We start from the raw sequence: 115,369 nt of genomic DNA, 5'->3' as shown, positions 1-115,369 counted from the left end.
TATGGAGCGGTCAAGCATTGATCATCATTTATTGCAAATGAGCATCAAACTCATCACCGTGCAGTGTCTCCACCCTGTAAAGTTTAGCATTATTTCATCTGTAGCCTAATAAACTGCATGGTTTGCTGAGTAGTGAAAATCTTGGTTGTAGAGGCAAGTTTTAAATGCACAACTGCGCATTTACGTATACCAAAGAGCTATTCTCTTTTAGCCAATGTGCTTAATAATATTTGTGCACTCTTACATTTTGCCTGGGCTACAGACACCCGGGATGTGCATTGTAGTCGGGACAAGGTTACTCGTGAGGTTTTATTATAGTATATGTGACATGCTGGATTTGGAGAAAGTGACAAGAAAACGTGCCCAATGCTGCGTTCACGGGAATTTCCGACGTGCTAACTGGTTGAACGCGGTGCGTGTATAATTGCAATCTAGGCCATGTTCAGTTGCCAAACGTTCTCGAACGTTGCAGATAGAAATGCCATGACTAGAGCCGATGTGATTCCTTATATATGCCAGAGAGGCATGTTTGAGCTATATTTTAGCATATTTCTATCTGAACGTTCCAAAACCTTCAACACTGCTGAATGCGTCCCAGATAGCAAGTCGGTAAGCAAGCCGATGTCACCCCATTAATTTCGCATCAGTGGAGAGACCAATCAAATCAGTGCATTACTCACAACCGGTTAATAAATCAGTTAGCAAGCCGATGTCACCCCATTCATTTCTCGTCAGTGGAGACCAATCAAATCACTGCATCACTCACATGGCTACACAGAGCAGAGCTCAGTAACCTGTGTTATGATACTGGTGGATTTTTGAGGGACAGTCTGTACGGTTGTGGATACTAGTACAGCGCCATCTAGTTGTCGCGTCGGGGATAAGAGTTGTTGACAACCGTAGCATTTTAGTTTGGCCTAACCCCAACTCTTTTGCTAACCTTAACCTCATTCTCCTAACCTGCTACGTTAATTATCTTAACCTGCCATGTCAATTCTCCTAACCTACTATGTAAACAGAAATCCAGTCTCAACAATCCATCAGTATCACCACACCGGTATGTGTTGTCTTATAGTGAGGCAGAATGTCAAACTCTAGTGTGTAGGGAACTAAACATAAATACATTTTTCTTTTCAAACTGTATGTTTTATATATATGGCTTATACACATCAAATGTACAACTGTCCAATTGCTGCAACAAACCATAGCCTAGTTAGCCTACTCTGTGGAGACTTCGAAGCCTGAAAAAAGTTTTAACTGCTTGCCTTACAACACATTTCAGCATCTTTGAACATTTTGGCAAGGGAAGATATGGCCTTGGTCAGATGATGTTAAAGTTGAACATTGGCACTCTGCTAGGATGACTTGCTGAACAAGACTAATCCGATTAATAGGTTGTCATTTTGACACTAACCAAGTGTAGGCCTACATTTTTAGAGCTTGGAACACCATGTTCTTTACATTTGCACTGATTTGTCATGTACGTGAGGTTCTCTTGGAGGTACTATGTAAATCACAGGTGTCAAATACATTTCATGGAGGGCCGAGTGTCTGCAGGTTCATGCTCTACTCTTGTACTTGATTTGAATTAATGGTCACTGATTAGTAAGGAACTGCCCCCACCAGGTTGAAAAGAAAAAAGGAAAACCCGCAGACACTAGGCCCTCCATGGAATGTGTTTTCCACCCTTGATGTAAATGGACTATATTGTTAATGCATCCATCCTTAATATGTTAATCTATCATCAACGAGGTTTACGTTGAAAAGATTGGCATAAAGCTCCAAATGAACACATCTCCATAATGGGGCAGCAGGTGGTTAGAGCGTTGGGCCAGTAACCGAAAGGTTGCTGGATAGAATTCCTGAGCTGACAAGGTAAAAATCTGTCGTTCTGCCCCCGAGCAAGGCAGTTAACTCACTGTTCCCCGGGCGCCAAAGACGTGGATGTTGATTAAGTCGATCCCCACACCTCTCTGATTCAGAGGGGTTGGGTTAAATGCGGAAGACACATTTCAGTTGAAGGCATTCAGTTGTACAACTGTCCAACTTTCCTTTTCCATATTGTCCATTTGACCACATTATAGTCATGTACATTATGTATATGTCACCGGCAGCCTCTAGTGGACTAAAGGTCTCACTCCACATTGAGCATATTATCTAGAGATTATTATTATTTTGTTTCCCCTTTATTTAACCAGGTAGGCCAGTTGAGAACAAGTTCTCATTTACAACTGCGACCTGGCCAAGATAAAGCAAAGCAGTGTGACAAAAACAACACAGAGTTACACAGAAACAAATGTACAGTCAATAACAATAGATAAATCTATGTACAGTGTGTGCAAATGTAGAAGAGTAAGGAGGTAAGGCAATAAATAGGCCATAGAGGCGAAATAATTAAAATTTAGCATTAACACTGGAGTGATCGATGTGCAGATGATGATGTGCAAGTCGAGATACTGGAGTGCAAAAGAGCAAGAAGATAAATAACATGGGGATGTACCATTTTACAGATGGGCTGTGTACAGGTACAGTGGTCTGTAAGCTGCTCTCACAGCTGATGCTTAAAGTTAGAGGGAGAAATAAGACTCCGGCTGAAGTGATTTTTGCAATTCGTTACAGTCATTGGCAGCCAAAGGAAGTGTTGGCTTTGGGGGTGACCAGTGAAATATACCTGCTGGAGCGCGTGCAATGGGTGGGTGTTGCTATAGTGACCAGTGGCCTGAGAAGGCGGGGCTTTACCTAGCAGACTTATAGATGACCTGGAGCCAGTGGGTTTGGCGATGAATATGTAGTGAGGGCCAGCCAACGAGAGCATACAGGTCGCAGTGGTGGGTAGTATATGGGGCTTTGGTGGCAAAACGGATGGCACTGTGATAGACTGCATCCAATTTGTTGAGTAGAGTGTTGGAGGCTATTTTGTTAATGACATCGCCGAAGTCAAGGATCAGTAGTCAGTTTTACGAGGATGTTTGGCAGCATGAGTGAAGGAGGCTTTGTTGCGAAATAGGAAGCCAATTCTAGATTTAAATTTCGGATTGGAGATGCTTAATGTGAGTCTGGAAGGAGAGTTTACAGTCTAATCAGACACCTAGGTATTTGTAGTTGTCTACATATTCTAAGTCAGAACCGTCCAGAGTAGTGATGCTAGTCGCGCAGGCAACAATCGGTTGAAGAGCATAACAAAGAACCATGTAACCAAGCGAAATAGTATGCTTAGTCAGTGCTGTACACAGATTTATTGATTGAGACATAACATTCCAATCAAACGTTCACATTCACTTCAATGCAAGACTCCTTTAACATTTTACTATATCATCACAGCAAATCAAACACTTTCATTTGACACTTCTCACATTAAAAGGCCAAATCATTTGACAGACAATGCAGATATACCACATTCGGAAATGAAATAACCCTTGTTAAATGTTTGTAGAGCAGATCAAAGTTAAGTATTTACAGTAGACTTAAAGATTAAAATGAATCTAGTCTACAACTTTATTGTTTGCTGCATTTACATAATTTCACACTCAGACTTTGTTAGCATGAACACCGGATATCAAATTACATATCCAATTGCTATCACACATCCGATTGAATTTCACTTATTAAAATAATTTTAGAATTGTACAAATCTGATACTGTATATACAAATGCAATACACCCGCTTGACCATAGCAATGCACACTATATTCACCATTAAAACTGAATTTGTTTGGACCACTTTGTCCAGACAGATATTTGGTCTTTTTCATGCTAATGAATATCAATGATGGACAACACATTCATTAATTGATTAGAGCTGTGACAGTAAGTTCATTTGCCCCGATTGACTGGGTCACCAATAAGTTCTGGGCATCGCTCCTCTCCATTTGTGATGCTGTCACACTTGCGGAGTAGGTCGTAGTTGATTCTGTCAGTTATGACACTGTCTTGCTTGTATTGGGGGTGCTTGTCCACAAACTCCCTCATCCATTTAGCCATGGTCATCAGTTCACCTACATCAGCAACAAGAACAATGTGAGTAAAAATCATGTTTATTTTTTTTGTTGATAATTAAGATACATAAACAAGTGCATGTTTGGCATTTAGAACCCTGTACATTAACATTTTAATGTGGCTCGAGTTCAGATTCAACACTGTAAAGCATTAAGGCTGCATTTTGACAGGCAGCCCAATTCTACACTTTTTTTCACCAAATTGGTAATTTCACCAATCAGATCTGCTCTGAAAAAGATTTGATGTGAAAATACCTGATTTGATTGGTCAAAAGATCAATTAGTGAAGAAGAAAAAAAAGTTCAGCATTGGGCTGCCTGTCTCAATGCAGCCAAAGTGTTATCAAACCTTGTTGACAGCGTCAGCGAGCAACATGTGCCTTCTACTACTGGAATGCCGCATGCTTTTGCTAATCTCCACCAATGATGTGGAAAGCCCACAACAATACCTCACAAAACCCTGTTACCCAACCCAGAGTCAAATTGTCAGTGCTAATTTGCTAAATATACCGGAGGCACGTCTCTTGATGAGCTTCAGGTAGTTCAGGATGGTGCATCTTGTATCAACATCCACCTCCATGTTTTCTAGGTAGCAGTTGAGGATTGGTATCAATCCTTGAAAAATTCCTTCCTAAATGATAAGAAACAACAACTTATGGTTTAAAGTAAAGAGTGCAGTAGAAAGATATATTATTAAAAGAGATTGAACATGACCACTTACAAATTAATAACATACTGTACAAATTGGAATTCGTAACATATCATATGATATGCTTTATCCCCCCCAGGACGTTACATACCATACAAAATGGATGACGTTGTACTACTGTCTGAAATTATCCAAAACCGTTATACCGCATCGTTAATAAGCACCTTTCCATTGATGATTGTGTCAATGCTCATCAGTGTGTACTCATTGTCACCCTCACTGTCCAAGCCATTCTGGGCAGCCGATGAGGAGCCATCGAGGGCAGGGTTGCAGCCTATGGGAGGACACAAGAGAAGCTTTAGCATCAACCTGTTCAGGCATTTTGTGAAAACGCTCCCCGACCAGGTTTCAAAACACTGGAATCTGACTCGCATCCTCTCACCTTTATAGATGTCCTTCCGGAAGTAAAACATGCCCTCTTGGACTGCATTTCTTTTCTGGGCAACTTTCATGTTTTCGTCAACCTTTTGATAGAAAACAGAACACGTAAATGGTATATCATTACCCTACATGCACTAGAATTTCCTAAAGTTCAGCTAATTAAAAGTGCATCAGAAGAACAGCTGTTTTCACCTTTGACAAGGGGATGAGAAAGTCCAGTTTATAGGACAGTATAACCCTGGTGAGCAGGACGATGAAAACAACGAATGCAGAGTTTTCAAAATCGGTAAGTTGCACCTGGAACAAACAAAAACATGCACTCAATATTTCTACATTACAAACATTGTACAAAAAACAGACATACATGTAAATCCTTTTTGCAAGTATTTACTTAAAACAATATTTACTTAAAACAATGTGTATTTCAGGTAAATATCCAAATGACATGCAATCTTGTGTGTTAATAGAGTTGTAAGGCTTACGCTACCTCCATGGGACGGAACTCAACTCGCCATCCAATGTCCGAGTTTGGAGGAGGAGGTTTGAACCTCATTGTCTGCCAGTTGGTTGACTGCAGATTCTACAAGACAGACAAATGTGACTATATCAACTAAAATGCCTCCTTATAAAATCTAAAATTACAGGTATCGGTCTAGTCGCAAACAGTCATGTAGTCACTATAAGTCAGTATAGGGTGGGTATCATTTTTACCTCAAAGTGATCAGACTCGTTTTCATCATCCAAGTAAATTTTCTCTTCAAATAGTGAGAGCGGATCCCGTATGAAGAGATGGGCTATGTGTTGGGCTAGCAGTTTGTCGATCCCTACAAAAACAGATTTTGATCACTTCTCTATAGAAGGTTTAAATGATTAAAATATGAAAACACATTGTTATTGTACAAACAAAGTTTAATTGCTTGAAAAATAGATAAAAAGTTTCACATTTCATCTTGAAGTCTATTTCACCAGTCACTTATCCTTCACCATATTTTATTATTTCTATACACCATCTAGAATCGAATACTCAGGTCATTGTTACAAAGTTCTTTACCTGCATCCAGCAGCTGTTTGTTGATCTCCTCGTCTATTGTCAGATCTATGTCATTGTACCTATCGCCACAGCTGGAGAGGTAGCTGTCGATTGAATCATATCTGGATTTCAAGATTCGAAATTTGTTGGTTTTCAAAGGCTGCAAAGAAAACACATTTCCATGCACATTGAAAGAGAAGTCTGAAAAACCACTTGACATTTCAAGGAACAAAGCAGACAAATAACTGAAAACCTGTTCTGGCTAACATAATTGAACACCAGGAAATCAGAGAAATTAATAATGCCTGTCTGAGCCTGACACTATCTGAGTCTTAAATTCAACCCGCTGAAGCAACTAGCAACAAGCGAGTTGGCCTTGTTTGGCTGGGTCATGTTTCTTTAATTAGGAGCCAGTTTTCCTGATTCATCTGCTCACCTCCAGCCCCCTCTCTTCCCCAGTCCTGTCATCTACCGAGGCAGAAATAACTCCCCAGCGACAATCGATGTCTGACACATAGCCTCTGTAGAACGGCGAAGCAGCACTGAGGGCCATCTGTAAACAGATCAGCAGTTAGCGTTCCAGTTTCCACCACAGAAAAGGCACTTGAAACAACCAAAGCGTTACTGAATACTGTAAGGATTCAAAAATGTGGTTAACCAAAGCTGTTTACGACACCTTTGAATTTTTCTATTACCATTTTGAGGCAATTAATACTTTTCCTGTATGTTTTCTAAGAAAATCTTACCATTATAGGGCAGAATGTTGCTAGTTGGTCATAAAGGTACCTCGCCTCTTCAATGCTGCAAGCTTGGAATGTCACCTGGAAAAACATTATAAAAAGGGTTCAAGTTAATTTAAAGATGAATCAACCTTCTTATATAAAACATGTCCATGACTTTAAAAATATTCTCTAGTCTAGTAAATTAACATAAGTATACCAGGTTTATAGTCCTATAATGTGTTGCGTATACCTGAAGACAGCAGTTGCCCATTCCAAATCCCATGGCATCCATGTAGATGTGATCAGGGAGAGCTGCCCTGGCAGCCTCCCCATCATCTTCCGGAAACTTCTCCACAAATGGAGATGGGGTGCATTTGTCTTTAAAGACTAACAAGGAGAAAGAAGCACAAAGGAAAGTAGATACTGATAAGCTAGTCGTTTCAACTAATAAAAAATGTTTTCGCCAAATTTGGGGCGATGGGTAGCCTAGCGGTTAAAAGCACAGGGCCAGTAACCAAAAGGTCACTTGTTCGAAACCTCAAGCAGACTAGGTCCCCTTGAACAAGGCCCTTAACCCAAATTGCTCCTGTAAGTCGCTCTGGATAAAAGCATCTGTTAAATTACTAAATTGTAAATGTGGCCTAAATTTGACCACTGAAAATAAAATATGACTAAATGTATTTGACTGAAAGGAGTAATTATTGAGTGCAAATGGTGAAGACCTGTTTTGATTTAGACTTACTGGGTACATTGATCACCACCTTCTCTCCTCTTCTGTGACGAATGTTTCTGGTCAGGGTGCTGAAAAAAACATTCACAACATACTTTGTTTAATGGGATGCAAATAAAGAGCTCAAACGTCACATATCATGCAGTGACAACAGTGCAAATACCTGTGACAAACTTAATACCATAGCAACCTCTATAGAACAGTTGGTAGAGCATGGTGCTTGCAACGCAAGGCTAGTGGGTTCGATACCTGGGACCACCCGTATATCGACTATATTGTATATATTATTCAATCCTACCTGAATCTTGGGTGTCTGTTTATGGCTTCATCCGGGAAGAACAGTGATTTTGACACTCCTTTTTCAACAGGTGTTGGCTTGTATTCTGGCTGTGTGAAACCTGGGCAGCCTAACCTAAAACCATTGTTACAAGAATAACAATGTTAAGGTACTATAAATCAAATCTAACCATTTCAAGTGATTTAGTGAGTGACAATAGGTAGTTAACTACCTTGGGAATGACGTGATGGTGGCAAGTGTTTCATTCTTATTCAGCACAGATGAGGCCTCTCGCCTTCGCTTCCCCATGTTGTCCTCCACTGTGTTGAACTCTGACATCGTCCCGCCGTAGGGTTGCCCCGGAGTCCCTTCGATCATGTAGCTGCCATACTCTGGCCTCCAAAGGGTAGGATGGCTACCAGGAAAAACAATGCATTATATATTTTAATAAGCCAACTTCCATTTTTAGAAGCCATTGAATAATGTTGTCTAACAAAACAAGGTCACTGTCCAACAGAGCCGATAGTAATTATGCCAATCTTTCACATTAAAGTAAACATGTTTTTTTGTTGTTTTTTTAATCTGATGTGAGCCACTATCTCAGCGGATGGAAAGCGCTGTGGGCAATGCATTTGTGCTACAGGGCGCGTGCTCTTCAATATGTGCGACAGAGAGGCAGTAATGAGGAATGCTACAGCTATAGTTACAATTCCCCTGGGTTAAGTCAGCTTCACAGATTTAGCACGTCATGGACAGTTAGCAAGCAGACTACTACAGTGAGGCTTGTACAAAAACATTCACATCAAATAGAGATGGAGGCTTTTTAACCCATGTTGAAGACATTTAGTAACCCAGGGTAGAGCGGCAGGTTGAATACCAGTGCATTTGTAAGGTAATAGTTCAAGAAAACAAAACATGTAAAACTCATGCTGAAGTTGCAAACTTGTAAAGGAGCTTTTGCATGAGCCATGAAGGTAGTGCCACTTTTATTGTATTTTTTTATTCAAAAGTTGCAGAACAGGCTAATGGAACACTGCCTTATGCAGTGAAAGAAGCTGTCTTTAGTGCCTGCAGTGTAAACCACCCAAATGAGTTAGCATAAGTAAGGCCGATACATAGCAGCCAATTTCACACACAACACAACCTGGTCATTTTCCAAACAGATTTAAAGATGACTTACTTGGGGTTGGTCTTTTCTCCTTTGTCTTGAAGGGTTTCCAAAACCTCCCCACCATTGAGAACAAGACGAACCTTTCCATTTTTCTCATCCATTTCAATCAACATGTATTCCACCTAAAATGGCAAAAACATTTAATTTTTGTATTTTTTTTTTTTACATAAATTCGTATTTCGAACCATAAAAACTGTGTGCAAATTCAATGCCTTTCATGTTAAAATCAGTTAGGCCTACTGCACATGTTGACATATGAGACTAGAAGACACCAGAGGCTTTCAACATCAATAGGATGGTGTGGCCTAAATCGCAAAACATTTTTTTCTATTCTCCAATGACAATGCAAGATTATCAGCCATGAAGCTAAACTTTGTTGTTGTTCATTAGACCAGAATGGTGCAGACCATGTCTACAAACACCACCTTTCTTTCCAATGTGCGTCACTGTGTAGACCCAAAGCCTTGATCCATACTTCCCAAGATCAAAACGGGGCGCCATCACATCCATTCCAATTCATCAATTATGTTTCCTTGACTTTGACTCTAGTACCCTGTAATCCCCCTGTCTGAAAGAGGGATTAATCTGTAACAACAACATTCCACATGAAATTGAGGCACACTGAAGGCAGCACAGACAGAAATCACATATCGACTACATCTAGATGCTATGTGCAACTTTTTTAAAACAACCCATCGACATGCCAGATGCATGTTAAGGAACAACTTTTGAACATGTTTAGAAGCATATAAAGCTCATAAGAAATCTCTCAAAAATAAATGTCTGTGCAAACCATGTTAACCAAACCAAAATAAACATATTTATTCCGTTTTAGACATTTACTTACCAGACCATTTTTCGATGAGACATATTTAACACGTTTGTATTATTAAGTATACATCGGTTCTCATGAAATGTAAACAATTGTATAGAGAATAAATGTTTTTTTAAATAAAATATTTCATACACCGAATGGATAGGTTGATGTTTTACGGGGTCAGCCACACTTGTGTGGTTCCTCTGGAGCAAATTCGGGTTAAGTGCCTTTCTCAAGAGCACATCGAGGTATTCAAACCAGCGACCTTTCGATTATAACCGCTAGGCTACCTGCCGCTCCTAGCAACAATATAAACTGTTCAATGGCCTAAGTAACTGAATAACACATCAGTTACTGATTCAAGTTGTCTAGATCTAAAACAGTTATGTAATGGTCAGATGCTTTGAATGGGTTCATTGTTTATGGACGGAGTATAAAACATCCAAGCATTCGCTACAACTACATGTACTGCATGCACTACTATCCTGACGACATGATGTAGCCTAAAACACTTGTTACACTTTGCTGCAATTCGGTTACAGTCTTTCATCTGCACAACCGAAGTTGGCACGTTGGCAACATAGTTACAATTTCACTTAACTGGTGATAGAGCAGACTCACTGACAATGCCATTGTGTGGATCACATGAAAATGTTTGTTATGCAAAAGTAAAAAAAAAATTTAAAAAAGCATGTTATGCAAAGGTTAAGCAATATGACACTTACCTCATCCCCCCATAATAAAACATCTTTCTGTCGTTCTTTCACCTTGTTATAGATGTTGAGAAACTGAACAATGCCATGTTTCCTAACATGGTCTGCATACTTTTTGGTTTCTTCCCAGTTGAGCGGTGACCCTTTTGACAGCAAGCCCATATCGCAAGCGTTCGGCTATTTTGTTTAGCTATCTATAATTTTTGCTCGGTAACGTTTTATCCAAGTTCAGCGACGTAGCTACTGTCAACAAAACAGAACTTGAGCCCAACCAACAATGGTCTTGCTATTTTAACAGTAACGCTGGATACTTGTTAGCTAGCCTACAAGGGGGAGGCCTTCACACATCTCTTGTTATCTAACGTTATCTAGCGAGCTAGCAAGCTATTAAAATTACCCACTGACACAATGTCCCAAACGCCAAGGTTGTCCCCCCCAGCAATACCTATCTAATTCAGAATAGCACCTAAACCTAAATAGATTTGCCTTGATGGAATCACTTCTATATAGTGAGGACCGGTCAATTCACTCGACTATCCAATAATCGTCTGTTTCAGTGTGCAACACCGAGTGAACAAAATTTCCTTCCTTGTACTCTTCACACTCACAGTGACTGGAACACGTGTGACTGTGGGCGCGTTTCTCCGCTCAGACGTTTCCCTATGCTTTTGTCTGACAGATCTTTACAACGCCTGGAGAGATATTTTACACATCAGCTAACCACATCATATGTTATAGCAATCTGCACATCTATGACGTTGTCAATCACTTAAAACCACAACAGGGGAACGCGACCCTACGTCACAGGCGGAACGCGTCATTATGACTCGGCAATCTTCTCCTCCTCCCTCAAAGCGGCAGGGAACCGCTATATTACTGCCGCGTTCATAACAACTGGGAACCGGGGGGGAAAAAACGAGCTCCAACTAGGACAATCTTTTGAATGGTCATCCAACTCGGGATTCCAAGTTGGAAACTCGGTCATCCTTTGTATTAGCTCCGACTTTGTAGAGCTCCATCATTGTAAATACGAATTTGTTCATAACTGATTTGCCTAGTTAAATAAAAGGTTAAATTATGATTTTACCTCGGTTATTTACGAGTTCACAGTTGTCTTGAAAGCACCATAAGGTGTGTCTACATTTTTTTTTTAAATATTGTAACGATGACAATGCAAGTGATAGATTGCACGTACAGTGCTGGTCTTTCACCTAGTTTCCCATTTTTGCCAAACTGGGCGTTATGCCAAAGTCATAGTTTGGCATAATAGAATGAGTAGCCTAGCATATAGCCCAGGAATAAATGTGTTGAGAGCTATGTGGCTGACACCACACCGTGCACCACTCTGTAAAATTCATAATACTTAAAAAAAAATATGTAGCCTAATAAACTGTAAGAGAACATTAGGATTGGTCTACTATCTGTTCCAATATCACCACTTAGTCAGAGTGTAATTAATACATTGTGTTGAGACGCCAGCCCGGAGGAATGCAAGTAAAGTACGGCTAAGGGCCGGTGTCAACTGGGACCAATGTCGGCCGATGAAACAACGGAAGCCATTCATTTTCAATGAAAGAAAAGCAATGAGAAGCGAAGTGAGGCGAGGCGGGGGACAGTTGGGCGATGCAAACATAGGTGAGACAGCGTGAAGAGAGCGGGACTTAAATTGGGAAAATTGGGACTTTATGCAAATACTCGTCTTTTGATTGACCAATCAAAGCTCACTATAGCTCCTAACCCCTACTGGATTGGCAGTTGATACCTAGCCTCTTCAGGCGAAGGTAAGCAAAACATTGCTTGCTCCCTCCTGATTCAGCGCAAGTTCGGACACCACGCCGAGGAGTGATCCACATCTACTACATTGCTTTAGGATAGGGTGTTTTTTTTAACAGTCGATACTTTTCCATCCAATTGGCGACAGATTTTCATGATGATATTATTATGAAGAAGAGCGAAATAATTTGTATTTGTCAAACGGCAGCCAAGCATCGATCATCATGTCACCAGAATAAGACCCTCTGTATTTATTGTAAAGGAGCATCAAGCTTATCACGTGCACTTTTACCACCCTTGTGAAGTTCATCATAATTTAAGTAATCTGTAACCTAATAAACTGCATGTTTCTTGTTTTGTATTAACACTCATTCCCTGAACTTGCTTCCCGACTCTCAGTGCACAACATTACACTCATAAATATCAAAAAGAAGTAACAAATACAAAGATAAACTAATTGTAGTACATAAATACAAATTAAGGGAATCAAATTATTACACCATTACCCTATTGCTAACAAAAAACACACAAATAAAACTAAATTGCACAAATCCTATATCACACAAATAGAGTAACACACTTATAAAGAGGATAACCTGATTATTGCACTTCAAACAAGAAACACACAAACTAAATTGCACCACTGCCATTTAAACCCTGACCTTTCTTGCCTTCCTTGATGCAAAGTCATCAATTACATCAAAGGAATCTGCCCAGTGATTGCATGGTTAATACTGATGATAGCAAGGCCACTAAAGCGTTCCTGTGACATGGTGGACCTCAGGTAGGATTTGATGAGCTTCAGCTTTGAAAAGCTCCTCTGCTTCAGCTACGGTCACTGGAAGAGTAAGTCAAATTCTGAGAGCAGTCCACAAATGTGGATATATTTCTGAGAGCTCCCTTGTATAAATATCAGCAGCTCAAGCAGGGTCATGGTCTTTGATGGAAAGTCAGGCAAGTTCTTCAGTTCCTGTGCAAGCTCTCTGCCATCCAAGTCTGAGTGTTCTTTATAGTGCAGTGTCATACTAAGGGCCTCACGTTGTTCTGTCAGCTCCTCATTTGAGAGACTTTGTAAGGTTGACAGCACTCCAAACTTCTCTCCCACATTTTCCAATGTGGAAAATCTTTCCTGAAGGGCTGAGATTGCAGCATCAACAACGACATTGAAAAATGTCACCTCCAGCTTCTTCAGGGCATCACTCAAAGGCTCATCAAATGATTCGAATGAAAAGTGCCGCTTTGTGGACCACATGTTGGATCTGTCTCCAGATGTCATACCAAACCCCTGTACAGATGCTGAAACGGTATGATCCCACCTCCTCTGACTAGGACTGGGTCTCAATCTTTATCACAGGGTCTTTGGTTTGATCCCTCACCTCAATCAGTGCCTCTCTCACAGCAGCTGTCTGATACCTCAGTGGCTCGACACTCTTAACTTCCCTCTCCCACCTTGTCTCAGTCCACATCTTCAAAGTGACGTCCACATGTTTTTTCAGGATGGCCCATCACTGTGTGGAGGCTGAGAACAAGGTGTACAGTTTGTGTAAGATGCCAAAGTAACCTGTGGCGTCGACAGAACTTTTAGCAGCATTAGCCACAACCAGGTTCAATGTGTGAGCCCCACATGGCACAAATAGAGACCTTGGATTCATTTCCAGGAGTCTGGCTTGGACACCTTTGTTTTTGCCTCTCATGTTGGCCCCATTATCATAAGACTCCTCTACAGTCCTCAAAAGGAATTTTTAACTCCTCTAATCTTTTGAGAATCAGGGATGCCAAATGTTGTCCCGTGGACTCCTCTGCTGCCAAAACCCCCATAAAATGTTCTAATCACAACTGACAACTGTTCAGTGTGGTTGACATCTGAGGTGCAATCTAGAATGAGAGAGAATAGTTTTGCCAACTTGATGTCACTCACCATTGTTGAAATTACCTTGCTGCTCAACAAATCAATGAGTTCATTCTGTATTTGAGGGTCAAGGTGTCACGGTTGTCGTAAGAACGGGACCAAGGCGCAGCGTGTGTAGAGTTCCACATCTTTATTCCAAAGTGAAACTTTGCAAAACAAAATATATCAATAAACGAACAACGAAACGTGACTACGTGGTGCTACATGCACAATACACAAAACAATATCCCACAAACACAGGTGGGAAAAATAGCTACATAAATATGATCCCCAATCAGAGGCAACGATTACCAGCTGTCTCTAATTGGGATCCATACCAAAACACCACCATAGAAATGTTAAACTAGGACACCCCCTAGTCACGCCCTGACCTACTACACCATAGAGAAACAAGGGCTCTCTATGGTCAGGGCGTGACGCAAGGTCCCTTTTTGGAAACGGTTAAGGTGCTCTTTCATGACGGGATCAAATTGTGCCATCAGTTCAACCTCTTTGAGGAAATTTCCATTTGATGGAGTGTACAGTGTTTCTGTGTGTCCCCTTAGTGCCAGATTTCTAATTGCCGGAGAATGCACAATTGCAGTCAGACGTGTCAACACCTCTCTCGATCTTATCCTCCCAGCCTCCATAAGTGCCATCTCATGCTTATCAATTGTTTCCCCTTTTTTTATCCTCATTGCCAGTTCTTTCCATGTTTTCATGCAGTTTTGGTGTTCTGGACTGCTGTCGTGTGAAGTCAGCAAAGAACTTGCATGTTTCCAGTCTGTCAGTCCTGAGTTTGCTAAATTTATTTTCTTCTTAGAAAAGAGTTTGCAGCAGAAGCAGAAGAGGCTGTTGTTTCTTTCAGAATATACCAACCAACCTCTAGGGATGTTTTCACCACTCACCAAGGTCTTCCTGAAATACTGGTGGTGGCAACTTCTTCCATCACTCTCATTCCTTTGGGAAATGAAAAAAGTTAGGTGGTACCTCACTTGGTCCTCTGCAACTAGTTGTGTCCGAATTCTGTCAGTCAGAACTGAAGGCCAGTCAGCAGGGTCTGTAGACAGTGGTTCATCCTCAGCAACAGGATTTGGTGGGGATGCTGCTACAGGTATTTCTAATGGAGAGCACATGGGCCTTAGTTTACACATGTTATTCACAGCATTTATAGTGATGGAACATCCCACATACATACCCAGTAATAATAAAATCATTGTTACCTACAATATGGAAACTTAAAACTTTGCAAAAGGGAAATTATTTATTTTGTTTATGTTATGCAGGAATGCACACATAAACACATGTGCGTGTACCCACACACACACACACACACACACACACACACACACACACACACACACACACACGTGCGTGTGCACACAAACACACCTGAAGAATCCTGCTGGGGGGAAGTGGAAGAAAATGGGTCTTCATCCTCATCCTCATCCTCAGACAACATTTGTGAAGACGCCTGTGTGGCTCAGGAGGTGGATGGCTCCTCATCCTGAGGCTCCGAGATGGTTTCTGAAGAGGCCTGTGTGGCTGAGGAGGTGGATGGCTCCTCATCCTGGCCAGTGCCAGAGGCTGCTCCAAAATATTTCAGAGGTGCCCCTGAATTTGCATTGAAATACAGCATGTGAGTCTGACACCCTAAATACATTTGTTGCACAATTAAATATATATACACAATATATGGAACCAAATGAACCATACAACCTCCTTGGCTAATTCTAGGCATAAGACACCCCAAAAGACTCAATATATCACAAAAGATACAAAATATCAGCATAATATAGTCAGTCGTCTTTTAAGTTAGCCTACAGCATTGGAAATTCCCCTTATTGAGCTCAGGACCTAGTCAATACAATCACAGAAAACCTTTATGATGTCACCTCAATGAAAGTTAACCAAATCAATAATGTGCTAGTTAGGTTGTAATCGTTTTGCTGCAGGCTACACGCATTATCATGATGAAACTGTGTGAAATTATATCCAATATTATGTAAGCTAGTTGGACAGAAAATGGAATATTGTCGCCCTATGTGTAATAGCATAGCAAGCAACATAGCAACATAGGCTAACAAACATAAGTGTTATACTAGTCTATTTCATTACATGCATAATATTATACTCATAAAGAGATGACATAGCTGCATACTTTTATCTTTTGCACGTTTCTCCTCTTCTTCTTTCCTCTTTTTCCTAAACTGGGCAGCTGATGGCTTAGACCTTTTCTTATCCATTTGTGTTGATTTGGCACTCGAGCATCAATACATTACCCATCCCCCAACACTGTCAACCAAGAGTCAAAACTAAACCAATTCACCTTGGTGGTGTGCAGACTGGTTTTATATTATTCTTAACGATTTCGCACACACCAGAAAAAAATGCAACAACATGTCTGTGAAACTATATATTCACAGTATTATAAATGATTTGTGGTTTATTTGGTAGCATTTTGTAGTGTGACTGATTTGACTAATTGCATTAGTACTGTACAAAGTAAGAGGTGCGCTATTTGATAGATTCCCCCGCTCCCCCTACCTCGGACTTCCAGTTGGGAGACTGTTACAATAACCTGACTGTTATACTGTTACAATAACCTGACTGTTATACTGTTACAATAACCTGACTGTTATACTGTTACAATAACCTGACTGTTATACTGTTACAATATACTGTTATACTGTTACAATAACCTGACTGTTATACTGTTACAATAACCTGACTGTTATACTGTTACAATAACCTGACTGTTATACTGTTACAATAACCTAACTGTTATACTGTTACAATAACCTGACTGTTATACTGTTACAATAACCTGACTGTTATACTGTTACAATAACCTAACTGTTATACTGTTACAATAACCTGACTGTTATACTGTTACAATAACCTAACTGTTATACTGTTACAATAACCTGACTGTTATACTGTTACAATAACCTGACTGTTATACTGTTACAATAACCTGACTGTTATACTGTTACAATAACCTAACTGTTATACTGTTACAATAACCTGACTGTTATACTGTTACAATAACCTAACTGTTATACTGTTACAATAACCTAACTGTTATACTGTTACAATAACCTAACTGTTATACTGTTACAATAACCTGACTGTTATACTGTTACAATAACCTGACTGTTATACTGTTACAATAACCTAACTGTTATACTGTTACAATAACCTGACTGTTATACTGTTACAATAACCTAACTGTTATACTGTTACAATAACCTGACTGTTATACTGTTACAATAACCTGACTGTTATACTGTTACAATAACCTGACTGTTATACTGTTACAATAACCTAACTGTTATACTGTTACAATAACCTGACTGTTATACTGTTACAATAACCTAACTGTTATACTGTTACAATAACCTGACTGTTATACTGTTACAATAACCTGACTGTTATACTGTTACAATAACCTAACTGTTATACTGTTACAATAACCTAACTGTTATACTGTTACAATAACTTAACTGTTATACTGTTACAATAACCTGACTGTTATACTGTTACAATAACCTACCTGTTATACTGTTACAATAACCTAACTGTTATACTGTTACAATAACTTAACTGTTATACTGTTACAATAACCTGACTGTTATACTGTTACAATAACTTAACTGTTATACTGTTACAATAACCTGACTGTTATACTGTTACAATAACCTGACTGTTATACTGTTACAATAACCTAACTGTTATGCTGTTACAATAACCTGACTGTTATACTGTTACAATAACCTAACTGTTATACTGTTACAATAACCTGACTGTTATACTGTTACAATAACCTAACTGTTATACTGTTACAATAACCTGACTGTTATACTGTTACAATAACCTGACTGTTATACTGTTACAATAACCTAACTGTTATGCTGTTACAATAACCTGACTGTTATACTGTTACAATAACCTAACTGTTATACTGTTACAATAACCTGACTGTTATACTGTTACAATAACCTGACTGTTATACTGTTACAATAACCTAACTGTTATACTGTTACAATAACCTGACTGTTATACTGTTACAATAACCTGACTGTTATACTGTTACAATAACCTAACTGTTATACTGTTACAATAACCTGACTGTTATACTGTTACAATAACCTAACTGTTATACTGTTACAATAACCTGACTGTTATACTGTTACAATAACCTGACTGTTATACTGTTACAATAACCTGACTGTTATACTGTTACAATAACCTAACTGTTATACTGTTACAATAACCTGACTGTTATACTGTTACAATAACCTAACTGTTATACTGTTACAATAACCTAACTGTTATACTGTTACAATAACCTAACTGTTATACTGTTACAATAACCTAACTGTTATACTGTTACAATAACCTGACTGTTATACTGTTACAATAACCTGACTGTTATACTGTTACAATAACCTAACTGTTATACTGTTACAATAACCTGACTGTTATACTGTTACAATAACCTAACTGTTATGCTGTTACAATAACCTGACTGTTATACTGTTACAATAACCTGACTGTTATACTGTTACAACAACCTGACTGTTATACTGTTACAATAACCTAACTGTTATACTGTTACAATAACCTGACTGTTATACTGTTACAATAACCTAACTGTTATACTGTTACAATAACCTGACTGTTATACTGTTACAATAACCTGACTGTTATACTGTTACAATAACCTAACTGTTATACTGTTACAATAACCTAACTGTTATACTGTTACAATAACTTAACTGTTATACTGTTACAATAACCTGACTGTTATACTGTTACAATAACCTAACTGTTATACTGTTACAATAACCTAACTGTTATACTGTTACAATAACTTAACTGTTATACTGTTACAATAACCTGACTGTTATACTGTTACAATAACTTAACTGTTATACTGTTACAATAACCTGACTGTTATGCTGTTACAATAACCTGACTGTTATACTGTTACAATAACCTAACTGTTATGCTGTTACAATAACCTGACTGTTATACTGTTACAATAACCTAACTGTTATACTGTTACAATAACCTGACTGTTATACTGTTACAATAACCTAACTGTTATACTGTTACAATAACCTAACTGTTATACTGTTACAATAACCTAACTGTTATGCAATATACATTCATTCCAATACCTACTATACTAGTTATAAAAAATAATAATACAAATAATACTGAACATTGAACTTCTGTAGCACTTTTAATTACAGAGTTATTTCAAATCTTTACTTAAGAAAAAAACAATAACATACATTTAGAATCACAGCAGGAAAAATAGCAATATTGGGCTAGGTGCTAAAAATGTGTGTGTGGGTGTGTGTGGGTGTGGGTGTGCGCATGAGTGTCTGGATGTGTGTATGTGTGAGTGACTGTATGGGCGAGTGCATGTGTGCTAAAGTGCGAAGAGTCAGTGCAAGGAGACTGTTGATGTACAAGTGGTCGTCTCGGCTCAGGTGTTCAGCAGTCTAATGGCTTGTAGGTAAAAGCTGTCTCTGAGCCTGGTGGTCTGTGACCCGATGTTCTGATACCGTCTGCCAGACAGTAAAGGAGTGAACAGGTTCAATGTGTGTCCACGGTTGTTGCACAAGGTTTAGCCAGCCCAGTTAAGGAAGTCAGCAGCCATAGAGCACTTGGGTTAGTCAACATGGATGTTAAAGTCTCCCAGACTTACAGTGTTGGAGAGGATGGGGCATACAGAAATTATTAGTTCAGAAAAATCTGAGATAAAAGAGGTGCTTGTCTATTAGAGGAATTCTACTATTCTCTTTGGTACTCCCTCTCTCATGATCCTCTAGATATCTTCCCCTCTCTTCCTCTCTATTCCTCTCTATTCCTCTCTACCTCGCTCTTCCTCTCTCTTCCTCTCTTCCTCTCTCTTCCCCTCTACCTCTCTCTTCCTCTCTTCCGCTCTCTTCCACTCTTCCTCTCTCTTCCTCTCTTCCTCTCTACCTCTCTCTTCCGCTCTCTTCTTCTCTTCCTCTCTCTTCCGCTCTCTTTCTCTCTCCCTCTCTTCCTCTCCTCCTCTCTCTTCCTCTCTACCTCTCTTCCCCTCTCTTCCTCTCTACCTCTCTCTTCCTCTCTCTTCCTCTCTACCCCTCTCTTCCTCTCCTCCTCTCTCTTCCTCTCTTCCTCTCTCTTCCTCTCTACCTCTCTCTTCCTCTCTACCCCTCTCTTCCTCTCCTCCTCTCTCTTCCTCTCCTCCTCTCTCTTCCTCTCTCTTCCTCTCTCTTCCTTTCTACCTCTCTCTTCCTCTCTCTTCCTCTCTTCCTCTCCTCTCTCTTCCTCTCTCTTCCTCTCTTCCTCTTTCTTCCTCTCTTCCTCTCCCTTCCTCTCTTCCTCTCCTCCTCTCTCTTCCTCTCCTCCTCTCTCTTCCTCTCTCTTCCTCTCTCTTCCTTTCTACCTCTCTCTTCCTCTCTCTTCCTCTTTCTTCCTCTCTTCCTCTCTCTTCCTCTCTTCCTCTCCTCTTCTCTCTTCCTCTCTCCCTCTCTCTACCTCTCTCTACCTCTCTCTACCTCTCTCTACCTCTATCTCCCTCTCTACTGCTCTCTCCCTCTCTCCCTCTCTCTTCCTCTCTACCTCTCTTCCTCTCTACCTCTCTCTTCCTCTCTCCCTCTCTCCCTCCCTACCTCTCTCTTCCTCTCTCCCTCCCTACCTCTCTCTTCCTCTCTCCCTCCCTCCCTCTCTCTTCCTCTCTACCTCTCTTCCTCTCTCCCTCCCTACCTCTCTCTTCCTCTCTCCCTCCCTCCCTCTCTCTTCCTCTCTACCTCTCTTCCTCTTTCTTCCTCTCTTCCTCTCTCTTCCTCTCTTCCTCTCCTCTTCTCTCTTCCTCTCTACCTCTCTTCCTCTCTACCTCTCTCTTCCTCTCTCCCTCTCTCCCTCCCTACCTCTCTCTCCCTCTCTCCCTCCCTACCTCTCTCTTCCTCTCTCCCTCCCTACCTCTCTCTTCCTCTCTCCCTCCCTCCCTCTCTCTTCCTCTCTACCTCTCTTCCTCTCTCCCTCCCTACCTCTCTCTTCCTCTCTCCCTCCCTCCCTCTCTCTTCCTCTCTACCTCTCTTCCTCTCTACCTCTCTCTTCCTCCCTTTGTCTCCTTTCCAATTATTCAAGTTTATAATCAAGTTGATTAAAATAATAAAGTTGATTATAATAAAGAGAATATGACATCTTTATAACTTTAAAAGGTTTACTATCTAAACCAAAGTACTATACAATGAAAAACAACAATGTAGATTTTTCAGATATCAAAACAAACTTGCTGTCTCTTGAAAGTAGCAAAATAATGGAATAATGAAGTCATACACTGCCGATCCTTATTGCATCACATATACACATATACACTTAACTTTAGATATGTATTTTACTATTGATACTTCACAGACTTCGTAAAAATAGGTCTGTATTATATACAGTTGAAGTCGGAAGTTTACATACACTTAGGTTGTAGTCATTAAAACTAGTTTTTCAACCACTCCACACATTTCTTGTTAACAAACTATAGTTTTGGCAAGTTGGTTAGGACATCTACTTTGTGCATGACACAAGTCATTTTTCCAACAATTGTTTACAGACAGATTATTTCACTTATAATTCACTGTATCACAATTCCAGTGGGTCAGAAGTTAACATACACTAAGTTGACTGTGCTTTTAAACAGCTTGGAAAATTCCCGAAAATGATGTCATGGCTTTAGAAGCTTCTGATAGGCTAATTGACATCATTTGAGTCAATTGGAGGTGTACCTGTGGATGTATTTCAAGGCCTACCTTCAAACTCAGTGCCTCTTCACTTGACATCATGGGAAAATCAAAAGAAATCAGCCAAGACCTCAGAAAAGAATTTGTAGACCTCCACAAGTCTGGTTCATCCTTGGGAGCAATTTCCAAATGCCTGAAGGTACCACGTTCATCTGTACAAACAATAGTACGCAAGTATAAACACCATGGGACCATGCAGCCGTCATACCGCTCAGGAAGGAGACACGTTCTGTCACCTAGAGATGAACGTACTTTGGTGCGAAAAGTGCAAATCAATCCCAGAACAACAGCAAAGGACCTTGTGAAGATGATGGAGGAAACAGGTACAAATGTATCTATATCCACAGTAAAACGAGTCCTATATCGTCATAACCTGAAAGGCCGCTCAGCAAGGAAGAAGCCACTGCTCCAAAACTGCCATAAAAAGCCAGACTACGGTTTGCAACTGCACTTGGGGACAAAGATAACACTTTTTGGAGAAATGTCCTCCAGTCTGATGAAACAAAAATAGAACTGTTTGGCCATAATTACCATCGTTATGTTTGAAGGAAAAAGGGGGAGGCTTGCAAGCCGAAGAACACCATCCCAACCGTGAAGCACGGGGGTGGCAGCATCATGTTGTGGGGGTGCTTTGCTGCAGGAGGGACTGGTGCACTTCACAAAATAGATGGCATCATGAGGCTGGAACATTCTGTGGATATATTGAAGCAACATCTCAAGACATCAGTCAGGAAGTTGAAGCTTGGTAGCAAATGGGTCTTCCAAATGGACAATGACCCCAAGCATACTTCCAAAGTTGTGGCAAAATGGCTTAAGGACAACAAAGTCAAGGTATTGGAGTGGCCATCACAAAGCCCTGACCTCAATTCTATAGAAAATTTGTGGGCAGAACTGGAAAAACGTGTGCGAGCAAGGAGGCCTCCAAACCTGACTCAGTTACACCAGCTCTGTCAGGAGGAACGGGCCAAAATTCACCCAATTTATTGTGGGAAGCTTGTGGAAGGCTACCCGAAACGTTTGACCTAAGTTAAACAATTTAAAGGCAATGCTACCAAATACTAATTGAGTGTATGTAAACTTCTGACCCACTGGGAATGTGATGAAAGAAATAAAAGTTGAAATAAATCATTCTCTACTATTATTCTGACATTTCACATTCTTAAAATAAAGTGGTTATCCTAACTGACCTAAAACAGGGAATTTGTACTCTGATTAAATGTCAGGAATTGTGAAAAACTGAGTTTAAATGTATTTGGCTAAGGTGTATGTAAACTTCCGACTTCAACTGTATGCTACAAGTTATAGGACAAAAACGTTGTTTGTACATTTCGGCACTGTGAAGCGGACTGAAAATGACGCCCTCTGTAGTCTTCTACATGAGGTTTGAACGTGATAGTCACAATGATTCAACAACTATGACTCTTAGACCATGAAACAGGATGACTCACGTAAAGGTGGCTTTATCTCATCTATGATTAGTATTCATAGACAAATATGTCTCACAGCCACTGGATTTACTGCACTAAAGCAAGGTAAGCTCATACATGGGTCAAATGCATGTTATGTGTACTTAGTGTTTGAGGTGTGCTTGATTTAGCTCACTCCTTCAATTAGACTACTCCCTTGGTTCCATTGTACAGGGCAAACTAAAACAACTACTCTAGTACAGTTGATATACTGATTGATGAGGTGTAACTTTCTTTGTCACACCCTGATCTGTTTCACCTGTCTTTGTGCTTGTCTCCACCCCCCTCCAGGTGTTGCCCACCTTCCCCATTATCCCCAGTGTATTTATACCTGTGTTCTCTGTTTGTGTGTTGCCAGTTTGTTTTGTTTGTCAAGCTTACCAGCGGTATTCCCCTTGCTCCTGTCTTTTTCTATTGGCTGTTTTCCTGGTTTTTACAATTCTGCCTGCCCTGACACTGCCTGCTGTTCTGTACCTTGTCACACCACCCTGGATTATTGACCTCTGCCTGCCCTGACCCTGATACTGCCTGCCGTTCTGTACCTTATGGACTCTGATCTGGTTTACTGACCTCTGCCTGCCCTTGACCTGTCATTCTGCCTGCCTACTGTTCTAGTAATAAACTTTTGGCAGGAAAACATGATAGTTTTCCAGCCAAAACCGAAAGCAAAATGCTTCTGTGGTCTCGTAAAAATATGAGAACTTATACCAAAGATAAAGTGAAAACATTTTGCATATATGATTGTAAAATATAGCTTTGCATAAATTACAGGAAAAGTAAAAATTTCAGTTATGTCATACACACAACTTGTTAAAATGTTTAATATAACAACAAAATAAATCATGAGCTGTCAGGGAAATTACGAGGCACTGTTGCAGAGTGCCTACACCCTTAACAGCTCAGGCTAATAGCTGTATTTTCCAGTATTCACTCTTTTTACAAAAGAAATTACCAATGTCAAAAAAATGTTTTGACCCCATTCAACATTCATCATAACATTTTCCCAACAGCTTCTTCTTAGTCAGGACAGTACATACAATTCACATGACTGTACTGTGTAGTGTGTTAAAGAAAACAAACCAACAAGAAACCAGCAGCATCTACTCCTTGTAGCTACAATATCATCATATTTCAGCAACAAAGAATGCTTAGTAATTCCTTTATCTTCTGCATTGACATCTGAAGATTTTAAAGGGAAATGTATGATCTCTAGCAGCACCACAACATCAACATACTGGATGCAAACCGATGATGTCTGTGTAAACACTTATCTTCCTCCATCTACATAGAAACGTGCCATCATTTACTTATGTTGTATGTTGGGGTGGTGCTGGAGATGATGAATATGAGTTTACATTTTTTTGGAAATGTCCCTTTAAATGTTAATCACAGTTGTATACCTGTATATCACAGGAGGTTGGTGGCTGAATTGTGGAGAACGGGCTCGTGGTTTACCATGTGTTTGATGCCATTCCATGGATTCCAGCCATTACTATGAGCTGTCCTCTCCTCAGCAGCCTCCACTGCTGTATTTGAGCATTTAAGTCAATGGTCTTCCATCATCATCATAAGTCCAGTCGTTGACTGTACCATATACAGTGTATTTAGCTTTATGTCACTGGAAAATAATGATTGTGACATAACAAGGGTTCACCATATAGGCATGTTTATGTGTATTGTAGAAATAATGCAGTTACTATTAGCACATATACACCAACACCAAAGAAGTTTAATATTGGGAATAAAATCTGTGGTCTGCGGAGAGTAGGGCTGATTCAGCTATTACGGCTGAATTGGCCCCAAAAGGAAAGAAATGTTACCCTTGATAGTAAAATATTTAAATTTGTTTCATAATACAAAACAACTTCCTGAATTCATGTCGCACATAACAGTTTTATGATTTGCCTTAATTTGGAAGAAATTCCATCCTTAATAAAACATATAAAAAACAATTTGAATATCTCTGATTCAATTCCAAATAAGGTGTGTGTGACATTTGTATGTTATCAGTTTTTTTTCTCAACTCAAAGAGGGATGATCACTTTCTGCATAAAGGATTTTCTGAATTGGACTGGCTTGAGGATTTTTGGTCCTCTAGCAGACTACATCAAACAATCTGCCAGATTCTATATGCTGACTGGTGCAGATGAAACTGAGCTTGCCCTGGACTCTCGTGTTTTGCGTGTGGGTATGGTAACGACACAGCATGAGATGCCAACTGTAGCCTCTGGCAACTCATCGTCCTCAGTCCATACATTGAGGTCAGGGTTATACACCTGGATGCATTTCTTGTACTTCTTCTCAATCTCGTTCCAGCCTCCAAGGAGATAGATCTTATTATTCATGCTGACTATACCAGCAGTGCTCACTCCTGTGTTTAGCGGGGCAGAGTAGCTCCACTGTCCATTGTGAGGGTTGAAACACTCAACAGCCAAGACATCCACCCTCTCTCCACGACCACCCAGCTGGCTGCCACCAATCACATAAGCCCGGTCTCCGACTGTAGCAGCGGAATGCCAGCCTCTAGGGGAGCTCAAACTGTTCTTATCCTGCCACATATCAGTGGAAGGGTTATAGCTGCACACAGCCCTGGAGTACGCGTTGTTGATGTAACCACCGCTAACAAGGATCTTGCCATCAATGATGAAGCTGGCATGGCAGCACCGGGGGATCTCCATGGGGGTTTTCATCTGCCATTGGTTGGAGGAAGGCACGTAGCACTCCATTGAAGCTTGGCATCCATCAGAGTTACGACCTCCAATAGCGAACAAGAGGCCATTGAAGGTGTTGAGGCTGAAGTGGGTGCGCTTCTGGATCATGTTGGTCAAATGAATCCAGGTGTTGAATCGAGGATCATACCTAATGGACAAAGACATATTATTAGATACAAATGATTAATTGAATGTAGGGCACAATATCTTGTAATGGTTTGTGTAATATCAGCCATACTTTAAGAGCAGAAAGGATACATTTACAATAGAATAAGCTTATACAGAATCAAATTTTCACCTGCAGAAGTTGCTGACAGCATGTTTCGCCTGGTTCCTGGCATCATTCTGGTCTTCGCCACCAGCAACATAAAGGAAGCCATCCAGGACTGCCACACACTGATTGAAGCTCTTGGCTGGCATCTCTGTCAGCCTATTCCATACGTCGTCCTCATCCCTGTAGAGAACCTCTTTGCTGAGAGATTTTTCCGCCAAGGCTGGTCGTCCACCCACTGTCAGCATGACACGGAGGCCCCCACGTACCTTTGTTCTGCGGGACTGCAGAATGTTCTGCTGGTAAGGCAACAGGTGGTAATTCATGGCGTCCACCAGGAGACGATGGCACTCGGGGTCCTGCATCATTCTGGGCACACTCTGGACATGATTGACCAGGTCCATGGCTGAGATGGTGCCAAAGCGAATGTTGGTCAGAAGATCTGGGGCGTATTTCAGTCTCTTCTCATCGAAGTCCAACCACTTCATGGCTATCTGGAAGGCTGTAATCTCAGAGGGCAATTGCAGGGAGTCATCACTGAGGAAGTCATTGATCTGCTCGTAGGTGAGCTTCCGGAACTGTTCCATCTCAGAGAACTCGATAAAGTTCCCCCTCATGAACTTCTGGGCGGCCTCTTTGGTTTCTTTGAGGCTGTAGGTGTCAGCAATGTTGGCCACGTACATGCAGTTCTCCACGCTGAGCTCCTGCATGAGGAAGTCGCTGCACATCTTCACCAGGGTGTTGATCTTCAACAACATGGCTGCTGAGATGGTGCTGCCAATGCTGTACAACGACAGGGTTAGTTTACCTGAGTAGGCGTATGTGATGGCAGTGGCCAGGCCTGTGGGTGAAAGGTCATTCAAGTCGATCTTCGTGAGGGCGGAATCCTTCTTCAGGATATTCTGAATGTACTCACTGCAGGAGGCCATGACAACTTTGTGGACATCAAAGGACTTTGACTTGGTGGAGACGGTCAGGTCACAGAGGAAACTGTCCTGCCTCATGGTACAAAGACCTTCCAGGAGGTTAGGAGCATAGACAGGGTCAGTGACTTCACTTGAGATGCAGGTGAAGCTGTTTCCTCCCTCCAACAAGGTGTTCAGCCCGTTAATGTTTTTGATCGGGCTATCCTCGACCATTATAGTAATTTCATTGATATCCCCTTTGTTCTTTTTGGCAGTCTTGTTTTTTTTGGGTGCCATGGCTGCAGCAGATGGACACAGCCCAGACCTACTGGAAAGAAAATAAGAATATGTCAGAGCAAGAGCAACCTGTTGATATGAAAAATCACAATCACAAGACCATATGGCAACTAATACATTTATGACAAATCTGACAGATGTACAGGTGAGTTAAATATTATCACACAACATATTGTCAAATTCAAACGTGTAATATCATAATCATTACAGCTTTACTTGTATTTGCGGTTATAAGTAGGCCTTCTTTTCGAAAACGTCAGTCCTGCATCTAGGCATGTTATATATGTTGCTGCTGCCATTTGGCAATGTATGTTGTGGAATAATTGACAAAGTGGCTGAATACAGTGTGAACAAGTGAGGCTGTCTGAAGAAAACACAATCATTTCTTTGCATTTATACTGTCATTTTGATATTTTGAAAGTTGCAACCAAAGTTCAACACCTTAATGAAAATATAAACCGTTGTATTTGTTTTACTTTTTTAAATTTACATTTGGAGACGATTGTGACAAGGGTATTAAATTCCCTAACAGTTTAAAGGCCCATTCTATCCTACTTGCATTTTTTACATAAAAATTTGATAACAATTTAAAGCAATGTTGTTAGACATAATCAACGTAAACATGATTACAATAGACTACCATTTTTTTCTCACCATCAAATAAGTTAAAACGACAGTATAGTAGTCCTATACCAGAATAATGCTGTAGCGCAAGTCAGCGAGTCAACATTCTGCTATCTGCACCTGTCGCGATGTATCAGTGCCATGACCAGGAATAGCAACGCTGGATAGCTCACCCATGACGTTCCTTTTATAGACTTGTGTCAGGAGGGCCTAGCCAAATGTCCTTCTAAAAAGTTCAGTTAATTCTGAAGATGTAAAAAAAGAAGGCTCAATGATCAACTAATGAATTAAATAATTCACCTTTGTAGAAATTATAAATGTAAAGAAACTGAAAGTTGAATGAAAAATCCAAAACATTATCCAGAAAGTCAGCAGATCTATATTATAGCCTGTAAAATAATCAGCATATAGTAAAAACTTTCCTTAGTTAACTTGAAATCTGATGGAAATAAACTGACAATAAAACTATGGTGTCAAACTTACACATTAGGTTACTGTGTTGTGTCATTGTGCCAAAATCAAACCAAACATGTTAACAAACATTTAGGCAACTTTTGTAATTGACAAACAGACACAAAGACATGACCAACATAGGAATAATATGGCCTATACGTGGCTTACTTACCAAAGAGATGAGAAGCAGGTGAAAAAAGACTTGCACCTCCAGATAGTGTGCAATAGAGACTGGTTATACTCAACAGTGCCAGAAAAGTGGAGCAAACTCCTCCTCTGAGCATGCGAATGGAAGTATTGCACAATACACGTGAGGGGGACACAATACTAGTCTACTGACATGTAATATGGTGGCTGGGATCACCCTGAATAACTTCAATCAAATTCAATCAAATTTATTTATAAAGCCCTTCTTACATCAGCCGATGTCACAAAGTGCTGTACAGAAACCCAGCCTAAAACCCCAAACAGCAAGCAATGCAGATGTAGAAGCACGGTGGCTAGGAAAAACTCCCTAGAAAGGCCAGAACCTAGGAAGAAACCTAGAGAGGAACCAGGCTATGAGGGGTGGCCAGTCCTCTTCTGGCTGTGCCGGGTGGAGATTATAACAGAACATGGCCAAGATGTTCAAATGTTCATAAATGACCAGCAGGGTCAAATAATAATAATCACAGTGGTTGTAGAGGGTGCAACAGGTCAGCACCTCAGGAGGAAATGTCACTTGGCTTTTCATAGCAGATCTTTCAGAGTATCTCTACCACTCCTGCTGTCTCTAGAGAGTTGAAAACAGCAGGTCTGGGACAGGTAGCATGTCCGGTGAACAGGTCAGGGTTCCAGCAGGTCTGGGACAGCAGGTCTGGGACAGGTAGCATGTCCGGTGAACAGGTCAGGGTTCCAGCAGGTCTGGGACAGCAGGTCTGGGACAGGTAGCACGTCCGGTGAATAGGTCAGGGTTCCAGCAGGTCTGGGACAGCAGGTCTGGGACAGGTAGCACGTCCGGTGAATAGGTCAGGGTTCCAGCAGGTCTGGGACAGCAGGTCTGGGACAGGTAGCACGTCCGGTGAATAGGTCAGGGTTCCAGCAGGTCTGGGACAGCAGGTCTGGGACAGGTAGCACGTCCGGTGAACAGGTCAGGGTTTTAACTTGTCATATAGCATAGGCTACGTTCAAATCCATCTCTCTGGCTTGATTATTACAGGTAGGGCCTAATTGTCAACCCAATGTAATAACTCAAATAGACGCCATGGTTATCTGGTGATTCATTCGACTAGTGATAAAGTTCAGATTGCAAATATTATCATGAGGATGAAGATTCTCAGACAACCGTGATGTCTAATGTGTTTAATGGATGTGTAATTTGTGACTTTAGGACCACATAATTTAATCGGCTCATTTGTATACTAAAGGCTTTTTGGGATGCTCTGATGGAGAGGGTCTTTTACAGTGACATTGACATCTGCTCACGTTCACTAATTGATATTTGTATAATTGGACATACCTCTTTAATAAAAACACTTTGACACCGCCCCTTATATAATGTGACCGTGGGGCAATAGAGCTTTCGGGTCTGCAGGTGAATGAATGCACGTGAGCCACCGTGATGGACGCACATGACGTGTCGAAGAAAGTGCTGCAGTTAAAACTTCAGCTCAAAGAAACGACGGAATCAAAGAAGGTATTTTAGACGCACGAATAACAAGTGTAATTGCTTGTTGTTTTAAGCCGGTTCTTTATTGTACAATTACTCTACCTGGACAGTAATAAATAGATAAACACCAATGGTTGAACTTTGCTAGCCCTCTCTCGCCTTCTCGACTGAATCACAATTATTGTACGGTAGGTTAGTGATGGAAGCACTGAGGTTTACAAAATAAATCCCGTGGTCTATATTTGAACATATTCAGTGTCAACAGGGCTGCTCCCCCAAATCAATTCATTAAATGCGTGTTTTGTTTGACACATGAATGTTTGGAAGAGTTTATGAACAACTTTAACAAAATGGGAATCTCTTGTGACTGAGTATATGCTGCTGATGATGCGTTGTCTGAGCATGTGTGCAACAACTTCATGTTGGGGTAGGCGTGTGGAGGATTATGGCAGGAAGGGCTGCAGCTAATGTCAAATTGCCTGTTCGAGTCGCGTCGGGTTTTGGGGAGAGTTTAGTTTGCCCTTTTAATTACCTTATAACACAATTCTCATAACCTGCTACGAAAAGTCACTTTTGACATGTATTGCATCCCGTCTAGTCAACCAGTGTGGAGTTGGGGGGGATGAGAAGTGCTCTGGCGCTATAATTAACAACCCAGCCAGTTGCCCAACGTGTGGCTGCTGTCTGTCAACTCGGCACTGAGTTGCGGAAACACTTACTGGAATAGTTCTGTTTGAGATAATTATGAATACAGATGACATTTTAACACCTGTCACGTGAAGACCTTGTTTCAGGTGTGTCTTGTGTTTCTGGGTTGGATGTGAGGCCTCTGCTGCACACATGCAGTAGGCTACATTTTTACAACTGATGTGGATGCAGGCAAGCTGGGAGGGGATTGTCCCATACTTACCTTCTTTGAATGTACCTTCAGCAATTCTGACTTTCTAGGAGTACTTTACTCAAACTGAAATAGGATCTGGTACTCACTTTGGGTGCTGTTACTGTTTATATGTAGGTGCAGGGGCACCGCAATACTTAAGAGGAACTGGACCTCAAGCAGTAGAACATTTTAGGTGCCGGTACTCTGCTCCGGTGAGCTCTTTTCCAAATCAAGCACTGCTTTCTAGTGAACTGAAACAGACTACCATATTGGGCATGTCTGTCCGTTTGTCCTGTTGATGTTTCAGCTTTCGTTCACTTTTTTAAAACTTTTTTTTCATACATTCTCGGCATGATCCCCTGTGGTGGTTGTTCATGATAAACATGATCCCCCTTGGTGGTTGTTCATGATAAACATGATCCCCCTTGGTGGTTGTTCATGATAAACATGATCCCCCTTGGTGGTGGTTCATGATAAACATGATCCCCCTTGGTGGTGGTTCATGATAAACATGATCCCCCTTGGTGGTGGTTCATGATAAACATGATCCCCCTTGGTGGTGGTTCATGATAAACATGATCCCCGTGGTGGTGGTTCATGATAAACATGATCCCCCTTGGTGGTTGTTCATGATAAACATGATTCCCCTTGGTGGTGGTTCATGATAAACATGATCCCCTGTGGTGGTTGTTCATGATAAACATGATCCCCCTTGGTGGTTGTTCATGATAAACATGATCCCCCTTGGTGGTGGTTCATGATAAACATGATCCCCCTTGGTGGTGGTTCATGATAAACATGATCCCCCGAGGTAGTGGTTTATGATATGATAAACATGTTAGCTGTTCTAATCGTGCAAGGACAGTTTTGTACAAATGTTTGGAAATAGTTACTATGTTTGCATCCTAATGTATTCCATATACAGTCTATGATTTATGCATAGCCATTTGTTTATTTTACAGGTCCTGAAAATCTTAAAGAAACTAAGGGAGTTGGATATAACCCTAGACATTCTTGCAGTAAGACACTCCTATACTTAAAATTGTGTGTGTGTGTGCGCCCATTTGTATTCAATTGAAAGTATTTTTGTCTTGATTCTGATTAGGAGACCGGAATCGGCAAAGCTGTAAACTCTTTGCGCAAGCATGGGGATGCAGGAGAAGCCGTCAGGCTATTGGTCAGTCACTGGAAGAAATTGGTTCCAAAAGAAACCTTGAGGTATTGTACTTAACACACTTGTTTTGGAATAATTTGTATGATGATTGTCCAGTGTTCATTACTAGTGTTTGAATTTCTCCCTCATACAGCCATACAGAGAAGGATGATGCTTCGCAGAGCAAGCTGTTGGTAACTGATGCAGAGATTCAAAACCGTTCAAAAGAGGCATGCTCAAAAATGGAGGACCAAAGTCAAAATGCTTCAAAAGATGAGCGTTTAAAAACCGATGAGGAAAACCAAGATGGGCCTACTTCAAGAGGGGTTCATTTGAAAACTGATGAGGAAAACAAAGCAACTTCAGAAAAAGAACATTTGAAAACTGATGAGAAGGACGAAAATTTAAAAGATGAGCATTTGGAAGCTGAATACAAAAACCAAAGTACTTCCAAAGATGAGCATTTGAAAACTGAAGACAAAAACCAAGGTACTGCAGAGAAGGCTCATTTACAGAAAGCAGATGAAGACTCAAGGGAATTGAAAAATGATAATTTTAAAAGTGAGAAGGAAAACAAGCGTACTTGGAAGAAGGACAATTCCAAGGATGAGTTGAAAAAACATAAGGGGACACGGGAGTGTTTAATGGTTACAGAAAAAGAAAGTTATTGGAGTAGAAATTCTGAAGATGAAAATGTGCTTGGAAGCACATCTAAGAGCAGCCACAAGAAAGCCAAGTCGATTTCCAGGGAAGAATCTAAAAACAATTCAGATAACGGAGGGAAATGTGGGATAAGGAGAGACTCCAATAGAAAAACACTGCCGTGTACAAAATCATCCAGCGAAGAGTCTTCAAAATCTAAACCTGATAGAAAAGGGACAGTTATTGACAAATCCAATGACCAAGACAAAGTGAGTGACTCCCTAGGTTGTAATGGAGAGAGGCGGAAACCAAGTGAAAGAAAGCAAGTCTGCCATGAAGACAAAAAGACTAAACATGAGGGAAAATCGAAGACCAAAGAGAAAATGGCGCTTGAGGACAAGCCGAATGACAATGACGTCGAGGTGCCCTCCATGTCTTTTGAGTCTTTCTTGAGCTATGACATCAACACGCCTAAGAGGAAGAAAAAATCTGACAGTGAAAAACCACCTAAGAAATTTAAGACTGTGGAAAAAGAAGTGGTTTTGAAGACACCCAGCACGAAATCCAAAAAGCAGTTACCTGCGGCGACTGCAGATTTTTCATCGCCTAAAAAGGTACATTTGGCATGGAGCTGTAATGCATTACAAATATTTCATAAATGTTTTGCGCTAACATTCTGATTCAACAATGTCACATTGATCAAGGACATCCTTTTTAAGGCTATGAAGGGGTCTGTGATGGACTTGCTTAATATTCCATTGCCAACATTTCTACCCGACTATGATGAGCTCTCCAACTTCAACTACTACGACAGGAAAAGTGAGTGTCAACTGTGGTGTCTTTTTCCCCCAAGGGTTTGTTGTAGGTTGAGCAAGCTGTACAAACTTCATCTAACTCCACTGAACACGTAGTTGAATGTCATGACTTCAATCCTATTTAATCTTGCTGTGTAAAATGCAGGGCTCCCTTGTTAGACCTTGGTCTCAATGGGACTCCCTGTTGAATTAATGATCAAATAAAGTATTTTTGGGGTTTTATGTGTAATTTGTTTCAGTGGAAGACAAATCTAAAATCTCGGTCTCTGAGGGCCCGGTCTTCACTGGTCAAAGACTCAACCGGAAGATGCAGGTCTATTCTGGTGCAAAGTCCGCCTTTCTCCCAACCATGATGTCCTTGTATCAGCAATGTATCCGTGCACTGCAGAACAACATTGACTGTGAGTATGGTCCAGGCAGGGAACCTCAACACTCTTACGCAGGCTGTCCTTTGGATGGCAAGAATGTTAACGCTCTGATCTTTTCTTAGTGCTCTATGAGATCGGCGGGGTCCCATTTGAAATCCTTGAGCCAGTACTAGAGCGCTGTACACCTGATCAGCTGTTTCGTATTGAAGAGTGCAACCCGGTAAGAATCCCATTCTTAAGTTGATTTTGAGGAGGCCTGATGTAAGTGTTGTGCCTGCAAGGGCTAATGCTGGACAGGCCTCCCATCACTTAACTTGACCACTGAGTGCCAACCTGCAAGTACTTCCTGTATATCTGATAGTAGTGCTGCATAGGTAATATGGCTTCACCATCGAAACTCGGTATCAAAATAAACAAATAATATTCTTACACCAATTTGACACTTCATAGCTGTGAATTCTGATGGCTTAGATTTGTAAGGTTTGGTAAGAAATATGGGTACGGTGAGCAGATTTGTCATTTTGACTGATCAGCCAATAGACGGGTTGGTTGTTTAGCAAGAGAACTGACACGCACGCAACTAGGGGGCAAAACAGACTGGCTTGGCTTAATTATTTACAACATGGTAATTATATTTAAACCTTTATTGAAAAATAAATTTCCACAATGAGTGCTTGTCTCAAATACATTTATCGTTGTTGGTTGGCTAGCTAGCAATTTCTTTTTGCCAAATTAGCGTAGACATGACATCAAGAACAAGCTGAAACGATGATTCACCACATGGCAGCTTCCCCACATGGCAGCTTCTTCTCATGGTTGCTAGCTATCTGGCCATCCAGAATCACAGGACTTCTGCCCCATTGAATCGTGCACATTGTTTTCTTGATGTTGTCAGCTAAACCGTCTATGCTCTCTGACAGATGTATGTTGGATTGACTGATCACTTATGGGAGAAGCACTGTCAGCGGGACTTCAGGAATGCCCAGCTAGAGGAGTACGAGTCCTGGAGAGAGATGCACATGAGGCTATCTGAGGAAAGGGAGAGGAAGCTCCAAAGACTGACTAAAACCATAGTCTCTGCCCATTCAGGAAAACCCAAAGGTTTGCTGTTCCATCACGTTTTTGTATTGCTTCACATCATTCACAGGAAATCCTTGACATTCAAGTTCTTGGGACAGGTCAAAAAGTAACCCTAATGTCTTACCAATCAGTCATTGGACAGTGCTCATGCTCTGTTGACGTTAAGTTATGCTACCTTTTGAACTGAGATCCTCCGCTTTACAAACTCTGGTCTCGGTTTGAAAGGGAATGAGCAACAGTTGGCCCAGTTGTTTTGACGTGATCTGAGCAAGACTACTCCTAAATGCTGGCCAGGCACTGGGTTAACGTTGACCTGGCCATCTGTCCCCCGACCAACAGAGGCTATGAATAGATCTGAAGGGAGACTGGCTACGGGGTTTAAGTAAACCTTGTCAATCTGTCATGGCCTCTACTGGCCTTGTAGGGCTGGAGATTATGTAGAATGAGGTTCCTAAAGCCTTTCCCATCACTGACTGGGGTTCTGTAAAATCCAGATCTGCCCATTTCTAACAGGTAACTAAATGCTATAGTGCAATTATCCCTTAATGTGTAAATAGTCTTTTTTTGAATAATTGGGTCAAACAGCTATTTGGTTTAAGTGTCTCCAATCATATCTTCTAGACTCCACACAGTTGGCATATTTATTTACTGTGGGTCTTTTCACTAATACTAGTTGTGGAATAAGAATTTGTCTTCTAAAATGTCATTTCTTCCTTCTTTCTCCCACTCCCAGGCCGGCAGGTGAAAATGGCGTTTATTAACTCTGTTGCCAAGCCGCCTAGAAATGTGAGAATTCAGCAAGAGATCCATGGAACTGCTAGACATCCACGAATCCAGCAGGAGAACAATGGAACTACTGGTGTCGTACTGCCGCCTCACCCACTGGACAGGCCCAGGTCTGTCCCCACCATACTGTCATTCTCATTGACCGTGGTGACAAAGATGCCTACTTACAAATTATATACCTGCCAGAAAATACATTATTCTTGCTCCAAGTATGACAATCCTACATCTTCATATGGAGTTGCTATCCTTTGAATAATTGATCATTTTAACTGAAATTATTTTTAGTCAATTTCTTGATAAACAAGTTTTTTTCTAATATAATTTCATAAGATGGATATCAACTCAATACAGAGCCTAATGTATGCACTAGAATAGAGGATCGTAACACATGGTTGACATTCTACTACTCAATGGTTTACTCGGGTCATTGTACTTTCATTGGTAGCTCAATCACCTGACCACGGACGGTGTTTTTTGTTGCCGTGGTCTACGCTCTACTCCCCCAAATGAAAATAACCAGCAACTGTTGCTAAGCAGAGCCATAACCTGGCTGTTAAGATCCTGATAGTGCTAGATTAAATACCCGTCTCTCGATTAGGGTGCTGGATAAACTGGTTTAATTTTGGTTAGACGGCATGCTTGTCCTCAGATTTTCACTGCAACAAATCATTGTAACAGACATTGTTAACTAGATTTGACTTAATAAATTTGGCAGTATCAATACAACAAATGGTTTGCTTAGACATTTCTGGTGGCGCTTTTGAACTGATGCTATTTTAACCGGTTAAAAAACGGACTTGTTCAAACTCCAAAACATGTTGATGTTAATCCTTTCTTCTGTCTATGGTTTACAATTTCTCAAACAGTGTTATTAAATCATTTTTGGGTGTGTATGCGATTGGGATGTAACCGTAATGTAGACGCCACTATGTGCACTGCCCCTCTCCTTCTCAGTGTCAAGGCCCAGGAAAACAGAGCCAGACCCTGCTATGTTGAACCTCCTAGGCCTAGCACCACTGTCTCTGGGACAAGCCAAGCACAAGACTCCCGCAAAAAAACACGTAAGTAGAATCATTTGGCACCTAATGGGTTAACGATACTTTACTACTGATTCATGAACAGTGTAATTGTATTGACATTTAACTTTTTACTCCAGGAACTGATTCCTTTTGAGGCTTTTGGTTAATCGTAATATACGTGGATCAAATTCTACTTCTCCCATTTTGTGCATGCAGCTGTCGTAGGCCAGCAACTTCTAGTAGAAGTCAATGCTTGTGCCTTATTGCAGGATTACATTTTAACCAGCAGGTGTAAAGGTGGGCTTTCCCACAAAGTGGGGGATTTGTGAGAAGTGAGTTTGACTGTTGGATTAAATCAATACTCTGCTGAATTACTTTTTGTAAGAGTAGAAGTGGTCTTTTCACAAACGCTATATAACATTTATTTCCTTGAAATATACCAGCATCTTTCATTTGATTCAGAAATGCGTTTTGTCCTACAAAAGCTTGGTGTATTCATTACGGAAACGGTTTACTCTTTATGAACCAAACGGAAGCAAACAGAGCAAAACAAGAGTTTCTACTGGACAAATGTTCTGTTTGCTTCAGTTTATGCTGATTCTGTTAAACACTTAATGAATACACCCCAGGCCAATGGTATACAGAAGGTGTACTTGTGAAGATCAAATATAGAATTCAACATCAGTCTGGCCGTTCATAATCCTAGACGGGTCAAATTAGCCTGTGGAAACAGCTTGATCAGTGTTAACCGTTGTTTTTACTGTGAAATGCACATGAGGCTTGTTACACCAGGCTATGGTCAAGTTGCATATGTTTTACTTTTTTCTCTTGAGGGGTGGCACCTATGATGGCAAAGTCTCTGAAGGCCTTTAAAACGATGGGGCGTAGATGAAGGCCCCAAGAGGATGGATGGACTGCTGGAAACTGTTGTGGATAAAGGTGTATTAATTCCACTTCATGTGTTTTCACTACTCTTTGTCCCAGGCCAAATGTCCCTTTCTTGGCCTACTTTACTTTTTGGGACCAAATTGGATCTGTAACTATACACTGAGTATACAAAACATTAAGGACACCTGCTGTTTCCATGAGACTGACCACTTGAATCGAAGTGAAAGCTATGATCCCTTATTGATGTCACTTGTTAAATTCATTTCAATCAGTGTAGATGAAGGGGAGGAGATGGGCTAAAGAAGGGTTTTTAAGCCTTGAGACATGGCTTGTGTATGTGTGGCGTACAGAGGGTGAATTGGCAAGAATGGTACGACATCCAGCCAACTTGACAACTGTGGGAAGCATTGGAGTCAACAGGCCAGCATCCCTGTGGAATGCTTTGGAGACTTTGTAGAGTCCATACCCTGACGAATGAAGGCTGTTCTGAGGGGTGGGGGTGGTGTGCAACTCAATATTAGGTGTGTTCTTAATGTTTTGTATACTCAGTGTAGCTATTGGGCCGGGCCGTCTTTGTATAAAGTTTTTTTTGCCCATGCTGCTTGTAAAACAATCGCTGCATTTGAATGATGGGTATGTTTCAATGTTATTTGTTTGTTCATATTGTCAAACACGGAGTGAATTGCACTATTAAATATGATGAAAACCATGCATTGTTTTTGGCAATTTATCTATTTGTGGACAGAGTTAACAGCCAAAATAAAGGAAACCCCAAGGGTCTTAATAGGGTGTTGGGCTACCACGAGCCAGAAACGCTTAAATTCTACGTGTCTGAGACTCTATTGGAAGGATCCCACACCATTCTGCTGTGAGATTCCATTTGGTGTTCTGTTGATGGTGGGAAATGCTGTCTCAGGCCCCGCTCCAGATTCTCCCATAAGTGTTCAATTCGGTAGAGATCTGGTGACCGAGACGACAATGGCATATGATTTACATGCTCATCAAACCATTCAGTGACCATTTGTTCCCTGTGGCGGGGGGCATAGTCTTCTGATGGTGGCATAGCCATGGTAGCAAAAATACTGTAATTGCCTGCCCAGCAATTTTTAAACATGACACTAAGCATGGTAATTGCTTAATTCAGGAACCACACCCTTGTTGAACCACCTTTCAATATACATTGTATCCCTCATTTACTCAAGTGTTTGTATTATTTTGGCAGATGCCTGTTATTTTCAGGGGGCTAGTGTTGTCATTTAGTATGTTCTAGTGCCTCTTAGTGGATAAGAGAAGAAAATGCAAGTTATGCCCATAATATCAACAATTTTTTTTTTTCCACCATTGAACAGTGGTTCTCAACATTTTTGGTTACTGGACACAGGTGTCAAACTCATTCCATGAAGGCCTAGTGACTGCTGGCTTTTGGTTTTTCCTTTAAATTAATACCTAGATATTAAGAGCGGAGTTCCTTACTAATTACTGACCTTTATTCATCAAGTACAAGGGAAGAATGTACCTGCAGACACTCGGCCCTCCGTGGAATGCGTTTTGACATGTGCTGTACACTAAACACATTTAGCTCTACCCAAAATATCCCATCAACTGATCACAATGCCCATGTTCTTATGAATCTTCACAAGTATCATCTGTGGGTAGGCCAGGTACTAGTGGAGTTACCCCAGGGTTGAAACACGCTGACCTAATGTTCATCAAGTGAAGACTGATTAATCCTGATTTACAAACGCAAGCGATGATTTGAGTTCATAGGGCACGCCCTCCCTATTTAGAAAATTGGTTCTACATTTGTATTCATTGCTTTTTGGTGTATGGACCTACATCAATGGTGCATTCAGTACGACAACGGTGTTCAACGTTTTAATTCAACGGAGCCGGTACTGTGCTTAACGACCAGTGAAGAACTGTGTGGTTATGGTGGCCCAGAGGGTGATTGTGTATGAGTTTTGCGATCGCAAATGGTCACACCCATATTGATAAGGCCAAACGGGAGAAAACAGGCCTACCTCAAAGGCTGTTGAACTGTGTGCACTGTTCTTTGGGAGAGTGTTGTTCAGTAAGCTACAAACTAATGCAACGTAGCAAACGTTGAACCAAACTGAACGCACCCCAGGTCTACGTATACATTTCTGACAGCTGCCCCATAAAGACAGATTCATATTTGACTTACAAAAAAAACATGCTGAAAAAAAGTGTCGCTGTTGTTTGTATATTACCTACTCTAAAGTGTGTGTGTATACATAACATTTTTTTTAATGAACCAACAACTAGGCAAGTCAGTTAAGAACACATTCTAATTTACAAATGTATTATTTACAAACCCAGACAGTGCTGGGCCAATTGTGCACTGCCCTATGGGACTCCCAATCACAGCCTGGATTCAAACCAGGGACTGTAGTGATGCCGCTTGCACTGAGATCTAGTGCCTTAGACCACTGCACCACTTGGGAGCATAACTCCCAGAATAAACTTTATTAAGAACAGAGTATAAAAGACACAACTAGGATATTTCAGGCTAAAATAACACTGAGCTGAGGTACTGTAGGCCAATCGCGATCCTCTTTCTTGCTGCTACTTTTCCAGAGGGTGGGAGTGAAATACAAAGGGAGGAGCAGATAGGCATGGTGACGTCAGATTGGAACGAGGGAGTGAATGTTCCGGGTCAGAAACAGGGGTGTAATCATTAGTCCAAACAGTTGCAGAAACGTTTTGCAACTTAAACGATAGTTTCTATTGGACACATCCAGGTAAGTCCCGCCCATGTCGTTCCGTTTGCTTCCGTTTAAGAAACATTTGGCAACAGAATCTGCCGAATGAGTACACCACTGGTCTGAGGGGAAAATAACTCTGGGACAAGGAAAACAGTAGGCTACACGAAATAACACCTATCTAAACAGAGATGTGTTCGTTTTCGGGAGCCGATTAGAAAAACTAACATTCCAGAAGCGACGTGAGTAAAGAATAAAAAAACCAAGCCTACAAAGTATTGAACGTGAGAGCGCTAGACACCGTTTTTATTCCATGGTGCTCAGTGGTATTTATTTACGCCTGGGGGAGGTGGTTGAGATGTTTGCTTTGGAAATTCGTTCGAACAACTGCAAGAAAGTGTTTGGCAAGCAATCCAGTAGCTAGGTGGCCGTATTCAGTTGCGCCTTCCGTTTCTTTAATTGGACGTCTATTCGGGATATTTTTTAAGATCGGATTTTGCCATCACCCGGTGATGTTTCACTGTATACCTCTGTGGCGGTGCAACCGTCATGTTGAATTGATCGATAAGCGGCACTGCTCTCTGTTGTACGTCCCGGATGAGATCTACCGCTACAGTCGGAGTTTGGAGGAACTTTTGCTGGACGCTAACCAACTCCGCGACTTGCCCAAGGTAAGCAGAATGTGTTTGCTAGCTGGCTTAACTAAAACTGTATTATGCATAGTAAACTGATGAGATGTAACGTTAGGTGGTGTCATGTCAGGAAAAAAATAGTTGTAAATTAAATGTAATCAATGACGAGTTATTTATGCCATGGCAAATAACAACCTACAGTTTAAACAGGTTACGTGGAACAGGTAACTTGGGTACATGATTACGTCTCATGGGGACATAATCATTATACAATATTGCCATTCGTCTGGACCGGACAGAGGTCTTTAAAATATATATATTTTTAATTAATTTAACTAGGCAAGTCAGTTAAGAACAAATTCTTATTTACAATGACGGCCAAACCCGGACGACTCTGTGCGCCGCCCTATGGGACTCTCTATCACGGCAGGTTGTGATACAGCCTGGACTCGAACCCGGGTCTGTAATGACGCCTCTAGCACTGAGATGCAGTGCCTTATTCCCGCTGCGCTGCTCGGGACCCCCGAGTGGCAAGAAGGGATACAGCGTTTGTCAAATTAACATCAAAGTATATATTTTGTTGGTTACGGTTGAGCTAACCATAACCTAATTATTCTAACCTACTGGGTGATTTATCCCAACCTGCCACGAAAAGTCAAATCTGACGTTAAAATGACAAAAGCTGGAATCCTTCTAGCCAAGACCCTGGACAGAGGACACCCGCATGGCGTATTCATTTCCCATGTTGAGGACAGTTATGAAATGATGCGCGCCCTATTATTTGACGTTCTGCAAACTGCAACACTTCTGCTGCTCCAACAAGTTACAATCTCTACTGTCATGTAATTTAATCTTTATTATGGGGAAGACTAGTTGGCTACGAACGTCTTTGTTGAATAGCCTAGCTACATAAAAAAAAAAAAATCGGATCTGCATGATTCACACATTTATCTGGCTATGTGTAGAGACTATATGGAAAATGTATTTGAAAGATTAAGGGCTCATTCCATTTTTATTTATTTTTTCAAACCTTTTTGACCGAACCCCTTTTGATTTGATCGAAACCTACCATACATATTTGTCCATCGTAAAAGTGGTCAGACAGTGACTTTGGACCTGAAATTCAGGTCACAGTGCCAGAACATTCAGGAGATAGAGGTGCTCAAAGTTGACCCATTTTGCATACACAACCATACCATGAGTCATCCATGATTAATGGTTGAGTTTGATATCATTTAAATGTTTACAAACAGGGTTGTCAAACTAATAGTTTCTTGAAAACAATATTTTCAGCAAACATGCATTTTCATCCCAGTCATCATTCTCTAAGTTTGCATGTCATTTCTTTGTGCGAGAGTAGGAGGGGAAGAGGGTTACACCCTTGCATTGCATTCCATGCAGTAAGATAGACCACAACCATTTGTTGGTGTTCCTTCACATGCAACTAATACGATCTAGGCTAGCTAAATGAACTCAAGATGAGTCCAACAGAATAGATTATCCAGGTAACTGTTCTACTGTGCTCTGCTCATTGTGTGGTCTCATCAGATTTGCTACCAAGGTGATGTAACACTTGCCTTAACACTAGACGGGCCTATAGTATGAGTGTGTTCACCATTGGGTTGTCTTGACAATGGTACAGCATGAAGAATATAGCCTGTTGGTTTCAAGATGTAGAGTTGAGGAAAAGGCTGGCGTAGGCTCTTTGATTTCTTCATCTGTATCTTGAGAAGTTCTCGATTGGATAATTTGGGATTATCCAGGCTGTATCGCATCCGGCCGTGATTGGGAGTCCTATAGAGCGGCGCACAATCGGCCCTGCTGTCATTATAAATAAGAATTTGTTCTTAACTGACTTAATTAGTTAATTAACTTAATTAGTTAATTAAATAAAATTCTGATTTACCGGATCATATAGCTTTCTATATAGCCAACATAATACCGTGATTAAAAAAAAAAATATTCTTGAAAAGGAGTCATTGCAGAGAAAATGCACACTGGGCTTTTTATCAACTTGTGGAAACATGAAACAGGAGTGAGTTGGCCACGTTTCTGGTTTTTCCTCTTTTCCATCACTTTCTCATGAGTGTTGGCGAGGGAACTCGTCTACAGAGAAATTAACCGTTTGGTGCACTACAATTGCCAGAAGATTTGTATGTTAGTTTATTAGTGGTTAAATAAATCTCAGATTTTTGGGGGGATAGCAAATTGGACAGGAAGTAGCCTAGATTGTGAGGATACATATCAGGTGTTCCTTTCATTGAGGAATCAAGCAAGGGATGTCTAACTGCATATACTTGCAGGCTAGCCTAACTTGTAGAACTAGCTGTGCCATTGTCAATAGAGATAGTGATCTCTCCAAGTCCTGTGAGTGTTTATCTGTTGCCTATAGCATAGACCATCATTTCCCAAACTCGGTCCTGTCCTAGGCTATTTTACTTTTAGATCTTCACTTAGCCTAAGTAGTAGGAACTACAGAAAAAAGGGAGCTGTTCACCTAACCCTAGCACTAGCCTACCACATCTCATTTTTGAGATGTTGATCCTTCTGCATTAGGCTGGTCTAGATATCAGTAGAAAATGATAGTTTGGGATTTTGATTATAAAGAGATGCCACATTACATTTTCAGAAATGCTTATTTGAAGAGGTGAAAATTTGACAAATGTATATAAATGAATAGGCTATAGCTTTATTTCCCCTCCCCCTCTACATTTATTTCCACACATTTGGCATAGGGTGGCCTAGGCTATTCAAAAGTCCCAGTCACCAATGTGGAATTTAGTCTGACCTCAGTAGACTAAAGGGCATAGGAGCCTAGTATAAGAAGAACCAGCCATCTAGTTTGTTGAGCGATAAGATGCCTCCTTCTGTGCTAGGTTAGTCATGTCTGACAGCCAGCAGGTCTGCTCTTCCGCACATTGAGCCATGAAAACAAGGAAGTTGTTAACAAAGGTGCAGTCAGTATCAGGGTGTTATGGCGCAACATGAGTCTTCCTTTGTTCTGTCAAGCTCTAGGCCTAGCATCACCTTTGAAGTTCATTGCCATTGTCTTTATGTTAAGTATTTACAGATGTGCTAACTTCGCCTAATATACCAAAGCCAGTCCTAATCAAAACTGTTCTTCTCATCCAATTTGTAGCTTTTAAGATGTAGGCTAGCCTAGGCGTTGTCAACTTAGCAACACAGGCATCACATTAGTAGTCTTAAGGCATCCGCATGCTTCCCAGCCGAAACAGTTCGAAAGAGTTAGTTCATATGTGACTTGTTTCAGGAAACTAGGTGTATGTCGCGCATCACTACTTCACAGGAGAGCAGTGGTGGAAAAAGTACTAAATTGTCATACTTGAATAAAAGTAAAGATGCCTTAATAGAAAATGACTCAAGTGAAAGTCACCCAGTAAAATACTACTTTAAAATGAATTTTACTTGTCACATGCGCTGAATACAACAGGTGGTAGACTTTACAGTGAAATGCTTACCTGTCACACACACAGACACATACAGTAGACACACACACCACAAACGTTCAGGTGTTTAGTTTAGCCTAGTTGTTGTTTGGTTGAGAAATACCATTCAGTGGAGGGTAAAATAAATAATAAAATATTTATATTTGTTATTTCTGCCAAACAAAATGTTAAACATGGCAATGTTGCTCTCATGGTCTCAATAAAGGCGGTCAATAATTAGTTGCGTGTCATGATTTATGCACTTTTTCATTCTGTTACGATTCACCCCAAGCACTGTTACAACTAACCCAGACCTGATAGCCTGTTTGGGATGGATTGTGGTAGGTTTGGGTCAAGAAAAACACAATCCCTTAACCTGTTTGGTATAGGGGGCAGTATTGAGAATTTTGGAAAAAATATGTTCCCATTTTTAACGGCCTCCTACACCAACTCAGAAGCTAGAATATGCATATTATTGTTCAGGTTTGGATAGAAAACACTCTGAATTTTCTAAAACTGTTTGAATGGTGTCTGTGAGTATAACAGAACTCCTATGGCAGGCAAAAACCTGACAAGGCTTCAAGCAGGAAGTACCCTGTCTGACAAGGAGTCGTGCGTCTTACCTCTTTTTATTGAAAAGTAAGGATCTTAGCTGTAACGTGACAATTCCCAGGGCTCCAATAGGCTCTCAGAGCCCGCGAAATAACTGAAGGTTTACGAGGGAACCTCAGGTTGAAATATATTATCGCCTTTTGTAAGTGGATGCTCGGAGGACCTTTCAATGATGCGCGTGCATGAGTCGCTTCTGAGGAGAAATTTTATTCGGCTGTTTAGGCTCAATGCATACTCCCGGTCGGAATATTAACACTTCTCTATGACATAAATGGCATAAAAATTGGTTTTAAACAGCGGTTGACATGCTTCGAAGTACGGTAATGGAATATTTAGACATTTTTGACACGCCAATGCGCCATGCGCGACACCGCGAAAAAGCATTCTAGAACTCACGAACAAAACGTCGCTGTTGGAACATAACGATGGATTATTTGGGACCAAACCAACATTTGTTATTGAAGTAGAAGTCCTGGCAGTGTATTCTGATGAAGAACAAGCAAGGTAAGAACATCTTTCTTATAGGAAATGTGATTTTGGTGGATGCTGACCTGGGTGGGTATCTAAATAGCTAGCCCTGTAATGCCGGGCTATGTACTTAGATTATTGCAAAATGTGCTTCATCCGAAAAGCTATTTTAAAATCGGACATATCGAGTGCATAGAGGGGTAATGTATCTATAATTCTTAAAATAATTGTTATGCTTTTTGTGAACGTTTATCGTGAGTAATTTAGCAAACTGTTAGTAAATTCACCGGAAGTTTGCGGTGGTTATGCTTTTTCTGAACGTCACATGCTAATGTAAAAAGCTGGTTTTTGATATAAATATGAACTTGATTGAACAGACATGCATGTATTGTATAACACAATGTCCTAGGTGTGTCATCTGATGAAGATCATAAAAGGTTAGTGCTGCATTTAGCTGTGGTTTGGGTTTATGTGACATGATATGCTAGCTTGAAAAATGGCTGTGTGATTATTTCTGGCTGGGTACTCTGCTGACATAATCTAATGTTTTGCTTTTGTTGTAAAGCCTTTTTGAAATCGGACAGTGGGGTTAGATTAACGAGATTCTTGTCTTTAAATAGCTGTGAAATAGTCATATGTTTGAGAAATTGAAGTTATAGCATTTCTAACGATTCAAAAATCGCGCCACTGGATTTCAGTGGCTGTTACGTAGGTGGGACGAGTTCGTCCCACATGTACTAGAGAGGTTAAAACAATTAAATACACTGCAGGTAGACTGCATGTTGAGCTTCTTAGTACAATAAGCCCTTAACCAACAATGCAGTTGTAAGAAAAATAAGTGTTCAGTAAAAAATAATGAAAGAGCAGCAGTAAAGTAAGTGGCAAGGCTATAAACAGGGGTACCGAGTCAATGTGCGGGGGCACAGGTTAGTCTCGATAATTGAGGTAATATGTACAAGTAGGTGAAGTTAAAGTGACTATCGATAGATGATAAACAAAGTAGCAGTGTAAAAAGGGGGGGGGGGCAATGCAAATAGTCTGGGTAGCCATTTGATTACATGTTCAGAAGTCTTATGGCTTGGGGGTAGAAGCTGTTTAGAAGCGTTTTGGACCTAGACTCTGGTACCGTTTGCCGTGCGGTAGCAGAAAGAACAGTCTATGACTAGGGTGGCTGGAGTCTTTGACAATTTTTAGGGCCTTCCTTTGACACCGCCTGGTATAGAGGTCCTGGATGGCAAGACACTTGGCCCCAGTGATGTACTGGGCCGTACGCACTACCCTCTGTAGTGCCTTTGCGATCGGAGGCCGAGCAGTTGCCATACCAGGCAGTGATGCAACCAGTCAGGATGCTCTCGATGGTGCAGCTGTAGAACCTTTTGAGGATCTGAGGACCCATACCAAATCTTTTCAGCCTCCTGAGGGGGAATAGGCTTTGGCGTACCTTCCTCAAAACTATCTTGGTGTGTTTGGACCATGATAGTTTGTTGGTGATGTGGACACCAAGGAACTTGAATCTCTCAACCTGCTCCAGACCAGCCCCATCGATGAGAATGGGGGCGTGCTCGGTTTTCCTTTTCCTGTAGTTTACAATCATCTCCTTTGTCTTGATCACATTGAGGGAGAGGTTGTTATCCTGGTACCACACGGTCAGGTCTAAGACCTCCTCCCTATAGGCTGTCTCATGAATGTCGGTGATCAAGCCTACCACTGTTGTCGTCAGCAAACTTAATGATAGTGTTGGAGTCGTGCCTGGCCATGCAGTCATGAGTGAACAGGGAGTACAGGAGGGGACTGAGCACGCACCCCTGTGGGGTCCCAGTGTTGAGGATCAGCGTGGCAGATGTTACCTACCCTTACCACCTGGGGGCGGCCTGACAGGAAGTCCAGGATCCAGTTGCAGAGGGAGGTGTTTAGTCCCATGGTCCTTAGCTTAGAGATGAGCTTTGAGGGCACTATGGTGTTGAACACTGAGCTGTAGTCAATGATAAGCATTCTCACGTAGGTGTTCCTTTTGTCGAGATGGGAAATGGCAGTGTGGAGTGCAATAGAGATTGCATCATCTGTGGATATGTTGGGGCGGTATGCAAATTGGAGTGGGTCTAGGGTTTCTGGGATTATGGTGTTGTGAGCCATGACCAGCCTTTCAAAGCACTTCATGGCTACAGATGTGAGTGCTACGGGTCGGTAGTCATTTAGGTAGGTTACCTTATTGTTCTTGGGCACAGGGACTATAGTGGTCTGCTTGAAACATGTTGGTATTAGACAGTCGGGAACAGGTTGAAAATGTCAGTGAAGACACTTGTTTTTTGGCAGAAATGCCTTCTGGAACATGTGAACTTTCATGTGCCTTACTAACAAATGTGTATGCCATCTGTAAATATGAATAAAATTGTTAAATTATGAGCCTAGTTGGTTTAGCCATGGAAAAAGTCAGGAACCTTCCTGCTAGCCATGATTGGCTGAGATAATGGATGGGCTGGACATGCCGAGAGATTCATTTGGATTTAGCAGACCAATCCGAACTGTAGTATTTGTAGGTAATCCTTTATAATGCAGCTTTTTTGTTGTTGAAAGTTATCAGTGTTGCTCTCCACTTTCTGGAGGTCCGAGTTTTGAAATCAGTGGAATTAGAGTATGATAGCGAAGGAGATTCTATGTTCTCGAAAAGTGAACACAGAAGGCTGGAGAAAATACCTGTCTCCACATTACATCTTCAAACTAAGGGAAACCATGGCATCCATGACAGAGAGGGAGTAGCATCCATCCATGTATACGGGTATGATAGTCTAGCTAGCTACTTTTTCAGTTATAATACATTTCTAATTTTGTCAGTTTTCATTTAAAGTTAAAGCGTACTCTTTAGGTCGCTAGCTAAAGTTAACTGTCTGGCTTGTTAGCTAACGTTATGAATAATATTACTATACAGATCATACATGTATCTCAGAGCCATTTTCATTGCGAGTTATAGCCTAATGCAGGGCTGCCCAACCCTCTTCCTGGAAATCTACTGTCCTGTGGGTTTTCAGTCCAACCCTAATTTAACACACCTTATTCTACTAATTAGCTGCTCAACAATACCTTAACTAGCGGAATCAGATATGCTAATTTGGGGTTGGACTGAACCTACAGGACCGTAGATCTCCAGGAAGAGGGTTGGTCAACACTGGCCTAATGTTAGCTAGCTAGCTAACCATTGAACCTGGTTGGTTAGCTACCTGCAGATTCATGCAGGATAGTAACGTTATGAGTTTATGGTTCATTGTTTAGCTAGCTATGTCTAAACAAAAGACCACTATGCAAGTAACCAATAGAATGTTCATGATGTCACTGCGACAACTGTCGAAAGACGTAGCAAGAACAAATTTACCAGCTATCTACTCTGATTTTAGAGCACTATCGTCTGAGTGTGCCGGAGAGCAGAATAACTGACGTATTTTTACGAACGCCCGTTGAATATGGCCGGTGTCAGTAAACGTTGGCAAAAAAAGCGTAACTCAATTGTTGCCAGCAGCACATTTAGTCACCAATGCTCTGGATAACATAAAAACAACCTAACCAGCTCTGCTAGGGTGAGTAAAATGGTCAGTGAGCTGTTCTCTCATGTGTCTGGAAGTAGCTAGCCAACAGTTAGCTTAGGAGCCTGACTGCTGCTGTTAGGTCAGAACGCTTGGATCAAACCTACTCCTCGGCCAGAGCGTCCAGTGTGTGCTCTGAACGCTCTGAATTTACGAATGGACAAACTGACAACCCTCTGAGTTTATGAATGCCCACGGCACACTCTGGCACTCCAGATTGAATCTACAAATACACCTGTAGTATTAACCAGCATTTAGTCTTGAAATCTTTGGTTGTTTAGTACATGGCCTCACATGTGAATCCTTAAATAGATGGGCAGGGCTAAGGCTTAAAAGGGTGTGAACAATGTTGAATGGGTGTAGACAAAGCAGAGCTTGCCAGAAGGTTTACCAAAACATTCAAGGGCCATTTTCTCAAGTGCGGTTACAAGTTTATCAACTTTCAAAGCAGAATTACTTTCCCATTGTTCCTAAACTGTAGTGTATGATATACCGTTTTCTAGCCCTGAGTCTCTACTATTCAATGTAAAATACACAATTTCAAATTTTGCTACATGAGATCGAGCCGGCCGGTCACATATTTTGACTAGATTTTGTGACGTTTTTTCCCGTTTTGGACTTTGGTAAGGGGTTTTTCAGATGCTTGGGCACACTAGTTTTTCTCGAGGGCAGCCGAAGTTCGGGAGCTGACGTCTACGCCCCTTCGTTCGTGATTGGTCAACTGTAGGGATTCTTCAATTAAGTATTTTTTCATTCAACGAGAGATGACTTGTTTTCATGCACATTTTTTCATTTGAGAAATACTGCACCATCTCAGATTAATTTGGACTATTTTGAGGAAGTGTATACTGGCTTTGGTGTCTCAAAATGGTCAAACAGTACTATTTGCTTGAAAAACGAGAAACAAAAGCACAAGGTCTTTTAAGAGAGTATGCAAGAACACTCGTTCTGTTTCGGCTATACTTTAGCTAGCCGCCAGCTAAACTTAAACATGCTGACATCTTTAGTCCTCATAGACCACACCGTAATGTCTTCATCTAGGGCAGGGATTATCAACTCGATTTAGACACTGGACATTTTTTAAATTGTAGTACCTTTTTTGAGCGGATGGTAGACTGCAAATTAACCAAAAGAAGGCCAAACAGATATTTGACTTAAACATAATAATTTCAAACCTTGTTTACAGTATACGATCACATATCTCTCTTTTATGCATGGGAATACTTTGGAACAGATTTCCAAAAGGAAAATCACTGCGCTGATTTGCGGGTGTTTTTAGTCTTGTCCACCCCCAAAAATACGTGATATTTTTTATTTTTTTGCTCAGAACTTGGGGTGCAGCCAGTTGGGAACCAGTCTAGGCAATAATTTCCCCCTTGAAAACCATGAAAGATGTTGTAGAAAGTAACCATGTCAAATGACTTGGAATGTTTGACCAACCCCTTTACCCCTAGCCATTTTGGTTTGTTTAACCTCTTGGGGCCTCTCATTTATATAGGCTAGACGGAGTCAGTACTGGTAGTTTGTTAGGTTAAGTTAATAAATTTTGGCATCTGTTTGAACAAGTCGTCCTTGAGCATCTATGACTTTGAATGGTCTTAATCAGGCTTGTTCAGTTTAGTTGAGAGAACCTTTGAGCTAGGCCACAGGGAATATGCCTAGGTTAAACTAGGCTAATTGTAGGCTAGTTTCTTTTCAGTTTTCAAGATAATACCTTTGGCTTTGGGTAATGTTCTGTACAAGGTACAAGATAGACACTGAACTTCATTCTAAAGAATAGCGTAAATCATGAAATAGGCTGTCTCAAACCGACCAAATGAACAGATCACTTTAACCCTGCCATGCTGTTCAAACTGAGGAGTTCAACTCTGTCTACTAGATTTTTCTTTTGTTGATATTTTTCTATTTTTAAACAGGAGCTCTTCCTTTTGTAAAGAAACTGGTATAGAGACAAATTGAAAGTTTAGTTTGTGGGAGTCATTAGGACCCCTCAGTTGAATTTAGGATAACCCAAATATTGACTTGAGTGAAGAACGGTTTATTATTTCAGTTTTCATGGTGCAAATCATTCTAATTTTATTTGTTCCGTACACATATTTTGCAGATGTTATCGCAGGTGCAGTGAAATGCTTGTTCCTAGCCCCAACAGTGCAGTAATACCTAACAATACACAAATCCCCAAAATAAAGAGAAATCAGGATGAGCAATATCCGTCTGAAATATAAATATACACAGAACAAAAATATAAACGCAACATGTAACTTGTTGGTCCCATGTTTCATGAGCTGAAATAAAAAAAAATGCACATAAAGCTTATTTCTCTCATTTTATGCACAAATGTGTTTACAGCCCTGTTCCTGAACTTCTCTTACCAAAATAATCCATTCACCTGACAGGTGCGGCACATCAAGAAGCTGATTGAACAGCATGATCATTACACAGGTGCATCTTGTGCTGGGGACAATAAAAGGCTGCTCTAAAATGTGACGTTTTGTCACACAACACAATGCCACGTCTCTAGTTTTGAGGGATGTCCAACTGGCCTCTCAACCATAGACCACATGTAACCACGCCAGCCATGGATCTCTGCTTCCAGGTTTCTTCACCTGTGGGATCGTCTGAGGGGGATGGCTGTTGAGTGTAAAGCCCTTTTGTGGGGAAAAACTCATTCTGATTGACTGGGCCTGGCTCCCCAGTGGGTGGGCCTATGCCCACCAAGGCCCACTCATGGCTGCACCCCTGCCCAGTCATGTGAAATCCATAGATTTGGGCCTAATGAATTTATTTCAATTGACTGATTTCCTTAAATGAACTGTAATCAGTAAAATCTTTGAAATTGTTACATGTTGCGTTTAATATTTTGGTTCATTATGTGTGTGTTTTTTATGGACAGTAATATGAATAGAAAAGGTGTGTAAAGCAGTACTTTTAGCCTATAGGATGAGATGGGGGCGTGCCGTGGGGGGTGAACGACAGCCTAACCTGCCATTCCTGTTTCTGACATTGTACTCTGGAACGGCTGATTCAACTTGTTGGGACATTAGAACAGACCAAGGCCTAGTCTATATTTATAATGAACAGAATAGAGGCTTGTATGCTCCTCTCTCTGTCTGGTCATAAGGTTGTTGAAACCATGAGTTTCAGGTCATGACAAACATGAGATGAAACCTGTGTTAGTTTCATCTAGGGCTGTCTTGTCCGGGTGTGTCTGTCTGTGTCTCCGGTCGGTCATGAATACCTGTTTTTTAGCTTGTTGGTGTATTAGCATGTGTAATTGACTCTAGTCTCCATTTTAGCTTGTCATTGTCACCTCTAACTGATTCATTCTGAGTAGGCCTAGTCAGGCCAATACATGTAGGTTGAAGTTAGTCCTATTCCACAACTTTGCTACTGTTCAAACACTAGGTTATTTATCCTAAATAGCCTTTACGCTAGGCTAACTCTCTTTGTCCTAAAGTGCTTAAATCTCATACTTTTCTGTAGGTTTACTTACCAGTAGAAGGTCTTGGATACATTTGCAGTTAATTGCAGGTAGAATATGTCAAAGGTGGAAGCCTAGATTGAGTGTGCTCTTAAATGCTAATTGGAGTCCAGTTCACCGGCATCACTGATTGCTTTGGGTTTGCAATCAAAGTAGACTACTTGTCCTTAAAATAGGCCTACTTCATCTGAGATTTCTTTTTTTTTATACCAGTAGCCTATTATTCATAATTCAATTAAAGTGGAGGGCTATATATATAATTCCCTCACGACTTCTGTGAAGAGACACTGAAGATTGTGATATCGCTTTCAGTTAGTAGTGGAGACCTATGGTGAGACTTGTGCAGGACATTGTTCCGATTAGAAGCGTTTCCAACCATCTTACATGGTGTTCTTGAAACAGGTCTTTTTGGGGTGTCCTTTTTATATCTATGAAACGGAGACGGTTAAATTGCATGTTGACTCGGGGTGCCTGGCAGTGTCAGGATAAGGCACCATCCAAGTAGGTCATCATCCAGAAGAATAGATGATTACGTCAGAGAACTGGGTAGGAACTGAACAATATTTCCCAGGCCACTGACCACCACTCTTAGGCCTAATTGCTTTACTTTTTGCTGGTTTAAACTTATTTACTGAGTTGATTTGTGGACAAGTCTGGTTAGCCTATAACCTGTTTTTAAGACTCACTCAACATTTAATTCGGTTCAATCTGGAAAATGTTTTGTTTTATCAACGTACTACTGTTGCATCACATTTTCAGGATGGGACAGACCATAAGCTATTGATCACCATGTTGTATCGTGTTTGTTCACACTGAATGTTTCCTATGTCCATGTCAACTGTAGGCCTACTGCTAATCTAATGTGTGTTGTCTTTTTCAGCCATTTTTTCAGCTGGTAAAGCTACGAAAGCTGGGCCTGAGTGACAACGAGATCCAGAGGCTTCCTCCAGAGATAGCCAACTTCATGCAGCTGGTAGAACTTGATGTCTCTCGTAATGGTAAGAAGAGAACCACTGCTCTAAACTAGGGGGTGACGTTTAAACTAAATTGGGATCGTTAATTTTTTAAAATGTTAAATGAACTAAACAAGTGTTTTACTTTAAAAATTTTTTTATACAAAGTTAAAATCACAGTGCAGTTATCAAAACTACCACTAACAAACAGGTTAAAGAAAAATAAAATAATTGAAACTGCAATATGTATCTTTTTGGGCGACCCAACTAAATTCACATAGAAATGTGAGTTATAAATCTGTTATTCTCATTGAAAGCAAGTCTAAGAAGCAGTAGATGTTCTATGTGCACTACTTCTATGCTTCCAGTCTTAAGTTTTGTTTTTGCGTCTTTTGGTTTTGTACACCAGATACCCCCTATTTTCAGCTGTTTGTATTAAAAATATTTCAGTGGTTTAGATGGTACATTGATTGTTTTGTAGCAAAACTGAAATTTAGAGAACTGTTCGAATTTTAGCAACCAGGAAATGGCTGCTCGATTTCTGCATATTGCACCTTTAAATAAACACCTAATGCAACGATGCTGTAACATTAGTAGGAGGAGAAATGTATCTTTCAAATGATTTTCCATGAATATAAAGAGCTCTGCACGTCATCCTCGTTAACAGTTTAAAAAATGGCAGTGAGTGAGAGAGGAAACGACAGTAGCAAAGTCCTGTATAGCAATACTTTGAGAATTTAAATGAGAAGGTTGTGAAATGGAAACTTTGCGAGGTGGAATTGAGCTACAGTGGCAGTACAGGTGCAATGCTGAATGGGAGACACCGTGAAACCCAACCCGTTGCTGGCAGCAGTGGGATAAGGGACGGAGTCAGAATTGCAGCGCCGATTGCAGTTGATATGCAGCCATTTGTCTATGGTAGAGGACTTCGACTTCAATGTTGCCCTAATGGCATGTCTAGATCCAGATTACAAGATGCCTTGCTGAAAAACTGTCATGGCCCAGATGGATAAATTATACAATGATTGCTCTGCAAATAGCCCTACAAAGCTCTTAAACACCATACGTGGCAGAACAGATTGTTGGACGTCTATGAACACGCTGTCATACATCACTGCAACGAACCAAAAGGGTAGCGGTGTGGATAAGGTTACGTTTAAAACCACATTTTAAGAAGAGAAATTGTAGAAATAGGTGGGCGTTATGACTGTGGCTGTGGTAACTAGTGGCGACAGTCTGGTAGCCAGCCAGGTCTGTTGTTGATTGAACTGCATTGCCACCTGGCGGTCACAAGCAGGACCATATCTGAATTGTGAATTCATGTAATTTTAAGATTTTTTTTTTTCTTCTTATCGTTTAAACAGTAAATGGGAGTTTAAACGTTACGTTTTTTTTAAACATTTGTCACATCCCTACTATAAACACTTGGTTGGAGGGATTTTCAGCCCCACCAAACAGGCCTAAACTCTCTCATTGACTCAACCACTGGTGCTATGAATGAAGACATTTTAAACTGCCTGCTTATTTTGATAATGCCTCAGTTATGACTAGGGTCTTTGTTAGAAAATGCAATAAATGCTGGACAAGCAATAGAAGTAGCTCAAACCAATATTCAGTGCTATCAATCCCCTTCACTGTACAGACCCAACATATTTTCAGAGCCACATTGGTGTGGTTTCTCCCATAACTTCTGGACTAAAAGGGTTAACATTCCTCAGAGAGCTGCCATCGCAAAGCTTCCCAGTAGGACAACATCCAGAATGCTAATTATGTTGATTTATAGAAGTTGAAATGGCAGTTTCACATGCAGCTCTCTATGTTTGGCGCAACAACCATGATACATTTGTGGTGATTCTAAATAGACGTTTCTCCTTTATGGATAACGATTAACATTGTGTCTGGATCACTAGCTTTAAGTGGAATGCCTAGTTGGATGGACGTTCTGAACTATGTTGTACTCTTGACTGAGGGACTTTATAGTTTGGCCCAGAAATCTTAGGCCTGGCTAACAAAACCGGTCTTCAATTTATGCCAGTGTTTAGTGTGTTTCTCAATACCATTTACAGGGTGTTGATCAAGATGTTTCTAACATGAAGTTCTTTCTTCCCTCATATAGACATCATAGAAATTCCAGAGACCATTTCTTACTGTAAAGCTCTCCAAGTAGCAGACTTTAGTGGAAACCCATTAACAAGGTAACTGAACTTTGAATTCATGTCTCCATAAATGTTTAGCGAATGGGAAGGATAACAAGACGGACATTACAGCGGTGTAGTAGCACTATAGTAGGCTGTATGTAGGAACTGCATGACAACTTCAACAGAGTAAGAATCGTTTGAACACTAGCAGACTGTTGTAAATAAGAACTATACTGGAAGGAAAATTGAATAACTTTTTTTAAATAGGTATGTCTTCAGACAGCATTTATTTGTTGCTTTAACTAGCCTATCTGATGTCATTGTTCATTTCAAAATATTGTTCAATTAGCTTGAACTAGTCATTTAAGTTAATGAATATAATTGTATGGGATATATTTTTTCCCCCCCAGTTTTCCTGTCAGCTGTCTCATGCAGAGGAGGTTGGTGGGAAGAGCTATAGGAGGACAGGCTCATTGTAGTCCCCCTATAGCGCCTCCCACCAGCGTCCTCTAGTCTCATGGTGAGGTCTGTGTTTAATTTGCACCACAGTGGAGGCAAAGCCACAAGGCCATATGGTTCAGTTTGGGACTGGCCATGCACTGGGCTGTGTGATTAGCTACACGTTGGTAATGTACATATGGCCTAGATCAGGGGTATTCAACTATTACCCTATGAGATCCGGAGCCTGCTGGATTTCTGTTCTACCTGATAATTAATTGCACCCACCTGGTGTCTAAATCAGTCCCTGATCAGAGGATTACGATGGGAAAAAATGCAGTGGAACTGGCTTCGAGGTTCAGAGTTGAGTTTGAAGGGCCTAGATGTTTTTGTTGGAAAGCTTTACAGCTACTCAGTTCCCGAGGAAGAGAATATATAGCTTGCACTCTGTGACTGACCTGCAGATGATACAACATGTTTAAGTGTTGTGATTTGGAATGAAATGTGGCCAGGCATTACAACTCACAAATAAAACTTTCGCTCTGCCACACTGATAGAAGCATTGTGTGTCGGAGATTGTCTCTGGGTCACCATTTTAAATATGAGTGGGCGGCAGGTAGCCTAATAGTTACGACCTTTTGGCCATTAATCGAAAAGTTGCTGGTTTAAATCCCTGAGCCGACTAAGTGAAAAATCTGTCAATGTGCCCTTGAGCAAGGCACTTAACCCTAATTGCTCCTGTTAGTCACTATGGATAAATGACTAAAATGTAAAAAATATATATCTCTGGGTGACAATTTTTTAGATAGGAGTGAATCAAGTCATGAAGGCTTAAAACCATATATCAAATGGAAAGAAAAAGTTAGTTCCTGTTGATCAGACACTTTCCTGTCAGAGAGGAAAGTAGTTGGCCTATGTCAGCTTTATAGTATATTTTATGGATGTTTCCTTATTGCCTATTAATACAGTCAGATTCATAGATTTTCAAGAATCTGCATCCATTTATTGTCATCTCGCAAGGATCTGATTTTTATATTTGAATGCCTCTTGTTTTTCCAGATTGCCTGAGAGTTTTCCAGAGCTCCGGAATTTAACTTGCCTTTCCATCAATGACATTTCGTTGCAGATTCTTCCCGAAAACATTGGAAAGTAAGTACCTCATCCTTTTAGTCTTAAAAAAAAAGTTTTTTTTGCTTCATGGTCCTTTTCATACAGAATCGTCTTTTTTATATGAATAATATTTCAAATAATATTTTTGTCATTTTTATGCGGATTCAGTGTATAATTTCACAAAGGGACAAGAATGGTGTTATTGGATTTATGGCAGATAAAACTAGCCCTATAAAGGTATCAGCAGATTCTGCTTCTTTCCTGTCCTTCTCTATCCCCAGCGGCCCTGTTAATTTCCTGTGTAATTTTCTCCAGCGTGCCATGTTCCTTGATGTTTCACTTGCAGAAGAATGCCAGCCCTCTCTCCCTTAAGATAAAGGCTTAATATAGCACGGAGCAACTAGTGTAAAACGAATCAAAGCTCTGTTTTGATTTGACATATTGGTGTAGATTAGGGATTGCTGTTTATAGCATAGCCTTACATGATTAATACACAGATGGTATTTTGCAGAATGATTCAGTCTTGGTTTTCTCGCTCCGTGATTAGTAGGTCTAGATTATAGACTTTAAGTAATGTTACACTCATTGCGCTCAGCTCGATTAAGTCCTATTAAATCTGAGTTACCATGGTGACCTAGTAAGAGCTCCATGACAGTTCATGTTAAGACGGACCTACTCGTGAATAAATGGAGAGCATTAGCCAAGATATTGATTGTTCATCCATTCACCCACTCATCTAGCTGTGGAGAACTGAAATGATATCACCACATGAGGTTGTACACAAAAGGTGTAGGTTTTATGGATTTATAGAAAAAAAAACTTTTTTACACCGCTGTTAATCTCTCAGACAGGCTCACGCAACATAAATGGTGTCGTACTGTCAACAAATTGTAGGATGTGACAACTGAGAACCTTTGTTCCGATTTTTCATCACTGATCATTTAAACAAATCACAATTTCAAAGGTGTTCGCATCTTTCGAATTTCCAAAGGGGATATTTGTCCCATTGACTGTAACTTCAGAGAGAGGGGGGTGAAGCTACCGCTCTGCTTCCTCTGCTCGTTCTAGTGTCTTTTCAACACATCTGCCCCCAGAACGTAATCGAGCATCTGATGCAATTACACAAGATTTTAGTGCCATGTTTCCGAAATTACGATTATCGATGTGGCCGGCTAACCTCTCACCTAGACACCACTGTAGTAGCTACAGTTGGATAACCCACGCTGGAAATCATCCAGCATTGATATTACCATATCAGTGTTGTTGCATTTGAGCCATTGATCTATGCTCTTACTTTCCCAGTAGATTTGACAGATTTCTCTATTGGCTTTCCACTGGAGCCGACTCCCATGCAGTGGTTTAGAGGGCTCAGGGATAACAGACCAGTTTTCAGAGCTATTTCGTCTCCCTCCCGATGGCATAGACTTCTACCTCCGCCACAGGCATGTGTACCACACAGATGTTAATCTTAATTTGATCACTCTTTTGTTGCTGAGAATTTACCTGCATTGCAGGAAAGGCAGATGAATTCAGTGAAAACCTGCACTACCACACGGTTATATTAAGTGTTGCACTTGTCATGTTGTCTAAATTTGACCAGATAATAGCCTAACCACTGATCAAGCAACATTATTGATTAACATTCAAATCCTGTTGCTGCAGGATTATTATGCTGCGACAGTGGGGGGTCAAATTAAGATCCTGCATCTATCAGACTTGCATAACTCAATGAGTCAGGGCATGTCAGTATCTGCCCTCACAACTAGGGGAGTTAATGACAGAGCTAGAACACGGTTGAAAAACAAGTTAGTGTGGCTCAACACCGCATGCAGCTCCCGTCACAGAGGTGAATGGCACTGACACCTTGTCAACTCAACATAGTGATAGTCAGCTGGCTGGCTCTGTCGCAAAACTTAATGTATGGCCTAGTGAGTGTTAAATTGCTCCTCTTGCAGCATGTTGTGAGTGGTTTGGTTGGCTCTCTGGGTAATCTGAAATGCTAGGGCTAAAACTGCAAGCATCAGAGCTAGAAGAGATCTCTCTCTGTCCTTTTAATCTGGCCCAGTAACCTCACGTTGTGACGGGGGAATCTAGAAAGACCCAGTCGGGTTAGTCACCGCAGAGGGTTAGCCTGTCATTCAGGAGAGATTGCATATAGATTAAGAATTCTACTCTGTTTATCCCGCCATTTGAGACATCATGGCTCACATTTATTTGCTTTACTCTCATTATTAATGTTATTCCCGAGACCAAAGAACAGACTGTCAACTGTCCTGTCGCTATTAAAAGCTCCCGAGCCAGTAGACCGTTCAAATTGTATTACTTGTTAAACGATTTGCTGCCTCCCTCCCTCCCTCCCTCAAAAAACTACTTTAGGATTTTATTTCATTATACTGTCACTGAATGAAATGCACCATTTAACAAAAAGTGAGCGTGAGAGGGGGTTGACCTGGGGGGGCTCTGAGGTACTGGAACGCATGAAAAGAAAATCACATTTATAATATTGCATTGCATGCATATCACATTTGCGTAGTGGAATAGAGCAGTACAGTAGAGGCGCTTGCATTAGTTGCACACATGGGGAAATATCTTTGTAGCCTAAGGTCCGGAGAAGAATTTGCCTTTTATAAATGCATTTCATGCAATTCCAGGTCATTTTACATGACTGGAGTCTTTAGTAGAATATTTTTAAATACCGCACAAATGATCGAAATGACCGGCTCTTTTGACACTGAGAATCTGAGCTCAATAAAAATGACCTAGTCTTGAATCCATCAATAGCCTAGGCGATGCGCTCGTGCCAAAAGCCTATCTCGTCTTGTTTTACTTTGTAAAACAATGCTGTTCGCTTAATAGGCCTATTTGGAAGTAAATAAAGTATGTTGGTAGCCTACAGCAGACAGACTAGTCTTCTCTTTTCAGCGGGAGCCATTTGCTTTCCAACCTGTGTTTTTCCGCTATTGTATTAGAAATATTGCGTAATGCCTGTTTTGGCTGCATGCTGTTCACTGACAGATTTACTGCGTGTTCCAGACTGTAGGCTATGTCTTTTGATTGGGCTACACACAATCCATAGCTAGGCAATTAAAAAAAGAAGAAAAAAAAGCTATCGATCGTCTGTGGCAAAATGAATATGCCTCCTGGTGTAGTATTCTGAATGATTTCATTTCTTTCTGAACAGACAGCAGTAATTCTATAACTTTCGCAAATGTATTTAAATTGTTCAGGGGTGCTGCAGCAGCCCCTTTCCCGGGGTTATGAGGAAATAAATGAAGTGCAACGCTGTTGAGATGAGTTGCAGGCTCATGTCTAGCAGAGTGGAGAGAGATCATAGAAAGTGAATCTTATTCTAGTTCTGTGAGAGGGTTAGGCATGCTTCTCTCACCGCAGGTACAGCCACGGGTTGATCTCTAGGCTACAATGTTGCGCAAACCATGAAACTGGGCAGCCCCAACCTGAATAAATTCTTAGAATATCAGGCGAGTGCTGAAAATCTACGCTATCAAATACATTTTTTTGTGAGACGAGAGAATTAGAGAGGATGCGACTCAAATTAACTCTGATCGCTTTTATTAGAATGTGCTTTTATTAGAACGTTCCGGCAGGACCCAGCTCAAATTAACCACTGACTTTATCATAACCTAATGGTAATTCGATTATCTTGGTTGTTATTACATTCATTTGAAACAACACTGAAAACATTACCTCTAAACACACACACACACACCATTATGTAGAGACTGTACATGGACACGCCAGTTAATCAACAAGATAAAACATGTTTTTAGAGTGCCATACTGTATCATGGTCTATTCATGTTCAATTCTTTAACTAGGTCTAAATGGACAGTCCTGACATGGACCTAAAGTACACTTGCTTTTTAATTATTTTTTTTATTTCAATCTGTACTTTGATTCCGGAAGTCATAACAAATGCTAAGACTTCAATCGTAGCGTTGTGTCAATCAAGTTAAGGCCACACTTTATATAGATTAATTACTTTTTGTGCCATTTGATTCCCAATAAGCCACGATTGAATTCTGGCTTTAATGTTCCAGTCCACAATATTTAGAGATTCCTCTGTGCTTCATTTAACTGATGCAATTAGGCCTGTAGTTCACCACTGACGATGTCCAAGCCATATGTCCAGAGACTTGCAGGAGTGAGTTGCATAACCTTACCACCCACCGTCAGCTGGAATCAAAAGTGCTGTAATTATTTGAATACCTTTCTTATAGGTCACTATCAGATGGAAGCAAATATGGCAAGAAATATCCAGTTACAAATTGTGCATACTTTTTTAATTTTTTTTACCTGAGCTCCATGGTTCTCTTTCATTGTGGATCAAAGATATTACCTCAGCCATTATTTTAGTTGGTATTCGTGCTCCTAAAAGCCTTAATTCTTGGAATTCATAGACTGTCCGAGATGGCTTCAAGTAATCTTCATAAAGGACAAATATAATTTCTTTTTTCTCTCTAGGATTTTCTGTTCGTGATAATCTGGGTATAATAACAAATAGCCACTTCTCTTTTGTCTCTCTCCACAGCCTCTCCAACTTGGTGTCACTGGAACTCAGAGAGAACCTGCTGACGTATTTACCAGAGTAAGTACTTCCCTAGACACAGTGCATTCAGAAAGTATTCAGACCCCTTAACTTTTTGGACATTTTGTTACATTACAGCCTTATTGTAAAATGGTTTAAATTGTTACTTTTTCCCCCTCAATCTACACTCGTCACCATAATGACATGGCAAAAACAGTTTTTTTTAGAAATGTTAGCAAAAATAGGAAATATCATAGTATTCAGAGCCTTTACTCAGTACTTTGTTGATGCACCTTTGGCAGCGATTACAGCCTTGAGTCTTCTTGGGTATGACGCTACAAACTTAGCACACCTGTATTTGGGGAGTTTCTCCCATTCTTCTCTGCAGATCCTCTCAAGCGCTGTCAGGTTGGATGGGGAGCATCACTGCACAGGTATTTTCAGGTTTCTCCAGAGATGTTCGATCGGGTTCATGTCCGGGCTCTGGCTGGGCCACTCAAGGACATTGAGACTTGTCCCGAAGCCACTCCTGCATTTGTCTTGGCTGTGTGCTTAGGGTCGATATCCTGTTGGAAGGTGAACCTTTGCCACCAGTCTGAGGTTCTGAGCGCTCTGGAGCAGGTTTTCATCAAGGATCTCTCTGTACTTTGCTCTGTTCATCTTCCCCTCGATCCTGACTAGTCTCCCAGTACCTGCTGCTGAAAAATATCCCCACAGCATGATGCTGCCACCACCATGATTCACCATAGAGATGGTGCCATGTTTCCTCCAGATGTGACACTTGGCATTCAGGCCATAGAGTTCAATCATGCTTTCATCAGACCAGAGAGTCTTGTTTCTCATGGTCAGAGTCCTTTAGGTGCTTTTCAACTCCAAGCGGGCTGTCATGTGTCTTTTACTGTGGAATGGCTTCTGTTTGGCCATAACCATAAAGGCCTGATTGGTGGAGGGCTGCAGAGATGGCTGACCTTCTGGAAGGTTCTCTCTTGGTCACCTCCCTGACCAAGGCCCTTATCCCCCAATTGCTCAGTTTGGCCAGGCAGCCAGCTGTAGGAAGAGTCTTGGTGGTTCCAAACTTCTTCAATTTAAGAATGATGGAGGCCACTGTGTTCTTGGGGATCTTCAATGCTGCAGAATGTTTTTGGTACCCTTCCCCAGATCTGTGCCTCGACACAATTGTGTCTCGGAGCTCTACGGACAGTTCCTTCGTCCTCATGGCTTGGTTTTTGCTCTGACATGCACTGTCAACTGTGGGACCTTGTATAGACAGGTGTGTGCCTTTCCAAATCATGTTCAATCAATTGAATTTACCACAAGTGGACTCCAATCAAGTTGTAGAAACACCTCAAGGATGATCAATGGAAACAGGATGCACCTGAGCTCATTTTCGAGTCTCATAGCAAGGTGTCTGAATAGTTTTGTAAATTAGGTATTTCTATTTTTGTTGTTTTCATAGATTGGCTGAAAATTCAAAAACCTGTTTTCGCTTTGTGATTATGGGGTAGTCATTATGGGGTGTTGTGTGTAGATTAATGAGGGAGAAAAGTAATTGAATCCATTTTAGAATAAGGCTGTAACGTAACAATGTGGAAAAATTGAAGGGGTCTGAATACTTTCAGAATGCACTGTATATACTTTGTTTCAGGGCAAATATTAATTGAAGGCACAAGACGACTAGGCCTACTTTTAGTCCGTCAGAGACTGAAATTCTTATTTTGCCCTGCTGCCAACCCCCCCCCCCAGACATCTGTGTTCCACAAACGCTCTGAGAGTGGCACCCATTCCCCTGAAAAGGGATGTCATGAAGTTGGGTCTGTATGACTACATTACAAGCATGTAGCCAATTAGAATGTAGGTAGACCACAGATGAAGCCTTATGTGTTTCACATGACAGACATTTCTATAAGATTATATTTAGACTTTAAAGGTGATGTAGAGCGCAGTGTGCTCTTTGACGAGTTGTCTGTCTTCAGCCAATGTTCTACCTGGGTTCTCCCCGGGATAGTGTAACAAGGTGGTGGTGTTGAGTACGGCCGGCAGTGCCCCTCTTTGGATTTACAGATTTTAGTTTTTTTTAACACCTGTAACTTCCATTTCCTGCTATCTAGAGAAACAATTAGCCTTCTCTAATGAGAAATAAAGTGAGATATTTTTGTTTTTACATAGTGGGGCAACGCCTCGCTTACATTCTTTGGGAAGAACCCTTTCAACTTATGTTGGCACAACAGTCTCTCGCTGACTGTTGTCTAACCGTCTCACTGCTTGGTATGTGGCCAATACATTTTCACTTGCACAGTGAAACGGACCGAGAATGAGAAGTAGATAACATGTACATCCATCTGTGTGTGTGGTGAGTTTGAAAAGCCTAGGTCTACAGAGTATGCGATGGTTTAGGATATTTCCTACCCCTCTGGTGCATTCCACAGGTCACTATCGCTACTTCACAGACTTGAAGAACTTGACCTGGGGAACAATGAAATTTACAATTTGGTAAGTTTATCTGACTTGTTTGCACGTAACCTTGATCTCAGTAAGGATGTTTATTTTGTGGGGAGAACATTCACACTGAAGTAAACAATGTGCCAAGCTAAACGTGTATAGAATGGGCAGCACTCAAATCTCACTCAACACTTTTCTTGTTATGTGGAAGATAATTGGGAGTACTGATAAAGATACCTCCGTCTTGTCATTCTGAAGGGGTAGTGTGACAATGCCATTTAGTTTTGTAGTTTATAGTCTTACAACAATATCAGGTTTAATGTTTATGCGAAAGTAACTCTGATATGGAGACACTTCCTGAGAGATGAACTGAAACCAGATCAGGCTAGGGAATGACAGTTTACACATGGTTGAAATTCTTCCACAGTCTTGTTTACATTTGCCTCAGTCACCTGTGTATAATTATTTCCTCACTCTCACGCTTTCGCCATCTCTTCTCTCTCCTCTGCCTCCAAAATCCTTCCTCCCACGCAGCCTGAAACAATAGGCTGTCTTGTCAGCTTGAAGAACTTGTGGCTGGACGGAAACCAGTTGGCTGAAATACCTGCAGTAAGATATTTTTAACATGTTTGCACTAATAATTCTCTTTTTTTTCATTTGTGTCTTTAATATTACAGTTGAACTTGTAGAATGTGGTTTGATTCCCCAAAAAGTAAAAGGCTCCCACCCATTTTAAAACATTGGATGTGCTTAGACTAAATTAATATTGCGACTTGTGTTGATATAATGCAGTCACGAGATGCACCATTATTGTTAAGGGCAAACACGGACTGGGATATGCATTTATAATTGAAGTGTGTTCAACCCGTAGGAGATGGGCAGCATGAAAAGCCTCCTGTGTCTAGATGTATCAGAGAACAAGCTGGAGCACCTTCCAGAAGAGATCGGCGGCCTGGTCTCCCTTACTGACCTGCTGGTGTCTCAGAACCTCCTCGATGCTCTGCCAGAGGGCATAGGTCAGGACGCTGTTGCACTCTACACCACCATAGTGTCTTTGAAATGTGTGTGTGTGTGTGTGTGTGTGTGCTACTTTGCATTTGTGAATGTTGATCCATGCTGATACTGATTGGGTCAAAACTGGGATCAACTTCAATGTAAACTGAGCATAAACAGGAAATTAGTCTGAACAGATTAAAATATATAGCATAGTTATATTAAAAAGGTTTAGGTTAAACACATGATAAAGAGTCCACATTTGGTAACATAACTGACTTAACACTGGTGATGTGACCCTAGGGTACAATATAATGGATGAATGGAAAATGTGATAATTAAATCCATTTAGCATTATTTGATTTTAAAAGAAAATATTTAATTTTTTTTCCCAATAAGAAGACTGAGATACAAACATTGACCTTCGTTGTCGTGTTGAATGGAATCACAAAATGTCATGTTTTATTAGACTGTGATATATTGTTTTGTTAGCCATAGGTGTTGGTTCCAATGAACTTGTTTTATGAATGATAATGATTCCCATGCTATCCTGACTACCCTCATGTATATGTCTGAATCACAGTAAGTAATGCTTTTTGTTTTGCAGGAAAACTAAGGCGACTGTCTATATTGAAAGCAGACCAGAATCGTCTTGCCCAGCTGCCAGAGAGCATTGGCAACTGTGAGAGTCTCACTGAACTGATGCTCACAGAGAATCACTTACAGGTGTGTTTTTGATAGCACTGTAGTTCCTCATATATACATACTGTTGTGAGGGCAGGTTTGATAACTTAGACCCAATTACTTTTCTTTTATGTAATCGAAATCAAAAAGACAACTGTTTCATCCAACGACAAGCAGTTTAATTTATGTGCTAACAAGGTCAAAACATTGTCCTCTTTAGCTACTGTTGATTTCTACAGTAGTAATTACCCACCTTTGATGGCTGTGCTCTTCTGTCCTTGGAAAGACCTTGTGACTTACAGTACAGCATGACACAATTTCATTTTCCTTCTGAAGGGATGCATCTCCTATTATCTTGTAACCTTTGACCTTCATTCTTCACTTCCTAAGAGGCTAAAAACATCTAAGTGTGCGCCAGGGACTTATCCTCACTTTGGCACTAACAATTAGATTTGTTTATTTCATCCTGACAGGAGGACTGTGTAAGTAATCCCCATGCTGGGCCACATGCCAGTCAAGTGTCACTGTTATACCCATTACTGTATGTGCAAAATGTAATTATTTCTTATTGGTTGTTTCCCTCTTTAGAGTGTGCCAAGAAGTATTGGAAAACTAAAGAGACTCTCCAACTTCAACTGTGACAGAAACCGACTAGCATCATTACCAAAAGAGGTATGCTATGGTCTTTCCAACATGTAGTAGTTTGAAGCAAATAAGCATAGTGAGACTTGTTGAGACCTGTTGCTTCAAAGGGCACCACAGTTCATAGTCTACTATATTATGGGCTTAGATGTTATCTTTGCTTTATCTTGTAAATGCTTTATGTTATGAGAACATGATGCCTCTTCCTTTGAGTTTCTTTCTGTGATAAAATAAGGGATGGTTTAATGGCTCAGAAAGTTTGACTCCATCTTCCTTTGTGATTTTACCATATTTATCACATTTTGTGATGCAGCAGTGAAGTCGCTCCACAGTACATTGATTTACAACACAATTCTTGTATTATATGAAGGAGTGCACTGTATAGACTGGATCAAAAAGCAATTTGTCCCCTTGCTGCTGTGAGGTACTTTTTTGAATTATTTCAAACTGTCACTTTCTCCAACTGGCAGAACTTGTTTCCTGCTGTAGAAATAACCCCCCCACACCCACCAGTTTGTCTTCAATTTAGACACAAGAAATATACTTTTATGAGGTTTTTTTAATGCTTCGGTACTGTATGTGTGAGGGAACTGTCTATTTGCATGTAATGCTAAGCTAACCATTTTACCCTAAGCAAAATGCCTGCGCATGCTCAGTCTGAACATGCTCAGAAAAAGGCTAACGTAAACCTTGATCGCATCTCATTTTGCCTCCATGATTTACTCTGCTGCTCGGATCAATGATGTAAAATCATAGAAGCCTCAGTCATGAGTAAGTGTAATCTGGTTAGTGCATCCACCAGTAATCACTGTGATTTGCATGCAGAACTTATCTGCACTAGACTTGACCCCTTCTGATTTTAGTGGGGATTGTGAAATGCTAATCCTCATACCTGCTAACCAGGAAATCCAGTTTCTGTGAACTGAATCTCATTCAGTAGAAGCGTACAGAATGCCACTGTGGTACTATGCAGACCAATGTCGATTATCAAATCGACCTGAGAACTCTGTCATAAAGGCCATCTCCCACTGTGACTGTCTTCACCTAAGACATGGCTGTGCCACTCATCATTCTCGGCATGTGACTGTCTGTACAGTAGCAGCTGCATGATTTTAGCTCTCAGGCTGGTGGCATGCTATCTTTTGTTTCCAGGAGATTCAAGAGCAGACAGCAAGCACACTGTTTTTCACAGACAAAACATGCAGCCCCCCCACCCCCATCCATTTATTTTCTATTATCTTCTGCAGTTCTCTGGTGTGTTCAGCTACGGTTTATTCTCCGAGTGCTGTATGTTTATTCTAGCCTCTTGTCTGTTGGAGAGAAAGCAATCTCCCTCTGGTTAAATCTTTATCTGAAAGGCCCTTTAGTGATTATACAATGCCCCTGTGTCTCAGTGACGCAAACAGTTCAGTGTGTGAGTCCACAGCACTTGGCCCAGATAATAAATTGATAGTGTCATTGTTTTATTGTCTCAAACCGTGAATGCTGCATGACCTTTCTAATGTTAACAGTAGTCCTGGTACTAGACGAGCACTTGTTTACCACAATACAGTGGTGTTAGGTATGTGGTTGATTTTAAATAAATATTTATCACTCATTGATAATTGGCTCAAAGTATCAAAGCCTGATATTTTCTTATTTCCATTTTAATGCAAATATTTTAACAAGGCATTTCACACTTTCATAGTCATTTAGTGTTGAATAGTATTTACTTAGGAAGATCTCCATAGACAAACAATGTATCTGGTATTGATGTTGTTTGAGTGTCGGCCCATGCACGTAGTCCTTTGTATAGCCTACTTCTGAGGTAATGGCTAGACTTTGAGTAGCCTACTTTGTAGCCTACTAACCAAGATTCCTGCTGGTATTTGGACTTGTCTTCTAGGCACGTCTTGAACTCTTATTTACTCCAGTGAGGGCTTCAGCTTAGCCAGATCCTTTTAACATGATGAGACTGTATTTGGTTCCTGTTCAAGTCTGTCTGGCCACTGACTGATTTAGTTAGTAGATTAGTCTGACTACAGCACTTTAGCTGGCCCATCAGGTCCCTACTTTAACACACAAGTAATTGCAGCAAATTTTAGCTGCTACTCTTCAAAACACCATAGCCGTTAGATACATAGTCCCCCGTGGAAATCGAACCCACAATCCTGGCATTGCAAGTGCCATGTTTTTCCAACTGAGCTACACAGGACTTTAAATATTCCCATTTGAATATGCCCATTTCTGTGGCAAAGCTCCCAAATGCTCTGAATGGTTTACCTTTCTATGCCCATTACACTAAATGGATATTTTGAACAATGAAGGTATACACGCATCATATTTTTCTGTGGTTTTGAAATGGTAAAGTAAAAATGGAACTTTAGATTTTTTTTATTTTACGTAAATTGTTCTAACCAAAGCTTTTTCCCTCTTCCTCCCTGCTCAAGATATCTGTGTGCCTCAGAACACGGAACAAATATGCAATTGTGTGGGTGTTTGACGATGACTGACTTAAAACACTAAAGACACTGTTTTCACGTCTTGTTTGTATGTCTTTCCTAACCAAATCAAGATTGGAGGTTGCAGTAGCCTGAATGTCTTCTGTGTACGAGAGAACAGGCTTACAAGGATTCCCTCTGAGATCTCTCAGGCCTCAGAGCTGCATGTATTTGATGTCTCTGGAAATAGGTAGGCTACATTAAAATTCAATGCCACTTTATTAACCTTTTTAATCATATACACATTATATCATGTACAATATTTACATTTGAATATACACCAGACCCAGTAAAGCTTTTAGATGTCACTGGTGCTCACAGTAAATCATAATATTTGACACCAATAGACTCGTTCTTAGCTGTCCACAAATCAATCAGGTTCACAAAACATTTTGCAAAATTCTCTGAAGCCTGTCTATATCATGTCATCTCTCTCCAGACTGCTCCACCTACCCATATCTCTGACCGCGCTGCGACTCAAGGCCCTGTGGCTGTCAGAAAACCAGTCGCAGCCTCTGCTCACCTTCCAGAATGACATAGACCCAGAGTCTGGGGAAAAGGTGCTCACCTGTGTTCTCCTGCCCCAACAGCCTTTAGAACCAGATAGTAAAGGTAAGGTCTTCTCATGGGCTTCCAACTCAGTAGCCTTGTGGTTTGTGTCCGCCCTGAGATTGGAAAGTTGGGAGTTCGATCCCTGGCCGAGTCACACCAAAGACCTGTAAAAAATGTGACCTGATGTGTATCTGCTTGGCACTCAGCATTAAGGAGGTAGATTAGGGGTAAGGCCTGCTATAGACAAGCGTCCTGTCCAGGGGGTGTACTTGTACATCAAGCTGCCTTGGGCTACAGAAACGGGAGATAGGCTCCTGCTCCGATGAGTCGTTCCACCTCGCACAATCCAAGGCTCATGCAAGGCTACTTACCCTCGGTCTGTCTGGGTTTTCCGTGCATCGGCAGGACATCTGGTAAGACGAGGGACGTGGGTCTATTTGTCAATAACAGCTGGTGTGCAATGTCTATTAAAGAAGTCTCGAGGTATTGCTCGCCTGAGGGTAGAGTACCTCATGATAAGCTGTAGACCACACTATCTACCAAGAGTTCTTATATAAACTCAGCAAAAAAGGAAACGTCCTCTCACTGTCAACTGCGTTTATTTTCAGCAACCTTAACATGTGTAAATATTTGTATGAACATAACAAGATTCAACAACTGAGACATAAACTAAACAAGTTCCACAGACATGTGACTAACAGAAATTGAATAATGTGTCCCTGAACAAAGGGGGGGGGTCAAAATCAAAAGTAACAGTCAGTATCTGGTGTGGCCACCAGCTGCATTAAGCAATGTAGTGCATCTCCTCCTCATGGACTGAACCAACTGTGCCAGTTCTTGCTGTGAGATGTTACTTCACTCTTCCACCAAGGCACCTGCAAGTTCCTGGACATTTGTGGGGGGGGGAATGGCCCTCACCCTCCGATCCAACAGGTCCCAGACGTGCTCATTGGGATTGAGATCCGGGCTCTTCGCTGGTCATGGCAGAACACTGACATTCCTGTCTTGCAGGAAATCACGCACATAACGAGCAATATGGCTGGTGGCATTGTCATGCTGGAGGGTCATGTCAGGATGAGCCTGCAGGAAGGGTACCACATGAGGGAGGAGGATGTCTTCCCTGTAATGCACAGCGTTGAGATTGCCTGCAATGACAACAAGCTCAGTCCGATGATGCTGTGACACACCGCCCCAGACTATGACGGACCCTCCACCTCCAAATCGATCCCGCTCCAGAGTACAGGCCTCGGTGTAACGCTCATTCCTTTGACCATAAACGCGAATCCGATCATCAACCCTGGTGAGACAAAACCGCGACTCGTCAGTGAAGAGCACTTTTGCCAGTCTTGTCTGGTCCAGCGACGGTGGGTTTGTGCCTATAGGTGACGTTGTTGCCGGTGATGTCTGGTGAGGACCTGCCTTTCAACAGGTCTACAAGCCCTCAGTCCAGCCTCTCTCAGCCTATTGCAGACAGTCTGAGCACTGATGGAGGGATTGTGCATTCCTGGTGTAACTCGGGCAGTTGTTATTTCCATCCTGTACCTGTCCCGCAGGTGGGATGTTCGGATGTACCGATCCTGTGCAGGTGTTGTTACACATGGTCTGCCACTGCGAGGACGATCAGCTGTCCGTCCTGCCCATCTCTGTAGTGCTGTTTTAGGCGTCTCACAGTATGGACATTGCAATTTATTGCCCTGGCCACATCTGCAGTCCTCATGCCTCCTTGCAGCATGCCTAAGCACGCTTACGCAGATGAGCAGGGACCCTGGGCATCTTTCTTTTGGTGTTTTTCAGAGTCAGTAGAAAGGCCTTTTTAGTGTCCTAAGTGTTCATAACTGTGACCTTAATTGCCTACCGTCTTTAAGCTGTTAGGTCTTAATGACCGTTCCACAGGTGCATGTTCATTAATTGTTTATGGTTCATTGAACAAGCATGGGAAACATTGTTTAAACCCTTCACAATGAAGATCTGTGAAGTTATTTTGATTTTACGAATTATCTTTGAAAGACTGGGTCCTGAAAAAGGGATGTTTTTTGTTGTTGCTGACTTTATATTTGTAGCCGTCTATTTAACACCACAAACCGATGCTGGCACTAAGACCGCACTCAACGAGCTAGATAAGGTCGTAAGCAAACAAGAAAATGCTCATCCAGAAGCGGCACTCCTAGTGGCCGGGGACTTTAATACAGGCAAACATAAGTCCGTTTAACCTCATTTCTACCAGCATGTCACATGTGCAGCCAGAGGAAGAAAAAAAAAACTCTAGACCACCTTTACACCACACACAGACGCATTCAAAGCTCTCCCTCGCCCTCCATTTGGCAAATCTGACCATAATTCTATCCTCGGGATTCCTGCTTACAAGCAAAAACTATAGCAGGAAGTACCAGTGACTCGCTCAATACAGAAGTGGTACTACGCTACAAGATTGTTTTGCTAGCACAGACTGGAATATGTTCCGGGATTCATCCAATGGCATTGAGGAGTATACCACCTCAGTCACCCGTCTTCATCAATACGACAACGTTGTCCCCACAGTGACTGTACGTACACTACCGTTCAAAAGTTTGGGGTCACTTAGAAATTAGTTGCAAAATGAATAGGAAATATAGTCAAGACGTTGACAAGGTTATAAATGATGATTTTTAATTGAAATAATTGTCCTTCAAACTTAGCTTTCGTCAAAGAATGCAGCAATTACAGCCTTGCAGACCTTTGGCATTCTGAAGAGATTTCACCCTATGCTTCCTGAAGCATCTCCCACAAGTTGGATTGGCTTGATGGGCACTTCTTACGTACCATACGGTCAAGCTGCTCCCACAACAGCTCAATAGGGTTGAGATACGATGACTGTGTTGGCCACTCCATTATAGACCTAATATAGCTGACTGCTTCTTCCCTAAATAGTTTTTGCATAGTATGGAGCTGTGCTTTGGGTCATTGTTCTGTTGTAGGAGGAAATTGGCTCCAATTAAGCGCCATCCGCAGGGTATGGTGTTGCAAAATGGAGTGCTAGCCTTCTTCAAGATCCCTTTTTACCCTGTATAAATCTCCCACTTTACCACCACCAAAGCACCCCTAGACCATCACATTGCCTCCACCATGCTTGACAGATATCGTCATGTACTCGTCCAGCATCTTCATTTTTTTCTGCATCTTCTTTGTGGTCCAAACACCTTAAACTTAGATTTGTCTGTCCATAACACTTTTTTCCAATCTTCCTCTGTCCAGTGTCTGTTCTTTGCCCATCTTAATCTTTTCTTTTTATTGGCCAGTCTGATTTAGCGCTTTTTCTTTGCCACTCTTCCTAGAAGACCAGCATCCCAGAGTCGCATCTTCACTTTTGACGTTGAGACTGGTGTTTTGCGGGTGCAATTTAATGATGCTGCCAGTTGAGGACTTGTGAGGCGTCTGTTTCTCAAACTAGACACTCTAATGTACTTGTCCTCTTGCTCAGTTGTGCACCGGGGCCTCCCACTTTTTATATTCTGGTAAGAGCCAGTTTGCGCTGTTCTGTGAAAGGAGTAGTACACAGTGTTGTACGAGATCTTCAGTTTCTTGGCAATTTCGCATGGGATAGCCTTCATTTTTCACAACAAGAATAGACTGATGAGTTTCAGAAGAAAGTTCTTTGTTTCTGGCCATTTTGAGCTTGTAATCAAACCCACAAATGCTGATGCTCAAAATGCTCAACTAGTCTAAAGAAGGACAATTGTATTGCTTCTTTAATCTGAACAACAGTTTTCAGCTGTGCTAACATAATTGCAAAAGGGTTTTCTAATGATGAATTAGCCTTTTTAAAATTATAAACTTGGATTAGCTAACACAACGTGCCATTGGAACTCAGTGATGGTTGCTGATAATGGGTCTCTGTACGCCTATGTAGATATCCCATAAAAAATGTGCAGTTTCCAGCTACAATAGTAATTTACAATATTAACAATGTCTACACTGTATTTCTGATCAATTTGATGTTATTTTAATGGACAAAAATGTTGGTTTACTTTCAATAACAAAGACATTTCCAAGTGACTCAACTTTTGAACGGTAGTGTACATATCCCAACCAGAATCCATAGATTACAGGCAACATTCGCACCGAGCTAAAGACTAGACCTGCAGCTTTCAAGGAGCAGGACACTAATCCGGACGCTTATAACAAATTCCAATACGCCCTTAGACGATGCTTCAATCAGGCAAAGCGTCAATACAGGACTTAGGTTGAATCCTACTATACCCGCTCTGACGCTCGTCGGATGTGGCAGGGCTTGTAAACTAGAAAGAGAAACCTAGCCGCGAGCTGCCTAGTGACGCAAGCCTACCAGACGAGCTAAATGTCTTTTTATGCTCACTTCGAGGCAAGCAACACTGAAGCATGCATGAGAGCACCAGATGTTCCAGACGACTGTGTGATCACATTCTTCTTAGCTGATGTGACCAAGACCTTTTTTAAACAGGTCAACGTTTTACAAAGCCGCGGAGCCAGACTGATTACAAGTATGTGTACTCAAAGCATGCGTGGACCAATTGACAAGTGTCTCCACTGACATTTTCAACCTCTCCCTGACTAGTCTGTGATACCTACATGTTTAAAGCACACCACCATAGTCCCTGTGCCCAAGGAAGCGTAGGTAACCTGCCTAAATGATTACCGCCCTGTAGCATTCACGTTGGTAGCCATGAAGTGCTTTGAAAGGCTGGTCATGGCTCACATCAACAGCGTCCCGGAAACCCAGTCCAATTCGCATACCGCCCCAACAGATCCACAGATTCAATCACACTTTCCATCTGGACAAAAGGAACACCTATGTGAGAATGCTTATCATTGACTACAGCTCAGTGTTAAACACCATAGTGCCCACAAAGCTCATCGCTAAGCTAAGGACCCTGGGACTAAACACCTCCCTCTGCAACTGGATCCTAGACTTCCTGACGGGCTGCCCCAGGTGGTAAGGGTAGGCAACAACACATCTGCTATGCTGATCCTCAACACTGGGGCCCCTCGGGTGCGTGCTTAGTCCTCTCCTGTACTCCCTTTTCACCCACGACTGTGTGGCAAAACACGACTCCAACACCATCATTAAGTTTGCTGACAACACAACAGTGGTTGGCCTGATCACCGACAACGATGAGACAGCCTATAGGGAGGAGGTCCGAGACTGCCAGGACAACAACCTCTCCCTCAATGTGAGCAAGACAAAGGAGCTGATCATGGACAACAGGAAAAGTTGGGCCGAACAGGCCCCCGTGGAACGTGTTGAGAGTTTCAAGTTCCATGACGTCCACATCACCAACAAACTAACAAACTATCATAGTCCAACACACCATGACAGTTGTGAAGAGGGCACGACAACACCTTTTCCCCCTCAGGAGACTGAGAAGATTTGGCATGTGACCCCAGATTCTCAAAGTTCTACAGCTGCACCATCAAGAGCATCCTGACCGGTGGCATCACCGCCTGGTATGGTACCTGCTCGGCATCTCACCGTAAGGCGCTGCAGAGGGTAGTGCATACGGCCCAGTACATCACTTGGGCCAAGCTTCCAGCCACCCAGGACCTATATACTAGGCGGTGTCAGAGGAAGGCCCCAAAAAATGGTCAGACCAAACGGCTCCTTAACATCTTTTACCCCCAAGCCATAAGACTGCTGAACAATTAATCAAATGGCAACCCTGACTATTTGCATTAGCTAGCTACCTAGCTATAATGACCATTATGACCATTATGTTTGGAGGAAAAAGGGGGAGGCTTGCAAGCCGAAGAACACCATCCCAACCGTGAAGCACGTGGGTGGCAGCATCATGTTGTGGGGGTGCTTTGCTGCAGGGGGGACGGGTGCACTTCACAAAATAGATGGCATCATGAGGTAGGAAAATGATGTGGATATATTGAAGCAACATCTCAAGACATCAGTCAGGAAGTTAAAGCTTGGTCGCAATTGGGTCTTCCAAATGGACAATGACCCCAAGCATACTTCCACAGCTGTGGCAAAATGGCTTAAGGACAACAAAGTCAAGGTATTGGAGTGGCCATCACAACACCCTGACCTCAATCCCATAGAACATTTGTTGGCAGAACTGAAAAAGCGTGTGCGAGCAAGGAAGCCTACAAACCTGACTCAGTTACACCAGCCCTGTCAGGAGGAATGGGCCAAAATTCACCCAACTTATTGTGGGAAACTTGTGGAAGGCTCCCTAAAATGTTTGACCCAAGTTAAACAATTTAAAGGCAATGCTACCAAATACTAATTGAGTGTATGTAAACTTCTGACCCACTGGGAATATGAAAGAAATAAAAGCTGAAATAAATCATACTATTATTCTGACATTTCACATTCTTAAAATAAAGTGGTGATCCTAACTGACCTAAGACAGGGAATTTCTCCTAGGATTAAATGTCAGGGATTGTGAAACTGAGTTTAAATGTATTTGGCAAAGGTGTATGTAAACCACTGACTTCAACTGTGTGTGTGTGATCTATTTTACCCTCCTTTTTTTCTCTCCCCAATTTCGATCTTTTATCTCTTCCCGAGCCAGCTGGGGAGTTTCAGAGAAGGTAGAGGCATGCGTCCTCCAAAACAACATGACCCGCCAAACCGCGTTTCTTAACACCCTTCCACTTAAGTCAAAAATCTAATTTTATTGGTCACATACACATGGTTAGCAGATGTTAATGCGAGTGTAGCGAAATGCTTGTGCTTCTAGTTCCTACCGTGCAGTAATATTTAACAAGTAATCTAACAATTTCACAACTACCTTAAACACACAAGTGTAAAGGAATGAATAAGAATATATTCATATAAATATATGGATGAGCGATGGCCGTGCGGCATAGGCAAGATATAGTAGATGGTATAGAGTACTGTATATACATGTGAGATGAGTAATGTAGGGTATGTAAACATTAGATGAAGTGTCATTGTTTAAAGTGACTTGTGATACATTTATTACATTCAATTTAATTATTAAAGTGGCTAGAGATTTGAGTCAGTATGTTGGCAGCAGCCACTCAATGTTAGTGATGGCTGTTCAACAGTCTGATGGCCTTGAGATAGAAGCTGTTTTTCAGTCTCTCGGTCCCAGCTTTGATGCACCTGCACTGACCTCGCCTTCTGGATGATAGCGGGGTGAACAGGCAGTGGCTCGGGTGGTTGTTGTCCTTGATTATCTTTTTGGCCTTCCTGTGGTGTAGGTGTCCTGGAGGACAGGTAGTTTGCCCCCGGTGATGGGTTGTGCAGACATCACTATCCTCTGGAGAGCCTTACGGTTGTGGGCAGAGCAGTTGCCGTACCAGGCGGTGATACAGCCCGACAGGATGCTCTCGATTGTGCATCTGTAAAAGTTTGAGCGTTTTCGGTGCCAAGCCAGATTTCTTCAGCCTCCTGAGGTTGAAGAGGCGCTGTTGCACCTTCACCACACGGTCTGTGGGTGGACCATTTCAGTTTGTCCGTGATGTGTACGCCGAGGAACTTTCCACCTTCTCCACTACTGTCCCGTCAATGTGGATAGGGGTTGTGCTTCCTCTGCTGTTTCCTGAAGTCCACGATAATCTCCTTTGTTTTGTTGATGTTGAGTGTGAGGTTATTTTCCTGACACCACACTCCGAGGGTCCTCACCACCTCCCTGTAGGCTGTCTCATCGTTGTTGGTAATCAAGCCTACCACTGTAGTGTCGTCTGCAAACTTAATGATTGAGTTGGAGGCATGCATGGCCATGCAGTCATGGGTGAACAGGGAGTACAGGAGAGGGCTGAACGCACCCTTGTGGGGCCCCTGTGTTGAGGATCAGCGGGGTGGAGATTTTGTTTTCTACCCTCACCACCTGTGGGCGGCCCGTCAAAATCCAGGACCCAGCTGCACAGGGAGTGCGCCGCCCTATGGGACTCTCAACCCAGGTCTGTAGTGATGCCTCTAGCACTGATGCAGTGCCTTCGACCGCTGTGCCACTCGGGAGGCCCTTTGTCTTCATTATTACAGAAAAATAAATTCCATCATTGTTTACAAGTTAATGGTGAGCCAATTACAGAAAAATTGCGTATGATTGTGAGTGTGACAGAATAAAAGCAACTTGTAAACTGTCTCGTTGGCCTAATGTTATATCCTAATTTGACTTTGGTGCAGGTCATGCTCTTCACATTATGGTCTCTGGTAAACGCATAAAATCTAAGTTTATTTGTCACATGCACAGGATACAGAAGGTATTGTGAAATGGTTACTTGCATAGCGGAGTCTTTTAAAAATTGTTTTTTTATAGACATGTAGCTTGCTAGCTAACTGAACAATGAACCATAATCACAACTCATAACATTACTACCCTGCATGAATCTGCAGGTAGCTAACCAACCAGGTTCAATGTTAGCCTAAGGTTAGCTAGCTAGCTATAAATGGCAATGCAAATGGCTCTGAGACACAAATAATATTACTACACAGATCATACATGTAACGTTAGCTAGCGAGCCAGCTAACAGTACACTTTAAGTTGAATTGAAAAGTACTTTCTGACAAAATTAGAAACATGTAATATCTGAAAATGTAGCTTGGTAGACAATCTTACCCGTATACATGGATGGACGCTTCTCCTTCTGTCACGCATGCCATGGTTGCCCTTAGTTTGAAGATGTAAAAAACACCTGTCTCCAGATAACAACAGCCTCCTGTGTCTCTTTTTGATTCCCAGTGCATATTTGCAACTAAAGGCCAGAATTTTCTCCATCTCCTTAGCTATCATACTCTAATTCCACTGATTTTCAAAACTCGGTCCTCCAGAAAGTGGAGAGCAACACTTTTGAAGTTCTACCATGTGATATCTGCGTTAGAAAGGATTTTCTACACATACTGACCAGCTCATGTTATAGACCGAAGCGTGCTTCATGGCAGACCAATCCGAACTCATCTCTCGGCATGTCCAGCCCATCCATTATCTCAGCCAATCATGGCTAGCGGGAAGGTTGCGGTCTATTTTTCCAAGGCTCATAATTTAACAATGGAATTCGTATTTACAGATGGCATACAAGTCTGTTATTAAGGCACATGAAAGTTCACGTTCCAGAAGGCATTTCTGCCCCAAAACGTATTTTGTTAAAACGTTTATGTTCCAATGCCTCCTGTGAAGTAGTGATGCGCAACATGCCTAGTTTCCTGAAACAAGTTACATGATCATCACAGCATTTAACCTAACGTTAGTTGGCTACTAATACATCAAACTTGCCGGTATATTAACTAAATGTTATCTAACTAACTACCTAACATTTATTGACTTGATTATTCATGTCAGTCTTAGCTTAGCTAAGTGGTATAGTCGTTGTGCGTTGTCAATGGACATAGTTAATGAAGTCCTCTAAGATGTCTAGCTAGTCAATTGTTATGCTAGCAAGAAGTTGCATAGCAACAGCATCAACTTCCACGTAGACGGGCGACGCACTAGTACACTCAACTGAAAGGATATCGTTTGGTTACAGTATACTAAAATGAGCTTTAATTATACAGTATGCTAGTATTGGTATTCGAACACGGCTATAGACTTATGACTGGCAGCCTAGTGTAGCAGTTGTGGTGTTGCTGAGCTAACAATTTGCTTGACCCCAGTGTTAGAACTCTGCGCTTCGGCTGAAAAATATAATAGCAGTGCCCTAAATACAAAAAGGTAGCACATTAGAGAACCAACATTGGTACATGGTGGCGATAAATATATACATTTTTTTAATCAATACTGTTGCCGTTCCGAAAGGTGGCAAGTCTAATGTTCACTTTTATGGTTGCTGTAGTCTTGTTCTTATCTGATACCTAGATATTGTGTAAGGTCGGGCAAGACATTTTTTATTTTAATTCTCACGACCTTGTTAAAAAATCAGGTAGTTGGTTCTTGTAATGGCCGGACGGCTCCAATCCAGGTGATTTGCAGATTGTCAGACATTTGTGTCATATTGGATATGATGGTAAGGAGAATTTAATTGACCATTGAGCTTCAACCAAAACCTGTGGTCACACCGGTGTGATGATAATTCCCCAGAGTTCTACAAGCATTAGATTCTAAGTGCCCCGTGGTTTTGATCATGTTATCACATGATCTGCACGGAGGAACACCAGTGTCCTGCGTCTCTGATCTATCGCTGTATTGATTCCGATTAAGAGGAGCCAGCGGGGATCACAGAGCCTATAACTAGAGCCCTGCACCGGCATGAATTTTTAAGCCCAAACTCGCAACGTTCAGGCACTACCTAACCCAGGCCTGATTGCTTCTTTCAAATTGAAGGCCCTGCGCTGGCCGAAATCAGAAATAACTTCCTCCGTTAGTGTCCACCATTAGCTGCTCGTCTGTCGGTCCCTGCCTTGCTCGTGCTGCATGCGCTCTGTGCATGGCTTTACTTATGGGAGTATCCAGAGCAACGCCGTTGCTTGTTCTGTTCAATGATGAGACAGAGAGCAGTTAGCTGAAAACTAGCTACTTTTCGTCACTGTAAACTCAGACAACTCAAGGAACATTATTATTTTCGCTAAAGTAATCTCTCCTGTGGACTCTGACAATGTTTTTGTCTTATATTTGACGAGGTAGAAGCACTTCTGACACCATGATATGTACTGTGCAGCAGATCACGAGCAAATGGCTCCGCTTCAAAATGTTAATGATAAATATCAAGCTAGGGTCGGGGTAGCAGAGCTCTACCTGTAACGGTTCTGGATCTGGGCATATGCTCTAACCCCCCCCGAGGGCCAGGCCTGCTCCTCTGCTGTTTTTTTTTTTTTTACTCCAGTGGATTGGATAGCAAAAGAGGCTTAACTCCTGACTGGCCTGCAGCCATTAAAAGCCTGCTGGGTGAGGTGAAGCAAGGAGAGGCTTGCTCACTCACTCAGCTGAGTCCTGGAATAATCTAGGCCTGATCCAATTGTTGATTGGATAAAAAATAAAATCACAAACTCCACAACCTGGTTGCAGCACCCATATGTCATGTTTCTGATCTGATTCATTGAATGACTACAGCGTGTGCTCCTTGTTATGACCATCCTCCTGATTTCTCTCGGAATGAGAGGACTAAGTGTTTATGGTGCGGCAGCGTAGCCTAGGGGTTAGTGTTGGACTAGTAACCAAAAGGTTGCAAGATCGAATCCCCAAGCGGACAAGGTACAAATCTGTCGTTCTGCCCCTGAACAAGGCAGCTAGGCCGTCATTGAAAATAAGAATTTGTTCTTAACTGACTTGCCTAGTTAAATAAAGGTAAAATAAATGAAAAAAATGTTCATTTCCGTAACCCTTTGTTCACTTGCTGAGCAGCAGATGAGGATCTAAGACTTTGTGAAGGTCAAGTCTGTGAGCTTGAGTTGGGGGGGGGGGGGGGGGTTGTTTAGCTGTAAGCTTGTGACTAAGCTGGGATTTGAAACTGTGATCTACCCGGTTCCAAGCTCTCATTTATGAGCATTGTGTCACAAGCTGCACAAACTCTCAGCACTGTGTCATGGGACAGCTCCTCTTCACTGGCATGATTGGTTCTCTCAATCTGGTGGGGGGGGTTGCAGAATGAGAGCACGTCATGTGGTAGTTTTCACATAGGCCTTACAGTTCATGCATGCATTTAAGCATAATTTTGAAAAGCCAATTATTGCTTAAGATGTAAATGATTTAATATCCTCTCACAAACATATCTAATGTTTCCTGTTTTCGGCTCAGACAACCTTGCTCGCTGTGGTGCTCTGGAGAGCCTGGTGAATGACATGGTGGATGACACCTGGGACGACAAGGCCATGAAGAGGATCAGTGCCATCCACTTCCTGGATGATGACGATGACGAGGATGATGAAAAGGTGAGAGGAAGGACGAGGTGTGTGTGTGTGTGTGTGTGTGTGTGAAGAGGAGCGTGTGAAGGGGACTGACAGGAGGTGATGGGGTAGGAAAGACGGAGGTCGTTTGAAACGTCATAACTGTCACAAGGGTCGTTTGAAAATTCAAAACTGTCACCACTCACGGGTCGTTTGAAAATGTCACAAGGGTCATTTGAGAATTCAAAACTGTCACTACTCACGGGTTGTTTGAAATGTCAAAACTGGCGCGGCGCCAATCACTAAACAAAGAAAGAGTAGAGATGCCGCTTGAATTAATGTTCAACTAATATAAAGCCATGGTCATTGAGTCCCTTAACTGTTTGAAAGCTACGTTTCATCTTTTAGATCTTTTGAATTATGTCCAAGTGTACACTGAGTATACAAAACATTAAGAACAGTGTACACTGAGTATACAAAACATTAAGAACAGCTGCTCTTTCCATGACAGACTGACCTGGTGAATCCAAGTGAAACCTATTATTCCTTATTGATGTCACTTGTTAAATCCACTTCATATCAGTGTAGATGAAGGGGAGGAGACGGGTTAAATAACTATTTTTGAGACTTTTGATTGTGTATGTGTTCCATTCAGAGGGTGAAAGGGCAAGACAAAATATTTAAGTGCCTTTGAACGGGGTATGGTAGTAGGTGCCAGGCACGCTGCTTTGTGTCAAGAACTGCAATGCTCCTGGTTTTTCACGCTCAACAATTTCCTGTGTGTATCAAGAATGGGCTGCCATCCAAAGGACATCCAGCCAACTTGACACAACTTTGGGAAGCATTAGTCAACATGGGCCAGCATCCCTGTGGAATGCTTTCGACAACTTGTAGAGTCCATGCCCCTACAAAATGAGGGCAAAAAATAACATTATATATAGTGCCTTCGAAAGGTATTCAGAGCCCTTGACTTATTCCACATTTTGTTACGTTACAGCCTTATTCTAAAATGGATTAAATAAATACAAATCCTCATAAATCTACACACAATCATGACAAAGAAAAACAGGTTTTCAGAAAAACATTCAGACCCTTTGCCATGAGACTCGAAATTGAGCTCAGGTGCAACCTGTTTCCATTGATCATCCTTCAGATGTTTCTACAACTTGATTGGAGTCCACCTGTGGTTGGACATGATTTGGAAAGACACACACCTGTCTATATAAGGTCCCACAGTTGTCAGAGCAAAAACCAAGCCATGAGGTCGAAGGAATTGTCCGTAGAGCTCCGAGACAGGATTGTGTTGAAGCACAGATCTAGGGAAGGGTGGCAAAACATTTATGCAGCATTGAAGATTCTCAAGATCAGTGGCCTCATCCTTAAATGGAATAAGTTTGGAATCACCAAGACTCTTCCTAGAGCTGGACGTCCGGCCAAACTGAGCAATCGGGGGAGAAGGGCCTTGGTCAGGGAGGTGACGAACCCGATGGTCACTCTGACAGAGCTCCAGAATTTCTCTGTGGAGATGGGATAACCAGAAACACAACCATCTCTGCAGCACTCACCAATCAGGCCTTTATGGTAGGGTGTCCAGACTTAAGCCATTCCTCAGTAAAAGGCACATGACGGCCCGCTTGGTGTTTTGCCAAAAGGCACCTAAAGACTCTCAGACCATGAGAAACAAGATTCTCTGGTCTGATTTAAATCAAGTTGAACTCTTTGGCCTGAATGCCAAGCATCACATCTGGAGGAAACCTGGCACCATCCATACAGTGAATGCTCTGGGGATGTTTTTCAGCAGCAGGGACTGGGAGACCAGTCAGGATTGAGGCAAAGATGAACGGAGGAAAGTACAGAGATCCTTGATGTAAACCTGCTCAGGACCTCAGACTGGGGGCAAAGGCTCACCTTCCAACCAGACAATGACCATAAGCACACAGCCAAGACTATGCAGGAGTTGCTTTGGGACAAGTCTCTGAATGTCTTTGTGGACTAGCCAGAGCCTGGACATTTCTGTAGAGACCTGAAAATAGCTGTGCAGCAATGCTCCCCATCCAACCTGAAAGAGCTTACAACACATCTGCTGCACCAGGCTGCCAATGCAGGTGTGCCAAGCTTGTAGCGTCATACCCAAGAAGAATCTAGGCTGTACTCGCTGCCAAAGGTGCTTCAACAAAGTACGAAATACATATGTAAATGTGAAATTTCAGTTTTATATTTGTAATTGGCAAACATGTCTAAAAACCTGTTTTTGCTTTGTCATTATCGGGTATTATGTGTAGATTGAAGAAAAAAACTAAATCAAATTTAGAATAAGGCTGTAATGTGGAAACATTCAAGGGGTCTGAATACTTTCTGAAAGCACTATGTTGCTATTAAAGCAATATCAGGCATTATTTTTTTTAAATTTGCAAACATTTCTAAAACCCGTGTTCACTTTGTCATTATGGGGTATTGTGTGTGTGTGTGTGTGTCTGTGTGTGTGTGTGTGTGTGAAAGATTAGTGGAATCTGTGTGGGTAGCTGGACAGGTGGATGAAGCTGGATTGCTTCTGGTGAAGAGGACTTGCTGTGACTGTACAGCTTGGGTGGAGAGAAGTAGAAGGGCTGGACCTTGCACAGCCCAACCCAAGGATGTATGGACAGCAACGGGCCCTCCTTCTGGTCTAGCTCGTATATGCTCAGTCAGGGTGACGAGATTTGGGTGGTCTGACCCAATCAGGATGAGTGGTGCAACCCTGGCCAGGTTAGGAAAAGGCAATCCTCGGAGATGAGGATAATGTTTCTGTAGAAAACTTACCGGGCAGGAGTGCTCTGCGAGATTCAGGGCATCTGCCGTGAAGGCATTGGTGATGTTATAGGCCACGTCCCTGTTTCCTGAAGGTGAAATGCTGAAGGTAACAGCAGAGCCTTTCACTCGGATAACATCATGTCACACCTTTCTGAGATTAAGGGTCTCGGGGGTCCCCTCCAGGTTAAGTTGACGGGTGGCCGCCGTGAGAATGATCTTTCAGACCCATAATCTTGACCGGCGAATGTATCCATGCTCTTCCCGTCACTTTGCACAGTGACCTTGACCACCTTCAACATGACCCTTGGAGACCGGTTTCTGCTGGTTGAGGTAGAGCTCCTTTGCAGCTCCTACCATGACCGTACTCTACTCCTTCTGTGCTTGGGGAGTTATATCATGCAACACTGTGAGATGGATTTCCTTACAGCAATTGCAGGGTTTCCTCAATGTGCAGCACACTTGTAGCATCGCTCGCCTGAAGTGATCCAGGCCTTCATTTGAGGTTGAGTGAGCTTTTTTACCCTGGGGCATGAACCATGGAAGTGCCCCTTACTATTGCAATATGAGCACTAAGGCTGGAATTTGATGTTCTTGCACTTGAGAGAGGTCTTCTTCCCGGGTTCCTCCCCAGTTTCACTATTTAAGTGCATGGTAGTGGGATTTAGCCTTTTCTGTCCCTCCTGGCGTTCAAACTCCTTCCTTCCCCCAGAGGCTATGGCTGAGATTATGGCCTGGTGAGCGATGCTCTTCGCCTTCACCTGCAACCATGCGGCCAGGTCTCCGAGGGCATAGGTGCTTCTCGAGCCCTCTTTCAGGATGCCCTTGTTCAAACAATGTTCGATGAAACTGTCTCTGAGCTAGACTGGAAGATTGCAAAGAAGCCTGTTCACGTGGGAGCCACATTTCAGCTCGTTCCCGTCTTCTCCTTCAACCGATTGGAGCATCGAGGTCAGGGATTGGACAGCGAGGGAGAACTCTTGGAAGGCAGCATGGTCTCCCATTTTTTTTATTTGAGAAGTGTTCAGGATGGACTAGCTGGCGTTATCTCACCATATCTCGCTTTCATGGCCTGGAGAGCGGCAGTGTATGGTGTTGCGGAGTGCGTAAAGGATTGGGCCAGCTTGTATGCACTGGGAAATCGCAAGTAATCCATCAGTACTTGTAGCGTTCTGACAGATGACTGTGAATAACCAGTAAGTAGGCTCTCCAATGCCATTTCCAAAAGGGCAAATTCACTCTCCTTTCCGCTCTCATAGTATGGCAGTTTGGGTCTGGGAATTCCATAGGCTGAGGCTACAAGCAGTTTCATAATGTTGGCTCCCTCTTCTGGTTGCGTGAAGGATAAGCTCGGGACTGCTGATGAGCTCACTGTGGCCTCATTGGGCCTGTTCCCTATTGTCCCAGACCCTCCATTGGTGGCAGCTGGAATTGGGTGAGAGCCCTCCCACCTGATGTTTGATGACTGGCCTGGCCCAGGCCCTGGATGAGAGGAACGATTTGCCGTGGTTGGTAATTGGCGGAAAGGCGAAGGAGTGATGCTTTGTCTAGATGAAGGAGAAATGCTAACTTGTGTCACTGGCATAGAGGGCGTTGGCGGAGCTGCCTGTGCTCCGTGCTGGCTGTTGACCTCGGAGCCTCCGGGGACTGTGTGCCATGCTGTACCAGAGGGGCAGATTGGGAAAAGCAGACAGGTCAGGTCCATGTGGGGGGTGGTCAGGTCAACTCCCTGTTCATTCCTCTCCAGGAAGGATGAGACCATCTGTGCCTCGTCCAATTCCCTTCTTGCTTGACGGTGCCGTCGCTGCTGTGCCAGGTCCTTGGCAATGAATTCCCGTTCCTGTAGAGCTCTACGGGCCTGCACATCCAATAGGTGACATCGTTCGTCAGCCTGTCGTTCCTCCTCAATCTGACGCTGTTTTCCGCCAACGCTAGTAGTTTCATCCTCTCTCGTAGGACAGCGGTCTGTGAATCGTTGAGGGCTAGTGAATGGTGGCTGCCATGGCCACTTCCAAAGGGGTATCCACTGGTCGAACTCTCATTCCGTCTAGAGTGCCTCGACGATTTCCCATTAGTTAAGGGGTGAGCGGAGCCTGCCTCAGGAAGCTGGTCGACCTGTACGGTGGGAGTTACCTCCTCCATAGGTTCTTCCTGTAGACTACTTTCCTGTCCCAAAGCAGTTTCTGGTCCTTGGCTCGGAGGGGATGGTTGATGGCTGAAACATACAGTTGATTCATCCCCACTTTAAGCTCTGGTGGGCTTGCCCTTTGGTGTGGGAAACTCGACCACATAATCCTTAAGATAACCAGGTAATTGCCTGGTTCTTCTGGTGATGCTGGTGGTTGAGGATGAAGCCTTCTTTGTTGCTTTAGGCTTAGCTCCTAGATCTTTTCTTTGTTCCAAGACCTTTCCCCTCAACTGCTCTTTCCTCCTCTCTCCTTGCTTCCAGTGGAGACAATTCTTCCTTCTCTTCCTCCATTTCCTTTTCACCTGTCTTTGGTTCAGTCATCATTCGGCTCGAAAGATTAGGGAAATCTGTGTGTGTAGCTGGACAGGTAGGATGACCGACAGTGAAGGTGAACAGATGGTCATGTGTCAGGTGACAGAGGAATGGATGAGCCAAGCAGGAATTCCTTTAACCATAAAGTGGTATATTTACTGAGTAGTCTGTGCTGCATAAAAAGGAAACAGAATAACAGGTATCCAATCAAATTCATAATCACAAAGATCAAATCATAACAATCATTCATTATTAACATAATTAGGGAATTCAGCAATCCAGTTCATTAAGAAGTCAATAGGAATCATCCTTGAGTCATTTAGGCTTGTAACTATCATAATACAAACAGTGATCGGTTATTCAATCTATATTCCCCATTAGTTTGATATCAGAATCGATCAGTTCAGCAAACAATGACGTTACGTATTTCACCCTTTCAAGTATCTTCATGTGTACATATAATTTCATTACATATTAACCATACAGTGAGGGGGAAAAAGTATTTGATCCCCTGCTGATTTTGTACGTTTGCCCACTTACAAAGAAATGATCAGTCTATACTTTTAATGGTAGGTTTATTTGAACAGTGAGAGACAGAATAACAACAAAAAAATCCAGAAAAACCCATGTCAAAAATGTTATAAATTGATTTGCATTTTAATTAGGGAAATAAGTATTTGACCCCCCTGCAAAACATGACTTAGTACTTGGTGGCAAAACCCTTGTTGGCAATTACAGAGGTCAGACGTTTCTTGTAGTTGGCCACCAGGTTTGCACACATCTCAGGAGGGATTTTGTCCCACTCCTCTTTGCAGATCTTCTCCAAGTCATTAAGGTTTAGAGGCTAACGATTTTCTATGGGATTATGGTCTGGAGACTGGCTAGGCCACTCCAGGACCTTAATGTGCTTCTTCTTGAGCCACTCCTTTGTTGCCTTGGCCGTATGTTTTGGGTCATTGTCATGCTGGAATACCCATCCACGACCCATATTCAATGCCCTGGCTGAGGAAAGGAGGTTCTCACCCAAGATTTGATGGTACATGGCCCCGTCCATCGTCCCTTTGAGGCGGTGAAGTTGACCTGTCCCCTTAGCAGAAAAACAACCCCAAGGCATAATGTTTCCATCTCCATGTTTGACGGTGGGGATGGTGTTCTTGGGGTCATAGGCAGCATTCCTCCTCCTCCAAACACGGCGAGCTGAGTTGATGCCAAAGAGCTCCATTTTGGTCTCATCTGACCACAACACTTTCACCCAGTTGTCCTCTGAATCATTCAGATGTTCATTGGCAAACTTCAGACAGGCATGTATATGTGCTTTCTTGAGCAGGGGGACCTTGCGGGCGCTGCAGGATTTCAGTCCTTCACGGCGTAGTGTGTTACCAATTGTTTTCTTGGTGACTATGGTCCCAGCTGCCTTGATCATTGACAAGATCCTCCCGTGTAGTTCTGGGCTGATTCCTCACCGTTCTCATGATCATTGCAACTCCATGAGGTGAGATCTTGCATGGAGCCCCAGGCCAAGAGAGATTGACAGTTCTTTTGTGTTTCTTCCATTTGCGAATAATCGTACCAAATGTTGTCACCTTCTCACCAAGCTGCTTGGCGATGGACTTGTAGCCCATTCCAGCCTTGTGTAGGTCTACAATCTTGTCCCTGACATCCTTGGCGAGCTCTTTGGTCTTGGCCATGGTGGAGAGTTTGGAATCTGATTGATTGCTTCTGTGGACAGGTGTCTTTTTATACAGGTAACAAACTGAGATTAGGAGCACTCCCTTTAAGAGTGTGCTCCTAATCTCAGCTCGTTTCCTGTATAAAAGACACCTGGGAGCCAGAAATCTTTCTGATTGAGAGGGGGTCAAATACTTATTTCCCTCATTAAAATGCAAATCAATTTATAACATTTTTGACATGCGTTTTTCTGGATTTTTTTGTTATTGTCTCCCACTGTTCAAATAAACCTACCATTAAAATTATAGACTGATCATTTCTTTGTCAGTGGGCAAACGTACAAAATCAGCAGGGGATCAAATACTTTTTTCCCTCACTGTATATCGATGGCATAATTGGCCTGTAGGGCCTTGATCTGTAGGGCCTTGATCATTGACCATTCACATTACACAATAGGTTTGAAGCGTGAGCTCCGTGGTAATAACTATAAACAATAACTGATGGCCCACTCTCCCGATCGCAACAGATCGTTCAGATGAAAGGTAACCGATTCGGTGGACTTAAGTGGATTCATGGACGCACAGAAATTCTGGATTAGACGGAGTTAAGGAAGAGAAAGCAGCGTGATCAGGCGATGGCGATTTACTCCCTTTATGGAGTTGAGATCTGTCGGACATTTCCACCTGACCTAATTAAAGCGCCCCTGGCCCAGTTGAGCAAGTGGCCATGAATTAAAGGATTGTTCCACCAACTCTTTGGCCCTTTTCTAATTCAAGGGGTCTGAATACTTTCCGAATGCACTGTATGTTGCTATTAAGGCAATATGATGCATTATTTTTATAACATTTGCAAACATTTCTAAAAACCTGTGTTCACTTTGTAATTATGGGGTATTGTGTGTGTGTGTGTAGATTGAGGATTTATTTTTATTTAGTCTATTTTAGAACAAGGCTGTAACCTTACAAAATGTGGAAAAAGTCAAGGGGTCTGAATACTTTCCGAATGCACTGTAATGCACGGCATAATGAGATACCTGTTGTAGAATCTGTCCGTCTTTCTGTTTCTCTTCACTGTTCCTCTGTCTCCTCCCCACAGGGAAGGCTGATGCGACAAGCCACTCCTCACCCAGGTGAGTTGAAGACTATGAAGAAAGCGGTGGAGAACCTCCGCAACGACCTGAACGCTGCCAAAGCTCTGGATTCCAACAAAAACGAGGTCAATAACGCTACAGTCACCACGTCTGTGTGACTTCTACCTCAGAAACATTCTGATCTCCTGTGTCTCTCGCCATGTTCTTCTGCACCACCACCAGAACGTACTTTAATCCCACAAACCCCTCCTGCGGCCTCCCTACCTAGCCCTCCTGCGGCTTAACCCTGGGACTCTGCTGTGATCCTTTTGTCCAGTACCTTACTTCATCTCCAATACACACCATGGTATCTGGCTCAGACTACCAGGGCCCATGTGCCTTCTTTTCAAACTGTTGTGCTATATTTTTTAACATAGCAATAATCTGCACAGGTGTGGTCCTTTTTCAAAGACATTTAAAAAAAATTTGCTTTTTAAAGATTTATTTCTACATTTCTTTTTAAATGGACAATAGGTAGTTGCACTACTGTAAGTCTTTAGTATATTAAATATTGTTGACATCTTCATAAATATTATATATATTTGTTTTATTTTTTAGAACACTGGGTGAATTTTTCTTTTTGAAAATTTCGGGATACTTGACCAACTGATTTAAGGATTACTGTATAGTCATTTGTGAATATTGATACTTTTATACTTTTTGGCAGCTCAGATGGTGTTAATTAAGACAATGTATAGCAAGTTTCTTAATCTATGGCAGAATTGTTCTAAACATTATTACTTTGTACGTATTTTATTTCCTTTTTAAGTAAAGAAATGAACAAAAATGCAGTTGCTAATGTCTTATCGAAAAAATGTAATTGTCTTTGGGTGAGTAGACAGCCTCGACTCTTTTCTATGCCATTGTTTAACTTCTTAATCAAATCCTAAACTAATTTTGATATAGACATGTTTTGTAATTAAGGGCTAATACAGTGAGGAACGTGTACCTTAACCACAACAGATTGAGTGGAAGTGACAGGGCTGTCTTACTTTCTTTTACTGCGCTTCACTGCTTTGAAATGTTTTCTTAAGTAGATACTGGGCGGCAGATAGCCTAGCGGTTAAGAGTGTTGGGCCAGTAACCGAAGGGTTGCTGATTTGAATCCCTGAGCCGACTAAGGAACAAAAAAATCGGTGACCTTGAGCAAGGCGCTTAACCCTAATTGGTCCTCTAAGTCACTCTGGATAAGAGCGTCTGCTCAATGACTAAAATGTAATAACTTTTTTTTTTTTTTTTTTTTAGAAACAGCAGAGTTTTTCAATGTCTCTTTCTCTTTAACACATGTGCATTGGACTTTCAATGGCCAATTCATTACACGCAAAAGGAAATGAGGACCAGGGTGGAGCCTTTTGGGAAATGCAGTTTAAGCATAGACTCATGCACTTAAAGTTTTTTTGTGTCTTAATAAAAACAGTTTGTTGTTCAAATGGTACACTATAACAATGTTTTTAGTTTTAGTTGTATTAGCAGGAGAGGACCATATACATTTGTTTTATCTTTATTTTTAAATTATTTTCTTTAGTTATCAAGCTGCACAAGAACACAATCTCAAAGAGGCATGGACACTGAGCCTACAGATTTTGATGCCTTTTACCCACTGATAAAATAAAAGGGGTTTAAAACTAAACATGATTCGTTATTCCTTAAACACGTTTTTTTTTTTTTTTTTGTCCGTTAGTCTTTAGTGTTTCAGCCTTTAGTCCTCTATGAAAAATTTAGACCTTTTATAAGTTTTCACCATGTCACAATTGTTAACATGTCTCATACTGTAACTTAACATGTCAAATCATAAACGCCATGCAATAAAATGTGTATTTGCCATTAAAATTGGATTAGGTTACACTTTAAAGGAAATCCCTCATACTTTGTTTTGTCATCGCCCATTTGATAAGTACTCATCAGGGTGGTCATTAAATACATTACAACGGAACGATTTGATTAGTGTAATGTTAGCTAACTACATAGTTGTCTTTGTATCATAGCTACTCTGTACGACACCTTTATCTATCGAGGTTAGCTGGCCAGCTACATTTTCAAACAAAGTCAACAACGCAGCCTCTGCTAGCTAGCCAACTCTACCAGTGAGCAGTACTGTATCATTTTAGTCAACAAGATTTTTGCAACGTAAGCTTAACTTTCTGAACATTCGAGATGTGTAGTCCACTTGTGTAGCTAGCAGGACTGCCTTTGTGTTAGCTAGCCAACGTTTAATCACTTCTGCGTTATGAAAGGTACTAGACACGGACACGAATGATCCATTGGTAGTTTGTTGTAACCAAGTATTGGTGCTAACCGTGTGTTTTTGGATGCTCGCATGCTAGTTAGCTACGGTGTCATAGGATACGGTGCACTGGAAGAAGCTGGAAGAATGCTGTACCAAGTTATAGCTGAATAAACTAAGTTTGAGCCTATTCCTGGTAACATTGAACCACTGTAGTTTACATCAATTATAATTTCTAAAGTGGAAGTTGGAAAGTTATATTTGAGTGTCATTGAGTGTTCATTCCAATCTCCTTTGCATTAGCGTAGCCTCTCCTGTAGCCTGTCAACCATGTGTCTGCCTATCCCTGTTCTCTCCTCTCTACACAGGCCACGCAAACGCTTCACACCTCGTGGCCGCTGCCACTCTAACCTTGTGGTCCCAGCGTGCACGACCCACGTGGAGTTCCAGGTCTCCGGCAGCCTCTGGAACTGCCGGTCTGACGCCAACATGGCAGAGTTCATCTCAGCCTATGCTACCCTCCAGTCCCTCGACTTCTTGGCGCTGACGGAAACATGGATTACCACAGAAAACACTGCTACTCCTACTGCTCTCTCCTCGTCTGCCCACGTATTCTCGCATACCCCGAGAGCATCTGGTCAGCGGGGTGGTGGCACTGGAATCCTCATCTCTCCCAAGTGGACATTCTCTCTTTCTCCCCTGACCCATCTGTCTATCTCCTCATTTGAATTCCATGCTGTCACAGTCACTAGCCCATTCAAGCTTAACATCCTTATCATTTATCGCCCTCCAGGTTCCCTTGGAGAGTTCATCAATGAGCTTGACGCCTTGATAAGTTCCTTTCCTGAGGATGGCTCACCCCTCACAGTTCTGGGTGACTTTAACCTCCCTACGTCTACCTTTGACTCATTTCTCTCTGCCTCCTTCTTTCCACTCCTCTCCTCTTTTGACCTCACCCTCTCACCGTCACCCCCTACTCACAAGGCAGGCAATACGCTTGATCTCATCTTTACTAGATGCTGTTCTTCTACTAATCACACTGCAACTCCCCTCCAAGTCTCCGACCACTACCTTGTATCCTTTTCCCTCTCGCTCTCCTCCAACACTACTCACTCTGCCCCTACTCAGATGGTATTGCGCCGTCGCAACCTTCGCTCTCTCTCTCCTGCTACTCTCTCCTCTTCCATCCTATCATCTCTTCCCTCTGCTCAATCCTTCTCCAACCAATCTCCTGATTCTGCTTCCTCAACCCTCCTCTCCTCCCTTTCTGCATCCTTTGACTCTCTATGTCCCCTATCCTCCCGGCCGGCTCGGTCCTCCCCTCCTGCTCCGTGGCTAGACGACTCATTGCGAGCTCACAGAACAGGGCTCCGGGCAGCCGAGCGGAAATTGAGGAAAACTAGCCTCCCTGCGGACCTGGCATCTTTTCACTCCCTCCTCTCTACATTTTCTTCCTCTATTTCTGCTGCTAAAGCCACTTTCTACCACTCTAAATTCCAAGCATCTGCCTCTAACCCTAGGAAGCTCTTTGCCACCTTATCCTCCCTCCTGAATCCTCCTCCCCCCCTCCTCCCTCTCTGCGGATGACTTCATCAACCATTTTGAAAAGGTTGACGACATTTGATCCTCGTTTGTTAAGTCAAACGACACCACTGGTCCTGCTCACGTTGCCCTACCTTATGCTTTGACCTCTTTCTCCCCTCTCTCTCCAGATGAAATCTTGCGACTTGTGACGGCTGGCCGCCCAACAACCTGTCTGCTTGACCCTATCCCCTCCTCTCTTCTCCAGACCATTTCCGGAGACCTTCTCACCTCGCTCATCAACTCATTCTTGACCGCTGGCTAAGGCACTTCCGTCTTCAAGAGAGCGAGAGTTGCACCCCTTCTCAAAAAACCTACACTCGATCCCTCCGATGTCAACAACTACAGACCAGTATCCCTTCTTTATTTTCTCTCCAAAACTCTTGAGCGTGCCGTCCTTGGCCAGCTCTCTTGCTATCTCTCTCAGAATGACCTTCTTGATCCAAATCAGTCAGGTTTCAAGACTGGCCATTCAACTGAGACCGCTCTTCTCTGTGTCATGGAGGCTCTCCGCACTGCTAAAGCTAATTCTCTCTCATCCTTCTAGACCTATCTGCTGCCTTTGATACTGTGAACCATCAGATCCTCCTCTCCACCCTCTCCGAGTTGGGCATCTCCGGCGCTGCTCACTCTTGGATTGCGTCCTACCTGACAGGTCGCTCCTACCAGGTGGCGTGGCGAGAATCCGTCTCCGCACCATGTGCTCTCACCACTGGTGTCCCCCAGGGCTCAGTTCCAGGCCCTCTCCTATTCTCGCTATACACCAAGTCACTTGGCTCTGTCATATCCTCACATGGTCTCTCCTATCATTGCTACGCAGACGACACACAATTCATCTTCTCCTTTCCCCCTTCTGATAACCAGGTGGCGAATCACATCTCTGCATGTCTGGCAGACATATCCGTGTGGATGACGGATCACCACCTCAAGCTGAACCTCGGCAAGACGGAGCTGCTCTTCCTCCCGGGGAAGGACTGCCCGTTCCATGATCTCGCCATCACGGTTGACAACTCCATTCTGTCCTCCTCCCAGAGTGCTAAGAGCCTTGGCGTGACCCTGGACAACACCCTGTCGTTCTCAGCTAACATCAAGGCGGTGACCTGATCCTGTAGGTTCATTCTTTACAACATCCGCAGAGTACGACCCTGCCTTACACAGGAAGCGGCGCAGGTCCTAATCCAGGCACTTGTTGTCACGGCTCCTCCTCTGCAGTGCAGGGGCGATTCCTCCTGCAGGCAGAGGAGGGTCGTTAGTGATTGGAGCTGGTGTGATTGGAGCCACCTGGGCTCAGGGTATTTAACAAACTGCTCCTCTAACCTCTTTGGCTTGCTCTCTCTCTCCCTGCTCCTCCAGGTATGATCCTGTTTTGTTTGTTCCTTTGTTGGTTTATTTAGTTTCCACTCAGTCATGTTTACACACACATATTCACGCATCCATGCACCCTACATACACCCTACATTATGACATTTCCACACCTCATTCCTTTTTCTTTGTTTAGAATTAATAATTTTGTTTTATAATCAAGAACTTTTTGAATTGGCCTATACCGGTTGTTGATGTCCTCTCATTTTTGCCACAGGCTATGAGCCGGCCTGTGACATTGTCATCTCCCGTCTGGATTACTGCAACTCGCTGCTGGCGGGGCTCCCTGCCTTTGCCATTAAACCCTTACAACTCATCCAGAACGCCGCAGCCCGTCTGGTGTTCAACCTTCCCAAGTTCTCGCACGTCACCCCGCTCCTCCGCACACTCCACTGGCTTCCAGTTGAAGCTCGCATCTGCTACAAGACCATGGTGCTGGCCTACGGAGCTGTGAGGGGAACAGCACCTCCGTACCTTCAGGCTCTGATCAGTCCCTACACCCAAAGAAGGGAACTGCGTTCATCCACCTCTGGCCTGCTCGCCTCCCTACCTCTGCGGAAGCACAGTTCCCGCTCAGCCCAGTCAAAACTGTTCGCTGCTCTGGCACCCCAATGGTGGAACAAGCTCCCTCACGACGCCAGGACAGCGGAGTCAATCACCACCTTCCGGAGACACCTGAAACCCCACCTCTTTAAGGAATACCTGGGATAGGATAAAGTAATCCTTCTACCCCGCCCCCCCCCAAAAAAATATATAGATGTACTATTGTAAAGTGGTTGATCCACTGGATATCATAAGGTGAATGCACCAATTTGTAAGTTGCTTTGGATAAGAGCGTCTGCTAAATGACATAAATGTAAATGTACATCAGTACTTTCCCCTCACCCATTCATCTCCTGTTCTGTCTATCCAGCCTTTTATTGAATGACTTGTGTGTGTGTATACAATGCATTCAGAACGTATTCAGAGCCCTTGACTTTTTCCACATTTTGTTACATTACAGCCTTATTCAAAAATGTATGAAATCATTTTTCCCCTCATCAATGACTGTGAAAACAGGTTTTTAGAAATGTTTGCAAATGTATAAAAAAAAATTAGAACAGAAACCTTATTTACATAAATATTCACATCCTTTGCTATGAGACTTGAAATTGAGCTCTGGTGCATCCTGTTTCCATTGATCAACCTTGATGTTTCTACAATTTTATTGGAGTCCACTTGTGGTAAATTCAATTGATTGGACATGATTTGGAAAGGCACACACCTGTCTATATAAGGTCCCACAGTTGACAGTGCATGTCAGATCAAATACCAATCCATGAAGTTGAAGGAATTGTCCATTGAGCCCCGAGACAGGATTGTGTCTAGGCACAGATCTGGGGAAGGGTTCCAAAAAATGTTTGCAGCATTGAAGGTCCCCAAGAACAAAGTGGCCTCCATCATTCTTAAGTGGAAGAAGTTTGGAACCACCAAGACTCCTTCTAGAGCTGGCCGCCAGGCCAAACTGGGCAATCGGGGGATAAGGGCCTTGGTCAGGGAAGTGACCAAGAAACTGATGGGCTCTCTGACAGAGTTCCTCTGTGGAGATGGGAGAACCTTCCAGAAGGACAACCATCTCTGCAGCACTCAATCAGGCCTTTATGATAGGGTGGCCAGACGGAAGCCATTCCTCAGTAAAAGGCACATGACAGCCCGCTTGAAGTTCGCCAAAAGACAACTTAAGGACTCTCAGACCATGAGAAACATTCTCTGGTCTGATGAAAGCAAGATTGAACTATTTGGCCTGAATGCCAAGCGTCACGTCTGGAGGAAATCTGGCACCATCCCTACGTGAAGCATGGTGGTGGCAGCATCATGTTGTGGGGATGTTTTTCAGCTGCAGGGACTGGGAGACTAGTCAGGATCGAGTGAAAGATGAACAGAGCAAAGTACGGAGAGATCCTTGGTGAAAACCTTTTCCAAAGCGCTCAGTACCTCAGATTGGGGCAAAGGTTAATTTTCCAACAAGACAATGACTAAGCACACAGCCAAGCACAATTGTTTTTTATTGTTTTTGTGTAGTCATTATGGGGTATTTTGTGTAGATTGATGAGGAAGAACAATTTAATCAATTTTACAATAAGGCTGTAATGTAACAAATTGTGGAAAAAGTCACGGGGTCTGAATTCGTTCTGAATGCACTGTAGTATAAAACACCCCACCTGTCTTGAATGGAGAGGGTAGGTATGCACTTGAATCAATGTTACATTCTCTGAGTTTCAATTCCATGGGCTTATCTCAAGTAAGTGTTTTATGTCATGTTAATACAATGCAATTGAGTATCAGTGTAGCTTACCCAACACTGATTTAATTTGGGCTTGTGCAACCAAAGTATACAGTTGAAGTCGGACGTTTACATACACCTTAGCCAAATAGTCGTGGCCAAAAGTTTTGAGAATGACACAAATATTCATTTTCACAAAGTCTGCTGCCTCAGTTTGTATGATGCCAATTTGTATATACTCCAGAATGTTATGAAGAGTGATCAGATGAATTGCAATTAATTGCAAAGTCCCTCTTTGCCATGCAAATGAACTGAATCCCCCAAAAACATTTCCACTGCATTTCAGCTCTGCCACAAAAGGACCAGCTGACATCATGTCAGTGATTCTCTCGTTAACACAGGTGTGAGTGTTGACGAGGACAAGGCTGGAGATCACTCTGTCATGCTGATTGAGTTCGAACAACAGACTGGAAGCTTCAAAAGGAGTGTGGTGCTTGGAATCATTGTTCTTCCTCTGTCAATCATGGTTACCTGCAAGGAAACACGTGCTGTCATCATTGCTTTGCACAAAAAGGGCTTCACAGGCAAGGATATTGCTGCCAGTAAGATTGCACCTAAATCAACCATTTATCGGATCATCAAGAACTTCAGGGAGAGCGGTTCAATTGTTATGAAGAAGGCTTCAGGGTGCCCAAGAAAGTCCATCAAGCGCCAGGAACGTCTTCTAAAGTTGATTCAGCTGTGGGATTGGGGCACCACTAGTACAGAGCTTGCTCAGGAATGGCAGCAGGCAGGTGTGAGTGCATCTGCACGCACAGTGAGGCGAAGACTTTTGGAGGATGGCCTGGTGTCAAGAAGGGCAGCAAAGAAGCCACTTCTCTCCAGGAAAAACATCAGGGACAGACTGATATTCAGTTCATTTGCATGGCAAAGAGGGACTTTGCAATTAATTGCAATTCATCTGATTACTCCTCATAACATTCTGGAGTATATGCAAATTCCCATCATACAAACTGAGGCAGCAAACTTTGTGAAAATGAATATTTGTGTCATTCTCAAAACTTTTCGCCACGACTGGTACTGTTTGAATGATTTTCAATTATATCACCCTGGTTCTGAAGTGGTCTGGTCCTCTGTAGATAACCAATGGAATTGTGTAGCTTACTACTTTTCCTTCTCATCCATTTTGTAAAGGAAGTGTGTACATCTCCCAAAGGAACTGTCTCTGATATCTTCATTCCTGGAAAGGCGGTGCTCCTCACCATTTCCTGCCGTGCCAGTAGACTTCTAATTTATTCAGTCCTTTAGACTGCTACACTATCTCCTTGGGCAGAACATCGGCAATGGTGGACGTGTTGCTTTGCCTCTGAAACCTCTCGGAAATGAAATACAATCAACTCCTGATAAATATGTGAAGGCTTGGGGCTGTCTTGACTAGCACTAAATTGCATGAGCATGCAGTTATCAGGTGGAATTAACAAGAATGCATAAATTAATTGGGAAACAAAGTTAGTATTCATCCAAAGTGAATACTGATATACCGTCTGGTAATAAGATGGGTTTAGCATCTGCAGATAATTTCACAAGATCTCATACTAATTATCTCTGAAAACAAGACCGATATACTGTACTGCTAAATGACATCATATTCCTCTTCATGCATTAGTGCATACAGACTGAGTTCATGGTACTGGGGTTCCATGTACCACTTTAATCCTTCAGAAAGACATATTTGATTGGAGCATTATAAGGGACAATGATGTAGTGGTACATTTGATTTAGATCATAATCCAATGTAAATTATTGTCACTTAACAATACATAATCTAACAATTCACTTTTCTGTGTAAAATTGTAGTTTAGGTATAATGTGCATCAGGATTTAACCTGGCTTTGTATTCTTATTGTGCAATAACTGGTGGGTTTATATCTTCTTGAAGAGCAATTGGAATGCACAATATGAAACAGATTTTTGGCCTACACACATTTCTGCTTATGAACTTAAAAGATAAGAGAAGGCAGGTTGTAAGCATGCTCTCAGAGCGAATTGTTGCTGACAGGTATGTACAAATGTTTAATTTGTTAAGGTGCCTTCCCTAGTCTAGAACTGTGCACTAGTCGATTTAAAATGAGATGACAAAAAACAGATGACACAATTTAAAAGGAGATTAATTTCTCTCTTTTAACCTTGAAGTGTAATATCAATCAGCAAATTCAGCTCGGATTCACAATCGGACTGCAATCGGCAAACATTGTAGACTTGAATAATCATAACGTGTGTAGCTATGCGTGATCTTTTCTGACTCCAGGGGTGTAGAAGTGCTCAGGCTAACGCGTCCTCCAGTGGCAGCAGTAACCACAACTAGCCCATCTCTGGCCTGCGCTGCGTGGCAGCCTCCAAGAAGCTCCTGCATGGGGGCCTCAACCTGTTCCCCGTCGACGACAGTGTGAGGGACTCTGCTCCAGTCCAGAGAAGGATGCTGAGCAGATGGAGGAACAGCTTGAAGAAGTGAGCCTACTCTTCTGTTTATCTTATCTGTCTTGCTTTACTTAGCGTTGATGTCTCACTTTTACTATGTCCCACGTATTGGGTATTTTTCTTTCTTTTTTTTTACATTTAGAGTTTTATTAAGTTTTCATGTTTTTCAATCAACCAACAAACACATTCCATGTTCACTGATGTGACAGACTTAAATAAATAAATAAAAAATAACAATAATTTAAAATAAATTTAAAAAAGAACCATGCAGCAGCACTATCAAGGTTCTTATTAGCTATTTCAAGCCTTAGTTGAGACGACGAGCAAATCATTTATTTTTACAGCACCTTACACAGCATGTGATCATTTCCCCAATCACCCCATTCACTCTGTCCAATTAGAAATATAGTTGAGCAGTGGAGACCAGAGTCTATCAAACTTGGGCTGTCTCTTGCAGAGGTCATAAGTGAGCTTTTCAAGAGGAAGAAAGTCAACAATCTGGTCAATCCACATTTTAAATGTAGGAGAAGTATTAGAAGCCCTCAATAGAAGAATACATTTCTTAGCAAAGTATGTGATAGTCATAAACACATTTTCTCTGCCAGGATCAAGAACAAAGTCCTGCTGGGCATTAAGAAGATAGCTACATGGGGTCATATCAAACTGTACATCAAGTATTTTCTGTGCAGCAGTATGTATAGATTGCCAAAATCTGGCAATCTCTCAAACTCCAAAATACATGCATATAGGTTCCACTTTCAGAGGTACATGTTTTACAGTTAGGAGAAATATCTGTTTTCATTCTATGGAGTCTCATTGGGGTGTAATAAAACTTGTAAAAAAAAATGTAATTAGATTCTTTCATTTTTACATTAGTAGAGGAGCAGTATACCCTGTGGCAAACCTCTGCCCATTACTCATCACTGATAGTCAGACCAAGGTCCTTTTCCCAGATTATTTTCAAAGGAGTAAAGGAGTAGCCCCCTTTCTCAGAAAGGAGTCTATAGATATGACATTTTGCCTTTAATGGATTGTGCTGTAGCAAGAAGGGTTTCAACTTCATTCAGCTGAGCTCTAAACCTCCTCTTGGAAGTAAATGAGGAAGTATTTTTCTTTCTGTCTATAGTAAGGCAAGATAAAAAAAAAAACATTGTACTGAGGGTGCTGAAAGTTAGACTGCAACTTTTTCTCTCGCTCTCATCGAAACTGCAGCGATGCAGGGTCCAGTCGCCCCACATAGCCCTGAAAGCCTCGCTACCTCCGGGTAACCGGTCCAAGCTGGGGCTGCTGACAGGACCTCCTCACACGAATCGGTCATCTCCAAAGTGCCCTTAAGAGTAAATCTGCACACCTTATAATATAATACAGTGCATTCAGAAAGTATTCAGACCCCTTGACTTTTTCCACATTTTGTTACGTTACAGCCTTATTCTAAAATGTATTAAATAGTTATTTTCTTCACACAGTACCTCATAATGACAAAGCAAAAACATGTTCAAAGAAAATTTTGCACATTTAAAAAAAAAACAAAAAAAACGGAAATATCACATTTACAACAAAAAAATATATATTTGAAAATGGCTTTAACGTAACAAAATGTGGAAAAAGTCAAGGGGTCTGAATACTTTCCGAATGCAACATCAATTCTTATTAGTGCTACAAAGGAAGTCGCATAGAATAGAAGCATTCTCTCTGTGGAAGAGATATACTCTAACTTTTCGTTCTGTATGCAGGCCAAGTTCGTTCTGTATGCAGGCCAAGTTCGTTCTGTATGCAGGCCAAGTTCGTTCTGTATGCAGGCCAAGTTCGTTCTGTATGCAGGCCAAGTTCGTTCTGTATGCAGGCCAAGTTCGTTCTGTATGCAGGCCAAGTTCGTTCTGTATGCAGGCCAAGTTCGTTCTGTATGCAGGCCAAGTTCGTTCTGTATGCAGGCCAAGTTCGTTCTGTATGCAGGCCAAGTTCGTTCTGTAGGTAGCTCTGCTGAGAAATAGGCTCATTTGTGCTATAACAGTGTTTTTCCCACTTCCTAGACTGCCCCCAAAGGGGCAGTCTAGGAATCAGCATTGCAGGAGGGGTGGGATCTTTGCCATACAAGGAGCATGACCAGGTGAGCCTTATCTCAGGAGCAGCAGAGCTGTCGGACTTGATGCAGCACTGTTGCAACCCCAATCGGAGCACCACACCTCTTGCAAGGGTAGCTAATAATAATCATATCTGTGGAGTGGCATTTATAAATGCAGGAATGTTGCCAGCAGTAATATAGCTAAATATTTACCTAGGCAGTTGATATTTCAGTTCAGTGTTAGTGCTCAGCTGACATTACCTTCCAGTTATTGTAGCCTACTTTTACTATAGTGTATTCCCTTTTCAAAGCATCTTTATTTCCAATGTGTCGAGAGGAGCGCCATCGGAAAAGGCGGGGGTCCACATTGCTGGAGGTTGGACCCAAATATCCTCCCATGTTGTAGGCCCTGTAGTTTCAGCCTGTCTGTTTATTTCCATGTAGCTACTATGACCACCAGATTATAAATCAACAGTGCACATCCCCCCTCTACCAGGCCCATTGCAATTCACCTCCTGGCCAGAGGAGAGCGGCATTAGACAGACACAAATGTACAAACTGTGGTCTGCAGAGGTTACAGCTACAAAGGAGTTATGCTGGTTAGTAGAAACAAATATTTTTCTCTTAAAAACAAGTATACAAAAATATCTATATCTATGGTAAATATCAATGTATGAGTGATATTGGTTAAAGAGTTGTCCTTTAATCATTTGCACTGCACTGAATATGAAATCTCAAACTCTTAGACCAAATGTGGCTCTGAATAATCTATTGTGGGCCTACAAATATACCTGTTTTTTTTTCAGTGAATAAACACATTGAGGCGATAGCTTTTATTTCCCACCCCCGACCCCTACTCCTACTTTCGCTGGTGTCCAACTGGATCATTTGTCACTTGTCCATCCAGGTCAACGGCCTGGACATGCAAGTGGTCAGCCACCACGAAGCTGTCACCGCCTTGAGGAATACTGGGAGCTGCATCAAGATGAAAGTCATGAGGGAGAGGGCCATCCCGTGCCTCGATGCCTGCCGGGCCCAGCATGAAAGCGTTGTTGCTGTCACCGCGGAGACAGATATTCTCATGAGCTGGCAGCTTGTTGACCGGGAGGAAGGACGCCAGCGACCCAAAGCCCAGCAGCCAGGTCCGGAGCACTCTGTGGACTGTAGCCTGACCAAAAGGATTGAGACTGTGGTCTCTAAAGGCAACGGAGTGGTGGGTGGAGTTTACCACTCCAATGGCTCAAGGTATAATTGTGTTGGCAAAAGAAAAGTGAGGCAGAATAGAATCCTAGGTTGGGTATTGTCTTTTTAAAACGACTCCAATATTAGAATGTCTTGTTTTTTCAGAACATTCTCTCCATCTATAGGTTATGGCAGCGTTTCCCAAACTCGGTCCTCGGGACCCCAAAGGGTGCACGTTTTGGTTTTTGCCCTAACACTACACAGCTGATTCAAAGATTGCTGATTAGTTGATTATTCAAATCAGCTGTGTAGTGCTAGTGCAAAAACCAAAATGTGCACCCCTTGGGGTCCCGAGAACCGAGTTTGGGAAACCCTGCGTTATGGCCTTCATGATTGTTCATGTCTTTTGGTTCTTCTCAGCCTGATCTGGAGACTGTCCTTAATTGGTCATTCTTTGAACAAGAACCAGAGACCTCATTTAAAAGCCATGCACTTCAAGTGGTGAAAAATACCATGACGGTAAGCAAAATACTTTCTCAGGGGTCTACAAAACATGCCCTTTCCCCACCCCCTCTCCTTTATCGGTACTGTCTGACAAAATGACCTGGTAAAAGCCAGCTGGTGGAAGCTCATCATTATGCTGGTTTTCACCTGGCCAAGTCTTTTCCAATCAGTCGAGATAAGGAGGCGAAGGGAGGACAGACCAATCACATTTTTTGAAAGAGCCTTGAAAGAGTTTCTGATGCAATCTTTGAAACTTGTCAGAGTCATCGCAAAGTGTCCCATACAGATGTAGGATCTTCATTTGATCACCCTGTTGCGGGAGAACTTTCCTGCAATGCAGGAAGTGTAAAGGTTGTAGCGTATTTGAGGTTTAAAAAGGCTTCTGAAGTTTATAATTTCCAGTTTGAAATTTCAGACTTGATTTTCACTTATGAAAAATGTATCAACCCCTACAACAATGTCCATTAGTTATAATCCACATAATACTGTAATTCACATTTCCAGTTGCTGAAGGATTATTCTCCTGCTGTAGCAAACTGGGTCAAATTAAGATCCTGCATCTGTAGATGAATGCTCTTGTTGAATAATTCAGCCTCTATTAGCCCCTTATCAAATCACTTTAACTGGATTGTTCACTTCAAAAGTTTGTCAGAAGTGTTCCATGCTCAGAAGTGGTGTAATGCCAAATTGAAGCCATGACCCACCACATCTGTTGTTTAGATACAGCAATAGTATCCTTTAACCCCAGATGAATTGAAAAGATACCCACTGTCAAATGTCGATATTTTTTTTTCAGTGCCTCTTTCCCATTGATTTTGGGATTAGGGCTCCCGAGTGGCGCAGCGATCTAAGGCACTGTATCTCCAGTGTAAGCGGCGTCCCTGGTTTGAATCCAGGCTGCATCACATCCGGCCGTGATTGGGAGTCCCATAGGGTTGCGCACAATTGGCCCAGCGTCGTCCGGGTTTGGCCGGGGTAGGTCGTCATTGTAAATAAGAATTTGTTCTTAACTGACTTGCCTAGTTGAATAAAGGTTACATTTAAAAAATAATAATAATAATTACGGGGTAAAGCTGGATCTAGACAACAGATGAAGTGAGACGTGGACTCATCTTGACAATTGTGAAATTCTAATTGTGAAATGCCAGTATGCTGTCAAACTAGATGATTTACTGATCATCCATTTTATTTCCCACCCAATCATGTTCAATTCCTGGGCATCCCTGCTAGATACCTCAGATTATCCTCAATCACCCCTCTCAGACAATGATGTGGAGCCCTTGACACATAACCCTGACAGTGAGACATTAGACCGCCACAGGATCCAGACAGCCACATCCACAGTGCTTTAACAGTGCTTACTATCCCCCCTGACCACATGCCTAAGGTTTTCATGAAGAAAATGTTGACAACAACTGACTTGTTGCACACAACTGTCTTTTTCCTTACCTTTTTATTGACTTGTAATAATTTTCCAACTAAAGATATGTTTATGTAAGTGAAAAACTAGTAAAATTGGCAGTTGTCGTTACATTGCTATTTTGGGAGAATTTACAACGCTGTTCTTTGATGTTAATGACTGCTACAGTACATGGTAAGACCATGGCAAGAATTAACTCATTGAACAACGGGAGTCTTTGTTTGGGCAGAACAATAGACTTGTTTTGCATTGCACCATCCATGTAGGAGTCAACCACAATGAATCATGACAAAAAGAGTATTGTTACATTCCAGCTTCTCTTTCTGAAAGGAAGACTCACAAAACAAAAGGTGGATGAAAAATATCTGTTAAGCACTTAAAATATGTTATGCACTTCCAATTTAGAAAGTTTGTGTTCAGTTGATCAAAGTGTTATTCTTCTAGCTACCTCTACCGATGAACCACTGAGCCACCGGATGGTTTGGCAAGTGGTTATTGGTATTCCCCCCCCCCCCCCCTTAGCCACGAGAGTGGGATGCCCTTTTTATTCTCCCCAGTAGGAGCTTAGATACAATGCCTGGAGTGAATAAACAGTGGGAGTGACAGTCTCTGCAGAGGCTCTGTCTGAAACCTCACTTCTCCTAACACCTGCAGGCCAATGCTAAATATAGTCTTCTTTTCACCTTGCTGAAATATTTCTTAAGTGTGAAAGGCCAAAGAGTCTAACATAAAACCTAATATCTTAAAGGTCCAATGCAGCCGTTTTTTTCCCCTTCTCAATATCAAGTCATTTCTGGGGAATAATTAAGTACATTACGGTGATTGTTTTTGTAATTAAAATGGTAAAAAACAAACAAAAATGTATTCTTAGTAAAGAGCAATTTCTCAAGCAAGAATTTTGCTATGACTGTCATGGAGTAGTCTGAGTAGCCTCTGCCGAGTCCCCAACAACCAGATTTTCATGGGAAATGGAAAGAGAGCCTTGCGATGTGACTTCTGCTTTTGGACGTTAACAAGGTGACACTCCATCTTAACTCCTACTCCACATTTACTGGATTGGTTGAACAGTGCAGAAGAGAACTTCCCCCTACAGTTATTTTTCTTCTCGTCAAGACCAGTATGTAGGGGATCTAGTTTCAGGCTTTTCTTTTACGCCTGCAACGTTAGGTTAGGTCTGAGTGGGGAAGGGAACACTAAAAATGAGCTGTTATTATCAGAGAGGTTTGACATTCTCTTTATTTTGGTCTATTAACTCATTTACCGCATGGGGATGTCACCATGGAAGGCCAAAAATCCATCCCACCAAGTCAGGCTGACATTTCAGGTGGTGTTTTCAAACAGTTCTTCTAATAACCACTATTTTTCATGTTACATACATTATCCCTCCCATTAGGCTTGTCCAATAAGGCCCCTCTCGCAGACCACTTCCAGACAGTCCTAATTCTCACTTGAGAAATTGCTTTTTGCTGAGAAACTAGTTTTGTTAGTAAAAAAATAATAATAATACTGAAGAAAAAAAACAGTAAGGTGCTTAATTGTTACCCAGAAATTATTTTATGTTAAGATAAAAACGTCTGCATTTGACCTTTAATCTGTTAAGAAAATCCTGCTTGTATTAGAATGTGCAACGCTTTAGACCTTACTTGCCCAGTATGATATTTCATTTTGATATTCATTCTTTCACTATTCTTATATTGCCAATTATTACATTTCTCAAACATTTATCTGACAGCTTTGTTTGGTGAATCTTTTTGATAAGTCAAGGCTCTGTGAAACCTCCTGTATTTGGCAAAATTAGAGGTAATTGCAACTCAAGAGGTGCATGACAAGCTGTACAACCACAAATGTATGTTCCAAGTTTAAAAGGGACCCTTTAGTTGAACTATTCTTCACCTGACTGTAACAAAGTGAGTTCCTGCAGTGCACTTCTCGTATCCCACCTGCCACAACAACTTGTTATTCACAGCTAGTATGCAGGATGCTCAAAACTGCTCTATAGCTGGAGTGTTTGAGGAGCAAGGTCGCATTCTCCTGCTTACTCCCGTTTTAAAAAAAAAATCTTGTCTTCCACCTATGCTTTACACAATTGTTTTAAAAAAATGTGCGAGGTTTGAGCTGGATTTCTGCAAAGCTGTACATAAATTAAACTTGTAAAAGTGGTGCACCTGACTTAAATGTAAGATTTACATTTCTTCAAAGAAAGCTGTCATAGGCATGTTTTTTCCCCAACATATCTATTGCTATAGATCATGTGTACCTTTGTATAGGATTTAGATGTTATGTAATTACATTTGTTGAAGTGAAAGTATCCTAAATCTGGAAGTTATACTAAATCAAAATATATGTCAAATGCACTGGAAAATGTATTTAATGCCTTTCAAAATACATTCTGAAATACATTAACAAATGTATTTTAGAATATATTTTCACTTGTATTTCTCGAAATATATGGTAAATATATTATAACATTTATTTGGAAATGTGTTGTATAATATATTACAACATGCATTTAAATGTACGTCTTTGTAGGAAATATTTTTTTATTAAAATGTATGTAAAAAAAAAGAGAAATAATATTGCAACGAAATGGTGACTGTCTTAACAATGACCATTTTGTAGATTCTGTCACCTCCTGACCAGTGAAAAGGGTCATTTGCCATAGTAGAATGGTCAGGGCGTGGCAGGGGGGTTGTTTTGTGTGTTTTGGGGTTTTTTGGTTCTAGGGGAATTTGTTCTAGTCTTCTATTTCTATGTTTCGTTTTCCATGTTTTGGCCGAGTATTGTTTCCAATCTGAGGCAGGTGTCTTTCGTTGTCTCTGATTGGAAGCCATACTTAGGCAGCCTGTTTTCCTTTGGGTTTTGTGGGTGGTTGATTTCTGTTTAGTTTGTTAGTGGATCTGACAGAACTGTTTGGCTGTCATTAGTTTTTTTCTTGTGAAGTGTTTTCATTAAAAGTAAAAGATGAGCACTCAACACGCTGCGCCTTGGTATCTTCACTATGACGCCTGTGAACGCCTGTGACAGATTCTTTGGTATCACATGCACTAATGTCAGTCTCATTAAGACTGCAGAACTGGAAGTGTACAAGCTTAACCTTTAATGACAGAACACAGCATAACACAGTAACTGGCATGACAAAGAATGGCTATTTGAAGAATCTCAAATATAAAACATGTTTTAATTTGTTTAACACTTTTCTGGTTACTACATGATTCCATATGTGTTATTTCATAGTTTTGATGTCTTCACTATGATTCCAGAATGTAGAAAATAGTAAAAATAAAGAAAAACCCTTGAATGAGTAGGTGTTCTAAAACTTTTGACCGGTAATGTATTTTGTCAAAAGGCATTTAAATTGTACTTGACACATACCAAATGCATACCAAAAGCACTAACAAACATTTAAATGACTACAACAATGACTACAAACATGATCCATTATTGGTCATGTAGTGACTCCATGTCGTTGATGCGCATATGACAAATAAAGATTTGAACTTGACGACAGCATTGCAACCAGCGTCCAACAAGCAGAACTTAACATAGTGGTTCGTTCCACGAAAATGCATGACTTTTGCATCCCTTGGATATGTTAAGTTGAAATGATTCACCAATATTGAATGTTAAAAGCCTGTTATATGAAATTAAGTGCCCTTTAATTAATATAGACCACATTCAATAAATCTGATTTTCAATCTGAATAAAGATTTGCAAAATTCAGCATTTCGACATCCTCTGTGACTTCTATGAAGATTTTAACCCACTAACCCCCAAAATACTCCCAGTTTTTGTAGTATAGTATTCTAAGGTTTGCTACAGAATACTATAGTATTCTATAAATTAAATTGTATTTGTCACATTACTTTTATTTAACTAGGCAAGTCAGTTAAGAACATATTCTTATTTACAACGACCCCCTAACCCGGCCAAACCCTAACCTGGATGACGCTGGGCCAGTTGTGCACCGCTCTATGGGACTCCCAATCACAGCCAAATGTGTTAATTTTGATTTGATTTAAATACATACGTTTATTTAGTAAATAATTTCTTAACTCTATTTCTTGAACTCTATTGTTGGTTAAAACCTGTTTGGGATAGGGGGCAGTATTTTCACAGCCGGAAAAAAACGTACCCTATTTAATCTGGTTACTACTCTTGCCCAGAAACTAGAATATGCATAAATTGGTAGATTTGGATAGAAAACACTCTAAAGTTTCTAAAACTGTTTGAATGGTGTCTGTGAGTATAACAGAACTCATATGGCAGGCAAAAACCTGAGAAGATTCCAGGCAGGAAGTGGCCTGTCTGACAATTTGTAGTCCTTCTGTTGCATCTCTATCGAAATTACAGCATCTGTGCTGTTACCTGACACTTTCTAAGGCTTCCATTGGCTCTCTAAAGCGTTCAGAAAGCGGAATGACGCGTCTCCTGTCTCTGGGCAAAGTACAGCAGCAGAGTTTGTAAGTGGCCTGCCTGGGGTCAGTGAGTCTGGAGATGCGCGAGACTTCTCCATTTTTTTATATTCATCTTTGAATGAATACAACGTTGTGCGGTTGGAATATTATCGCTATTTTACGAGAAAAATAAAATAAAAATAGATTTTAAACAGCGTTTGACATGCTTCTAAGTACGGTAATGGAATATTTTGATTTTTTTTTGTCACGAAATGGGCTCGCACGTTACCCTTTGGATAGTAACCTGAACGCACGAACAAAACGGAGGTATTTGGATATAACTATGGATTATTTGGAACCAAAACAACATTGTTGTTGAAGTAGATGTCCAGGGAGTGCATTCTGACAAAGAACAGCAAAGGTAATCCAATTTTTCTTATAGTAATTCTGAGTTTAGGTTGCCCCAAACTTGGTGGGTGTCAAATTAGCTAGCCGTGATAGCTGAGCTATGTATATTGCAAAATGTGCTTTCGCCGAAAAGCTATTTCAAAATCTGACATAGCGTTTGCATAAAGGAGTTCTGTATCTATAATTGTTATGCATTTTGTCAACGTTTATCATGAGTAATTTAGTAAATTCACCAGAAGTTTTCGGTGGGTATGCTAGTTCTGAACATGCTAATGTAAAAAGCTGTTTTTTGATATAAATATGAACTTGATTGAACAAAACATACATGTATTGTATAACATAATGGCCTAGTAGTGTCATCTGATGAAGATCATCAAAGGTTGGTGCTGTATTTAGCTGAGGTTTGAGTTTTTGTGACATATATGCTTGATTTGAAAATGGCTGTGTGACTATTTTTGGATGGGTACTCTCCTGACATAATCTAATGTTTTGCTTTCGCTGTAAAGCCTTTTTGAAATCGGACAATGTGGTTAGATCAACGAGAGTCTTATCTTTAAAATGATGTAAAATAGTTGATTGTTTGAGAAAATTGAATTGTGGTAGTTTAGTTGGTTTTGTATTTTGCGCGATGCCATTGGCTGTTGGCTAGGGGTTCCGCTGGCGGAACGGGGTGCCGCTAGCGGAATGTCTAGATGCAAGAGGTTTTAAGGGCTTGTAAGTAAGCATTTCACTGTAAGGTCTACACCTGTTGTATTCGGTGCATGTGGCCTCCCAGTGGCGCAGCGGTCTAAGGCACTGCATCTCAGTTCTAGAGTCGTTACTATAGACCATGGATCATTTCCTAACCAACAATGCAGTTCAAGAAATAGAATTAAGAAATGATTTACCAAATAAACTTATGTAATAAAATCAAATCAAAATGTAACACAAGAAAATGACAACATTATTAACATAGCTATATACATGGGATACCGGTACCAAGTCAATGTGTGGGGGTACAGGTTAGTTGAGGTAATTTGTAAAGTGACTATACATAGATAATAAACAGCGAGTAGCAGCAGTGTAAAAACAAAGTGGGGGGGGGGGTCAAATTAAATAGTCCGGGTCTCCATTTGATTAATTGTTCAGCAGTCTTATGGCTTGGGGGTAGAATCTGTTAAGGAGCCTTTTGGTCCTATACTTGGCGCTCCGGTACTGCTTGCCGTGTGGTAGCAGAGAGAACAGTCTATGACTTGGGTGACCGGAGTCTTTGACAATTTTTTGTGCCTTCCTCTGACACCGCCTAGTATATACAGTGGGGGGAAAAAGTATTTGATCCCCTGCTGATTTTGTACTTTTGCCCACTGATAAAGAAAGGATCATTATAATTTTAATGGTAGGTTTATTTGAACAGTGAGAGACAGAATAACAACAAAAAAATCCAGAAAAACGCATGTCAAAAATGTTATAAATTGATTTACATTTTAATGAGGGAAATAAGTATTTGACCCCCTCTCAATCAGAAAGATTTCTGGCTCCCATGTGTCTTTTATACAGGTAACGAGCTGAGATAAGGAGCACACTGTTAAAGGGAGTGCTTCTAACCGCAGCTTGTTAACTGTAAAAAAGACATCTGTCCACAGAAGCAGTCAATCAATCAGATTCCAAACTCTCCACCATGGCCAAGACCAAAGAGCTCTCCAATGATGTCAGGGACAAGATTGTAGACCTACACAAGGCTGGAATGGGCTACAAGACCATCGCCAAGCAGCTTGGTGAGAAGGTGACAACATTTGGTGCGATTATTCGCAAATGGAGGAAACACAAAAGAACTGTCAATCTCCCTCGGCCTGGGGCTCCATGCAAGATCTCACCTCGTGGGGTTGCAATGATCATGAGAACGGTGAGGAATCAGCCCAGAACTACACGGGAGGATCTTGTCAATGATCTCAAGGCAGCTGGGACCATAGTCACCAAGAAAACAATTGGTAACACACTACGCCGTGAAGGACTGAAATCCTGCAGCGCCTGCAAGGTCCCCCTGCTCAAGAATACATATACATGCCCGTCTGAAGTTTGCCAATGAACATCTGAATGATTCAGAGGACAACTGGGTGAAAGTGTTGTGGTCAGATGAGACCAAAATAAAGCTCTTTGGCATCAACTCAACTCGCCGTGTTTGGAGGAGGAGGAATGCTGCCTGTGACCCCAAGAACACCATCTCCACCGTCAAACATGGAGGTGGAAACATTATGCTTTGGGGGTGTTTTTCTGCTAAGGGGACAGGACAACTTCACTGCATCAAAGGGACGATGGACGGGGCCATGTACCGTCAAATCTTGGGTGAGAACATCCTTCCCTCTGCCAGGCTCATTGAAAATGGGTCGTAAATGGGTATTCCAGCATGACAATGACCCAAAACACACGGCCAAGGCAACAAAGGAGTGGCTCAAGAAGAAGCACATTAAGGTCCTGGAGTGGCCTAGCCAGTCTCCAGACCTTAATCCCATAGAAAATCTGTGGAGGGAGCTGAAGGTTCGAGTTGCCAAACGACAGCCTCGAAACCTTAATGACTTGGAGAAGATCTGCAAAGAGGAGTGGGACAAAATCCCTCCTGAGATGTGTGCAAACCTGGTGGCTAACTACAAGAAACGTCTGTCCTCTGTGATTGCCAACAAGGGTTTTGCCACCAAGTACTAAGTCATGTTTTGCAGAGGGGTCAAATATTTATTTCCCTCATTAAAATGTAAATCATTTTATAACATTTTTGACATGCGTTTTCTGGATTTTTTTGTTGTTATTCTGTCTCTCACTGTTCAAATAAACCTACCATTAAAATGATAGACTGATAATTTCTTTGTAAGTGGGCAAACGTATAAAATCAGCAGGGGATCAAATACTTATTTCCCCCACTGTAGGTCCTGGGTGTCAGAAAGCTTGGCCCCAGTACTGGGCCATACGCACTACACTCTGTAGCGCCTTACGGTCAGATGCCCAGCATTTGCCATACCAGGTGGTTATGCAACCAGTCAGTATGCTCTCGATGGTGCAGCTGTAGAACTTTTTGAGGATCTGGGGTCCCATGCCAAATCTTTTCAGTCTCCTGAGGGAAAAAAGGTATTTGTCGTGCCCTCTTCACAACTGTCTTGGTGTGTTTGGATAAGTAAGTTGTAGCATTTTTTATGTGGGATTCTGCCTGCTGACATCACAAGGGAAGAAAAGACAGACAGGGCACCAATGTTTTTCTTCACATTTCTTGGAAGCACAGCTATAGGTCTGCAGTCAGGAATTGGAAGAAAATGTTATCCATATTTCTCTGGAAATACACACGACAATACATCCAAATGCATTGGAGGAAGGGATGTTCGTCAAAGTTATTCCCTGGTGTTCCTTCTGGCAGAAGTGGGTTGTTGTGCATTCCAGCTATGCCATGGTGCAGAAAACATCCCACAGACACACACACACACACACACAAGAAGACTTCAAGTCTTAGACAGCAATTACTGCTGGGCTGGGCTAATATTTGCTGACACCAACCTCTTTCTTTCTGATAAAGACGGACAAAAACGGTATCGCTAAAATTAATTTTAAAACTAAATAATAGTAGATAACTGGTTCTAAGCCAATAAGTTCCAGAAATGTAACCCCCCCAGCTATTACATGCTTTTTATTCCCAAAGAAAACCTTCCACGAGGAAATCAGTATTTCAACAAATTTTCTGTCCCCTGTTCAATGTACCAATCGAATCCATGCATTCATCTCATTGCAACAATAACTGAGCCTAGTATAGAAACAACCTCAACAGCATTTTCATTCTACAGATGCGTTTTTGTGAGGATGGCAACTCACTCTGACACTGGTGCCAGTTCCTTTGCACTATTTCATTGTCTTCAAAGCCTCAACATCTATCATATCAATCAACTTCAAGGTTGTCTATTTGTATTCCAATTCCTTTTCCCTGTTTCTTTTCAATCTCTTTTCAAATTCAATACTCGGGTTCATCATTATTCTACTAGAACTGCCACAGATCTCCACACCAATGTTCCCTCTAAACTGCCATGTGAGCGGGCGCGCAGTAGCTCCTAGATTGCCACGCAGAAGAAATACTGTATCAGCCCACTGAGAGAAGCACACGAGATTGATCTTCACTCAACTTTCTAGAGTTTTCCCCGTTAGTTAACACTACCAACATTTTCCTTTACTGTGGGAATTGTGATCGAATCAACGCAATATTAGCCACTTTCAATGCAACATACCGAAACAAACAAACTATGCTGGAATGGCGCTGGAGAGAATGGCTGACGCTTTACGTGCTCCTAACCAACTGTGCTATTTTCTTATGCGTTTTTTGTAACTTATTTTTTAACTATTTTGTACATAATGTTGCTACTACTGTCTCTTTTGACAGAAAATAACTTCTGGACATCAAAACAGCGATTAGTCAACATGAACTGGAGGTCGGGCTGCCTTCTGAGAATTCGTAGGCCAGCGAGTAAACCCCCACTGCCATCCGTTCTATTGGCCAACATATAATTGTTGGAAAATAAAATTGATGGCCTACGATCAAGATTATCCTACCAATGGGACATTAAAAACAGCAATATCTTATGTTTCACCGAGTCGTGGCTGAACAATGACACGGATAATAAAGAGCTGGTGGAACTTTCCATGCACCGCCAAAGCAGAGAAGCTGTAAGACGAGGGGTGGGGGTGTGTGTCTATTTGTCAATAACAGCTGGTGTGCGATGTCTAATATTAAAGAAGTCTCGAGGTATTGCTCGCCTGAGGTAGAGCACCTTATGATAAGCTGTAGACCACATTATCTACCAAGAGAGTTCTCATCTATATTATTCGTAGCCATCTATTTACCCCCACAAACCAATGCCGATACTAAGACTGCACTCAACCAACTATATAAGGCCATAAGCAAAAAGAAAATGCTCATCCAGAAGCGGCGCTCCTAGTGGCCGGGGACTTTAATGCAGGCAAACTTAAATTTGTTTTACCTCATTTCTACCAGCATGTCACATCTGCAACCAGAGGAAAAAAACTCCAGACTACCTTTAATCCACACATATAGATGCATACAAAGTTCTCCCCCGCCCTCCATTTGGCAAGTCTGATCACAATTCTATCCTCCTGATTTCTGCTTACAAGCAAAAACTATAGCAGGAAGTACCAGTGACTCGCTCAATACAGAAGTGGTCAGGTGACGCGGATGCTACGCTGCAGGACTGTTTTGCTAGCACAGACTGGAATTTGTTCTGGGATTCATCCAATGGCATTGAGGATTATACTACCTTAGTTATCGGTTTCATCAATAAATTAATAAACGATGTCGTCCCCACAGTGACCGTACGTACATATCTGTACGTACAGAAGCCAAGGATTACAGGCAACATCCGCATCGAGCTAAAGGCTAGATCTGCCGCTTTCAAGGAGCGGAACACTAATCTGGACGCTTATAAGAAATCCCGCTATGCCCTCAGACGAACAATCAAACAAGCAAAGCGTAATACAGGATTAAGATTGCATCCTACTACAACGGCTCTGACACTCGTCGGAATGTGGAAGGGCTTAAAAACTATTACGGACTACAATGGGAAACCCAGACGCAAGCTGCCCTGTGACGCGAGCTTACCAGACAAGCTAAATGCCTTTTATGCTCGCTTCGAGGCAAGCAACACTGAAAAATGCATGAGAGCAGCTGTTCTGGACGACTGTGTGATAACGCTCTTGGTAGCCGATGTAAGCA

At 41.8% G+C, this 115,369-nt stretch overlaps 4 protein-coding genes across 6 annotated transcripts; 2 read left to right on the top strand and 2 right to left on the bottom strand.

Moving 5' to 3' along the window:
* Positions 1–3,205: 3,205 nt before the first annotated feature.
* On the bottom strand, positions 3,206–10,706 carry gclc (glutamate-cysteine ligase, catalytic subunit). Its single transcript, XM_029765382.1, has 16 exons — positions 10,557–10,706; positions 9,024–9,136; positions 8,076–8,258; positions 7,865–7,978; positions 7,579–7,637; positions 7,087–7,223; positions 6,861–6,935; positions 6,551–6,667; positions 6,136–6,274; positions 5,796–5,908; positions 5,572–5,664; positions 5,277–5,381; positions 5,086–5,167; positions 4,868–4,977; positions 4,505–4,625; positions 3,206–3,995 (listed from the first exon to the last, which is right to left on the bottom strand). Exons 1-16 carry the CDS (start codon positions 10,704–10,706, stop codon positions 3,814–3,816), a joined length of 1,893 nt encoding a protein of 630 aa, XP_029621242.1. The 3' UTR covers positions 3,206–3,813.
* Positions 10,707–24,253: 13,547 nt separating this feature from the next.
* klhl31 (kelch-like family member 31) lies at positions 24,254–28,997 on the bottom strand. Of its 2 annotated transcripts, none has more exons than XM_029765380.1 (3): positions 28,907–28,997; positions 26,483–27,688; positions 24,254–26,332 (listed from the first exon to the last, which is right to left on the bottom strand). In XM_029765380.1, the coding sequence occupies exons 2-3, from the start codon at positions 27,655–27,657 to the stop codon at positions 25,600–25,602; spliced, it is 1,908 nt and encodes a 635-aa protein (XP_029621240.1). In that variant the 5' UTR covers positions 27,658–27,688; positions 28,907–28,997; the 3' UTR covers positions 24,254–25,599. The 2 variants fall into 2 exon arrangements, with proteins under 2 accessions (XP_029621240.1, XP_029621241.1); XM_029765381.1 differs by having other exon boundaries at positions 26,483–27,685.
* A 1,295-nt stretch (positions 28,998–30,292) lies between these two features.
* On the top strand, positions 30,293–38,312 carry eloal (elongin A, like). Its single transcript, XM_029765379.1, has 11 exons — positions 30,293–30,409; positions 32,225–32,281; positions 32,368–32,480; positions 32,570–33,671; positions 33,777–33,876; positions 34,112–34,273; positions 34,363–34,460; positions 35,161–35,341; positions 36,054–36,216; positions 37,061–37,167; positions 37,959–38,312. Exons 1-11 carry the CDS (start codon positions 30,335–30,337, stop codon positions 38,015–38,017), a joined length of 2,217 nt encoding a protein of 738 aa, XP_029621239.1. The 5' UTR covers positions 30,293–30,334; the 3' UTR covers positions 38,018–38,312.
* A 2,484-nt stretch (positions 38,313–40,796) lies between these two features.
* Positions 40,797–91,606, top strand: lrrc1 (leucine rich repeat containing 1). Of its 2 annotated transcripts, none has more exons than XM_029765377.1 (14): positions 40,797–41,407; positions 53,831–53,948; positions 56,020–56,098; positions 57,539–57,628; positions 62,138–62,194; positions 64,561–64,624; positions 65,108–65,182; positions 65,445–65,589; positions 66,174–66,292; positions 66,839–66,922; positions 69,447–69,562; positions 69,812–69,983; positions 81,578–81,718; positions 89,724–91,606. In XM_029765377.1, the coding sequence occupies exons 1-14, from the start codon at positions 41,249–41,251 to the stop codon at positions 89,874–89,876; spliced, it is 1,572 nt and encodes a 523-aa protein (XP_029621237.1). In that variant the 5' UTR covers positions 40,797–41,248; the 3' UTR covers positions 89,877–91,606. The 2 variants fall into 2 exon arrangements, with proteins under 2 accessions (XP_029621237.1, XP_029621238.1); XM_029765378.1 differs by having other exon boundaries at positions 69,812–69,984; positions 81,585–81,718.
* The last annotated feature ends 23,763 nt before the right edge of the window (positions 91,607–115,369 follow it).

The sequence above is a fragment of the Salmo trutta genome, chromosome 10 (assembly GCF_901001165.1).
Source record: "Salmo trutta chromosome 10, fSalTru1.1, whole genome shotgun sequence".
In the NCBI taxonomy this organism is placed as follows: domain Eukaryota; kingdom Metazoa; phylum Chordata; class Actinopteri; order Salmoniformes; family Salmonidae; genus Salmo; species Salmo trutta.
The sequence above is the reverse complement of the archived record's forward strand: the minus strand, read 5'-3'. Positions and strand labels throughout refer to the sequence as shown.

Coding starts and splice junctions, on each gene's coding strand:
- gclc (XM_029765382.1), bottom strand. CDS start 10,706: ATGGGCTTGCTGTCAAAAGGGTCACCGCTCAACTGGGAAGAAACCAAA. Junction 6,668..6,860: donor CAACATTCTGCCCTATAATG/GTAAGATTTTCT, acceptor ATCTGTTTACAG/ATGGCCCTCAGTGCTGCTTC. Junction 5,909..6,135: donor CAAACAGCTGCTGGATGCAG/GTAAAGAACTTT, acceptor CTGTTTTTGTAG/GGATCGACAAACTGCTAGCC.
- klhl31 (XM_029765380.1), bottom strand. CDS start 27,657: ATGGCACCCAAAAAAAACAAGACTGCCAAAAAGAACAAAGGGGATATC. Junction 26,333..26,482: donor GCTGTCAGCAACTTCTGCAG/GTGAAAATTTGA, acceptor TTTGTCCATTAG/GTATGATCCTCGATTCAACA.
- eloal (XM_029765379.1), top strand. CDS start 30,335: ATGGACGCACATGACGTGTCGAAGAAAGTGCTGCAGTTAAAACTTCAG. Junction 33,672..33,776: donor ATTTTTCATCGCCTAAAAAG/GTACATTTGGCA, acceptor ATCCTTTTTAAG/GCTATGAAGGGGTCTGTGAT. Junction 37,168..37,958: donor AGACTCCCGCAAAAAAACAC/GTAAGTAGAATC, acceptor TTTTCTCTTGAG/GGGTGGCACCTATGATGGCA.
- lrrc1 (XM_029765377.1), top strand. CDS start 41,249: ATGTTTCACTGTATACCTCTGTGGCGGTGCAACCGTCATGTTGAATTG. Junction 56,099..57,538: donor AGTGGAAACCCATTAACAAG/GTAACTGAACTT, acceptor TTGTTTTTCCAG/ATTGCCTGAGAGTTTTCCAG. Junction 62,195..64,560: donor CTGCTGACGTATTTACCAGA/GTAAGTACTTCC, acceptor TGCATTCCACAG/GTCACTATCGCTACTTCACA.